Source organism: Mastigoproctus giganteus, chromosome 8 (genome assembly GCF_048544385.1).
Source record: "Mastigoproctus giganteus isolate SK-2022 chromosome 8, ASM4854438v1, whole genome shotgun sequence".
Taxonomy (NCBI): Eukaryota; Metazoa; Arthropoda; class Arachnida; order Uropygi; family Thelyphonidae; genus Mastigoproctus; species Mastigoproctus giganteus.
This window is the reverse complement of record NC_143582.1, coordinates 161,010,045-161,154,223: the sequence shown is the minus strand read 5'-3', so window position 1 is coordinate 161,154,223 and position 144,179 is coordinate 161,010,045. Positions and strand designations below refer to the sequence as shown.

The 144,179-nt window shown below is 37.1% G+C and overlaps 1 protein-coding gene across 1 annotated transcript; it reads right to left on the bottom strand.

Annotated features, from left to right (window-relative positions):
- Nucleotides 1-33,953: 33,953 nt before the first annotated feature.
- Nucleotides 33,954-110,380, bottom strand: Clic (chloride intracellular channel protein 5). Its single transcript, XM_090379024.1, has 5 exons — nt 110,187-110,380; nt 75,584-75,685; nt 72,105-72,308; nt 53,177-53,351; nt 33,954-35,930 (listed from the first exon to the last, which is right to left on the bottom strand). The coding sequence occupies exons 1-5, from the start codon at nt 110,253-110,255 to the stop codon at nt 35,701-35,703; spliced, it is 780 nt and encodes a 259-aa protein (XP_090235150.1). The 5' UTR covers nt 110,256-110,380; the 3' UTR covers nt 33,954-35,700.
- Nucleotides 110,381-144,179: the final 33,799 nt, after the last annotated feature.

Genomic DNA, 144,179 nt, shown 5'->3' with positions numbered 1-144,179 from the left:
TATTGGTGGAGTACCCCAGGGTTTAGTGCTGGCCCCATTGTTGTTTTCAATATTTATTCATAATATTGATGAAGGTATATTTGGCTTAATGTCAAAGTTTTTAGATGATACAAACGTTGGCAGGGTAGTTAAGTTAACAACAGTAATCAGGGTGAGCTACTGCAATACCCTCCTGATTACTGTGATGGAGTATTGTGATTTAGGAAAATTGAGTCAATGGGCTGAGAATGGCAGTTGAAGTTTAACATTGACAAATGCAAGGTAATGCATATGGGCAGCAGTAATCCAGAGTAATTTATCAATTATGTTCTGATACACTAAGGGTAGTGTAAAATGAAAAACCTGGGGGTAACTGGGCAGTCAGATATGAAATTTCCTGAGCAGTGCAGATATGTTGCCAGAACAGCTTATGGGGATTTGTCAATGATAAACAGAAACTTTGCCAGTAGTGATAAGGAGGTGATTATACCTTTGTATACAGCCATGGTTAGGGCCACATCTTGAGTATTGTATACAGGTCTGGAGGCCTCACTTTAGGAAGGAATGTAGGTCTGCTGGATGGGTGCAGAGAAGGACAACTAGATTGGTGGGGGCAACAAAAGGGTGCACTTACCTAGAAAGGCTTCAGCTGCAAATTGCAACTTCTAGAGACTAAGCACCTGGGGTGATCTGATTGGGGTGTTTAAGGCCTTAAATGGATTGAGTAAGCTGAATGTGAATGGCATTTTTCCTCTTGCTGAGAGGGCATAAATTCAAAGGATGGTTGCAGGGCAGATGTGAGGAAGTTTGCCTTCAGCCAGCAGGTGGTTGATTGTTGGAACTGGCTTCCATCTATTGTTGTGGAAGTGGATGGCACCTGAATAAATTCAAAGAACTGGACAAATTCTTGGAGTGTATGAATAGGAGAAGTGTGTAGTTATTTTTTTTACTCTGTTGGCTAATAAGCTTTCTTTCTTGCATCATTTGCCACTACTATTACACCATGCAGGTGAGAAATGTACCTGTTATTGTACAAACTGGATTTGCCAGACTCATAGAAAAAAAAAATTTTTTTTTTTTTTTTTTTACTTAACAGTTATAGTGCAATGTTGAGAAAAAGCTGAGAGTTAGAACTGAAATTGAATTTATCTGGAATTTTGTCTAGACATGATAGTTGGGAGTACATGATGACAGCCTTGTCATTCAATTTGGCCCTGGAGAGATGGTGCATGGCTTATGGGGTAGAATTTTTGTCAGTGTGGTCTGTGCCTGCTAAGAGGAGAAACTGTTTTTACAATAATGGGATATGCTTAAATAGAAGGAATGCAAAAACATTTGCTGATATCAAGGCAGTGTTAGGTTGGTTGGAAAACTTCTAGTTTGTGGGTGATACACTCGCTGGCAAAAAAATTAGAAACATTTTGCAACTCGCATCAACAGATAATTAAATGTATGTTATCATCACAGTAAGTTAAATATAAGTAAAATGTAAGTTATCATCACAGGTTCCCTGTTAGCAGATAAATATTTTATGCTTGCCTGGGCTTCTTGGTCAATCTAGTTAAGGGGGAAACACCTCATCTTTCCAATTTTTAAATTATTATTGGAGAAAATTTAGCAGAAAACTTAACTGAGAAAAAAAGGAAATCACTTTGTGTCAAATGTAATCATTTCAAAAATATACGAGTGGAAGATGGAAGCAGCTCTAAAGGAAAAAATGCATCAAAAACGTCAGTACTCCAAGAAAAAGACCACAGGAGTTTAAAGCAAATTGTTTCAGAAGAGATGGTTCATTATGCAGAAAATGACTGAAATTTTAATTTATGCAAGAAAGATCCATTTCCAACCGAATTATTATTATTATTAGCCATATGGTGCAAGGAAGCCTGAGGCTTATGCTGCACCAAAAAAAAAAATTCTAAATTACCCTGAGAGAGAGAGAGAGAGAGAGAAGTAGAAGGGAATCACCAAGAAGAGAAGAATGATGATATCCAGCTGAGGACCCTGGGTGTGCCAAGCCCATACTCACCTGATGTGAGCTCCTGGTTATGGAACAGAAGTTAAAGAATTTGGTATTTAGTGGTCATGTGCCTAAAAAAAGGCACTTCTTTCTATAAAAACCAAAATATTCAATTCTAATGGTGCTGTCAATCCTAAGATTGGACTGTGAAACATTGAAAAAGGTCATGTAGTCTCACAAGTCTCAATTTACTCTTACACTGATGATAGAATAAAACTGTGGTACAAATCTCATGAAACCATGCTTCTAGACCATTACGTCCCCCACTCGAAGTGGCTGGAGGTAGCATTGTGGAAGGTATGTTCTGTTGGTATGGACTAAGTCCATTCATACTGTTAGAAGGTCATGTAACCTCTAAAGAATATCCTTCTGTCATATCAGACCAATTTCACCCTGAGTACTTCATTTTTACCCAGATTGTAATGGAGTCATTCAAGATGACAACACAGTAGCCATGTGCCACCATGCAAAAATTGTATCTGAATGAGTCAATAAATGCTCAAACAACATCTACCCTTGCTATCTAATTCTCCAGATTGAAATCAAATTGAGAATGTTTGGGATATGTTGGAAAAGGAAATTAACCTTTACAGTTCTCTACTGACCACAATATATAGCTGACAAATATCCTGATGGAAGAATAGTACAATCTTGAGCTATCCAAGACATCTAGTGAAACTGATGTCAGTATGTGTATGGGCTGTAATTCAGGCAAAAGGTGGTCCTACTAAATACAGGTTTCTAATCATTTGACAAATGAGTGTAGATTACTAGTAACTGCATGTCCCAATAGAAGCAGTGCAAGTGATTCTTGCACTGCTTCTACTGAGACACACACAGCAGCCTAGAAAGCAAGGACCACTGGTGGTTCTCATGAGACACGCAAATATGTGGGCTGTGTTAGGTTACCAAAAGCAGAAACAGGGTGCACGTACACTAACACTATGAGTATAGTAAATAAATTTGAAGTATTGGTTAAGTCATGTAATGCGAACGCTAGAGATAGCAGAAACAGAGTGCCACTCAGATATAGGGGATGCATAATCTGTACACAGAAATAACATTTTTTTATTATTTCTTGTGTGGAGACAGTCCCAGACAAAACTTTGACCACTCTACTGTGTCTATGTGAAGATCCTGTACCCATCAAAGTCGATCAGTGCAGTGGTGTATATGTTAGGTTATGTTTGTGTTGATGATCAGCCTCTTAGCCAATGTACAGCAAAGTATTCCACACGTTGGTTTCGATCCTTGCACCATGATGGCAGGCCATCCTCTATTGTTTACCAAAACTTTGTACTGATAAGCAAATCCAACCCAGTGTCCCATGGCAATGGGACCAGCAAAACAAAAGTCCCTCAATCAATTCAGAAGATAAGCAGTAATGTCCAAAGATAGATCACATCATAAATCCAGATTCCATAGAATGTTGACAAAACCTGGCAATCAGATAGTTCTACTCTGCAGAAAACTGTATGGGGGGGGCAGGAAGGGGGATATACGCTATGTTAAGAAGCATATAGAATCCCAGTTGGGTAGTGCACTTAGCTGACATGGGTAGCCAATGTTATGATGAGTCAGTCTGGTGAGATATAAAGCATTGGGAAAACAAAGATGAGAGTAGAAGTATATGTATAGGCCAAACAACATTGCAATGAGTATAATGAACAACTACATAAAAAAAGTGAATTGGTCAATAAATCAGAATGCCATATAATGGGGAATTGTAAGTATCCAGATACTAACCATTACTTGTGTTTTAGTCACTCATATAGTAGTAGAACTTTTGTTGATGTACTGAATGACTGACTGTCTTTCTATACTAGCATGTTAGAGGCAACATGAGAAAACAATACTCAATCTGTTTATCAGCTATGACTCATCGTGCCTAAGACGTTCCCGAAAAAGGAACCACAAGATAGCAGTCATAATCTGCAATGTAGGATCTGTACTCAAGACTTCGAGATACCTAGACCACGAGTTCTCTAGGTTAGGGTGTATCCTCCCTGACACAGTGCATATTGTTTTATTTATTTATTATTTTTTGGGATCATGGTTTGTTTTTCTGAAACACATTTTTTTCTTTTTTTTTTAATCAAAAAATGGATAAACCACCATCCTACTAATCCATGTAGGAAATGTATTTTATTTCAATCTTTAAGATTAAATGCATTGAAGTACAGATTAATTTATAAAAGTATATATACTTATAGCTAAATTATGTCAGATCTCTTTATTTGCACTTGCTCTGGAAGGAAGCAATTTAAAAATATTTTTAAATAATGAAATTTAAAATATTTTAAGAGGGGGGGTTGCAAGGTATAAAAGTTTGGGAATCTGTCTTAGATAATTTTTAAATTTTTTTCAGTTACTGATGGCATTACCAACCTTAACTCTAAATGGAACGCATTCAGAGAAGTAATAGCAAAAGGTACTTTGCTTTTTTTTATACCAAATAAGAGATACTGTTTTCCAAATTTAGACATTAGATGTCCAAATGAACTTAAGACTAGCAGCAGCAGCAGCGAAGAAAAGTGCATGGAATGATTATAAATTAACAGGAAATACAGTAAGTTTAAACTAGAATTCAATTATGTAGCTAAGGAGGTTAGGCAAGCTAAGGCAGATTATGAGAATACAAAGAAAAGTAGCAAAGAATTCATTGCTTATGTCATCACCAGAAGGAAGGGGATGAACCACATTGGCTGACTACATATGAATGGCATAACTATCAAGGATCCTGCTCTGGTTGCTGACAAACTGAATAAATATTTTACATCTACATTCAAAAATGAAGAAATTTTTAGGGAACAGGATATCAGAAATATACCAAGTTATAACCGGGGGTTAAATGATTGAGATAACAAAAGAAAGTGGAACAGAAACTGTTGAAGCTAAAAATAAGGCACCTGTGTGTGGGGGGGGGGACAGACAGAATCTATCCAATCATAATAGAGGAAGTAGCAAAAAAGGTCAGCAAACCCATGAGAATATCTCCAGATTCGGGGGGGGGGAGGTCCCTACAGACTGGAGATATCTAAATGTCTCCAGTATTCATAAAGGAAGTAGTCAAAGTGAAGTGAGTAATTACACTGATCAACAAGATTTTGCTAACACGGGTGAAAGTAAGCATTTTTTGGTAATTTGTATATGTGCTGATTACGAATATGACAGTAAAAAGTTTCTATCACATCACATTTTTTAGAAAAATGCAAAAACAGTTTTAAAAGAAATGTAAAATAGCTTCAAAATCAACGAAATCGTCCAATACCACACTCTGCACCTTTCCTGGTCGAATTTATTGCAACAAAAGAGACATACCTGTGTTGTTTAATGGTGTACTAATACCTCTTTTTAGTTTTATAGCCCTGAGGAGTGGCTGCCATGAGTTATATTGCTATAATCCTTGTTATGCAGTAGCACATTTGGACCCTACTATATTTCTGACAGCCAGGTGCCTCAGTGAAAGACAACTTGTTTACAAGCTGTCTTTCACAGAGGCACTTTAGCCCTTAAATGTAAGATCTTACATTTAAGGGCTAAAGATTTGTAGGATCTAGTGGTGTGGTGTTTTAAAGTTTTGTTTTGGTCTTGTGAAAACTCGTGAAATGAAAATGCTGTGCGTGTGTTAATTTGCCAAACAGTTTTTGCAGTGAAGCTGTAACGTCGACCAATCAGACAAGGTGAAACAAGCTTATTATTTTTATCGTCACATGGGTAATCAGGATAAAAGGTGGGAGGTGCATAGTACTGTATAACATGCTATATAAATCTGACTGGGATGAAGGGGAACAATTCTAGCCTTTTGATGTTCCAACAATCTGGCGAGAACGAACAAGTCACCTCGAAGATTGCTATTTCTGCCTCACAAATACTAAGGGGTTTTCAAGAAAAAATACAGTTAAAATAAAATACCCCAACCTTCCATCCATAATAAGACCAGTGCCACATACACTGGAACCCTATTTCTATAGTTGTGAAGAAATCACTATTCCGGAAGAAGAGCAAGAGTCACTAGAGCCCATACCTGCCCCCACATCATCTGCTGATCCTAGTTATAATCCTGAAAATGACAAACCCCACACTTAATTGAGCAAAGTGAACTTAATGATTTGAAACGAAAGACAAGATTCTTGCTTCACAGTATCTTTAATGACAGTATACTAAAATTTAACTGTAATTGTAACAAGAAAATAAATTCTAAACCAATTAAAGTACCAGTTTTATTTTATTTTTTGTCATACCAATCATACTTCCCCGAGCATTTCACATTTTTGAGGGCTTTCTGATTTTAACAAACTTGTAAAAATCTGCACAGCTTAAGTTAAAATTACAAAAAACCTGAAGAATAGCTTCAATAGTATCAGGAGACAGTTGGTTTCCCTCGTCCATCCACTGCATGTTCATCAAAGAAAATATTCTTTCTACAAAGCCATCGTGACCTGGAATGGAAAAAATGTACTCACATAATTTTATTAGCCCTGACTTCTGCTCGTTATGTTTTGTTTCCTTAAAAAACTTGAGCCACTTCTGTTTCATATCCATTTCATTCTTTACCATCTGACAGTTTATTTTCCTCTATGTAATCTCTGAGATAAATAAGCTGATCGAATTTGAATTTCCCATATCTATGTTTTTTTCTTAGAGATAAAGGGACTTTTTGACAGATTCCTAATTCGGAATGTTGTTTAGACACATCTACTTGAAGATGGAGAACGTTTGAAAAGACATCGCCCATTTCTGCATGTAATCATAGGCTGAATCATAAAAACTATTTACCTCCTTCAAAAAAATTAACTGCTTTCGCAACATTGTCACAACTGTTTGTTTTTTCAATTTATTTATGGTTTGTTTAGTTTGCAATCCAAGAAATTTAGAATTTTTACACTCGATAATGAATTTGATAGACTTCTAGTAGACCTTTCACTTCAATCACTGTGATATTGGATTTCTCAATTTTTTTTATTTGCTTTTCAAAAGTGTATAACTGAGAATGTTGTTGTTATTTGGTTTTTAGGAACATTAGCAACTAAGGCCATATTGCTCCGGGGATATGCGGTGGTCATTCCCTGACCTTTCCACATCCTCCGTATTTGGTGGGCACAGGCTCGAACACCAGTCTAATCAAGCAGCACGTGCTACGCACTGCTGCTCCTGCCCACCTGGCTACGGAGGCGCCTAACTGAGAATGTAAAAACAAAAAGTATACCTCTGCAGAGGAAGTGAAAAAAATTCAATTATTTTTTTGAAGGCTTACAATCGGCTGCAAAAAACTCTTTCAGAGGCTCACAAATCTTCAATATTCGTTCTACAGCAAACATTAATGATATCCACCTAGTTCCTGAATGTGATAGCAATTTTTGATATGTAACATCGATATATTGACAGAAGTTTTTCAATCTCTCTGTTCTTGCAGCATAGATAGAAAAATAATTGAATATTTTAACCACAATCAAACAACAATTCTTCAGCTGCGGTTAAAATTGTACTGTGTAAAATGTATGCTGTCCTACTCCTTCCACTTCTCTCCCCAATTCTGAGCTCAGTTGGCCTTTTTTGGTCTTTTTCTAACCCACCAAGGTTTGTGTTGGTGTTATCACCACAGAAACCAACAAGTTTTTCAACATAAATTCCAAGATTTTTCAGAGAAGTTAAACTAAATTCTGTGATAGTTTCTGACATCTCATTAGGCAATGAGCTTAGCTTAATTAATTTTTGTTGCCGACCTGTTTCTGTAAAATACTGTACCAAAAGAGGAAATATTTTCTCTGCATTATGGTTGCTGGCATCCGTAGCAATTCCATAAAATTGTATTTCTTTCAGCTCCACAATGCATTGTCTTATTGAAAAAGGTGCAAGAATGTTTTTTTACAATTGCTTTAATTTTTGCTGTTGATTGTTTATTAGCTAATTGAATCTGGATATTTCAAAGCATTGATTTTGGTACAACCTAAAGAAATAAATGACTGGTGATGTGGTCAATTCAGCAGCAGCAATCAAGGTCTTCTTCTGAGTCCTTTTTGATCATAAAAGTTGAAATATCTCTTGAAGTTGAAGCCGACTTCATGTTTGAATCCTTGTTAATAAGTGTTGCTGTACATCAGATTTTCCGCGTGAGAAATTGAAATATAGGTACTACAAATACAACAGTATGTTTCCTCATTTGACCGTCCTTTCTTTATGTACGACCATTTTTTGGAATATTCTTCAGAAAAATGAATATTTTTCTGAAGAATATTCCAAATTTTATTCCATTTTTCTGAAGAATATTCCATTTTATTTCACTCTACGTTATATACACAAACAAAAATAAACTTGTAACGAGGCAGCGCGGGTGAACGCTATATCCTTACCAATGTATGTGTCAAACTAAACTGCCACAAGGGAAGATGCACTGTTGCTAAGTTAGACGTTTTAGCGAACTTAGCGGAAATTCGTTTATTAGGCTCATTCGCGTGACTTGGGCAACGCGAATGAGCAATTCACGTATACGCGTTCAATTACTTTTACGCTAATTATCTAACATTTGATCGCCTTTTTTAATAAATACGGGACACAGGATTGCCATACGTCCGTATATACGGGACGTATGACAACCCTACTCATTGCAGATGTCGACCTTGGGCAAACGGTTCATCCTGCACTCTTTATGACTTCAAATTTATATTTAATTTTTGTTTCCCTAGCAGATACTCGCTCGAAGAAAGTTCTTCATCACCCACGCCACACACACACACAACTATGTCCTAAGGTGGCATGGCTGGTGGCAGTGATAAAATCACAGGTTGCAATTGCATGACTTACCTTTATGCATAACATTTCATAAATTATATCGAACACTGGTATATAGTTGGGCCCACTATGAAGAAACTTTATATTATAACACTTAATTAATAATGCATGAAAAATGCGTTTATATTAACGAGTAAAAGAAAAGCTACTTACATTTCCTAGCTAAAGCCATAGCTTATTTATACATGAGCTTTACTTAAGTCGATTCTGAAGACGCGGGCATATTCAATGATTCTGTTTAGATTACGAAATAAAGATTTATTGTGCTTCCCTATATTTAAGTCAACAAATACGTATTGTTTTTACTTTCTTTTTTAATAACCAGAAACCCTCCAGTTACGGTCAAGCAAGCTGCGTAAGCACCTCACCCCTGCGAGCAAGCATTTTTTATGATTTGAGAAAGTACCTACAGACTGTTTCTACCGATACAGTGCACGTTCCTCAATTAATGCACTCGTTTTGGACCAACAACAACTATTAAATAACTGCGCATTCTTTAGTGGGTGTTGCATAAACACGTATAACATTCAAAAGCTTGCACTTGTAGTGGCCAGAAACGTTCTGTAGCGACATTTTATAAGTCACGTGACTGGTACAACACGCTGTCGGAGCACTGCAAATCCAAGCTATATATATAGTTAGCATTACGCTATTACTCGACCTAATAATTTCTCCTTTTGGAAATTTGTGTTAGTCATAATTTTACAAGAAAGGGCATGCTTTTTGTACAAGCGTTGAGCGTTTATTTTCATAGAGTAATAATAACTTGGTGAAAACTGAAAGGAAAGTGGAAGAGAAATTGTTGAAGCTGAACATAAAAAAAGGCGCCTAGGGGTGGATGATGTCTATGCAATTATATTGAGGGATGCAGCACACGAGGTAAGCAAACCCTTAGTCACAGAATAGTAAGATGTGCTGTATAAGCTTGCTTTCTTCCATCATAAGCCCTACTAATGCTAATGTTTCACTGAAAGAACATTATGGCAGTGAGTATATTACTACTCTCTGCCCTTAGCCATAATTATGAGAGCATCCTTGGATTCTGGGGAGAACCCTATTAACTGATGATGTGCAAATGTGTGTAAAATTCACAAAAGGAAAATCAAAAGGTGACATAAGTAATTTTAGACCTGTTAGTTTAACATCTGTTCCAGGGAAAATAATGGACTCACTGGTTAAACAATGAAGGGCCATCTGGACAGGTATGCAATTATACTGCAGTCACTGCATCGATTTGTTCAGGGGAGGCCTTGTCTAACCAATCTGCTAGATTGCTATCATGAAGTGACTAAGGAACCAGATGCAAAAAATAATTTTGATATCATATACTTGGATTTCAGGAAGGGCATTTGATACTGTTGCACACAAAAGACTGCTGTACAAACTGGAACAATGTAAAAAAGCTGGAGCAATAAGGCATTAAGAGACAGTTACTGCTATGGATAAAGCAAGGCCGAGTGGGCACTGGCCTAGGGATGCCAACGCCCTCTAAACCTCGGCGCAAATTGGTAAAATTAACCATTCTAAAAAAATTAAAATCTTCGCATCGGCGTGAGGAGACGCCATATACCCTTCAGCCAGCCCTGGGATAAAGGGATGGTTAAATGAAAGAAGACAGAGAGTGGTTATCAATGAGCACTCCTCTTCGTGGACTAACACTCAGAGAAGTGGAAAGTGAAAAAGACCTGAGGGTAATTGAGCAGTTAAATATGAAGTTTGCTGAGCAGTGCAGACGGGCTGCCAGGGCAGGTTATGGAGTTTTGTCAATGATATATAGGAATTTTGCTAGCAGTGACAGGGAGGTGATCATCCCGTTGTACAAGGCAATGGTCAGGCCACACCTAGAGTACTGTGTACAGGTCTGGATAAAGCAAGGCCGACATTAGGAAGGATGTAGAGTTGCTAGAACGAGTACAAAGAAGGGCACCAAGATTGGTGAGGAGAACAAAGGGGTGTTCTCTTACCAAGAAAGGCTTAAGTTCTGCAAATTGCAGCGCCTGGAGAGTAGGCATCTGCGAAGTGTTAAAGGCCTTGACTGGGTTCAGCAAGCTGAATGCTGATGGGTTTCTTCTTCTTGCGCAGATTAAGAACCTGAGGGGGGACACAGTTTCAAATTGAGGAAAGACAGTTGTAAAATAGATGTGCAGAAATTTGCCTTTAGCGGGTGGTTGATTGGTGGAGAAGATTTCTATCTTCTGTTGTGGAAGTTGATAGCCTAAATAAATTTAAGGCTGGGCTGGACAGGCATTTGGAACAAATGGAGGGGTGAAATGTTTTTTTTTTTTTTTTTTTTTGGCTGATGTTGCATAGTATGTCTCTATTAATGCTAATGTTATTAATGGAGTCTTCATGGGTCAGTGCTTGGCACATTGTTTTCAATATTTGTTAATTATATTGATGAAGGCATATTAGGCTTAATGTCTAAGGTTCTGGATGATACAGAGGTTGGCAGGGTGGTTAACAGTAATCATGAGCTACTGCAAAAAGATCTAAAAAAATTGGATCAATAGGCTGAGAAATGGAAGTTGAAGTTTAACATTGCCAAATGCAGGTTACTGCACATTGGTAATAGTAGTAATCCCAGAGTAACTTATCAACTGTCTGGTACTATACTCAAGGTAGTGGAAAATGAAAAAGATCTGGGTATAATTGTGCAGTCAGATATGAAATTCTTTGCGTAGTGCAGACATGCTTCCAGGACAGCCCCCAGGGTTTTGTCAATGATATATAGAAACTTTGCTAGCAGGGATAAGGAGGTGATTATCCCTTTGTATAAGCCCATGTTTAGGTCACCTTGAGTAACGTATACAGGTATGGAGGCCTTATTTTAGAAGGATGTAGATCTGTTGAAATTTGCAGAGAAGGGCAACCAGATTAGTGAAGGGAACAAAATGGTGTTCATATCTAGAAAGGCTTCAGTTCTACAAAGTGCAGCGTCTGGAGACTAGGCACCTGTGGGATGATCTGACTGAGGTGTTTAAGGCCTTGAATTGATCGATAAGGTAAATGTGAATGGCATTCTTTCTCTTGCTGAGATTACACACTTGTGTGGGCATAAATTCAATTGAGGAAGGATGGTTGTCGGTTAGATGTGCAGAAGTTTGACTTCAGCCAGCATGATTGATTGTTGGAACAGTCTTCCATCTGTTGTTGTGGAAAGGTGTGAATTAATTCTTGAAGGACATAGATGGGTGAAGTGTCTAGTGTTTTTTTTTTTTTTTTTTTGACTGATGCTATATTTTTTTGGTTGATGCTATTTTTTTTTTTTTTTAGCTGATGCTATGTAAGCTTGCTTTCTTGCATCATTCGCCACTACTACTAACAATAATATGATGCAAAATTATGTGAAATAATAATAGTTCTTCCTTCAGAGTGTACGAGGGGGCAACAAAAAGTTTATACCCTGAACTAGATAAAACAGCAGTAGAAAGATGCCGTTTTTAATATCAGTTGTCCACATATTCAATTACTAACATGTGAAATGTCATTCCCATAGGCGATCGTACAACAGAGGTGGAGCCTGGAATCTGAAGGACGGTATGGTTGACAAAGTGGTGTATCGAACAGTTATCAAGTTCCTGCGTTTTCAGGACAAGAAAACTCAGGAAATCGACGAAGTGAACACTCTGTATGCCCATCCTATGACACTGTAAAAAAGTGTAAACGGGAGTTCCAGTGCGGTCGCACACGTGTCTTTGACGAGCCAAGACAAGGAAAACCATTCACACACAATGAGACAGCTGCAAAGGTTAAGCAGCTAGTGCTGAGTGACAGTCTGCGCGTGTAGCACAGTGGTATCGTCACCATTCTCCCCACACCGGGTGAAAAAGGCCCGGATTCGAATTCCGTCGATGATGCGAAGAGCTTTTATGGGCTTTTTTTCACTCAGTGCCCGAGTTAGTCGGTCTCAGGCGTAGATAGCAAGGTTCCCCCCCCTACAACTCGCGTTTTTCGTCCAGCAAAACGACAAATCGATCATAGACCACACGCAATTTACTGACATAATACACAATGCACAGCAGAAGAATTCAATTATTCGTATGGCCTAAAAACAATAGTTTGGTTTTGGTGCTGAGTGACAGACGTGTGACAATTCATTTCATCGCAAATTCCGTGGGCATTAGTTATGAGTCCGCTCACAGCATTTTAAATGACCATCTGCTCATGTCTAAGGTCTCCGCACGATAGGTTCCAAAATTGCTGACGCCTGTGCAGAAGCATGTTCTCGCCAACCGTTGGATTTGTGTAATGCGGATGTCGAAAACTTTTTTGATCGGTTGGTGATAAATGCTGAGTGCACCAGTATGATCCAAAGACTAAAGACATGTCAAAGAAGTGGAAGCATACTTCCTTCCCACCTCCCAAAAAGGTAAAGACCACTCTATCTGCGAAGAAGGCGATGTTATCCGTGATTTGGGACAGATAAGGGGTTAGCATTAGCATTAGTAGAGGCATTTGATGCAAGAAAGCAAGCTTATGCAGCAGCAGCCAAAAAAAAAAAAAAAAATAATTAAGTAAAATAAATAAATAAAAAATAACCACTTCCACTTCACCCATCTGTTCGTTCGAAATACCTGTCCAGCTGAGCCTTAAACTTATTTAAGCTATCAACTTCCACGACAAGAGATGGAAGTCTGTTCCACCTACCAACCACCCGCTGGCTAAAGGCAAATTTCCGCACATCTATCATGACAGATCACCTAATTCGTAGTTCAACACTTACCAGAGAATATTACAGAAATCTTTTGAAAACGTTGCTCGACGCTTTGAAGGTGAAAAGGCGTGGAATGTTAATCAAAGGTATCCGTCTTCTATGAGACAATGCACCGACTAACACCGCCGTTGCGACCACCAACTTTGTTGCCCAGTGCGGCTTCGAACTACTGCAGCACCCATCATATTCTCCTGATCTAGCAGGTAGAGTATGAACTTTTTGATATCCCCCTCGTAAACAGGTCCCTGCCTTTCCCACTGAAAGAACTTTATGGAAGTGAGTAAACCACGGAGGGCCTTCTCTTCTGAGAAGGTAAATATGAGAGCGTCCAATGCGTACTCCAGCAAGAACCACTACTTGTTTTCTTACTTTCCTGGTGCTGGAAGTTCAGAAAGATGGCTGGGTCTTAATTTCCATAAGTTTATCATTGCTATGTTCTTGCCATATATTTGTCCGTGGTGAGTACTAGGCTTTTCGTATAATGGTTTTGTAATCTTCAGAAGCGGCCCTAGAATTTTTGGCGCCCCTAGGCAGAAATGTATTTGGCGACCTCGAGATACTTTTATTAAATATTATTACAATAAAAATTTCGGTACCCCCAGACATTGGCGCCCCGATTACAGGCCTACCGTGTTCCACCAGCCCTGGTAATCTTGTTCAACAGCACTTTATTTATTATACTAGGCGTTCCTTGTCAAAAAGTGGCACCCCCGCCATACTATACAATACTGTACTTACATACATAGATATAGGAATCCACTTATACAATATATAAATACACATAAGTTCATAGATCGATATATTTAGTACATAAATCCACTTAGTCCAGTCCAGTTGTTAATGTAGTTAGTGATATTCCAATGAGACTCAATGACGCTCAGGAACTACAACCCGATTAGATAGGAAGCTCGCTAAAACACCACCAGTCCATCAATTATAAAAAAAAAAAAAAGTGAACATTGATAAAGTCCAGACTTAACAAAGATACCACCAGAAAGGAGAATCCACGTTGGTTGATTTAAATATATAAGTATAAGCTTGGTTTCTTGCATCATATGCCTCAACTAATGCTAAATCAGTGAAGTCCACACAAAGCGATGAGTCAACCAAAGATGTGCTCACACATGATGTATACTTGGCAGCATACAACTCAATAGACATACAGGGATCTTCACATCAATTACATTTGAATTTATTTGGTTGTTTGCTGCCTGATGTGCTTTTTCATTTCCGAGTATTCCACATTGAGCTAAGACACCAGCAGAATATCAGTGTATGTTGCTTGTCTTGTAGCTGGATCAGTGTGGATCTGATTTGTTTCAAAAGGAGAAGGTAATAGTGTGTCATTCTACATTCAGTTATTCTGCATTCAAAGCTTAAAGAATCTGTATAAATGATATGCTGCGTTCTAGTTTGAGAATCTAAGTGCTTGAGAGCTAGATAGATGACAAAACATTCTGCAGAGAAATTGTTGAACTCTGTTAGCATTAGGAGGCTAGTGCGATAAGGCTGCCACAGCACCTACCGTTCTGCCTGATTTCGAACTATCAACGTAAGTCTGATTAAATTCAACATAACTATGGTGTGGACAGCATGAAATTATCTTATATTTAAGCTTACCAGAGAATGCGTACCTCACTACCACATTTAACCATTATTGCAACCCACAGGTTAAGGAGGAGCACATCTTGACAAAGTTTTTTTTTCGATCTGAAGAGATGCCATGGAGTGTAATGCCTGCAGGTTTATACAAATGCAACTAATTTCTACATTTCATAACGGTTAAAAAAGAATGAGTTGGCAGGCCCCAAACTTTGGATTCATAGTTTACTAATAAAATTTTCTTTCTGAGATGCAATCCTAACGCAATTCTGCAAACGTCGTACTGGATCGGTTCAAGCCATACTGGAGCATTTTTCCTGGAAGGATCACAGACCGGACAGCCATAGTCCAGACGCGATGTAATTAAAGCTCAACAGAAACTGAAGAGTCTAGTGCGATCATAACCCCCATATTTTGAACAGATGTTCCTCCAAAATGTTCATTTTTATCTAAGCAATTGGTTCAGATTTGTGTTACATGTGCTATAAACAAGTTTTTTGTCTATTATTAATCGAATGAAGTGCATGGTACTATTGAGCAGGCTGGTATGGTCCTGCTAGGCAAAATTAACAGTACACGTAGAAAATATTGTGTAACTCGTGGAGCTTGCGATGAAGGGGAACAAAATTTGGTATGATGTTGTACCATAGAATAATGATCAAATAAAGAGACAGCGAGAAAATTCGGACACATATAAGGGACATTTATAGGGGTTGTATAAGAATTACGAAAATGGTTACATTACAGAAGTCGATAGAAGACGTTCGAAAATATGGTCATATGTACGGCGTATGAACCCACAAACGGCTAAACAGGACTGACAGAGGTAAACCATGCTCGATATAAGGGTGTCTATAAGATTCTGTGACAACAAATCCGATTCTTCTACCAGCGCAGACCTTAGCTTACCAAGTGACTGAGCAGTTGGCTCTTGGCGTGCAATGCGACGGCCAAGGACATCCCACACATGTTCAATCGGATTTAAGTCTCAGGCTACGTGCTGGCCACGGCAGGCATTCTTTGGGTATCTTCAGTTTAAGATATTCTTTCACAACGTGAGTTCTATATATGGCATTGCCGTGCATGAACAAGAATATCGAGAATCGATCCACGACTTTTTAAGTCGTGGATCGATTCTCGGTACCTTTAGGCAGTTACGGTAACCCTTTCAAAAACATTAAGAGGGTTGAGACCGTTGATCATTATTCTGTCCCACATGAGAACACATCACCCCCCCCCCTCACCGTAAGTGGCCTTCTCTCAGATGTTCGAGGGATGGTACTGTATTCCTCGTTGTTCCCAGATGAAATAATGTCTAGAATCGGTATGTAGGCTAAAACGGGACTCATCAGACAACAAAAACTGTGTACCATTTGTCAGATCACAAAGTCACACGTTACTGGCACTAGAGATCTGCAGTGGTTTGGGATTAATGGAATATAAACCACTGGCTTTGTGTAGCTACTGTGGCCACAGTAACCTCAAGGACAGTTGACGACAAGAAACCTTCGGGTTCTCTCTTGCTGTTAGAACCAGATAGCGGTATGGTCTGGTTGACATAGCCCTCGGACGACTTTGGTCAGCTCTTCTTGTAATGGTTCCTGCCTTCTAAAACTGCTTCCAAAGAAACTAAACGACACTGCGTGACACATTAAGCCAACATGCCACTTCAGCCTGCGACTGCCCGACTTCAAGTCATCCAGTGGCCCGCCATCTCAAATAATCATGTAACCGACGATGACACTGCGTGGGTAGCACAGTGGTATCATCACCGTCCTCCCCACACCGGGTAGAGAAGGCCCGGGTTACTCAGAATTTGCATGCCTTGGATACTCAGAATTTGCATGCCAGGATGCTATTATATCAAATACGGTATTCGCCATCAGCGAAACTGTTCACAATAAAATATTCGTGAAAACATTTTGTTCTATTAATTTTGTCGAGCAATGTAAAACTGAGGGTCTGGATATGGATTCCGTTTTTCACAGAAATGTATGACTATTGTATTTTGTTTGATACATGGTAGTTTATCCATGCAGTGATTCCACTGGTTGTGATTTCCAGGTGGCTTTTTATATGTGACATATCTTGAGTGACATGATATTGATAGGTCGTCTGCAAAAAGAAATGTCTGCACTGAATTCGGAAGGTTGTCAGTTAGTTGACTAAGTCTGAGAACAAAAAGAGTGGGGCTCACCCTTTCTATTTAAGTGTATCCCATCCCTGTAGAAGCAGTCTCTCCTGTTAACAAGTACAGTCCAGGCTGAAAAAAATTCTACCCCTTGAGGCTTGCACAATCTTTCCGGGGCCGAATTGATCGACAAGGCTCTCATCATATACTCCCTCCTATCGTGTCTGGGCAGAATTGCAGACACTTTCAAATTCAACCCTAATTCACGGCTTTTTTTCCACAGTGACCTGTACTTGTTAAGTAATTCTGCCGGTCTCCTACTCATGATATCATTAGGGCCAATGTGTAAACTATATCACCTTTTCCGATTTAGTTGTATCACAAAAGGTGATATCCGCTCTACAACCTCATCAACCTTTGCCCCTGGCAGGCATACCCTGGTTCTGTTCCACCTATCCTTTTTATAAAGCATGGTCCCCGTTTCCCTGACAATAGTCACCATCAACTACTAGTTCCTGTGGGACCAGCGCATTCTGCCTTGGGGGTTTCCGCTGTGGTGCGTGATGACTAAGTGCAAGGTCTGGCGTTGATGTGGGCTGCTGAGAGCTTGATGGGCCCTTCAATTTAGTTCCTTCGAGGGCATCCACCCTGTCAAGCTCTCATATAGGCCCATAACAACGCTGAGTTGTTGCCTGATTTCAATACACTCCTTGCATCGCGCACACATAAAGACATCCCCCATGGCAATATCATGTCCCGTACCTGAATGTCCACAAACATCAAGCAAACAGTGCATTTTAATAGGCTGTGGTTCAGAAGGCAACTGCTCCCCTCAGTTCTCCTCTGAGCCACAGTACTTCCATTAGCTTGAGCCTTTTGCTTTGCTGCTCTGGTCTGAGTCATGATTTCGATTAATTTGAATAAAATTTCAATTTCAGTTCAAAATTATAACCCTAATCTTGTATCCCAACACAGTTATAAAGGTATATATATATTTTTTTTTGTGTCAAGTATTAATTATCTACGAGTTCCCTTTATATAACTTCCGTATCAGTTATCTATTAATTAATTATGTTATGTTTGTAATCTAAGTCGTTATATGTATTTAGTTAAAAGTACAATTTAATTGACAACGAAGTTCAACAAGTTTAATAGATTCTACTGATCAACTGACAATATTGTAACCTATACTATACTAACGCTATCTAGTTCGGTATATAACGTATCGTTTGAGAAAGGCGGAAAGTTCCGAACGGTAAATCTACGGACACTTCAGTATTAATTAACTTTCAAATCTCGCTGTCTCAATTCAGAATAAACTAACGATCCTTACTAGGTCTATAAGCTACTTACAGAAAATAATTTGATGTAAAAATATTCAATAAAGCGGCTAAATATGGCTAAAAAATTCTCGTTCAGCTGAGTTGAAACTTGTAACACGTGGATTTGATACCTTTACCAACTTTTATGCAATTACAAAGCCAAGTAAAGAATAAATTCCCCTGATTAATCAGAAAATCACAAAATAATGCTATACTACTAAATTTAAATCAAAAGTTTTAGAAAAACAATAATTTCAAATCAACAAATAAGAAAAATCCACTTAGCGGCTTTGAAAACGTCTCGCTCCTACTAGCCTCGTCAGCAGACATGGGCGATATTTCCGAGGATTTGAGGGTATTTGGCTGGTTTTTAAAAAAGGCTAATTTTTTTTTTTTTTTTTTTTAAAGGCTACAATTGGCTCCAAGACCTCAGATAAACATTTTGTAGAAAATTATGGTTGTGATAGTTTAAAAGGACTTCCAAGTCTGCTTACTGCAGGACATGGCATGACAATACCTTCAACCTCCAAATCAACCCCCTAAAATCAGCACAAATAACTTACTCTCTAAAGGGCAGCCCAACAACGTTGGAGCCTGTGCTAAACGGTTCCTCAGTTCCAAGTTTTCAAACACACAAAGATCTGGGGGTCGTTTTCGACTCCAAACTATCTTTCAACGATCACATAAACCTCATACAGTCGAGGCTGAATTCACTACGCTGGGTCGCCAAACAACAGCTGCTCCACACCACCGACCCACAACTGGTAAAAAGATACATCGTATCAATCCTTTACCCGACAATACTGTATGCTTCAGAGATATCGGCCTCGGCCGCCGAATCCAACATTAAAAGAATATTCTCTGCCGAATTCTGGCTTCTAAAATGGGCCAACAGCAAACTCCACCTTCCCCCAGCTCTCAGATCAACGCAGTTAGCAGAAGCTCTTCAACTACGCAGGCTCCGGTCCTACATCGCAGAAAGAAGGCTGCTGTTCACCATCAAGATGGCCACCGGTAAAATTACAGAGCCGAACTTCTGGGATCACTGCACTTGGCGCATTCCTCCCCCTTATCTCCGGTCTTCAGCACAGCTGCTAGCAAACCGTAACCGGCTAGTACTAACCGACAGATTCCTGCCAAAGCAAATGCTGCCCTCACTGCAAGCCATCGACGGGGACCTCCAAGAAGTGGTCAATAATAAAAAATACAGGAAGGGTATCCTCGTCGAACTGAAAATGTAAAACTGTGCTTTGTGAATAATCTGATGTAACTTATGTTTTTCTCATGTATCTTTTGTAAATATGTTTTGTAAACCCCTGGCACCACCATGCCGTGACGGGACTAATTGTATGTCTATCATTGCTGCAATTAAAGATTCTATTCTATTCTATTCTATTCTACTAATGCAAGTGTTGTATCATAGATCTGAAAATTCAATCAGGAGCAGATATACAATCATGAAATTTGGCTACGAACTATTTCAGTCCTTATAACAAAAAAAAAAAAAAAAAAACGGTTATAGGCATTGATCAGCTTGAGTTTCAATTTTCATAAAGGTTGAGCTATATGTTGGCACTGCTGATATATTATTATTTGCTGCACCAGCCACCAACAAAAAAAGAAATTTGAGCTACCCTGTGAGAGAGAAAACAAGAGTTTTCTCTTGTTTTCCAAGAAAGAAGAATGAGAACCCCGGGGTACATATCTGGTGAGTATGGGCTGGGCGCACCCAGGGTCCCGGGCTTAATATTATCATTCTCTCTCTTGGTGATTCTCTTCTACTTTTAACTCTCTCAGGGTTAATTTGGAAATTTTTTTTTTTTTTTTTTTTGGCTGGTGCAGCAGGCTTCCTTGCACCATATAGCTGATAATAATATCCAGCTCAGGACCCTGGGTGTGACAAGCCCATGCCCATCAGATGTGAACCCCTGGGGTTGTGAGCAAATGTTTCTCCTAGGATGTATTTTTTGTAGAGAGAGAAAAATTTATTCCCATTCCAATATATCATTGGAGAGTGAACTCACAGAAACACTTTAGCGATCTGAACTTCTTCCAAATAAGTTTGATGTATTGGTTATATTATTAGTATTAATAGCGGCAAATGATACAAGAAAACAAGCTTATACACCAATGAGCCAAAACATTATGACAAGAGAATCGTATCTTATGCAAACAAAGCAACTGCAGGTGAACTATGGCGCGTGCGCGGGTCAGGACACGGTATAAAAAACACCTGATACTGAGCTCAGTTAATCAGTGTTAATCTTGTTCTTCAGATGCGAAAGGCAGCGGACTTAAAGTTTTACACAGGCCAAATTGTAATGGCTGGACGACTGGGGCAGAGCATATCCAAAACGGCACGGCTGGTGGGATGCTTACAGTCAGCCAGGGTTAGTACCTACTGAAAGTGGTTTGAGGAGGGAAAACACACGAACCGCCAGTGAGGTGTTGTATGACCATGGCTTATCAATGCTCGAGGTGAGCGAAGGCTCTTCCAGATGGTATGTGGCAACCCAAAGCTGTTGCCACATACCATCCATTACCACCGAGTTGCGCTGGTAATGGGAGTAACGTGTCAACACAGTACATCGAACCCTGCCGAACATGGAGATGCATAGCCACAGGTCGCTCCGAGTGCCCATGCTAACCACGGTTCACCAGCGACAGCGCCTACAATGGGCACGTCAGCATCGAAACTGGACTTGGAAACTGAAAGGTCATCTAGTCCGATGAATCACGTTTCCTGTTGCACCATGTGACGGCCGGGTACGTGTGCGTTGCTTACCTGGGGAAGTGATGGCGCCGGATGCACCGTGGGACGAAAACAAGCGAGTGGCAGTGGTATCATGCTTTGGGCAATCTTCTGCTGGGATACCCTTGGTCCAGTCATCCATGTGCTGGACACTGAGTCTACGACCTACCTAAATATCATTGCTGACCAGGTACACCCTTTCATGGCAACATTATTTCAGATGGATAATGCGCCATGCCACACTGCCCAGATTGTTTGAGAATTGTTTGCAGAACATGAGGAAGAATTCCGGGTATTGCCCTGGCAACCAAATTCCCTAGACATAAATCGAGCATCTGTGGTTTGTGTTGGAACAGCAACTCCGATCTGTGGCATCTCAACCAGGAACCTTACAGGAGTTAAAGGACCTGCTGGTTACGTGTTGGTATCAGATACAAGACACGGAAATCTTGTAGCGTCCATGCCTCGCCGGGTACGAGCAGTTTTGGCTGCACATGGAGGACCAACATTATATTAGGTAGGTGATCATAATGATTTTGCTCATCGGTGTACCTTGAAGGACAGAATCATGGTTCTTGGGCAATGCGATGCTGTGATCCATCGCTAGTGTAAGAACCCACCGCCTGGCAGGTATGTAAGTACACTGCATACTGTAATTCGCTGTCAGTATGGATAAACATCGTGAGGCGTATTCTCTTGTTCATTGATAACAATCTGGGCAGTGTGGCATGGCGCATTATCCATCTGAAATAATGTTGCCATGATGGCTAGAATTGTGCAAGCAAACAGACGGGCTACAATGTCGCACATCACGTCAGAATACAACCTTGGTGCACAGAACAAAATATCGCAACGGACAACTAGTCGCACTTTGGTGCGAATGGGCTACAACAGCCGACGGACCTCACATCAAGGAGCCATTTTCTTCCATAGGTGTGCCATTCGGAGGATGTTTTCTGTTCGTTGCACCATTCTCGATACACCCTTGAAATTGTGGTGCGTGAAAAGTTCAGAACTGCTGTTTCAGAGATGCTTTGTCTAGCACATCTTGCACCTACTACCATGCCACGCTCGAAGTCTGTTAGATCACTCATTTTCCCCATTATTGTTACGGTTTGTACGCTTAACTACGCTTAGGGGTAATATTTTTTATCAGCATGGTCCACACTTGTAGGTAGAAGGAATTTGTTTTGTAGCGACGGGATGCACTTAAACAAAGGTGGTGCAAACGTTTTTGCCAGTATAATTGAGGATACCTTAAAGGTTCAGGGAAACTGCCAGTTAGAGGGATAAGTGGGTAATTCTGACATTTATCTGATAATATTGGGCTGGTTGGTTCTTGGGTTTTATTGGCGCATTAGCAACTAAAGCTATAATGCGCCAGATAATATTGGGCAAAGTAACTTGCACATACCTCAAACGTTCTTATATGTTACCCCAACTGGACATATTATCTAGATGTTCTGGGGTGGCAGAAACGTTTCAAGTGAGCGAGTAGCTAATGCCAGGGAAGAGTCTATACTGTATTATATAGTAATGTTAGAAGTGTCGTCAATAAAATGAGCGAATTCGAACTGCTGGTTAAAACAAGTAACGCGGCCATAATAGGGCTTATGGAGACGTGGTGCCACCCGTAAATTGGGGATGAGTTTCAGTACGGCTTGTATAATGTATTTAGGAAGGATAGGGTTGATAAAAGGGATGGTGGGGTAATGTTTCTTATCAGAAGCAGCCTGAATGCGATGATAGCTTTCCCGGATTCAGATGTTTTCACATGCTAGTATAGAATCTGTATGGTGTGAGGTAGTTGGAAACAAAGGTATAATGCGAGTAGCAGTAATCTACAGACCAGATGATTGTGAAGATTATGACGAAACCTCTACATGCAAATGAAATGGGCAAGTAAGAGTCATCTTATTATGGGTGATTTCAATTTGCCTCTAATTGATTGGAGTAAATGGGAAGGAAACTCGACATGGAGAACAAAATTTTTAAATTAACTAGATGACTGTTATTTGTATCAACGTGTCAGGGAAAGTACTAGAGAAAAGAATATCCTAGACTTCATCATCACACATGAATCAGATGACATAACAGGGCTGACAGTAGAGGAACCAGTAGCAGGAAGTGATCATGGAGTTCTACGGTGGATGATGAGAGATGTAGCAGTAGTAAAAGGCCAAGGAATAGGTTTTAATTTCTGAAAAGGAAATTACGATGCCTTAAGGTACAACATAGCCTCTATTAACTGGGTAGATATCGCATAGATTTTTTTTTTTTTTTGGTAGTTGTTGGCGCATAGGCTTCTGTGGCCATAATGCACCTCCCAAGGTTTTTGCAGTACATTGATCCAAGCCCGAGGCGGGAATCGAACCCGCGACCTTTGGGTTGCCAGGCAGGCACTTTACCCACCCGGCTAGCCCGGTCGGCTTATCGCATAGAGAATGAATACAATTGAACTGTGGTATGCTTTTAAAACAATCACAGATGCCTTGAATGCGTATTTACCTTAAAAAAATACTCCACGAGGAGAGTTCCCAAGTTGGACGAATAGTCAAGTTGCCACATTACTTGAGCAGAAAAAGGTGGCATGGAAAGGTTACAGAGCAATAAAAAGTACTGTAGTCTATAACAGCTATAAGATGATCTGTAATAGAGCCACAGAAAAGGTTCGACAGGCAAAGGCAGTTTATGAGAAAGCGCTAGCAAAGAGGGGGGGGGTTAAGGAATTCTTCACATATATATAAATGCCAAGAAGAGCAGGAAAAACCAGATCGGACCTTTACGTAAGAGAAAGGGGATAGTATTAAATACACCATCTGCCATTGCAGATGAACTGAACAGTTATTTTGCATCGATATTTACAAATGAAAAACCTTTTGTGGCAATGGGAAATTGTGGGGGCGAAATTGAAAAATATGTAATTAATGATATTGATATTTTGCAAGATTATTTAATGAAAAAACTTTCGAGCCTTCAGGCCAGTAAGGCTCCTGTAGTTGATGGAATATACCCTATAATCTTAAGGGAGGCAGGAAGTAACCATTGAGGCTAATTATGTGAGCATCACTAGACTCTGGGGAGATTCCGTTGGATTGGAAAGTGCCAAACTCCCATCCATATGGATGGCTCTAAGAGTGAAGTGGGAAATTATCGACCTGTCAGTCTGACTTCAGTGGTAGGGAAAATCATGGAGGCAATGATCAAGGGTGGAATTCAGGATCATTTGTAAAGAACTGAAATTCTCAAAGATACTCAGCATGGTTTTGTAAAGGGAAAATCATGTTTAACAAATCTGGTTCACTATTTTGAAAAGATCACTCACGAGCTGGATTTAGGGAATAATTTCGATATTGTTTTAGATTTCAGCAAAGCTTTTGACTCAGTCCCACAAGAGTGGTTGCTTTATAAGCTGGAACAGATTGGAGTCACTGGGAAAAATGCTTAGATGGATAGCACGATGGCTTCAGGCCAGGAGGCAGAGGGTTGTGATAAATGGCTATTCCTCAGATTGGGTTGATTTAAGAAGTGGGGTTCCCCAAGGATCACTATTAGGATCAGTTGTTTTTAATTTTCAAAAACGACATCGATGAAAGGATAGAGGGCGTGATGTCTAAATTTGCAGATGATGTTAAAATTGGTAGAGTATTTAATGATCACTGTCAAGCTCAGCTTCAGAGAGACCTAGATAGACTTCAGGAATGGTCAGAAAATTGGCAGCTATGCTTCGATCCAACAAAATGTAAGGTATTATACCTAGGAAACAGTAATCCCAAAATAACTTATTCACTTAGTGGAGATCAACTAAACCCAGTACTGGAGGAAAGGGAATTGGCTGTTACGATGCAGTCAGACATGTAATTATCTGCACATTGTAAACAGGTTGCAAGGAAGGCCCATGGTGTCCTATCGAACTTTTGCAAGTAGAGATAGAGACATGATCATCCCATTATAAGGCTTTTGTTAGACCACACTTGGAATACTGTGTTCAAGTATGGAGACCACACCTAAAGAAAGACATAGAGCTTCTTGAAAGGGTGCAAAGACGGGTAACTAGCCTGGCGAGATCGGCAAAAGGGCATCTTTATGAAGAAAGACTTCGAATATGTGGGTTGCAGTTTGGAAAGACCTTAGAGATTTGATTGAGGTGTTTAAGGCTCTGAGAAGCATCAGTAAAATGAATGACAAAATTTTGAAGATTATAAATGATGCTAGAACTAGGGGACATAAATTCAAGTCACGGGGGGGAAATGTTTAGATCGGACTGCAGGAAGTTTTATTTTAGCCAGCGAGTTATAAATTACTGGAATAAGTTGCCTACATGGGTGGTAGAGTCTGACAGTTTGGAGAAATTCGAAGGTTATCTGGATAGTACCCTTCGGGCAAGGAAGTGCATAGGATAGGTTTAATTTCCTTTTAATGATCTATCCTATTGAAGATATGCACAGCCTATCGGTCTACTGATGCACTACCAGTTTTGACAGGTCATCTACCTCTGGATTTACACTGTTTCTATCAATGAGTTATCTAAGAGAAGGGCTCCCACATAACTATATCACTTGAAATCGATTGTGATACGATTTATGTAGTGGAAAGGAAGCGTCTATGGACAGAAATGTGACGAACGTTGGAACAATTGTGTGAAAGGTATGGCAACGAAAAAACCTTTTCCAATGGTAAATGCTAATGACAAACGGTGGGCAACTTGGTTTAATAACCATACATATTATATCTCCATACAATTTATCTGCACACTATAGCCAGTGCAGTTAATGCACCATTAAACACACACACATACATACAAAATTTGTTTTGACTAGATATGGTTCGTTTTTGCAAAGTTAAGGGAATTTGGAATCCCCAAGCATGCCTGTGAACTCCTGGAAGATTGGAACGCTACAAATGTGTTGAGTATTTTAACTTGAGGGGACAATCAATTGAAGTTACTAATCTCCATTCCCTTACTCCTGGTTGTGAACGTTTTTACGCACTTCGAAATTTTGTGGTCCAACTATTCAGAAGTACTTTGTTTCAGTTGGAAAATAATCCAGATACTGAATGACAAGTTAAAAATGGCATGACATGCTACATTAGCAAGGAATATTGAGTGGTACTGTTCTGATTGTAGGAGCCAGCACTACAGCTTCTTAAGAACTCCATGATACATCCTCCGGATGCCTCTCCCATGAACAGGTGATTCGGAGCAGTTGTCAAGGAGACCGATGCTTTTCAAGCAAGCTTGTATCAGAGAAAAAATTGGGGCTCCAGTGGATGGCTAGATCATCACGAGACTGTTGGATTGCATTGTGGTTGCTTCCTGGATGGATGACCCGTAGTTATTGTGGTTCCTGGGACTGTATATGGAGACTGATTGGGGTATTCCCCTTCACTGTTGCGACCACAATTCCTTGTTTAGACTTCTACTTCCTGAACTGGACTTTACTCATCTGGAAGAATGCCCATTAGTCTCAGGTAGCAATAAACATTTTAATTTGAAAACCTGCCACTGGGGAATTCATTTTGGGAGGTTGCTGACATTTTATAAGTACAGCAGTAGTAAATATTATTTTATCCGAGATATATATTTTTGTTAAATAATTTGTCCTCTAAGCTTCTATGTCTTAATTAGGACAGTAATACAACTTCATCTTTCCCATTTATGGCAAAAGTAAATTTAGATGCTGTCAGCAGTTATAAATACAATATTTTGGTTTTCATATTGTTTAAATGAAATTAAATGGACTAAACATAGTGATATTCTGCTGGTTTGCTCATTGTGGAATACTCGGAAACGAAAACGCAGATCAGGCAGCAAAACAACCAATAAATTCAAATGTAATTGATGCGATGATCCTGTACAAGACTACAAAACCATTATACCAAAAACCTATTACTCACAATTGAAAAATAAATGGCATGAACATAGCAACAACAAATTTATGGAAATGAAGACCCAGCAATCTTTCTGGACTTCAGCACCAGAAAGTAAGCAAGTGGTTCTTGAAAGATCACATATTGGAGTCTCATATAACTCATCTTTACCTTCTTAGAGGAGAAGACTCTCCAAGGTGTATGGACTGCCATTCTCATAGCGAAACATCTTACTTGACTGCTCCTATTATCAGCTAGAAAGTGTAGAAACATTTCTCTCAGAAGTTTACAGGAACCTATAACAATGTGGCACATCTTCGGAAACAAAGCAAACCTAGATGAATTCGTCTCCTTCCCAAAGAAGATAAGGATATTCTCTCACCTCTAAACTTACAAACTTGAAACTTTTATATTATTAACTTGAAAGGCACAATACGGCTGCTGCAGCTGTTGTGCCAAAACCTTCAGCAACACCCAATTCTAGTTTGGCTAAAACTGCACTGTTAAAAAAAAAAAAAAAGAATTTTTCACTGTGACTATGTTGACTAAAAGAAAAACATCTGCAAAGGTTGACATTGGTGGCTCCAGCATAATTTTTAAAAAATTCCAATATGAAAAAAAAAAAAAGACCATGCACAACCCACAATTGTATTAAAAAAACATGGTTATGAATCCACTTTACTTTTAAAGTGATTTTGTACTCAGCAAAAAAAGAATCCATGAAATTCTTTATAAATGGCTTCATTGTGAAAATAACTATTATCCATTTGGCTGCAAAAATTTCTCAAAGCAACTAAGTTATATAAGTTTTCTTATAAAAATCAACAAAAATATTAAAAAAATTAAACCTTTAAAATTTGGAAAACAGCGAGGGTCATCCACAATGTTCATAGAGGCAAATTTGTGATTTATGGATCCATGGCCTGTAATCAGGAAAGTGGTATATAACCCTGGGATGTACCATGCTGGAGCTTTAGGGTAGATCTGGTCTATTTCAGGTAAGAATTTTTTAGTGATGGAACCTTTGGGGGTCTGGTATTCCATCTGTTTTGCCAGGTGTTAAGAAAGTAGACGGCAAGGCGTTTTTTTTCTTCTTTGATGGTGTTTGCTGGGTTTGTAGTGAAATCCAGGATGGTGGTAGGGAGTCCCTTTGCGAGCCAGTAGTGCATGCCTTCGTGAATTATCTGCAAGTCCAGAGGGAGAACTCCTGCCAAGACTTGGAGCACTGGGTTGCTTACTGTGCAGCAGGCACTGGTGATAGTGAGAAGGATATTACACTGGATGGAGGTGAGCTTCCTTAGGTTACGAACAATGAGTGCACGATGATACCTGCACAGTAGGTTATAGTGGGAATAAATACAGCTTTGTACAGCATTTGCAGTGAGCGGTGATTTAGGCCCGTCAGACCTGCTGATCCTCACTACCATTTGCCGTGTAGTTCCTGACTTTGTGATGAAGGTAGTCTATATGCGGGTAAAATGTGAGCTTGGGGTCGAGATGCAGAGGCAAACTCACCGTGGATCCCCTTATCACCAACTTCAAAACCAACCTTGGTCTTCATTTGTTTCTAGGCTTAACTTTATAATTCTTGAAGCCAACTTTATAATTCTTATAATTCTTGCTTATGGAAATCAGAAATGCCTAATATATATATATATACATCTGGGTTGAAATTATGGTGGTCCTCTTAGCACCGTTGGGCCATAGTGGAGTATTTATTGGGTTGATGGACAGCTATTGTGCTTAGCCTGTTCTTAAAAAAAGCATGGGACTGGGGTCTTGGACACATGGCAATATTTTGTAGTTTAATGCCAGGAAGTTGCATGACCATGAGAGCTGAATTATAGTGTGCAACTTGGTCAGTACACCAAAGTCATTAAGCACGGGCCAACTCTCCTTGTAAAGCCATACAAAAATGAAGTGCTCAGTCCTCTAAATACTCAAGTGCAAATTGAATATTCAGAGAGAGGGGGGGGGGGATTAACACACTGGAATATGACAATTGTGCAAAATCCTGGCAATAGTAACTAAAACCACTCAAACACTAACTGGAACAAATTATATGCATTACATTCTTCTGTACACTAAAACTTCCCTTAAACCCATTTGGGACACTCCACAAATCAGCAAACTCTCCAATTCCCTCCCTCTGAATATCCAAAGTACTGCAATGAGATTAGGCCCTTCACATAAAGGCTGTACAATTCTTACAAGAGGCTCGAGCTGAATTATAGTGCATGACTTAATTAATGCATATGGGGTTTCTATATCCTCATAAAACCACCGAAAAATGGAAGAGCTCAGTCCACCAAGTACAAATTGAATATTGAGAAAGAGAGCATCTATTAACATACTGGAAGACTGCCAACTGTTGCCATTTTGGTAACAGCAGACACCAAAATAAAGGTAAGTTATGGAAATATACACTGAGTGATATACACCGAATTATGACCACCTACCCAATACTTTGTAGGTCCTCCTTTTGCCCTCAGTACAGCAGCTATCTGACATGGCATTGATTCAACAAGATGTCGGAAGTGTTCGGGAGGTATGGCCAACCAAGCTGTGTAATGCAGCCAGCAATGCAGGTATGGAGGTGATGCTGTATCCAGATGCCTGATATGCCTTTTCATAGTGTCCCACAAGTGCTCTATGGGATTGATATGGGGAAGTGGGGTTCGGAGGCCAATCAATATGCTAGAAGTCAGAACTGTGTTCCTCAAACCATTCCTGCTGCACAAGTGCCTGATGGCTCGGTGCATTGTCATCTTGGAAACACCATTGCCATTCGGGAAAAAGTGTAACGTAGTGGGGTATACACAGTCAAGAAGCAGTTGATGATAGCGGAGACCACCGATACATTGTCCCACATGCATCAGGGGTCCAAGTTTCTGCAAGTGAAACATGTCCCAACCGCCTCCACCAGCCCGCACTTTTGATACCATGCACGATGAATCAAGAGCCTTATGTTGTTGACGCCAAATCCGTACACAACCATCCACGGTGTGGAGTAAATAATGTGACTCATCTGACCAGTACAACTTCTTCCAGTCTTCTAAAACCAACTTGCATGCTCTTTGCACCAGGCTAGTCTTTTATGCCGATGAACCTTGGTTAGGAGAGGATGCTGTAGGGATCATCTGCTGGTATAGCCCATACGTGCAATGCATGGTCATGGCAGATATTGTTCCGGGTTGGCCCATGGTGTATTGGGTAGTCAACTCTTGAACAGTGCTGCGCCTGTTTGCCTGTACGAGTTGTCAGACCCCGTGCTCACCTCTAACTTCAACCTTTCATGACCTTTGCAGTTTTACAGTCGGGTCGTCGTTTGACCATTTTGATGCCAGTCCCGGTACACTAACTATGGCGGCTCTCAAACACCCCACCAGTTCAGCTGTTTGGGAAATTGAGGCACCAGCTCGTCGAGCACCCACAATCTGTCCTTTATCAAAGTCCGATAAATCCTCCTCTTTGCCCATCACGCTTGGAATTTTACTACCTACTGAACCACTGACACCTTATCTATGCTATGTAGGTCGACTAACTGTGCACTCTCGTACCTAATGTGGTCAACGGGTCACATCCACTTTTCATAAGGGTGGTCATAATTCAGTGATCACTCAGTGTGTGCATATATATATATATATATACACACACACACTGTATATACATACATACACACATATGTATATGTATGTGATTGATTGATTTGGTAGTTGTTGGCGCATCGGCTTCTGTGGCCATATTGCACCTCCAAAGGTTTTTGCAGTACAGTGATCCAAGCCCGAGGCGGGAATCGAACCCGCGACCTTTGGGTTGCCCTTATATGTATGTACACATACGTGTGTATATATATATACATACACGGGAATATCAGAGGGACATACCTTTATCTTGAATGCAGTGTTGGGTGTTTAGATTAGTACCAAATTAATTTGTAATGATGTACTCCTGTGCCATACATACTCATGTTAAATCAACATAACTCTTACTAATGTGTAAAGGCCTATTGTAATTCTGTCCCTCAAAAACAGGATTTTTTTGGTATTTATCCTTCAGTTTCTGAAGGACAAAAAAACCAAAGTAATCATATCTGCTATTCAAGATCCCACTGGGAAAAATCTAAAACCAGTAACAACTTGACGTAACAACAACCAAGGAAAAGTATAGTCATCACGTTTGCAATGTGATGACTTTACTTTTCCTTCTTTGTTGTTACAGGGCTTGTGCAAGGCTGAGCCACATCATATCGAAGTTGATGGATGCCCTTCAAGAACATTTAAGGCTCTCATTTCCATAACTTTCTGATGAAATGTTGCCAGGTTTCCACACTAATAAATTTCTGTTATTCAAGTATATCTAAATCCCATGTGATATAGCAGTGCTATACATTCTCAGAGCTTAAGGATGCTACTCTACTACATTCTAAATGAGATGCAAATGAAAGCTGTCACATGTCATCCAAAAGTGCATCCTAGATATTGAATGGACCTGCAATAACATTTGGGTTATGAGCAAAGATCAAGTCTAATGAATCATAAGCAGCACACTCCAAAATCAAGGTATCCTCAAGCAAGCCCCCTGTAACTTATTTGTGAACTTTTTATAACTATCTTATATATCACATAAATAAAACCATAATACTGAACTATGTCACAAATTGGTAAAGATATTCATGAAAATATTATACTAGCAATATTGATATAAATCTCTGTCTTCATGAAATAAACTATACAGGGCATTTTGATATGGACTTTTATTTGAGAGGTAAATCTTTTAAAGACATGTATACAATGGTGAATTCATAAATCAATCTGAAAAATAATACACATACAAAAGAAAAATTATCACTAAAGCAAAGAGATTTTCATATTTTGTTACAAAAGGGGTGAGGGGAAGGAATGTTATCAACTACAAATTCTCTCTAAGCTCAGTGGAATGCACAACAAAATTGTACAAATGTACATCACTAAATTAGTGATTTTTAAATGGAATTCATGGTAAAATATAATTTTCTGGTGCATAAAACCAATTTCCTTGATTATGACTGTTAACAAAAACTGCTTCTGCCTCATATATAATATTTGTTTCATGAAGAGTAAATTTAGTTTTAGTTTACTGAAACAAAATTGTATTCTGTATTTAATTAAAAAATGTGGAAATATATATCTATTACTGTACTTGATTTATCATACCTAAGTTCCACACGCACACACACACACACACACAATTTGTTTTTCAAGGAAGAAACATATTTCATTATACTGATTTCCCCAAAGTATATACTCCTGAAAACAGAAGTTCCAAATTTCTGGGACCATTACTTAACAAAGCAGCTCTTTATGAAATAACAACACTCTAAGCAGAGAAAAATTTCTCGTACATTTGCATTTAATGCCACATAAAATTTTTGTAAAATAGCAATGTTTCCCAATCAAAATAATAATTTTTTTGTTTTAATTAAAAAAAATTAAATCAACACTATTATTTCACTGCAAAAATAGCTAAATTTCTTAGAAATGTTTCATGTTTATCCTACTTGCTAGAAAATCTTTTATATGGTTCAGAGATATCACAAAAACCTGCCCCAATTACTAAATCCTATGTGGCTGTCAGCAGTCATCTATAGAAAAATATGAAAAGAAGAAAATTTATATAATTGTCTTAGTGGGGGAGGGGGGTTGTGACCACTTTCCACAGAATAAGGCCAGTGCTCTAAATTCTATTCTATAAAAATAAAACCAAATTGTTACACTTGTACTGATAACATTAAATACTTCACAACAAATGAAATGATAATTATCACTTAATAGTAATAAATATTGAATTAATCAGCTTTATTATTAATCACTAGCATATAGAAGGCAAGTTTATTTTAAGCATTTTTACAATACAAAAATATGTTACAAAATAAACTACAATCATAATTAAATAACTTTTAGTTAAGTAATTTCATTTTATACTATTTTACTAAACAGTAATTGAAAATTTTCAGTTTTTTTTTTTTTTTCATATATTTCACTGCCTTTCTTTCACATCTGCATTATCAAAATTTTAATGCATTTATTATTCTCAAAATATTATCAAATTCGTAGCAGTATTGCAATGGCAATCAAAGTTTATATTTGAATTCTGCACTACGTCACATGAAAGTAGCTGGAAGAAATATCCTTTCTTCAGGAAGCACATTATTACAATTGAAAACACTTCTACATAAATATTCACTTGAATATTGTTGACCATATCAATTATTTTATAAGATTAGTGCACCTTTGTTATCAAAAGTTAATACAATACTGGACTATTTAAATCACAGTACTTTATATATCATTAATATAGTTTATCAGTAATGGTTTATTAAGCAAATCTTTATTGATGACAAGCTTATTTAATTAAAAATAAGCAGAACAATTTACTTTATAATGGTATCCATTCAATAGACAGAAATCATCTTGCAACTCTAAATTATTCAATGTCCAATATGTATACCATGAATCTGATAATTTTATCACTAGACATATATAAACAAGTAGAATCTGTAGGTGTATTTTATTTTCAGATCCACCTGTCAATGATATTCCAATATGTAATATTTTGCCACTTTCAGATAAAATGATAAAACTTTTGCAGATTAGGATTGCTTACTTTTCAACTTGAAATTGTAAGGGAAAAAGTCAGAATGTAATCAGGATATATATACAAGTTTATATAAATTTATAAAAGTCAAAATAAAATATCCTATTAAAATTCAAAATATTTCGATAACTACACTAATAACTATAGACTTTTTCATCCTGTAATAAAAACTGTTATATTTAAAGAGGAAACAGAGAGGCTATCCTAAAATTTACTGCTACCATCATACTTATGGAAAGTTCAACTTTATTTATTAATATTTATCAATATCCTTTGCAATGGAAAGGTATATACATTTTTACGAACTAATAAGAATATCGTATAAGCTTCGTGTTAAAAACTCTTTACATTTGCATTTCATACGTAAAGTCACAGTTATCGCATGTTTATAATTTTAATGACAGAAAAAAAGAATGCAATCTATGTATTTAAGAGTTTTAATCAGCTATAAGAAAAGAATACAACGACCTAATAATGAAGTTAACTTTGTAAATGGGGGGGAGGGGAGAGATATATTGAAATAAGAATGAAAGCACAGAAAGAGCTAAAGGCTGAATGCATTTGCATGCATGAATTTTATAACCTATCAACAAGGTAGGACACAACCCTATATAAAAGGGTAATTTGCATTTGTTTTCTTCATATGACTCAATAGTGCTTTCAACAGAAAGTTCAAAACATTTAATTATCTCAATTTGCATTTTTTGCTACATCTACACAATTTGATTTCCTGTGATTTTTATGCACCTCTTTTCCTGTCCTGCAGCTAGATTAATCATCTTTCACAAACAAATGGATATTGTGTTATTCATTATATAGTTAGTTTGCCTAGCGCATATCACTTTTATGGACATTTTATTACTGTTTCCTCTTTTATTATAAATGATAAAATATATAAAAATTTTATTATCAGGATTTCATTAATAACTAACTTATATATAGTGACATATTTTGCACCATGCTGATGCTTATTATCATTACTTTCTTAGATACATTAAGGTTTTAAACACACTAGGCATATACAATATTATATAAAATCATGTATACTCCTATTACTAAATTACACTGGATAGTTGTAAGAATTTGTTTATATTTTATCAAAGTTACAGAGATATTTCAAAATCAAAAAGTATATTTTATTTTGAAATATTTTATTATATGGTACACAAATTTTCATAACAGAATTAATACTAAATGCATAAAACTGAAGCTAATTTACAACTAATGACTGAAAACAACTAAATCCAAAAATGCATTTATTCCAGTCTACAAAGTAGGTGTATCCCTATCACTTCATATTAAATTTGTAACAGAAATTTTTACATGTGATGAGTGTTACTTTCTATTAATGTACACTTTTATCAATTCTCAGTTATCAGAATATACTTAAAAACTCTGAACTGTAATGTACTATAAACAAAGGTAAACAAATATATTCTAAATTGACTCTGATGCAAAAATCTGTGAATCTATAAAATATAAAAATATTTTCTAACACAAAAAAAATGAAGCATATAAAGCCACAGTGATGCCTAAGTCAACATGAAATTGCTCATCATTCTTCATAGAAAATATACATTTATAATATGATTATTTTAGAAATATTACAATTCTTAACACAAACCTTTAAGACAAAATTTCTGGAAGACATGCATAAAGTTCATGAGATTTTGCAAAGTGAAAAACTTAGATCCATTTTTATTTATGCACATCAATTTCTGACTGATTGCATACTGTTTAGCATACAGATGTGAGGCATGAAGTAAGTCAGTGTCATACTGGCACTAACATATTTCATTCGGCCAGGAAAGAATAAGGCAGAAAACCTATATCTCTGAAAACCTTACACATCAGTTTAGTCAAAAATTAAAAATCTCTGTTCTAGTGGCTGTTATTCAAATCAATATTTTCTGGGATGGATGTAGTGTAAGTTGGCGTTTCAAGTTCTTCATGCTTCTTCATTTTAGTACCTTGCTGAAGTTTATAATGATTTATAATATCTTGATCTGCTGGACAGGACTGAGTAAAGGCATCAAGCTGGTACATGTGATACATGTACTGCCAAAGGTGCATTAATTCTTCAAGGATCTCAAAATCAGCAAAATACTTCCCTAGAAAAATGATTTCATAATGAAAACCACTGTTTAAAAATTGTAATAAACATCAATTAAAACAGATAAAAATTATACTTTTAATAATATATGTAAAACAAAATAAGAGTAAGTCAATAAAAGAGGTGAATTCTAATTCTTTAAGAACAGAAAATTTTTATGGACACCATTACCAAAATTGCCTTTTTACCGGATGTAATTTCTGTAAATATATAAAGTTAGAGCTACTGGTTTGTTTGTTTGTTTGGGGATTTATTAGGTACATTGGCATCTATGGCCATAATGCACCATACATATGGTTAGTATGTATGCTATTTCTTGTCAGATAGAGATAATTGTAAAACTAGTACCAGTAGATTAATTTTTAAATAGCTAAAGGAGGCGGTACATTAATCATATTAAGAAATGTAAAAACGCTTGAGGCCTTTGTTTTATTATCCAAAAGTGAAGTGTAAGAGGGTCTTCTGTTGTGGCTGGAGTTAAAAGATTCTGGCGTTCTCTTGTATATTTTGTGCATTCGACAATGATATGTTTCACTGAAAGCACAGTGTTACACTGAGAGGGGATTTCCCCTCTTAAAAGATTTGTGTGACCTATTCGTAGACAAGCCAATATTATTCCAGTTGTAGGATTGATCTGAAGCTGGAAGGCCATCACTCGAGGTTTGGCTTGATATTTTGAAGCTTATTGTTAAGGTTGATTTTTCTATGATAACTGCCACTGGCACATGCATTTATCCTGGTTTACTGGTCTATAGTCTCGATGAGGTACCTTTACATTTTTTGTCGGGTGGTAAGTTAGCCGATTTGACATCATTGTTAGTTCATTTCCAGGAATTGTCACATGTCCTGGGATAGGGATAGAGCTACTGGTGCTGGCAATTTCTTTAAAATGGGAGTTATCCTCATTATATATGAATCCAACTCTTAAGAGAGAGATTTGGCTTTGTTTATTTATTCATTATTTAATTTCAGAATACTGGTTAATGAAAAATTTATGTTCAACATGGTTGAAGTTGACTACCATAGTGCAATCACACTACTCAGCAAATTTAGAATGTTCTTGTTATACTCCGGCACGACCATCAGGTCAGTGGAGTTTATAATAAATCAATCAATACAAATGTTAATCGTATTTAGCAGTCACAGGCTTGAACCCCGGCCCACTCAAAGAAAGTGTGCTACTGCACTCGTGCTCCTGACCACACAGCTATTGTAACCTTATCTTCTTACCAGAGAATGTCTTATAATCTAATTTTCCTTCAACCACAAATACAACTACAATACCTTGTTGCAGTCAGGTAAATACAAAACAAACCAGTAAAAATGTCAGTGCATTAAACTCCACCTGAGTTATTAATGCTACTAACAAAAAAAAAAATCATTGAAATTAAATCTTTATTACTACAAATTTCAAATATGGAAACATACCTGTGAAAACATTATTTTTTTCTGAATTAGTGTTAGTAAACAAACACATACCACTGTGCAGTGGCCATATTTAGAATAAACAAGAGAAGAGCTACTTAACATCAGCTTTCATGTGCATATTGTTAAATTCAGTATATCTGCAATTGAAAAAAAATAATAAAAATAAAATAACAAACTATAGTAAAAATATAAGAAAATCAAAATGATCAAAACTAGAAGACACCCAATTAGTGGAAAACTTCCAATCACTGTCTCTGATAACCCTGCACTGCAATGGCTATGCAGGGTTATCAGAGACAATGCTGCTCAGAAAAAAGAGATGCAGAATTTAAATATAACGAGTACAATACATACAGAAAGGACAAGAGGGTTGGGGGTGGGAAGGAGGTGTTATGCTCTTGGTTAAGAAGCAGAGTCTAAGGTAGTGCACTCAGGCACAGTTAATGTGGGTGTCCAGCACAATGTTGAGCCAGTTTGGTATGATGTGGGAAAAGGAAGGCAAAAATGAAAGGAATGTATTATAGGCCAAATGACTGATGAGTATAACAAACAAATACACAGGTAAATCGAGTGGACCAGTAAACCAGAATGTCTTATAATTTGGAATTTTAATTTTCCACATATCAACTGGAACTAGTGGGTTGGTCACTTATATAGTTAGCAAGATTTTTCTGAATTCATTGGATGACTTTGCTACTGCAACATGCATGACAGAGAGGCGAGAAGAAAAACTCGATCTCATTATCAGCAGATATCCTACATAAAAAATCTGTAGATAAGACCCACTAGGTGGTACTGATCATAATATATTGATGCAGTAGATACTTAAAAATATAACTACTGTCAAGGGTAAAGGGAAAGTATTTTGCATTGATAGAGGTGACTATAGTGGTTGTAAACAATTTTTAAATTTTCTTCAGTGGGACAAAACTGATATTACCAACTGCAAATTCTAAGTAGGAAGCATTCAGGGAAGTAGTAAACACAGAAGCTACTAAGTTTTTTATACCAACTAGGGGAGATTGTTCCAGGTTTAGTCCTTAATCGATGTCAGAAGAACTGATGAGACAGTGACAGAGCAAAAAAAAAAAATCCTTGGGATGATGATAAATTATCAAGGAGCAAAGAAACCTTTTGGGTAACTCACCCTTCAAGAACAAATGCAATGATAAATGGCTAAACACTGAGGCATAAAGAGCAGCCCTTCTACTTTCAAAGCTTTCAGTTAAATAAAAAATGACTGCACTGGAAACAATTTCTACAATTTAGTCTCTTATTATTCCTTTTCAAAAACTAAAATCAGGAAAGGGGGGGGTGACGATAAGGTACCCGGACTGATGACACTGTGGTCATGTTCAGCAAGTGTGAAAAAAACAAAACAAAACAAAGTGGTATGTAGTTCAAACTTCCTCCAATAGATGGAGATAAAGAGATTGTCCAGTACACTGACAGGTTGCAATTAACAACCAGTTTCATTAGTTGCATTAACATTCTGTGTCACAATTTTGCAATGGAGCAATGAACAAATGCCAGATTTGCTTTAAACTGGGAAATTCTGCAACAGAAATGTATGAAATGTTACATTGTACCAGTGTGTTTGAATGGTATGCATGGTTCAAAGACGAATGAGGATGTTCGCAATAACCCAAGACGTCGACCTCTCGAAATGAGGATAGAAGTGCAAAAAGTTGGAGGAATTGTGGCAAGAGATCATAGTTTGACTCTCAAAAAGGATGATGAGCATGTGGCAAATTCTGATTAAAAATTTAGGGAAAGGAAGGTATGTGTAACATTCATGCTGCACAGCCTCAAAGATAAGCAAAAGATGAGAAGATCCAGACTCTTCAAGATAATCCTAGTTTCCTCAATATTATCACTGGAGATGAGTATTGGGTGTTTCAGTATAACACAGAGACAAAGAATCAGAGCATGCAGAACTTTAAAATCATCACCAAGGCCCAAAAGGTTCCATTTACAAAAGTCTAGGATCAAGATAATGCTGATCATGTTTTTCAACAAACAGGGTGTGATTCAGAAGGAATCTAAACCCAATGGTAGAGAATGTCAATGCTGTGTTCTACATACAGGTACTGCAAAGACTACTGAAAGTGTATTTCCCGGCAAGGCTGCAATTTTAAGATAAAGGCAGCTGGTTCTTGTTGCACAACAATGCCCTGCCCATTCTGCACATTTCTGATGAAACACAGCACTGTATATAGCAACCATCTACTCTACTCTCTTGTTCTAGTACCAGAAGATTTCTTCCTCTTTCCCCAAGTGAAAAATGTCATCATAGGAAAGAGATTTCGGGAATTAAAGAAAATTCCCGAAATTAACCACCAAAATGAATTTTATTGCCATACCTTGCATATAATCCTTCTTCAGAAAAAAAGATATATGTGTGAAAGTGTTTGAAATAGGAGCACTATAGGCATTAAAAAGGCATGGCACCATAGCAGACTGATCAGATCATGGGAGTAGAAAAAAAAGTGTTAAAGCAGGAATGTCTGGCTTGGCTATTCCAATTAGCTTCAGAATACAGAAGCACACTCATTTGAATTACCATGGTTCAAGCCCATGACTGCTAAATACAGTACTAACTGTAGTCAAAATTAAGGGTCCTCTGGTTGTCATGGACCATGGTGTTTTTTTTTTAAATTACTGTATGTGTTTTTCAAGGTTATTTCATCACTGCTTCAAACACCATGTCTCTTAACATACGTCTTGAAATCTTTCAGTATATGCTGCCATCTCTTATCTGTTTCCAATTCATCATGAACACAGTTTTAATAAATAGCGGCCTGAAAACAGCTTTGAAAATTGGAGGAAACTGAATCAAAATAAATAGCAGACATTGGAAATTTAATTGCTTTATAAAAAAAAAAAAATTGCTTTGTAAAAATGAAATTCCATTTCTGTCCCTAGTTAAAAACTTAATGCTCTCAGTAAATGTTCAGCAGACTTACTGCTGAAAGAGGTGATAGTCTTATGCAGATAAGTTTACCTACCAATGGCACTGGTAGGCCGACTTCAAAAGCAGGCCTGGCCAACCCAAATCAGTTCTGCAGGCCACCTTGACAAACTAAAATTTTTTGCGGGCCACACATAAAATAAAACAATCTTTTAAAAATAAAAAATTATATGCCACAAATATTTATTTTATTCATTCATTTTTATTATATATCTACATCAATGAGATATTTGCTTTCCTTTGTGATCATTCAATTTTTTAAATCTACTTCAATATTGGTAGTTGCACATCTTAATTGATTTTCCAGATTTTCATCTGTTATTGAAGCTCGAGATTTACTTTTAATAAATTTCATTTTTGAAAAGAAAGTTTCACAAGCTTATGTGGATTTGAAGGTGCTCAATTTTTTGCGCAAAAAAAATCTTAATTTGGGATCTTTTTTTGCTGTCACATACATACTGAAAAAGTTGATTTTTGATGTTGTGACGTGAATGAATTTTAATTAATTGTTGCACTGTAACTCAACTACTTCCATCTGCAGAATTTATGGAAGTAAAGCTAGGCTAGTATATATTTCTCATTATTTATTGTGCTTAGTGCAGCCAGTGAATGATTTCCCACTGATGTAGTTAGTAGTATAAAAATCATTTGGGAGGCTGCAAAAAAATGTGGCAGGCAGCATGCGGCCTGCTTTATACTATACTGTCTGACCTCTTTATTTACATCCTCCCAATAGCAATTTTAAGTCCCTTCAGAACAGCCTGGATTAATCATGGCATGAACTCAACAGGTGTCAAAAGCATGCTGGTCAATATTAACTCAATTGTTGCCCACAGTTATTGCAAACTGGGTAGTTTCAGATCTCAAGTAGAGATGTGCAAACACATGTCAGATCTTTCTGCCTCATCCCACAGAAGCCTGAAACCAGTTATGTACAATTCTGGTCTTGTGACATGGCACATTATCTTGCTGGAAGAACTAACTCATTTTCAGATGGATCCATTGCTGCCATGAAAGGATACACCTGATCAGAAAATTTCCTTATAACCTGTGGCATGTAAACACTGCTCCACTAATACCAAGGAACTCCAATGTGCTTCACAAACATTCCCTAAGCCAATTACACTGTCACCACTAACTGCACTGTCGACACTTGACAGGATGTATCCATGGACGAGGATGTATCCATGGACGACACTTGCAGTTTGGCATATCCTGATTCTCCCATCAGCATGAACTAGCTAGAACCAAGATTTGCCAGACCACACAATGTTTTTTCAATGATCTCTATTCTGTGTTGATGTTCCTTTGCTCACTGTAACTGTGCCTTCTTGTTTTTTGCCACAGGAGTGGAACTCAGTTTAGTCAATGGCTGTAATACCCTATTTGTAACAAGGAATGGGTTGTGCATTCTGAAATGCTTCTTTGGTTATCACTATTGTACTGGGTTGTTATTTGACCGACTGTAGACTTTGTTATTCTGCACAAGTCTTGTCAGCCGCATTGGCCTCTCACATTGAAAGTCAATTTCAACCACAGAACTTCTGTTGGCTGGATGTTATTTGGTTATTGAACTAATCTTGATACATCTTATGACAGCTGCATGTAAAAACACAACCGTGCATGCCATGATTGGCAGGGTTCCAGTTTTTGAGATACTCATACTGACAACTACTATGCCAAGTTCAAGTCACTTAAATCTTTCATATTGCCCATTCTCACACTATATTTCACACATGCAGAGATGGGGGAAACCCCTGGTGCAGTCAGACATATTTCATACATACAACATTCCTACATATCTGCTTACATGTTTTATTATACATGGTACAGGTGATGCTATTAATGAAGCTCCATTTCATTTAAAGTAAGTATACCATCATTAAGGTAACTGTACCTAATAAAGCAGCTACTTAATGTATGTTACACAAAACATTGGGGCACTACAGGAAAATCATACGATATGCAAAATACTGACTATGCTAATGATGTAGAGACCACACAGTAGTGCATGGATATAAATTAAGAGTGCAAAACGTTTATTTTCAATTTCAAATGAAATGCAATATGGAGTGAACTGACTTCACAAGCTGCATTAAAAAATTTGACCGACTGTAGACTTTGTTATTCTGCACAAGTCTTGTCAGCCGCATTGGCCTCTCACATTGAAAGTCAATTTCAACCACAGAACTTCTGTTGGCTGGATGTTATTTGGTTATTGAACTAATCTTGATACATCTTATGACAGCTGCATGTAAAAACACAACCGTGCATGCCATGATTGGCAGGGTTCCAGTTTTTGAGATACTCATACTGACAACTACTATGCCAAGTTCAAGTCACTTAAATCTTTCATATTGCCCATTCTCACACTATATTTCACACATGCAGAGATGGGGGAAACCCCTGGTGCAGTCAGACATATTTCATACATACAACATTCCTACATATCTGCTTACATGTTTTATTATACATGGTACAGGTGATGCTATTAATGAAGCTCCATTTCATTTAAAGTAAGTATACCATCATTAAGGTAACTGTACCTAATAAAGCAGCTACTTAATGTATGTTACACAAAACATTGGGGCACTACAGGAAAATCATACGATATGCAAAATACTGACTATGCTAATGATGTAGAGACCACACAGTAGTGCATGGATATAAATTAAGAGTGCAAAACGTTTATTTTCAATTTCAAATGAAATGCAATATGGAGTGAAGATCCAAGAGTTCAAATGAAGAGAGGCTGTAGAGCGCCATAAAGCAATGAATGAGAGAGAGAGATGTGTCTGTGTGTTAAACTGACCATGGATGCTGACTTCACAAGCTGCATTAAAAAATTTCCTGTATGAGGAACAGCAAAATATTACAATTGCAATATGCCAAAATCTTGTGGAAAGCTACTGTGTAAACTATATGGTTTATCGACAAACCACAAAACGTTTAATTTTTCAGCAGTCTCCCTTCAACCAGCAGTTTCTGTATTGAAAACAGTTACTGTATTGATCTGCATTCCTCATTTTGTTAAAATTTAGATATCTTTAAAAAAAAAACCATATCTGATAGTGTTCTACATACATATGCCTGCTCACGTAACAGTAGGCCTAACGTGCAATTGCATCATTTTTATACATAGCCACCTACCAAAGTAGACAAATTGGCACTGTTTTTATTACATTGCACATTGTGAATACCTTCACGAGTTGCCACGTATTGCATTACCTCGAATAAGTAATGCTTCACTATTGGAGAAGACTAATGAGAAGAGGCCAATAAGCCTCGAAATGGTGCTACCTGGGTGGTGATATCTGCCGAGAAAAAGCAATATCAGCCTTCTCTATCGAAGCATTACTTATTCGAGGTAGTGTAATACATGACAACTCACTGTGAAAGTATTCATAATATGAGATGTAATTAAAATGATGCCAATTTGTCTACTTTGGTAGATGGCCAAGTATAAAAAATAATACAATTGCACTAACCCATACCTAGTCATACTGCCACGTGGCTTGAGGCTCTTGCCCAAGAATGCTTTTAGTCTTAACTACGAAACACCTAGTGTATTCAGGTACCGTTTCCAGAGGATGGCCTCAGTACTAGGGCCTCTCCTCTGGAATGCAGTTTTAGATCAGTGGATGACAAAATACCACGAGGAGGCTCTGAAAACCGCTTACGCCGACAAATTAGTAATTGCTGTTGAAGGCCGTTCAAGGAGGATACTCGAGGATAAAATGCAAATTATATTAAATATCTATTTGTATGGACCAAACTTAACAAACTAAAAATAGCACGAACAAAGACCAACTTTAAGACCTTCAAAGCTCATTTTAACTATAATCGACCTCCTAAGATTTTGATAGACAATTCTCAAATCCCGTATGTATCCCAAAACAAATATTCAGACATCCTAATCGATGATAAATCAAGCTTTCTGCCACATGTAGGTAAACTTAGAGACAAAATAAGGAATTTTACTGCCTCAATAATAAGAATATCAAGGAAAGAATGGGGAAGCAGTAAAAGGATCTTGTTTTTATATTATAAAACAATATTTCTGCCAACAGTCTTATATGCAGCAACCACTTGGTCATAATGGTTAAAAATAGTCATAATGGTTAAAATAAAACTTATTTCTCCTTAAAGATCCATGTTATTATCTGTTTTAAATTCTCCTAGAACTGCATCAAACAATGCATTACAAGTTTTAGCAGAAACCATTCCCCTGGATCTGTATACTGTATTCAAGGGGATGACAGGTCGGCTTAGGAAAGGTTTGGCTTCGGAACTAATGGGAATACCATCTGATCCAGCGAACAAGGTCAAACGAGAAAAGAAAAGATTGTGGGAACATCTGACATCTCTGTGGCAGGATTGGTGGATTGCCAACGAACATGGAATAGTTGCAACGCAATTTATAACCAAAGTAGACTTTACTGCCGCCAAGGAAATAAATCCTTGGTTTGCTCCTTCAATGAATACAATGTACTTATTAACAGGACATGGCTCCCTCAGAGCCAAGTTACATGAACGTGGACTTGAGCCAGACCCTTACTGCACTTGTGGGGGTGTGGAAACTTGGTTTCATGTTTTATTCAACTGCCCACAGTATCTTCAGTCATGTCTAGACTTGTTTATCAGTGTACCGGATTTGACAGAGGATAACGTACATCCCTTGGTTGAAAGCAGTAGGAATTTTAATGCTTTACAGACATTTTCAGTGACTGTTTTTAAAAGAAGACTAGAAATAAGATCTCATCACCCTCAAGTAAATTAGCTGTAGGATGTACAGATGAATTATTAAAGAAACATATACAGCACTAAGAATATTTGATTAGTTTCTCAGCTGGTTGGAAGTCACAGATTGGATGCTTGGACAGAACTCCAATGGAAGGATATACAGGGACCCTCAGGTGTTAAAAGGATTCTCTAAAGAATGTTAATTAGTTCTGGGGCGTGATACCTGAAATTAAAAACTAAGGAACTGGATGGAAACAGTTTACAAGCATAACTTATTCTGAAACTTATACAGTTATACCTAGTGACCTTGTGTGGTCTTAAGTGACATTTATATTTGTGACCATATAGATATGAACTACAACACACACACACCTGAAAACTACATGAACTTAATGAAACGTGTTTTTCACAATGTGAACTTTTGAAAGTGAAAATATTCCATTTGCCTACCTGTGGACTGTCATTGGAATTCCAAATCATACACAAGATCTAGTTTAGGATTCTTGGGAAAAAGAGAATAATTAGAAGTCTTCAACAACTAGAAGAGACCTGAAGAAGAGTTTAAGATTTACACTGGCGCAGAACAGAGAAGACTACTAGGACCGACTTCTTTCTTGAATGAAATCAAACTGGACAGTTTATCTTGACTTCATTTCAAAATAAGAAAATGTACTGAGAACATTTGGATTATAGTGAAAAAGACTAGTACCTTAGGAAATCATGCTAATATAACTGTTACAATTGTTCTGCCAGAACATCCTCCCAGCCTTGGAGTGGTTGGTCCTGGTGATGGGACCAAAATTACGTACCTCCTAAGAAGAGGAGTGTTTGGTCAAGAAACTCAGACCATAAATGTATATAACTATTAGTTTTTTTTTTGCTGGCTCTTAGGTATGGGCAACCTGGGATTCCAGGCACCCACCAGTATTGCACTAGTGGGTGCGAGATTTTCGGTGGTAATTACACCGGTACAGGATGACAGTTGACCAAGGCCCGGTAATAGGGATGAGCACCAGGCTGCAGTTGCCCATGTGTTGGCTGCACCCTGGTAGAAAAGTGGCCTGACACAAATAAAACACAATATTTACACAATACACTTATTCAGGTCCATTATGCAGAGTTTCTGCACCATAACAGAGTACAAAGGTGGAGATGGGCTAACACCCCCCCATCAAGCATCTCTCGTGTTGTGGAGTTATACTTCATAACTGGGTTCACTATTACAACACCAGGGTACCTGCCCACCCACAGAGAGCCAGTAAGCCCTGAAATGGTGATGTCTAGGTGGTATTCGCAAAGAATAAGCAACATCAGTCTTCACTGGTGAAGTGTTACTTATTCAAGGTAGTGCAATACATGGCAACTTTTTGAAGGTATTCACGATATGAGATGTAATTAAAATAATGCCAATTTGTCTACTTTGGTAGGTGGCTACATATAAAAATGATGCAACTGCACTAATCCATATGTTAGTCATACTGCCACACAGGTTGAGGCTCTTGCCCAAGAATGCTTTTAGTCATAGCAAGTAAGCTTAACCATTTGTTGAGAATGTCACAAGTTCATAATGAAAATGAACAATACAGCAGAGAAATTACCACTAGAAGAATGTAGGTGTAGTATTCACTTAGTTTTGGTTTTTATTTAATAGTTACATGTCACTGTTTCAGTAATGAAGTGTTAGTCAGGTTCCAATTTTTTGGTGAATGACAATCACATTACAACATTTTGTATGGATGATTAAGACTGCTGATTTACTTTTGTCAGTGGACTTGATGCTCTTTGTACCTGATAATGTAAATCGAATTCTTGTCTTCTTAGAAATTTCCAAATACCAGTAACCGTGATGACTAATGCACATAGAACGAAGTGTCAATGTATTGGGAATTGTGTCATTTTAGTGTTCAAGGGTACAGTATAGAACATAAAATCAACATCCCACCAGTGGGATGCTGGTATGACAATTTCCCAATGTTCAGTATCCATCATGTATCATGAATAATAAAGATACATATTCATGAAATATGTATCTTTATTATTACCCTTATTAAATCTTTATTATTACATCAGTATCCCCAGGTTATAAATTTTATTTGATTATTTGTTTATATAAAAATATTTAGTTTCATATTCTGAAAAGTAAATTTTGTCAGGACAAAAATTTCAAGTGATCCAATGGTGTTTTAGATATTCTCCATGAGTCAGAGGAGGAGCACAATGGTGATAAATGAGACATGGTTTCATCATGGTTTCAAATTATAACCATGCTGAGAATTGCTTTGAATCTGAGCATTTCAGAATATGATTATATAACCAAGAAAAGGGAACTGGCCTCTTTATGGCCACGATGAACAATGCATCTGCAGGACAACTGATTTTACCGAAATCTCAAAAATAAGGAAAACAGTAAAGGTTTTTCCCAAGAGTCCATGAAAAAATCAGCTCAGCTATGAACTTTCTGCATTCAACAAAATCATAGATATCATTATGACAGATGACACTGTGATGTTAACAAATATATAAATTCTTACGAAATATGAATATACACACTTTCCAAGAGAATAAGGGATTTGAAAGAATTAAACCTCAGCATCCTTGGAAAGACTATCTTTTTGCAACAAAAGTGCACATCACAATAATATTCTGGAACTATGGACAACCAAGAGAAGAGGAATAGAAATATTACTATCCTGCATGAGCTACAAAAGATTTTTTTTCCATAATATATGCAGTACATTTTGAAGACAAAGCAACATGAATAAAAAAAAAACAAAAAAAAAAAAAACTTGTTCAGTGCAATCAGTGTTGGAATCATTCGTGAAAAAAAGGAAAATGTTACAAACTAAATGAATTTGTAACAAATGTAAAAATCTGGAGCCATTTTGAGGCTGCCATAACTTCATACAATACATATCAAGAAAATCAAGGAAATATGGCATAAAACTTTTTCCAATATATGGTGTCAAGACATTTTTGACTTGCAGATATATTAGAGATATATTGGCAGATAGCCAGAAGGGTCACAATGTATCAAATTACCAGCTGTGGATATAAATATAGTAATAGAGCACACTGAAGATCTAATATAAACTTAAATATTGACAACTGGTAAACAACGTTTACCCTTTAGCAAAAGTTTGATAGGGAGGGAAAAATGTGCCTTGGAACAGCGAGAAAGAAAGAAAAAAAAAAAAAAATCCCTCCTGCATTTTTATCTCAGAGTCAAACACTATTTGCACTCCAAAAGGACATAAATCTATTATCGTATATACTAAAATGAAACAAAATAGTATTACTTTTATCAAAAAACATCGTGTAAATTATCAAATTTACATTATCAAAGCCAGAATCGATACATTTAATCAAATAAGTATTATATAATAAGTATGGCTACTAGCTTTTTTTTTTTTTTTAATCCTGATAAATATTGCAGGTATAAATGCTCTCAAATTCTCCATCAGACAAATGAGGATAACAAAAATATATACAAGAGTAGTCTTGAAAAACCGAGTGTTAACACTTATGAAACTGCATCTACCAGAACTATTCTGCCAACAAAAATAAGAAAATTTCCCTCCACTTAATATAAATGCTCTCAAGAAGAATAGTAACATTTTCCCATGTTTTAAATGAGAAAACACAGACAATTTAATTCCTGCAGTCATTTCAAAAATATATACACTACAAAGAAATAGTCAGTATGGAAAATTTACACGCAAAAAACGCAGTGAGACCAATCACTTTTGATGTATGTTATGAAAGCAACTCTGACTCCAAGTAATTTTTGTAAAAATAAGTATTTTTTAAAGATTAAAAATATTTTAAAAAGTAAAATTTTAATTTCAAAATTTAACTTAGTTTACTTTTATTTTCAACATATGAGGTGTGGCAATAAAGTCCCCAGAATGGTACAATAAAAATAACAAAGTGAAGGAGCTCAAAAATGGTTTTATTCAAAGTAATCATCATCTGATTGAACGCATTTATTAGACTGTTCTAAAAGTTTTTGAAAAGAGTCAGTGAAGGCGTCCAAAGGGATGATGTTCATTCACTGGTTATGTTTTTCTTTATGTCCTCAATGTCCTGAGTTCTCTTTTCTTTGAGGGCAGTCTTCTTGTTTTGTCAGAAATGTCTTCAACAATTGCAGAATGGGCAGCGGCACCATCATGCAACCAGAACTAGCCACCTTTCTCTTGAAATTGCGCTTCAATAGTCATTGATGCACCTGTATGTAGGATGCAACACAGACTATCCCCCACCTTCAGGCATAAATCTCTTGTAAATTGCATCATGTTTGGCAAACATCTTGATCCTGGACTTCTGTACACAAAACTTTTTGGGCCTTGGTGATGATTTTCAAGTCCACTGTATGATCTGAAGCTTCATCTCTGAGTAGCATTGAACTCAACACTCATCAGCGACAATATTAGTCAAGGAATTTAAGTCTTGACAAGTCTGGATGAAGTCTTTACATGATGATACTCTTTGTTGCTTCTGCTCATCCATGAGGCAAATTTTGCACAGGCTGCAAAATTTGATATTCATTTGTTGCTCCACTGAAAAATTATGACATGGAATGTTAATGCTACTAATGAAACTGGTTGTTACTTGCAACTTGTCGGCTTACTAAGACAATCTCTGTAGCACTATCTGTTGGAGGAAGTTTGAACTACAACATACCAATCCTGGAATTTTATTGCAACAACTCATGTTTGGAAATATCAATTACCTGTTATATTTTTAATCCTGTTTAGTGTTAATTTATTAAAAAAATTATATTTATAATTCTATATGTCTATATTTATAATTCTATTTTATTAAAATATTTTATTATAAAGCTTTCTAAAGTTTTAAAATAAAGCTTAGTTTATTTGCTTTAATTTTAAACCTTTTAAAATAAAATAATTTTTCTGTTTATACTGTTAAAATAAAATAATTTTTCTGTTTATACTCTGGGATGCCAACACAGTCAGTGGATTTCACAAGATAGAGAGAGAATACAAGAAAGCGTTTTATTTAGAAGTCACTGGCTTGAATCTCGGTCACTCAAAGCATGTGTACTTATGCACCCTCACACATGACCACTTGGCTATGGGAGCTTTTACATAAAGTAAAATGTTTATGGAAATCAACCACCCGTTATGATTTTTATCCTGCTTGATGTTGAATTATAAAAATTGAATTAAAAAATTTTAAATACAGGTAACCCTCGTATGACACGGTAGTTTGGTTCCTACAAAATCTCGTGTAATGCGAAACTGTGTTATACAGGACCACGAACCAGCACAAAAAGGGGGGGGGGGTTACATTCCAAAAGGTAACAAAAATACACCATTTTTTTTATAACTATCGGAAACTTAATTTTTATAGTAGTAATAACTTAATATTTTAACATTATTTTTATAATAGTAGTAACTTTACAAACAAACGAACACGACACACACACACACAAGTTGCAACAAACACGATACGCATAAGTGAGATATGGAGTAATGGGCTTCTGAAAATTTATTTGTTTTTTTATATGATTGAATATTTCATGGAAGGGGAAACACATTTCACCATAATAATGGGAAATCCCACAGAATATAGCAAATGTAAGATTGATTTTACTACCCATTTATAATTGATTACACTAACAGAAAAGACCAGTAAACTGGAAACTGCGAATTGTTTTTATTGTTTAAATTAAGAAATGAGATTTAGAAAAATATCACGAAGGCGATAATAACTAGCAAGTCAACAGCAGGGATTCACAAAAAGGAATGGAAACACTGAAAATTACATCTAACTTAATAGCAGGGTTTCCCCAGCAAAAAAACACAGTGTTATGTAAGATCTCCCGCAATTCTCAAAGTGTGTTAGAGCAAAACCTTGTTATATAAGTACCATGTTATACGGGGGTGCCTGTATATGTATTATTCCTTTATATATTGAATAAAATGTAAATATAATGAATACATTAAAAATGTCCAAAATAATTTAAACTGTTTCTTGCATTTTTCAATCATACTGAATAACAATGGTTTACCATGCTTGAATGGTGTAATTTATGGCATATCTGATGATGGGCATTTTTATATTTAATGCTTGCTTAGATAATTACATGTCAATGTTGAAAAAGTCCCGATTTAGGGTTAAATTTGAAAGTATGCAGAGGCATGACAGGAGGGAGTATATGATGAGAGCCTTCTCAATCGATTCAGGCAGAGAGAAACAGAGTGAGTGAGTGCAAGGCTCATAGGGTAGAATTTTTCTCAGCGTGGTTTGTGCTTGTTAACAGGAGAAACAGCTTGGGATGGGATACAATTAAATAGAAAGGATGCAAGAATATTTGCTAAAGCTATCAAGGCAGTGTTAGGTGGGTTGGAAACTGCTAGCTTGGGAAGGATACATGGACTAATAGATTAACAATAGCCACCACAGGCAGAGGTGAAAGTGATTCTTGCACTGCTTCTAACAGAATGAGCAGCAGCCAGGAAATCAAGGGCTGGGGATTTCAGGACCTGCTGGGAGTCATCATGGAACAATAAAATATATGGGCTGTGTTAGGGTAACTAAGGGTAAGAACAGGTACATGTATACTTGCATGTACACCAATGCTAGGAGTATAGTAAATCTGTACAGAGAAATAGAGTGGGCCAGTAAATCAGAATGTCTTATAATGGAGGTTATAACTTTCCAGATATTGACTGGAACTTTTGGGTTGATCACTTGCACACTAGCAAGACTTCTGTGGATTTATTGGATCACTGTTTTCTACAGAAGCATGTTTGAGAGGCAACCAGAAGGAGTAAAACTCTTGATCACATTATCAGCAGTGAACACAGTGTATTGATGTGGAAGGGTTTTTGCTTTTATAAAGGTGACTACAGTGGTCTCAGACTGTTTTTAAATTCTATACGGTGGGACCAGCTGATGATGTTACCAACAGCAAAATATAAATGGGACACATTCAAGGAATTAATCTTCGAAGCTACTAGCCTTTTCATACCAACTAGGAAATACTGTTCAAGGTGAAATCCAAAATGGATGTCAGATAACTAATGAGACTCATGGCAGGGAAGAAAAATGCATGGGATGCATATAAATTATCAAGCAACACAGAAGCCTATGGTGGATATGAACTAGTCTGTAATGAAGTCACAAAGGGGGTTAGGCAGGCGAAGACAGATTAGGAGAAATCTTTGGTAAAGGATGCAAAGAAAATCAGCAAAGACTTCTTATGTAAACTCTAGAAAGAAGGGGATGAATCGGCTTGATGATCCTGCTGAGATAGCTGACAAACCGAATGAGTATCTTGCATCTATATTCACACGAGGAATTCTGTAGGGAAGTGGAGGCCAGAAGTTAAACTCTTAACAAGGAGCTAAATGATTTTGTAATAACCGAGAGGAAAGTGGAGGAGAAACTGGAAGTTAAACAAAAGAAAGGCACTCGGGGTGGATGTGATCTATCCAGTAAGTGAAGTAGCAAAGGAAGTAAGAAAATGCTTAGCTATAATTATGAGAGCATCTGTGGATTCAGGAAGGTTCAACGTGGACTGGAGATGTGCAAATGTATCCCCAATTCACAAAGTGGGTTCAAAGGGTGACACAAGCAATTACATGCCTGTTAATTTAAGGCTTTCTATAAAAATAAAACATGCATAATTATTTTAATCTAAGAATTATTTGATATTCTATTTAATTATTTCCACATTTCTCCAAAAAACTGCAAGAAATTCAGATTTAATCAGATTTCGTCTAGAATCTAGGGAGTAAATATAAGAATATATATAATACTATATAATGTGCATTTATAATAAAAACATACAATAAATGAAGTAATTATTATATGTAATACTTTCATTTTAAATAAACAATGTTCAATCAGTTCCTTGAGCTCAAATTAGTTTACAAAGGTTGGTTCTCTAGTAATGGTGCCAATGGAAACAACTGCACTAGACAGATTTCAATTATTTGGGGAGAAAAAAATAAAAACAATCCTTATAATTTAAAGAATATATATATAATCTCTAACTGCATTTCAAAATTCTGCAAAATGTAAGGTCTCACAAAATTAACTGCTACCAACAATTTTGAAATATCTTAATACATTACCTGCAACCCTGATGTGCTGCAAACGTGGCATCAATTCACAATCAAAACAACACATGGTATCCCCTGTCAAAAACCGTCCTTCCTTTTGTGATAAATGTGCATCAATGTTTTTTAACTGGTTAAGCAAGGCACGCTTTGATTGTTCATCTCTTCTAGTCAACATCAATTTAAATTTCTGGAAGTTAAAGAATAAATCGAAAAATAAAGATTGAATTGTTATGAAAATTTTATGTATATAATATGTATTATGCACGCATGGCAGTCCCCACCATGTGTTCATGATGCATTCTGGAAAACTGACCATTAAAAAAATAATTTTGTATACACCAAAACCTATGCCGTAAATTATGGTTAAGTTCAATTCAGAAAGGGTTTTTTTTTTTTAATTTAAAAATTGATACATGCATATTTTTAAATAATAAATATGCATAATTTCATAAAACTAATTCATTTTATATTACATATATGTGTGCATATATATATATATGTTTAGGTTTTCACTGATTGTATCACCATTATAATTAATTATCTTACGTTTATAACTGTTAACTATTTGCCATATCCACTATATATATATATATATATATATATATATATATTATGTGAGGTAAAAGTTAGGCAAAAGTAATAAAAATAAATAAATATGGCTATGTATTTTAAATATCTTATTTATTTTAATTATCAGATATATATATATATATATATACACCAATGAGCCAAAACATTATGACCACCTGCCTAATATGATGTTAGTCCTCCATGTACAGCCAAAACAGTTCGTACCCGGCGAGGCATGGAGGCTGGAAGATTTCTAAATGTGCTTTGTGGTATCTGGTACCATCACATAACCAGCAGATCGGAGTTGCTATTCCAACACAAACCACAGATGCTTGATGGGATTGATGTCTAGGGAATTTGGAGGCCAGGGCAATACCTGGAAGTCTTCATGTTCAGCAGCAAACCAGTCTCGAACAATCCGGGCGGTGTGGCATGGGGCATTATCCTGCTGAAAGATGGCACCGCCAGAGGGGGAAACCATTGCCATGAAAGGGTGTACCTGGTCAGCAATGTTTAGGCAGATGGTAGACAGAGTGCCTGGTACATGGATGACTGGACCCCAGGGTATCCCAGCAGAACATTGCCCAAAGCATGACACCACTGCCACCGGCTTGTTTTCGTCCCATGGTGAATCCAGGTGCCATTACTTCCCCAGGTAAACGCACACGTACCCACCCGTCCACATGGTGCAACAGGAAACGTGATTCATTGAACCAGATGACATTCTTCCAATCATTCAAGGTCCAGTTTCGATGTTCACGTGCCCATTGTAGGTGCTGTTGCCGGTGAAGGTGAACCATGGTTAGCATGGGCACTCAGAGTGGCCTGCAGCAACGCAACCCCATTTTCGGCAAGGTTCAATATACTGTGTATTGTGACATCTTACTCCTGTCACCAGCATTCCAATTACCAGTGAGTTGCCCCAGTCTCCCTTCTGTTGCCATGTACCATCCGGGAGAGTCTTCACTCACCTTGAGCATCGATGAGCTGTGGTCGTCCAACACCTCACCAGTGGTTCGTGAGGGTTCCCCCTCCTCAGACCACTTTCGGTAGTTACTAACCACGGCTGACCGTGACCATCCCACCAGCCATGCCATTTCAGATATGCTCTGACCCAGTTGTCTGGCCAATACAATTTGGCCTTTGTCAAACTCACTGAAGTCTGCTGCCTTTTCCATCTGAAGAACAAGAGTAACACTGATTAACGGAACTCAGTATCAGATGTTTTTTATACAGTGTCCAGATCCGTACCATAGTTCGCCTGCAGTTGCTTTGATTTGCATAACAACTCGTTGGTCATAATGTTTTGGCTCATTGGTGTATATAGTTCTGCAACTAAAATTTATTATTTTATTTTTGCCATCAAAGAGAATTTTTATTTATCAAAAAGAATTTTTAAAATCTAAATTTCCATAGTCTGACTCAAATTCTATTCCACAACACAGCAGAAATGCATAATGCTGCACCAAATTTGATACAAAAGCAAGTGCTAATATGCCATTACTTCCACTTTGTTCATACTTGCAATTTTCATAAATTTCAAATTTTTTAAACTATGAAATTAACTTATTATTTGAAATTTTTGTAGATATCTATATATACATAAAAAAAATCCCTTTAAGTTTACACTGAGTATGTAAGACATGATTCTCCTTAACAATACTTTGCTACACCTTAGTAACTAAATTTAATAAAATTTCACTTGCTGCCATTGATGGTAGCAAGTGAAAGAATCAATACCTTTAGAAGAGTGTGTGTGTGTGTCTCTCTCTCTCTCTCTCATGCCTCCAGGGCCGCTGAGAGCTGGCCCGGGGCCCCCAGGAAAACAATTCCCACTATCCACTTTCCCACGCAAGCTACCGACAGAAACACCACAAAGGGGCCGAAAATACTGATAACAGCTAAAATACATAAACAAAGTGTGCAGTCAAATCAGGTTTGGGGCCCAGACCTATAAAACTGTTGTTACAAGTATTACTACGTATTACGATTACCAACAAAGAAATTATGCAACAAAATCAAAAATAATAAAATTGGATGGTCATTTGTTAAAAAAAAAAAAAAAAAAAAAAAAAAAAACCAACCCGAGCTATACAGGCTGCACAGGACCCGAGAATTTGTTCCGGCTTCCCCTCTCTAGTCCGGCCTGCATGCATTGAAACACTTAATACAGTCAGTCCTTGTATAGTACGATAGTTGTGTTCCTAGAAACCCTCATGCAATGCAAAATCGTGCAATATAAACACAACAGGCCCTATGGGAAAAATAGGGTTAGGTGCCGACCACCCAAGATTGAACACACATTTGTAACCAAAACATTACCAAACACAATAAATAATCGTAATAAAATATTGCTAATGTTTATGCTTCTATAGTAAGCAAACTTGTTTTTTGTTTGATTTTCTATCCAAACAGATGACCATCTTTTCCAATTCTTTGGGTCTTAATCTAATGGATTTCAATTACACTGAGTTGTTCCTGCTATGAAAGTTGTTTTTATTTTCTCTGCATTCTTTGTAATTCTCGGTGTTGCCTCATTTAGGTCTGTACCACGTGCAATATCACAAGGTCTTTCATTTTGCTCAAAGCGTTTCACAATTTCATATTTTTTCTCTCTATTGACAGAGGCGGACTAGCCATAAGCCTAACCCCGGGGCGCCAGAGGCCAGTGTAATTTTAGCCATAAACCATAGTATGAGGCCGCCTCTGTTTATCGATATTGCTTTTCTTTTTCTCTCCGAATCAGTAGTGTCTGCACCAGGACGCTTCCTTTTCACACCTTTTAAGTATTTTACTCATTTTTAGGGAATAAAGCACAATTACAAAATAAGGAGGCACCCTTTTTTTTTTTTGGTAGTTATTGGCGAATCGGCTTCTGTGGTCGTAATGCACCTCCCAAGGTTTTTTCTCTTCATTCCTATCGTGTTGCATTCAGTTGGGGTGATTCTGCTTTCAACTGCCATTTCTTGTAAACACAAAGGCGAATCGTGCATCAGCGAATTCGGTTCATGTTATATAAGATATCGGTCCCCTATTTATAAATCGTGTATGATTGAATTTGTGTAGTGTAAACACGTGTTATACAAGGACTAACTGTACTAATTTTATCTCCAACAATATTTCTGTATACTGTTATTCAATTTTTCATGCATTGTTAACCAGTTTATACAAAATGCATAATTCCTATATATTGTTTATTACTCCTCTTGGGAACACGCTCACACAGGCATCATATTCAAAACTATGCTAAAACAAGGCATGGTATATCAAAGTTAGACTATTTAAATGGTTTTTATTTGTCATTAAATTTGTTTCTCACAATATTATGACAAATAAAATTTATGAACTTTTTATTTTTTAAACTACTATATTTTTAAAACAAAGCCCTGCTCAAGCTTCAAATTGACAAATGGGGAGGGGGAGAGTTGTATCCCAAGCCACTCTTAGTTACGCTACTGGTGATAAAAGCATTTTAAAACCATATGACAAGGAATAAAAAAATGTATTCTAAATAAATTCTGTTAATTTCTGTTTGCTTTTTCACTTTACCTTTAAGCTTTTCACACTTTCTTTTTTGCTTTTCTTTTCATTTTCCCTTCTGGTCCCATTTAACCTATGGAATTATCTTAAACACCCACCAAGAACACCTTACAAGAATCAACTTCATTCCTAATTGACATCATCATCATCATCATCAGCCATTTTCAATCCACTGCAGGATGAAGGCCTCTCCAGCGAATTTCCAGTTCCTTCTGTTTTGTGCAATGGTCATCCATTTACTACCCACAAACTCATAAATTTCCTCTGTCCATCTCCATTGTCTTCCAGGTTTTCTTCTAGCTCCTCTTGGGTACCATTGTTATTTTCTTAGTCCATCTGTGATCATGTCTTCGAGCTATGTGTCCTACCCAAGACCATTTTAGTTCTTTAGTTTTGATAAGAATGTCCTTTACTTGAGTTTTCTGCCTAATCCACGTGTTTCTCTTCTTATCTAACAGTCTGATTCCCAATATAATTCGTTCCATTATTCGCTGTGTAGTTCTCAGCTTCTCTTCCATTCTTTTGGTGAATGCCCAAGTTTCACTTCCATAAGTCATGGTGGGAAGTATACATTGGTTCATTATTTTACATTTCAGACAAATTGGGATATTGCTCCTCAGTATGCGACTATATTTCCTGAATGCTATCCATCCAAAATTTATTCTTGTCTTGACTTCCAGCCATTTATCATTTTTACAGCTAATGACTTGTCCCAGATAAGTATGACCACCTTTTCAATTACTGCTCCTTCAATCATTATTTCCCTTTCTGTGGCATACTTGTTCATCATTACTTTTGTTTTAGACATATTCATCTTTAGTCCAAAATCCTTACTAACTCTGCATAATTGATTAAGATTTTCCTCTAATTCTTTGGGATCATGGCTTATGACCACAATCAATGTCATCTGCAAATCGTAAATGGTTTAGGTACTCTCCGTTCACAATGACTCCTTTCTGCACCAGTCTAATCTTCTGAAAGCTTCCCTCAAGGGCAGCAGTAAACAACTTTGGAGATATTGTCTCCTTGTCAAACTCCTTTCTCAATTTTAAATCTACTACTGTCTTTGTCTAGTCTAATAAAGGAGGATATTTTCTTCAAAATCATAATATATGGGGTATCTATGCCTTGTCTTTCCAGTGCCCAAAACATTGCCTTATGCTGTATGGAGTCAAATGCCAGGCATAACGGTGTTTTATATTCATTTGCTTTCTCCATTAGCTGTGACATTACGTGAAGGTGATCCATAGTTGAGAATTCTGTCCTAAAGCCAGCTTGCTCTTTCGGTTGATTCTCATCAAGTATTCTTGCTAATCTGCTAGTAATGATCCTGATGAACAACTTGTAAATGTCAGATAAGAAGCTAATTGGTCTATAATTTCTGATTTATCTCCTTTCTTATGCAGCAAAACTATTATTGCCTTATTCCACTCCTCAGGTATCACCTTTTCTAATGCATTTTGTGTCATGTTGCTTCCTTCCAATTTTAACAACTCTACAGTAACTTCATCTTCCCCCGGGGCTTTCTGATTCTTAATTTTCTTCAACGCATGTTCTACCTCATCAGGAAGGATATCAGGCATGTTGTATGTATTACTAATTTGCGATCAATCTTCTCCACTCCTGGCATCATTCCTCGCTCCTTGTATAACTCTTTATAGTAGGTCTTCTGCTATTTGAATTATGCCTTCTCTGCTATTTATAAGTACACCATTGCTATTCTTCAGTTTCAGTATCATTTGTCTTTCTGTATTACTGCTCATGGCTGCTGATTTAAATCCTTTGTTTTCCCTTAATGCTTGTTCCACTTTTATTGTGTTAAATTTTCTTATGTTCTCTCTGAGCCTCTTTCTAATGACTTTGCATGATTCAGTATACTCAATTTTCTCCTTGTCAGTGTTTATCTTGCTTTTCATTTTTCGCCTTCAGTTCATCATAAGTGTTTCTTGACTAATTTTTTCTTCTTTGGATTTCTTTTTATCTATAGGTTTCTTGGGCTTTATCACTTTCAGGAAGTTGTAATATTCCTCGTCGATATCTTGGTCCTGAGCTGTCTGTAGAAGCTCAAACTTGTTCTTAAGTTCCAGTACATACTGCTTTTTCTCTTCTGTTATCTCAAAGACCTTCATATTATTAACTCGAGTCAGTTTTTTCCTTTCTTTTCTTACATCTATATCAAGTGTGCATCTTACCATTCTGTGATCACTTCCAACTTTTACCTTGTTCAGGACAGTAACATCATTCAGATATATCTTCTGTTAGTTGAGGATGAAGTCGATTTCATTAGTTGTTAATCCATTTGGGCCCTTCCATGTCCACTTTCTGTTCACCCTTTTCTTGAAAAAAAGTGTTCATTACTGACAATCCTCGAGATTCTGCAAATTCCACAAGTCTTTCACCAATTCCAAAATTTCCTACAGTTCCCTTTCCTTCGCTGTTTTGTCTCTTTCCAACCTTAGCATTGAAGTCTCCCCTAATGATAGTGTAATGGGTTTTCTGATCGGCTAGAAGACTCTTAATTTCAGTTACATTTCTTCAACCGCTTCATCATCATGGCTTGATGTTGGTGCATAAATCATTATAACCTTAACCTTGTACCTCTTAGAAATCCTGAGTAGTAGTCTCGACACCTTGGTGATGTGCTTTTGAATTCCAAAATGTTGTTTTTTATATCTTTATGGACAAGAAAGCCAACTCCACCTTCACTCCTTTCACTGTTGCCATTGGTGGATAGCAGATTTCCACTTGATAAACTTAGGTAATTTGACATACACACACATTCAATTTTAAGCCTTTCCTCAAATGCATCAATCAGCAATAGAAAAAGAAAAAATAACTTGCAATTTAAGAATGCAAGCAGATGTCATGATTTCACTTTTCAAAAAAGCCAATTAGGACAGAAAAACATAAAATACAGGTGCAAAAAATTGGGACAACTTTTCTGTAAATATCAAAAATGCCAATTCACTAAACTGGTTCAAGAAACTATTAATAGATCACCTTCCAGGTATGCCTGAATTAAAATTCCTTTCTATCAATTCCCAAATTTTTAATAGAGCAATACAAATGTGTTGTCAATATGTAAATATATTGGTTAAATGTACAGTGCTTAGAAATGGTTAAAATTGTAACCACAACCATAACATCATTTTAAATTGTAGACATTCTTCACTTTAATTGTAAAAATGTTCCCAATTTAACTGAAAATAATCTTGTAAATCATGTAAAGCACATGGATAGCTTTTACTGTCCTCAAACTAGCAAGACTTTTGTGGATTTATCGGATGATTGTTTTCTACAGCAGCATGTTTGGGAGGAAACTAGAGGGAGTAATACTCTTGATCTGATTATCAGTAGTGATTCTTCATGCATTAAGAATCTGCAGATAAAGGAACCACTAGGTGGCAGTGATCACAGTGTGGTGAAGTGGGATTTACTCAGAGAGGTAACTACCATCGGGAGTAGTAGTAGTAGTGGCATGTGATGCAAGAGAGCAAGTGTATGGAGCTTATGCAGCATCAGACCAAAAAAAAAAAAAAAAAAACACACCATTCCCTCCAAATGCCCACCCAGTTCCTCAGATTTATTCAACCTATCAACTTCCACAACGACAGATGGAAGTTTGTTCCAGCAATTAACCACCCGCTGGCTAAATGCAAATTTCTGCACATCTATTCTACATCTGTCCTTTCTTAATTTAAATTTATGCCCCCTTAGGTTCGTAATCTGAACAAGTGGAAGGATCCCATCAGAATTCAGCGTGCTCAACCCATTCAAGGCCTTATACACCTCAATCAGATCACCATGCAGGTGCCTAGTGTCCAGCCACTGCAATTTGCAGAACTTAAGCCTCTCTTGGTAAGAAGATCCCTTCATTCCCCTCACAAATCTCGCTGCCCTTCTCTGTACAAGCTCAAGCAAATCTACATCCTTCCTGGAGTCTGCTGACGAGGCTACTAGTGACGGTCGTGTTCCAAGCCGCTAAGTGGATTTTTCTTATTTATTGATTTGAAATTATTGTTTTTCTAAAACTTTTGATTTAAATTTAGTAGTATAACATTGTTTTGTGATTTTTTGATTAATTTGGTGTATTTATTCTTTACTCGGCCTTGTAAAAGTATCGGTAAGGGTTTCCACGTGTTCGTAACTACCGCTACCGTTATTAACTTTCCCGCCATTGTGATACCGTACTAGATATACCGTAGGTTATATACCGTACTAGATAGCGTTAGTTGAACTTCGTTAGCAGTTAAATTGTACGTTTAAATAAATACATATAACGACTTAGATTACAAACGTAATATAATTAATAACATAACATAATTAATTAATAAATTAATAGAATCATGACTCAGACCAGAGCAGCAAAGCAAAAGGCTCAAGCTAATGGAAGTGCTGTGGCTCAGAGCAGAACTGAGGGGGGCAGTTGTCCTCTGACTCACAGCCTTATAAAATGCACTGTTTGCTTGATGTTTGCAGAGCAATCGGGTATGGGACATGATACTGCCAAGGGGAATGTCTTTGTGTGTGCGCGCGATGCAAGGAGTGTATCGATATCAGGCAACAACTCGGTGTTCTTATGGGCCTATATGAGAGCTTGAAGGACAGGGTGGATGCCCTCGAAGAAACTAAATTGAGGGGCCCATCAAGCTCTCAGCTGCCCACATCAACGCCAGAGCTTGCACTTGGGCATCGCGTGACACAGAGACAACCCCCAAGGCAGAATGCGCTGGTCCCGAAGGAACTAGTAGTTGTTGGTGACTCTATTGTCAGGGAAACGGGGAACATGCTTTGTAAAAAAGATAGGTGGAACAGGACCAGGGTATGTCTGCCAGGGGCAAAGGTTGATGACGTTGTAGAGCGAATATCATCTTTTAAGGGCACAAAAGGTGATATAGTTGTACACGTTGCACTAATAATATTAAGAGTAGGAGACCGGCAGAATTACTTAACAAGTACAGGTCACTGTTGAACAAAAGCCGAGAATTAGGGTTGAATTTGAAAGTGTCTGCAATTCTGCCCAGACACGATAGGAGGGAGTATATGATGAGAGCCTTGTCGATCAATTCGGCCCTGGAAAGATTGTGCAAGGCTCAAGGGGTAGAATTTTTTTCAGCCTGGACTGTACTTGTTAACAGGAGAGATTGCTTCTACAGGGATGGGATACACTTAAATAGAAAGGGTGCAAGAATATTTGCTGATGCTATCGAGGCAGTGTTAGGTGGGTCGGAAAACTGCTAGCTTGGGGGGAGACAAAGACCAATAGATTGACAGTAGCCACTGGCAGAGGTGAAAGAGATTCTTGCACTGCTTCTATTAGAATGAGCAGAAGCCTGAAAAACAAGATGCATGGTATTTCAGAGACTGCTGGGAGCCATTGCGGTACAAGTAAACACATGGGTTGTGTTAGGGTAGCTAAGAATAGAAACAGGTGCAGGTATACTTGCGTGTACACCAATGCTAGGAGTTTAGTAAATAAATTTGATGAATTTGAGGTATTGCTCAAAACATCGAAGGCAGATATTGTTGGGATATCAGAGACGTGGTGTCACACAGATATAAGGGAGGCGGAACTGCAATTTGGGGAGTACAATGTCTACAGAAAGGATAGACAGGATAGGAAGGGGGGAGGTGTTATGCTATTAGTTAAGAAACACATAAAAACCAAGGAAGTGAAGCCAGTCGACATCGCTGGACAGTGCAGTGTGGAGTCAGTTTGGTGTGACATAAACATTGGGAGATCAAAATTGAGAGTAGGAGTGTGCTATAGGCCTAATGACTCTGATGAGTATAATAAGGAACTGTAATGGGAAATAGAGTGGGCCAGTAAATCAGAGTGTCTTATAATGGGAGATTTTAATTTCCCAGATATTGACTGGAATTTGGGGGCTGGATACTCACACACTAGCAGGGCTTTTGTGGATTTATTGGATGATTGTTTTCTACATCAGCATGTTCGGGAGGCAATTAGAGGGAGTAATACTCTTGATTTGATTATCAGCAGTGATTCTTCATGCATTAAGAATCTGCAGATAAATGAACCACTAGGTGGCAGTGATCACAGTGTGCTGAAGTGGGATTTACTCAAAGAGGTAACTACCATCAGGGGTAAAGGGAAGGGTTATTGCTTCCGTAAAGGCGACTACGATGGACTGAGACAGTATTTAAATTCTATACAGTGGGACTAACTGATGATGTTACCAACAGCAAATTCAAAATGGGAAGCATTCAAAGAACTTATCTTGGAAGCTACTAGGCTTTACATACCAACTAAGAAATATTGTTCAAGGTTTAGGCCAAAATGGATGTCAGATGAACTAATGAGGCATATGGCAGAGAAGAAAAATGCATGGGATACTTACAAATTAACACATGACACAGAAGCCTATGATAGATACAAGTTGATATGCAACCAAGTTACAAAGGAGGTTAGGCAGGCGAAGGCAGATTACGAGAAATCCTTGGCAAGGGATGCAAAGAAAAACAGCAAAGAGTTCTTTACTTATGTAAACTCTAGAAGGAAAGGGATGAATCAGATTGGTCCACTTGATATTGATGGGTCAACTGTTGATGATCCTGCTCAGGTAGCTAACAAACTAAATGAATATTTTGCATCGACATTCACACATGAGGAGTTATTCAGCGAGGGGAATGCCAGAGGTGTATTCAACTCTAGCAGTAAGCTACAGAATCTTGAAATAACTGGGAGTAAAGTGGAGGAGAAACTGTTGAAGATAAACACAAGAAAGGCACCCGGGGTGGATGGGATCTATCCAGTTATATTAAAGGAGGCAGCAAAGGAAGTAAGCAAACCCTTAGCCATAATTATGAGAGCTTCCTTGGACTCAGGGGAGGTACCCATAGACTGGAAATGTGCAAATGTGACCCCAATTCACAAAGGAGGATCAAAGGCTGACACAAGTAATTATAGACCTGTGAGCTTAACTTCTGTTCCAGGAAAATTAATGGAGGCACTGGTTAAAGAAGCACTGCAGGATCATTTAGACAAGACTTCAGTTATAGCTCAGACAGCATGGTTTTGTTAAGGGGAAGTCTTGCCTGACCAACTTGATTGGATACTATGATGCAGTCACAAAAGAACTGGATGCAGGGAATAACTTTGATATTATATACTTGGATCTTAGAAAGGCTTTTGATACTGTTGCACATGGAAGACTGCTACACAAATTGGAGCAGTGTGACGTTGGAGGCAAATTGCTGCTATGGATAAAGGGGTGGTTGAGGGGGAGAAGACAGAGAGTGGTAATCAATGGACACTGCTCATCGTGGACTGATGTTATTAGTGGAGTCCCTCAGGGCTCAGTGTTGGGTCCATTATTGTTTTCTGTATTTATAAATGATATTGATGATGGTATATCGGGATTAATGTCCAAGTTTGCAGACGATACAAAGGTTGGGAGGGTTGTCAAGGACACTACTGACACTATGGTGCTTCAACAGGATCTGGAAAGGTTGAGCAGATGGGCTGAGAGGTGGCAAATGAAGTTTAACATTGACAAATGTAAAGTACTACACATGGGAAACAGCAACCCCAGAGCAACGTATCAACTCTGTGGTACAACACTGACAGTGGTAGAGAATGAAAGGGACTTGGGGGTGGTTGTGCAGGCAGATATGAAGTTCTCTGAGCAGTGCAGACGGGTTGCAAGAGTAGCTCATGGAGTATTGTCAATGATATACAGGAATTTTTCCAGCAGGGATAAGGAGGTGATTATTCCATTGTATAAGGCGATGGTCAGGCCACACCTAGAGTACTGTATACAGGTCTGGAGGCCTCATTTCAAGAAGGATGTAGAGCTGCTGGAACGAGTACAGAGAAGGGCAACAAGATTAGTGAATGGAACAAAGGGGTGCTCTTACGAAGAAAGGCTTAAGTTTTGCAAATTACAGTGTCTGGAGACTAGGCACCAGCGAGGTGATCTGATAGAGGTGTGTAAAGCCTTGAATGGTTTAAGCATGCTCAATGCTGATGGGATTCTTCCTCTAGCTCAGAATAATCACCTGAGAGGGCATAAATTCAAATTGAGGAAAGACAGATGTAGGATATACGTGCGGAAATTTGCCTTTAGCCAGCGGGTGTTTGGTTGCTGGAATAGACTTCCATCCCTTGTGGTGGAGGTTGATAGCCTAAATAAGTTTAAGGCTCAGCTGGACAGGTATTTTGAACGAACAGAGGGGTGAAGTGGAAGTGGTTTTTTTTTTTTTTTTTGGCTGATGCTGCATAAGCTTGCTTTCTTGCATCAAATGCCTCTACTAATGCTAATGCTAATGCTAATGCTAAAATGAGGCCTCTAGACCTGTACGCAGTACTCAAGGCGTGGCCTGACCACTGCCTTATACAGAGGGACACTCACCTTTTCCCTGCTAGCAAAATTCTTATATCATTGACAAAACCCCATGACCTGCCCTGGCAGCCTGTCTGCATTGCTCAGAAAAGTTCATATCTGACTGCACAATTACTCCCAGGTCTTTTTCATTTTCTACCAGCTTAAGCATAGTACCACACAGTTGGTACGTTTCTCTGGGGTTACTTCTACCCATATGCAGTACTTTGCATTTGTCAAGGGTACACTTCAGTTGCCACTTCTTAGCCCATCTGCCCAAATTATCTAGATCCTGTTGCAGTAGCACACTGCCATTACTGTCATTAACAACCCTGCCAACTTTTGTATCATCTTCAAACTTCGACATTAAGCCTGATATACCTTCATCAATATCATTGATAAATATACAAAACAACAGTGGACCCAACACCAAACCCTGAGGGACTCCACTAATAACATTAGTCCATAAAGAGCAGCACCCATTGATTACCACCCTCTGTCTTCTCCCACTTAACCATCCTTTTATCCATTGTAGCAACTTACCCTTAATACCATTCTTAATATCATTTTTGCTTTCATAAAGGTGACCATGGTGGTCTGAGACAGTATTTAAATTCTATATGGTGGGTCCAACTTATGTTACCAACAGCAAATTCAAAATGGGAAGCATTCAAAGAATTAATCTTGGAAGCTACTAGGCTTCTCATACCAACTAAAATTTTGTTCAAGGTTTAGGCCTAAATGGATGTCAGATTAACTAATGAGACATGTGGCAGAGAAGAAAAATGCATGGGATACATATAAATTACCAAGACACAGAAGCCTATGATAGATATAAGCTGGTCTGTAACCAAGTCACAAAGGAGGTTAGGAAGATTACGAGAAATTTTTGGCAAAGGATGCAAAGAAAAGCAGCAAAGAGTTCTTTACTTATGTAAACTCTAGAAGGAAGGGGATGAATCAGATTGGTCCACTTGATATCAATGGTTAAACTGTTGATGATCCTGCTCACGTAGCTAACAAACTAAATGAGTATTTTGCATCTACATTCACACATGAGAAGTTATTCAGGGAGAGGAATGCCAGAGATGAATTAAACTATGGCAGTGAGCTAGATGATTTTGTAATAATTGAGAGCAAAGTGGAAAGAAATTGTTGAAGATAAACATAAGAAAGGCACCTGCGGAAGATGGAATCTATCCAGTTATATTACAGGAGGCAGCAAAGGAAGTAAGCAAACCTATAACCATAATTATTAGAGCTTCCTTGGACTCAGGGGAGGTATCCATGGGCTGCAGATGTGCAAATGTGACTCCAATTCACAAAGTAGGATCAAAGTGCGACACAAGTAATTGCAGAACTGTTAGTTAAACTTCTGTTGCAGGAAAATTAATGGAGGCACTGGTTAAAGAAGCACTGCAGGATCATCTAGACAAGACTTCAGTTATAGTTCGGACACAGTATGGGTTTGTTAAGGGAAAGTTTTGACTGACCAATTTGATTGGATACTATGATGTGGTCACAAGGGAACTGGATGCAAAGAATAATTTTAATATCATACATTTGGACCTTAGAAAGTCTTTTGATACTGTTGCACATGGATGACTCCTAAAGAAATTGGAGCAGTGTGGCATTAGAGGCAAACTGCTGCTATGGATAAAGGGATGGTTGAGTGGGAGAAGACAGAGTGGTAATCAATGGACACTGCTCTTCATGGACTAATGCTATTAGTCGAGTCCTCCCAGGTTCAGTGTTGGGGCCATTGTTATTTTCTGTAGTTATTAATGATACTGATGATGGTATATCAGGCAGACGATATGAAGGTTGGCAGGGTTGTTAATGACACTAATGACAGTACGCTGCTGCTGCAACAGGATCAGGAAAAGTTTAGCAGATGGGCTGAGACTGAAGTTTAACATCGACAAATGTAAAGTATTGCATATGGGAAGCAGTAACCCCAGAGTAATGTATCAACTGTGTGGAACTACACTGACAGTGGTAGAGAATGAAAAGGATCTGTGGATAATTGTGCAGGCAGATAAGAAGTTTTCTGAGCAGTGCGGATGGTCTGCAAGAGTAGCTCATGGTGTCTTGTCAATGATATACAGGAATTTTTCTAGCAGGTATAAGGAGGTGATTACCCCTTTGTATAAGGCAATGGTCAGTCCACACCTTGAGTAATGTATACAGGTCTGGAGGTCTCATTTTAGGAAGGATGTCGAGCTTCTGGAATGAGTACAAAGAAGGACAACAAGATTAGTGAATGGAACAAAGGGTTGCTCTTAAGAAGAAAGGCTTAAGTTTTGGAAATTACAGTGTCTGGAGACTAGGCACCTGTGAGGTGATCTGATTGAGGTGTATAAAATTCTTGAATGGTTTGAGCATGCTCAATGCTGATGGGATTTTTCCTCTTGCTTGGAATAATCACCTGAGAGGGCATAAATTCAAATTGAGGAAAGACAGTTGCAGGATAGATGTGTGGAAGTTTGCCTTTAGGCAGCAGGTGGTTGATTGCTGGAACAAAATTCCATCTGTCACTGCAGAAGTTGATAGCTTAAACAGATTCAAGGCAGAAATAGACAAACATTTGGAGCAAGTGGATAGGTGAAATGAGGGGTTTTTTTTTTTTTTTTTTTTGGCTGATTCTATATAATTGCTTTCTTGCATCATGTGCCTTTACCAATGCTAATGCTAAAAATTGAAGGAGGAGGCATCTGAAAAAATTTCCACTATTGAAATATATATAAATTTTCCATTATCTAGAAAGTTTTATTTTTAATGTATTTAATGCAGAAATAATGTGGCTAAATAACAAATAGAGAGATTAAGAATGCAAATTCTATTAACTGTACATAAAAAACACAAACACACTGTTGACCCAATGTCATATTCTGCCATTAATACATTCCTCCTCCTTACGCCCCCGTTCTACTTTCTTTATTATATCAAATTTAGTCTGTGCAGGTAACAAAAGTGGTATTGTCATTGTGCTTCCCACAACAGGTGGAAAAGGTCTGGGCTCAAATCCGGTTAATGACACGAGGAACATTTATGGGTTTTTTTTTTCCCAATCTGTGGCTGGGTTAGTCAGTCTCAACAAGGTTTTTTTCCCAAAGAAACTGAGATTTTTTTTATCCAGCAAACCAGGCAAATCAACCAGAGAACACATGCAATTTAGAAACACAATATATGTGGGTATATGAATTAGCTTTCCAGGTGACACTGATGTAATAGGTTTGGATTATATCAAGTTTGTCACTAAGCTTTAATGTTGTTTTTTTGTTCTCTGTATGTGGTTTATTAACTTTAGAAGCCATAGTGAGGGGTTTTTAATTTAAAATAAATGTACAACAGTGGTATAATCAGTGATAGCAGTGCAGAATTTACTTTCAAAATGGTGAATGTAAACAAATATAGTAATCATGTGACTTGCAGTTTTCTTTTTTCAGCACTGCATGTAAACACCCAATCTTAATGCACAGTTAGTTTGAATGTTCTGTTATTTGGGGTGCTGTGATTTTGAGAGTCTACTGTATACAGTAAAAAAGTTGCGAGAGAGAGAGAGAGAGAGAGAGAGAGAGAGAGAGAGAGAGAGAGAGAGAGAGAGAGAGAGAGCAGAAAAATTGTCTGCTAAATATGAAAAATTGGAAAAAAAGTCAATTTTATATATCTAGCAAGTCTAATGAAAAAGGAAGATTTAGACATATTAAACAATAGAATAAGGAAACAATAAGTGTAAGAAGCCAGCTAAATTCATTTGTAGAAAAATAAGAAAAAGACAAAAATCAAATAACAAAATTAGTAGTTTATAATACAGTATTCAAGCCTATTTTAATCTATGCAACTGCAAGCTGGGGTAAGACACTAAGGTTAGTCAAAAATTAATACCTCCCAGAAATGAATTTAAAGAAAAATATAATGAATAATTAGAAGCAATGGAAAAACAACTTGACGCAAGCCCCCCCCCCACTAATACCTAACAAAATTAGGTTCATAACCACTACAGAATTCAGTGCATCTGTATAAATCTCCACCATTGTGCATATAAAATGTGTCCAATGAATGCAAGCTCTTGTGCTTTGTAACTCTACCTGTTTTCTCTCACCACAGTGCACCACAAATACTGTATGTGAAAAGTCAGCTACTCTGCATATCCAAGTACAGTCAGTCCTCGTATAACATGTGTTTACACTACACGAATTCGATCATACACAATTTATAAAGGGGAATGATATCTTATATAACACGAACCGAATTCGCTTATGCACCATTCGCCTTTGTGTTTACAAGAAATGGCAGTCGCACGCAGAATCACCCCGAATGCAACACGATAGGAATGAAGACAAGATTCTGAAAATGTATTTGTTTTTTATATCAGCGAAGGGGAAACACATTTCACCATAATAACGTAAAAACCAACACAATTCCAGCAATGGGTATAATCGCAAATGCAATTAGATCGAGTTTACTACCAGTTTATAACAGATTCCACTAGCAGAAACACAACTGGAAATTGTTTTATGGTACTAACCCCTAGAAATGTGCTTTAGTAAAATGTGAAGTGTTAATAGTGTATCTCTGCCTTTACAGTGTTGTTTATTCAGTTGCTACACACGCGCAGCTTTGTTTATTTGTATCAAGCATGCCTCCTCGTTTTGTAATTGTGCTTTATTCCCTAAAATGAGTAAAATACTTAAAAGGTGTGAAAAGGAAGCATCCTGGTGAGGACACTGCAGATTCAGAGAGAAAAAGAAAAGCAATATCGATAAACAGAGGCAGACTGGATCAAAAATTCTTACCTGGGAAAATTTATAGTGGCCTCATACTGTGGCTTATGGACAAAATCACACCGGCCCCCGGCCCATCGGGGTTTCCCCGGTAAGGCTTATGGCCAGTCCACCTCTGTCAATAGAGAAAAAATATGAAATTGTGAAACGCTTTGAGCAAAATGAAAGACCTTGTGATATTGCACGTGGTACAGACCTAAATGAGGCAACACCGAGAATTACAAAGAATGCTGAGAAAATAAAAACAACTTTCATAGCAGGAACAACTCAAAGTGTAATTAAAATCCATTAGATTAAGACCCAAAGAATTGGAAAAGATGGAACAGCTGTCATCTGTTTGGATAGAAAATCAAACAAAAAACAAGTTTGCTTACTATAGAAGCATAAACATTAGCAATATTTTATTACGATTATTTATTGTGTTTGGTAATGTTTTGGTTACAAATGTGTGTTCAATCTTGGGTGGTCGGCGCCTAACCCTACTTTTCCCACAGGGCCTGTTGTTTATATTGCACGATTTTGCATTGCACAAGGGTTTCTAGGAACACAACTATCGTGCTATACGAGGACTGACTGTATGTGCAATATATTTCGAAGTACTTGGTTAGGTACTTTCCAATTATTTAGTGCATGCTTGACAATCTAACTAGCTCTGTGGTCCAAAATTTCAAAAATGTAATATTTTCAGTTATTATTTGAAATTCAATTATTCTTTAGAACCTTCTCCTTTATTTTACATAAGCTAAGAATTCTTAAGCTTCGCTTTCTATATCATACACACAATTCACATGTATTAGTAACTAGATTTTTGGAGGGGTAGGGTTTTCAGTTGACCCATCTTTAGAATATCAACCAGAGGAAACTGTGTAGAATGGAAGTTAGCCTATAGGGAGAATACATGTATCATCCCCTAAAATTTCTTTCAACTAAAGGTAGTATGTAGCCAATTATAAACATGCTCATGGGTAATCCTTAACAAATGTTATTTTCATCAGTATAAATATTCTCTACTAATATTATTATTATGCTTTAAGTTTACTTTGCAAAAAAAAAAAAAAAAAAAAAGAATAAATAAAATCCATTTTGTTGAGGAAGAAACACAAAAACAGCAACTTTATAATGGCTACATACTCCTTACAATACTGTATTCTTTTAACTTTTATTTTTCATATTTATCTTAAAATAACAGCTACCAAAGCTTCACAGAGACCACCGTCTTGATTATCTCACTTACACATATGGTATACCATTTCCTGTTTAAGCTACACATACACATACATATGCTTAGTGCAAAACACAGATCTGCTTATATTTCAAGAAATATTGAAGTAAATAAATCAAAAGGTAATTGTAAATATAAAAATTAACCTATAAACTTTTCTTTAAAATTCAGAACTGATTAAATTTTAACTTATGTTTCTCATTTCTATTATCATTTTTATATAACTTTCAAAACTAGAAAAAGCTGAATCATTTTTGATATGTTCAGCAAATAGAAATATAAAGATGAAATATTAAGAGTTAGATTTAATAAACAGATTTATTAGTATCAATATGATGGTGCTATTTTAATATCTACCAGAGGTGTAAGATTTCTAATTTAATTCATTTTTATCACCATAAAAATGAATTAAACTAATTAAATTGTAATATAACTATTTTAAAATAGCTATCTCTAACTCCAAAACAAAGACTTACACTGTAGAGATTCTCAATAACAGTTGCAGTATCTTTATCTTGTATGAAAAGGTTATGTCCTCCTGGAATATTTTTCATTATGTAACGTTCAATTTTTTCATTTTCCAAGATAGCCTGTCCTCTATCAATAAGAATTGGTGGTGGTGTTGAATCAAAATTTGAACGGAAATCAGGTGGTGGTTTCAGCATATCTACTGTAGTGACCTGAAAATAATGCCTAGTTATATTTAGATACAACAGGGGAAAAGTCTCAATGTTTAAGCATGCATATTTTATTTATATATCAGGATTATCAGAATATTTATTTTAATAGTCCATCCAGAGCAATTACAAAAAAACTCACTTTTCCCTTGTTATTTATTCTCGTTTCCATAAACAATAAAGTGAAAAATAGTCCTAAACTCAAATTAAAAAAAATCAGTGTATGACCCCTGTTACAACAAATTAGTTAAATCAAATGTTTTATTAACTGCATTTATTACTTTATAATTAAACAAAAGACAAGCCACATCATTTTCCATATATGAAGTTATATATTATATTATTACTGTCAATTTAAACCACGATTAAGATTTAAGAAGTTTTCTTTTCATTCTTAAATAATAATTCACAAACTGAGAAAATTTGATGACTGCATATCATTTAAGCAGCATGGTAAATGTTAAATTCTTTCCAACCAATTTCTTAGATATCTCACTAGTTGTTGACTTCTGGAATCTTGAATAGATTACACAACTGAAATTTATTCAAGCCTAGTTCAGGAATCTTGGTATAGATACCATAATGTGTAAGACTTAATTATTAAAAACAGCTATGAAATGAATTCTTTTTCAAAAAATTGTCTAATTGTAGTATTCAAAAGATTGTCTAAAGTGTAATTTTGTCTTTTATAAATGGATTCTATTAACATAACATAAAAATGTAGCATCACATGTCAGTGAAAATCATCAGAGGGTCAATTTAATGAAGGCTTAAATTTAATGATGAAAATTAACCATATGCTAATTACAATTGAAATATGTACTATTGACATAAAATAAGGAGTTCATTGAAACTCCTTATTTAATGCAAACCTCTGAGGGAACACAAACAGCTTTTCTAATTCAGTTGATTCTGCAAAACACAAATATCTTCAAGATCATATGAAAGCAACACTGCATATGCACACCTACCAACTGGCATATTCCAAAATAAATTATCTGCTAATGTTTTCTCTGTTAAACAAAGTGTTTTATATAAAAGAGATCTATAGAAGAATATACTTGTTCAGACTGGAGTCTAGCTTGAAACACGGCTGCTGTCAGTGTAAAGTAGCAATGAAGCCGATCACTATATAACATACACATTTTGTAATTTACTGAAATAGAGAGGGGTAAATCAGACATTATAGAAACTTTGCTCACAAGCAACATTCTACTTTATGGTAGGTACACAATCCAAGCATCCAAGCAATGTGGTTTCCCTAATAGTGGTTTACATTACATGTCAGACAATTTTTTGAATAATTAGTCAATTTTTTTGAAAAAGAATTCATGGCTGTTTTTAATAAAACCCTCGATTTAACGGACTAATGGGGGGGGGAGTGTTCATTAATGCCGAAAGTTTGTTAAATCGAATGTAACCTGGGGGGGGTAATTTTTTATTGTTCTTAATGTAAAAAAAAAAAAGCTTCAATACAATACACATTACTGTACAATATAAAATTATTAAATTATAATAAAGAATATGTAATATTCTGTTGTAAATATAAAATGTTGCAATTTGGCCTTTGATCTGTGGATATCAGAAACAGTTTGTTTTCTTATGCTGTAAATTTTGCAAACTTGTTACCGAGACACCACCTCCTAATTTCTCAATTAGCTCTAATTTCTGTATATTAAATTGTAAGGATTGCAAAATTATTTAATAAATAAAGTCACAATTCAGAAATCACAGAAACACTCTGTATACAACCTGACCGCACAATAGCTTGAAGCAGACTGAAACTGAAACAAAGCGAGTCAGTAGACCTGCAGTTTAATGACTCTAGTCACATTCAGCTCGCAAGTCACCACCTGCTCCTTATCTGTTATCTGTAATCTGGGAAAACAGCTATTTGAACACATTTTCAGAACGAATAAAAAACAATTTCCTGAATTTGATTATAAAAATAAAAGTAGGTAATTATCAATTTTTAATTAATAATAACACAAGTTTTGTATAACCTAAAAAAAAAATTAATATAGTCGAGATTAATTATTATTATTTGCCCAGTCTGTTAAATCTGAAATCTGTTATATAGGGGTCTGTTAAATCGAGGGTTTACTGTACTTAAGTTTTTCCCATTATGGTATCTATACTATTTATAAAAGACAAAAAGTGTCTTCCACCTTGTGAATAACAGCATATATATATATAGACAAATGTATTTTATCAGTGTATTAGGTAGGGTTGTTGACCTGTCAAGTGTAATTACAATGGAAAAAATTGAAAATGCCTGCAAGGTAAAAGTAGATTACCTGAAATTAAATGAAATTAAGATTAACATAAAAATAATGATAACAAAAATGGTACCTAATGCAGTGGGTCCTAGGGCTTTAACTACTTCATCAGAGGGTCAGCAGCCAAACCCGTAGGAGCCACCATAATAAGCAGGGTCTCTGTTTCTAGCCAACCAGACAGAATTGGTCAAAGTGAACCGTACCTATGTGATGCCTCATTTGTTTAATTGTTAAACAATTAAACAAATGAGGCAAAGTTAACAATGCAATATAATGGAAATGCAAATATTGTGGTCAAATATTCGTATTGTTGCATTTGCTTAATTGCTTACTTCCCCGTCACACAAGTATGGTTCACTTTGACCAATTCACACCTTCTCCCCCAATGACTATTTTTTTTTTTTTTTTTTTTCCCCTGTTAAAAAAGAGCGTACAATTTCTAAAAGTTCAAAGGAAGGGCTAGACATCTGGTAATATTTGAAAAACTTCTGGCGATTTTTTTTTTTTTTTGAACTTATTAAAAAAATTTTAAAAATTCTTCTCATGATTAGCATGAAAAGGATGGACCCAAAACCATCTTGTCACAGGTTCAGTTAGACACCCAGTTACAAACCAACAACCACACAAACAACTGTTAAATGGTTTATAAACATGACAGAGCACAAGTGAACACAGCCTGTGGCAGCCACAGCACAATGGAGACTGAGCACCCAACAAGCGTTTCAGCGGGATGAATGTGGACGGAGAACAGCATCCTTTTTAGCCAGACGTTTTCAACTGGACCCGCTGAAATGCAATGTGTGGTCCCAGCCTAATACACAATGAAGAACAATAACTTGAAAGGATGTTGGAGCAATAAAGATTAAGATGCTGATGTGACATAAAATTAATAACAGCTTCAAGCAACATCCATTTCAGATTAGAAAAAAAAAAAAAAAAACACACACACACACAAACAAATCTTAGTCTTTTAATCATAACACAAAGGCAATTAATTACCTTAAGGGAAATTGTTTTTAACTCTGCCAAAAGATAAAGATCCATAAAATATTCCTGACAAAACAAGCATGCTCCTTTACGCCTTCCATCAATCGTGGATGCCTGTAATTTAAATTCATTATCATTAGTAATAACATAACTTTGGAACTATTTAGAAATTTTATTTACAACTATGTATTTAAAAATTATATAACTTTGCAACTAACAAGAATATACCTCAACAAGCATTAATTTCACTTTATTCACCAATATTCATATTCTAACCTCACAAGCAAATTTCTTAAAATGGCAAAAATAGTAAAAAAAAAAAAAAAAATTGCCAAAACACGCTACAGTGCAATCAACAATAGGCTGTACATTCTTTTTTTTTTCAGCAATGAATTGTTGAGGAGGCTTCCACCCTGCAGTGGGTTGATAATGGCTGCACTTTACTTTTTTTTTTTTTCCCTTTATGGTATAATATATTTGATATACCTTCAAACAAGTACACTACCATAGCAACAGCCATCAATAACTACAAACACAACATCTAATTAATGGGATAACTAATTGCTCTACCAAATCTGAGTAATTACATTTTTTGTGGAAGGGCAGAAATTCAAAAAGTAGCTTCATTTTTAGTTAAACCGAATCAAATTTTGTTTAATCATATGAAATTTTCTCTAATACAGTATTAAAAGGTCAGAACACAAAGTGACTATTGAGAAATAATATACAGAATGACAAATCACTGCTAAATTACACCTACAAAAACAATATCCTATTGCTATTGTCAATCCACTGCAGGATGGCAGTCTCCTCAACAAGTCATGTTGGGGGAAATGGGCTACAAGCTGCCATGCTGGCCCAGTATGGGTTGGCAGATCGACCTGTTGTACTCAAGGAGCATATGCTTTTGCAATCCCACTTCTGACTGCAGGAGTGCAATGGCATTATTTTATAATGCTATGCATTATAGCATTTAAAAAAAATGGAAGAAATGGCAAGTGAAAGGAAAGAATATGGAGAAAAAAAAGATATAAAAATAGGACAAGTAAAAAAAAAAAAAAAAAAAAATCAATCAAGAAAGGATGCTGTATATATGAATTCTGTTGAATTTGACTTACAAAAATCCAAAATTGAACAGAATTCAGATCCATAAGTTGATGAAATTGAAACAAGTGCCAAATAAATAGGTGAAAATACTAATATATCAAAAAAAAGAAGTAATGAGTTTGAAATTTTTTTAAAATAATTCACCTCTAATATTGGATAACAAGCACCAAAATAAGAACAAATTAAAATGTAAAAACATTTCAGTGTGTCAAATTTTCATTTTCAAAAAAATCTGAAAATAATAATAATTAATAATAATAAAAAAAAAAAAACTACTCAAAAACCACACAATGCTCCAACTCATTTGTGACCTAACCAGTCACTTTTTTAAAAAAAGAAATCAATTATAAAGTCCTCATATAATTTTAAATGACAGAAATTAGAACTGAATTAAATGTTATGCTTTAAATGAACTGAAAATTCAATTCAGCCAAGAAAATTTTTTCTTCCTATATTAATTTTTTTTTTTTTTTTTTTTTTTTTTTTTAAATTGTATCAATTTATAAATACTAGGGACACAATGTATAAATCCATTAAAAATTTAAATAAATTTAGAATGAAATTATGTATTAGTATTTGCCATATGGTGCAAGAAGGCTCTGGCAAAAATTAATAAATATGACTGAAATCTCAACAGATTAGATTATCTGATAATTTCAGATGGCTTTTCAGATACTACTGAAAACCCATTTCAAAATTTAGGCCAGAGACCCCATGGCACCTTTTCTCCAAGAGCCATTAAAAGTAGGCTATTAGGATATTGAACTCTACTGTATTCCAGCAGTCTACACATGGTTACAAATAAGTCAAAACAATTTAAATCTATTATAGCCTCATTTGAACAATTTCCAAAAACTGTTCTTTTAAAAAGTGATGATGTAATCAAGGGAACTGTATATTTATTAAAAGTATTTTTAATATAATATATCAATAAAATTATCAAAAATTAATAGAAATGAGAACTATACAAAACTAAGATAAGATGATAAGGTTATAAAATTTGTTATCACAAATAACAAACTTAAAATTTAACAAAAAATGTAAGTTTATTTAATCATTCTTCAAAATATAAGCAAGAGGTACTTTAAAATTACAAACCTTTCTAGTTATTCTTTTATATCACAATATGAGAGACAGAGAGAAATTTTTAAATAAGATAGAATTTTGTGGATGGGGAAGGAGGGGATCTTCAATTTTATCTTAAAAACTCACCTTCTTCACAATTAACAATCCTTTTTGAAAATGAAAAATTAAAAGATCAACTGTTGCAGCTTATTGTAAATGTTGCTGTTGGTGAGAAAGCCTCCATAGCTGAGTGGTCAGTAGCACACACTCTTTGAGTAGACCAGGGTTCAAGCCCCTAACTGCTAAATACGGTCCATCTGCCAACCCGCACTGGACCAGCATGGCAGATTTCCATTTCCTTCACAACATGAATCGTTGAGGAGGCTTCCATCCTGCAGTAGATTGATAATGGCTGCACTTCACCTTTTTTTACCTTTTGGTGAGATATATAACAGCAATTTTCTCGAATTATCTCAAGGCTTGTATGGGATTACAGCATAGTCAAGCTTATAAGCATCAAAAGGAAAACAGCTATACCCATGCATTAGTTTTTATTACATTTCAAGAAGTAATGTTTTTAAGAAACAGACAGTATATTGATTTATCTGATAATCTTGCCCTTTTCTGGAGACAAAATTTCCTGAAATTGAGCGATTCCTTTCAGTTTGAGTTGACATTAGTTTAATTGTACTTTTTAGTTTTTCCAAATTGGTTGTTATCTTTCCCACTGCTTCATATACAGTGGATAATGACAAGAAGCCATCAAAAATTAATTGGCTTGGTATCAAGCTTTTATGGATTGATTCTACCAATTTCTGATTCAGACTCTTACTTATCCATGCATCGGGGGCCCATACTTACCATTCTGGTGAGTATGGGCTTGGCAAATCCAGGGTCCCGAACTGGATATCATCATTCTTCTCTTCCTTGCCTTCTTGGTGATTCCCTTCTCTCTCAGGATAACGTGGGAAATTTTTTTTTTTTTTTTGCTGGTGCAGCATAAGCCAAAAAAAAAAAAAAAAAATTGCCACCATGTGGCTATTAATAATAATAATTTCCAAGATTTCTTCACCTGGTTCTTGAGCATTATTCTTGTCATCTAAATAATTTAGGTCTTTTCATGATTGTTTTGGCTTTTCCGATAATTTTCCCTTTCAAACTGTTGGCAAAGTAATTGTCCTTTTCACTTATATTAAGGAAAGTGGCATCTTGAAGAACTTTTAATGAAATCAATGACATATCTTCTTTTGGCAATTTGTTTTTTTAATGCAATGAGGAGTTTTGCACTTATTTCTGAAGCATTCTCTCCTAAAGCCTTAAATAAAAATTTAAGGACACTCTCAGTAGTTAAAAGATTAGAATCTTTGGAACTTATAGCTTCAAATGTTATCCTGACCAGTTTTAAAACGTTGAGTATATTTTATGCTATTTCTTCATCAGTCGTTGATATTCACAAATGGCTTAATTTAGATCCTGAAAATGTCTTCAAATAGGAGATTTAACTCTAAGAAATCTTTCTATCATATTTTCTATTGTATTCCAACAGGTTTTGCAATCCAATAGTAGCTACAATTCTTTGTTTCCTATAGAATTTATATAACTTTGTACTATAGCATTTTGTACTGGTGATTTCCTGAATAGTTTCACAATTTAACAAATTTTCTGTACAGTTCTGAACATACTTGCATCCAGAAATAGATCAACTACGATATATTCGTTTTTGTTTTTCAAAACAAATTCATCTTCAACTTCATGTTCTGTTTCCAAAGGCATCATCATCTCAATTGTCACTTGCTTCATGATTTGATGAATAAAAAATCTCCATAACTGCCAAGTGAATGACATGATTATAACAACTACCCCCAGGAGTTCACATCTGGTGAGTATGGGCTTCATGATTCCCTTCTACTTTTGACTCTCTCTCTCTGGCTGGCTGGTGCAGCATAAGCCTCAGGCTTCCTTGCACCATATAGCTAATAATAATAATAACTGCTGGTGAGCTAGGACCAGTTTTCCAAATTTTACCACGACTCTGGTTTCATTGCTTGTTGAGTAAACAATAGCTTTTTCAAAACTAATCCTGAATATTTTTAGTTTTGAATTGGTAATTCAATCGTCTTTTCAGCAGAAAAAGAACCCTGTATTTGCATTACACCCAAATTTTCAGTCGCCAGCATTATAATATATGTAAATTCAGGTATCAGCGATTTTGAAAAGTAGTCCACTCATCTATGGATTGACTAATTTTTTTATTTTCTGCTTTCATTTTACTGATTTTTGATACTATTTGTTTTAAAATTTCATAAAATTTGCATATCAATTTCCTTACATCGGATGGTTGTTTTGGCAAGGTAAAGCCTTGAGATCTTAGCTGTTTCAATAAATTCACTACTGCAAATGGTAGATATCAGAATTATCTTTAGCAGCCAGCACTGAAACAATTTTTTCAAATGTAGGGCTATCATTGCTAATTGGAAAAAAATTATCAATGGTTTTAACATTTTCAAAATGGACTAGGTATATATAAAGTGCTTTAGCATCATAATACACAGTACAAATTTGTTCGCAGCTTGAGGCTCTAGCCCTAAATGCGCCTTAGTCATTTTCAAAATGTTAAAACCATTGATAATTCATTAACAAAATCAGAACAGTTTTCTGATTTTGTTTCATAGTATGCACACTGACCATGTGCCAATGTAAATCCGCTATTGTCGATGATGCTAGTTTTTTTTTTAACAGCATCTTTGATTTATTTATTTACACAGATTGCATTGTGCTTTATCATCATTTCTCTTGAAATATTTCCATACATTATTTATTCACTCATCTTCTATCAATTACCAGAAAACAAAATTTCAGAAAATTAAAAATTAAGTTATAATAAGATATATTCCTATTAAAATTATTGTATCAAAAAGCTGCACTAACAAGTTATATTTCATTTAGGTGGAACAAACATTGTTCCGAGCATTTAATGAGTACTAGTAATTAATCAATTTTAGTTTTAATGAGTTAACAAGCTTTATATTTTAATGAGTTTTGTTTTAACAAGCACTTAATGAGTATTATAAAATTATCAATTAATTTAGCAATCAAGGTCGAAAGTGAATAACTAAAATATGTTGACTTGAAATAAGTCAAGAAGTTCGCTAAGTGCACTCAAAGCCAGAAAAGGGTTGCTGCAAATAACTCTTTATGGATGAGAGTTATTGATATATATATTCCTGTTCTTTCATTTATAAGAATCTATATGAGTACAGCTTGCTGCGTTAGCTTCCACAAGGATGTAATAGCTGCAGATCTCATGGACAAAATTTCTGTGACCACAGGTGCAACCATCCAACTGACCAGTGGATGAACTCATTAAGTTTTCAGAAATTTAATGTAAGTAGGCTTTAAATTCATTTTGAAATTTGAAGTCTTCCTTGAGAAGTTCCTAAATCTGTTTCTGTACTGCACTATACTATTTAGTTAATCAAGGTATGCTTAAAAAATTGCAATTGCTACAAAATTATTTGAATATAATTTTTAAAAAAAATGTTACCAGACAAAATGAAGTAGGTACACTAAATAAATCAATTGAAAAAATATATATAAACATTGAGTTGAGCTTTCTTGATCGTGGACTTGGAAACTCCACTTTAAAAACTTCCTTTTATCACTAAAAACGAATAATACTTAAATTTTGATACCAGAAAAATTCTTAGCCTTGAGTAACAATAAGAATAAATCAATTACTCCCAAGGAAAGCTAACCTGTTAAAACACTCTTTAAGCACTGAAGGACACAAATCACTCTTCTGATGTTTTCACAATGCTAGAAGGATTGTAACTGAAGCAGACTTTTGTTGTATTCTGTTTCTGATGGAAAATATAAGGGAAAGAGATGACATGAAAATACAAGGACCATTCAATGATTAGTGGCAACAATGTAGCAATGCATTGTTGCCACTGCATAGCTTGTCTTCTAACTCCTCAAGTGTAAAGTAATTTCTTTCTCATCCTACAGATCCTTGCAACTAAAAATATGAAATTCACTATATTAACTCCGTGGTCACTGAAAGACCAAGTCAATAACTTAAGGGTACTCTTCTCTGGTAGTTCTAAATTTGATGCCCATTTCCTAAAATCACTAGCAAGGCATTCAAAACACTGGGATTTATCAAAGGGAATGCCTTATAAGTTGAAAAACTATAGACATGTTGTTATCTTATATAAAAGCATATTGTATAAAATCATTCAATTCTTGAATTCAGATCACGCATCTAGAATCCTCATACCAAGAGTTTACTTAACAAAATAGAAGCAATCTAAAAAAATATTGTCCACTATCTCACATTCTATAACCACCTATTATATCATTCAGTATACTATGACTCACTGTGCGATTACTTTCATCTGATACCTCTAAGCTCCATAAGAATTACTGCTGACATCACCCTCCTTGCCAAAGGTGGGTGATAACACTGAAACCTATTTGATAGTATATAACAGAGCTATGATGCTCAATAGATGGTCTACGTTGATAAATATTTGTAGAAGAATAAGAGAAATTTATGTCAATATGATACTCACCAGAAATTAAAACGAATAAAAGATTAACGCAAAATGATTACAGCAAAAAATCAATTTAAAAAGTTTAACAAATTTTGAAAAACCATTTTCCTTCCTGAAGCTGACAGTGCCTTTTGACCGTATGTTGTGATCGCAGGAATGGAAATTAGTATTAGTATTAGTAACGGCCGCATGGTGCAAGAAAGCCTATGGCTTATGCTGCACCAGCCAAAAAAAAAAAAAAAAAAAACCGAACAAAACAATGATAAAAACAAAAAAAAAAAATAAATAAATAAAATAAATAACTAAATAATAATAATTAATAAATAAAAATAAATAAAATAAATAACTAAATAATAATAATTAATAAATAAAAAAAATAAAATAAAAAATAAATAAAAAGGAAATTAAACCTATCATCCTATGCGCTTCCCTTACCCGAAAGTACTATCCAGATGACCTTTGAATTTCCCCAAACTGTCGGCCTCTACCACCCGTGAAGGCAACTTATTCCAGTAATTTATAACTCGCTGGCTAAAATAAAACTTCCTGCAGTCCAATCTAAACATTTCCCCCCCATAACTTGAATTTATGTCCCCTAGTTCTAGCATCATTTATAATCTTGAAAATTTCAAGATTCTCATTCATTTTACTGATGCCTCTCAGAGCCTTAAACACCTCAATCAAATCTCCTCTAAGGTGTCTAGTTTCCAAACTCTGCAACCCACATATTCGAAGTCTTTCTTCATAAGGACGCCCTTTTGCTGATCTCACCAGGCAAGTTACCCTTCTTTGCACCCTTTCAAGAAGCTCGATGTCTTTCTTTAGGTGCGGTCTCCATACTTGAACACAGTATTCCAAGTGTGATCTAACATAAGCCTTATATAATGGGATTATCACGTCCCTATCTCTACTTGCAAAAGTTCGATAGATCATCGATAGGACACCATGGGCCTTCCTTGCAACCTGCTTACAATGCTCAGAGAATTTCATGTCTGACCGAGTGAATAAGTTTTTTTGGGATTACTGTTTCCCAGGTGTAATACCTTACACTTTGTTGGATTAAAGCACAGCTGCCATTTTTCTGACCATTCCTGAAGTCTATCTAGGTCTCTTTTTTTTTTTTTTTTTTTTGATTTGGTAGTTGTTGGCGCATCGGCTTCTGTGGCCATATTGCACCTCCCAAGGTTTTTTGCAGTACTTTGATCCAAGCCCGAGGCGGGAATCGAACCCGCGACCTTTGGGTTGCCGGGCAGATACTTTACCCACTCGGCTAGCCCGGTCGGCTTCTAGGTCTCTCTGAAGAAGCTCAGCTTGACAGTGATCATTAACTACTCCACCAATTTTAACATCATCTGCAAATTTAGACATCACGCCCTCTATCCCTTCATCAATGTCGTTTATGAAAATTAAAAACAACAGTGGTCCTAATACTGATCCTTGGGGAATCCCACTTCTTACATCAACCCAATCTGAGGAATAGCCATTTATCACAACCCTCTGCCTCCTGCCCTGAAGCCATCCTTCTATCCATCTAAGGATTTTCCCAGTGATTCCAACCTGTTCCAGCTTATAAAGCAACCGCTCATGTGGGACTGAGTCAAAAGCTTTGCTGAAATCTAAATAAACAATGTCGAAATTATTCCCTAAATCCAGCTCGTGAGTGACCCTTTTGAAATAGCGAACCAGATTTGTTAAACATGATTTTCCCTTTACAAAACCATGCTGAGTATCCTTGAGAATTTCAATTCGATCCAAATGATCCTGAATTCCACCCTTGATCATTGCCTCCATGATTTTCCCTACTACTGAAGTCAGACTGACAGGTCGATAATTTCCAACTTCACTTTTAGAGCCACCCTTATGTATGGGAGACACATTTGCACTTTTCCAATCCAAGGGAATCTCCCCAGAGTCTAGTGATGCTCGCATAATTAGCCTCAATGGTTCAATGCACTCGCTTGCGGACTCTCTTAAGATTATAGGGTATATTCCATCAACTCCAGGAGCCTTACTGGTCTGTAGGCTCGAAAGTTTTTTCATTAAATAATCTTGCGAAATTTCAATATCATTAATTACATATTTTTTAACTTCGCTCCCACAATTTCCCATTGCCACAAAACGTTTTTCATTTGTAAATATCGATGCAAAATAACTGTTTGAGTTCATCTGCAACGGCAGCTGGTGTATTTATTACTGTCCCCTTTCCCTTATGTAAAGGTCCGATCTGGTTTGTCTTGCTCTTCTTGGCATTTATATATGTGAAGAATTCTTTATCCCCCCTCTTTGTTCTCTTTGCTAGTGATTTCTCATAAACTGCCTTTGCCTGTCGAACCTTTTCTGTGGCTCTATTACACATCACCTTGTAGCTGTTATAGGATTCAGTACTTTTTATTGCTCTATAACCTTTCTATGCCACCTTTTTCTGCTCAAGTAATGCGGCAACTTCACTATTCATCCAACTTGGAACCCTTCTCGTGGAGTATTTTTTTAATGGTATATACGCATTCAAGGCATCTGTGATTGTTTTAAAAGCGTACCACAGTTCAATCGTATTCATTCTCTGCGCGATATCTACCCAGTTAATAGAGGCCATGTAGTACCTTAAGGCATCGTAATTTCCTTTTCTGAAATTAAAACCCATTCCTTTGCCTTTTACTTCTGCTACCTCTCTCGTCATCATCCACCGTAGAACTCCGTGATCACTTCCTTCTACTGGTTCCACTACTGTCAGCCCTGTTATGTCATCTGATTCATGTGTGATGATGAGGTCTAGGATATTCTTTTCTCTAGTACTTTCCCTGACATGTTGATACAAATAACAGTCATCTAGTTGATTTAAAAATTTTGTTCCCCATGTCGAGTTTCCTTCCCATTTACTCCAAACAATTAGAGGCAAATTGAAATTACAGAGTATATGAGCTTGAATCTTAAATAGAGATTATTTGTCCTCACGCATGCGTGTGAAAGGCCACAATTATTCTGCAATAAGGAAATTACATGCTATACCGAACAATCCCTCAGTCCTTTCCTCTTTCGCAACACAAATAAATGACTTGGTATATAAAATTTCTTGCAGTGAAATTGAATAATTTCACTGCAAGAAATTTACACTGCAAGATTTTTGATTCAATCAATTCAGCAAGCACAGTTGCAAGTGATGCACAAGCATGGGGAAATTCCAACTTAAAAAAACAATATAAGCTGTCCATTCCTTTCAACAGTTTGTCTAGTTCTTTCCTGAATTTATTCAAACTATTCACTTCCATAACAACAGATGAAAGTCTGTTCCAATAATCAACCATACGCTGGCTGAAGGCAAACTTCTGCACATTTATTCCTTTCTCAATTTGAATTTATGACCATTGTGCCATTACAATGGGCATGCTCAATCTATTCAAAGACTTAAACTCAATCACATTACATTGCAGGTGCCTAGTCTCCAAATGCAATTTTCAGAAATGAAACCTGTCTTGCTAAGAGCACCCTGTTCTTCCCCTCACCAATCTTGTTCTTCTCTGTACCTATTTCAGCAGGTCTATATGCTTCCTAAAATGAGAGCTCCTAACCTGTATAAAATACTCAAGATATGGCATAATCACTGCCTTCTACAATGGGATAATAATCTCCTTATACCTACTAACAAAATTCCTGTATATTAATGACAAAACCCTATGACCTATGGCAGCCTGTCTACAGTGCTCAGAGAACTTCAAATCTAATTGCACAATTACCACAGGTCTTTTTCATTTTCCACTAACCTGAGTGTAATACCACACAGTTGGTACATTAACCTGGGATTATTGCTATCCATACACAGCATCTTCCATTTGCCAATTGCTAAACTTTAATTGCCATTTTGTAGCCCAATTACCTAATTTTTCTAGTTGAATAGCATACCTTGATTACAGTCATTAACCACAGTGCCAACCTCTGTATCGCTAACTTAGACATTAAACCAGATATACCTTCATCAATATCATTAATACAGAAAACAACAGTGGGCCCAGCACTGAACCCTGGCAGACCACACTTTGAACTTACTGTCACCAATTCCTGTCAAACTTCTATTAATGGCCTCTACACTATCAAATGACTGTCCTTTTGGTGTGGACCTGATTTTGGCAAGTAGTCTGGGGGATAAAAACTGTTTTGTAATTAGCACAGAATGCACCCGAGCACTGCTGTTTCAAGAAAGAACTGGTTCCAACAGGAACCAGTTCTTTCTTGAAACCAAGCCTCACTTGGTTAATTCTTTTAACCAAAAAATCCAAAACTTACACATATTACTTCAATCAACATCACTAAAGTTTTTGATTTTTGAAAATGAAATTTGTCTCTGAAAGAAGCATGTTGATCTCCATTACAAGTTCTGTCTCTTTGTGAATTTGTATAAAATAACACAATTCATCACTCATGATAGAATTGAGCAAGGAGGTAACAACAGCTTGAATGAGCTGTTTGCATGGTTAGAATACAAGAATATTTTGTTTATTATCAAATAATGCAGAATGAATCTAGCACAAATCTTCTATTTCTCCAAATCATCTGTCAGACTTGCACGAATTCGTTTTTCTCTTCCCCAAGAGGAATTTTTCTTCCATCATTCATAGTCATTCAACAGTTCAATTTCATAAATGCAATCAATGTGCAAACTTCTTTGACTATTTCTGGAGATCAAAGGGTGTTGGACTTCTAAAGTGCTCATCATCTTCAGGATCCTTGTGGTCATTCCAAAATCTTGCAAACAGTTCTTTTTCAGAAAACAGCATGCATTGTTTTACCACCTCAATTTAATGTTCATTCTTTATTCTACTGCTTAATGCAATGAAAGCATTTAACAACACAACAGCTCTAACAAATTTATGTGAATGGCTTACAACATACAAGCAGCTTTGCAGAGAGTTCGCATAGGTTAGCTGCCATAGCATGTTGTAGCATGGTTAGCATTAGCATTAGTAGAGGCATTTGATGCAAGAAAGCAAGCTTATGCAGCATCAGCCAAAAAAAAAAAAAAAAAGAAAGAAAGAAATCACTTCCACTTCACCCCTCTGTCCGTTCAAAATACCTGTCCAGCTGAGACTTAAACTTATTTAGGCTATCAACTCCCACGACAAGGGATGGAAGTCTGTTCCACCAACCAACCGCCCGCTGGCTAAAGGCAAATTTCCTCACGTCTATCCTACATCTGTCTTTCCTCAATTTGAATTTATGCCCTCTCAGGTTCTGAGCGAGAGGAAGAATCCCATCAGCATGCTTTCATGGTTCTACATGCTTTGGCATGTGTGCAATCAAGTTAGTCCTAGAATTTGTCAAATATTGTATTTTCTTAGACCATTGAAATAAAATTGACTATTGTAATAAGTTGTAGTTGTCTTGATATGAATACTGACTTCATAAACAGGGAAAGACCAAGTCATGATACACTTTACATAAAAAAATATGCATGACAATTCTATTAACAAGGCTACCCTGAGATACTCCACTTATGAAATGAATTTAAAGAAAAGCTGAATATAAATATTACTATGCATATATACAAATAAAGAAATGTTAAAAAAAAAAAAAAAAAGAAACATAAAAAAAAACGGTTGTTCCTGAATTCATTTTTTAATTAGGGGCTTAGGATAGTTATGTTAAGTGCTAAAAGAAATTAATGCCCTGTATCTGTAATCATGTATAGTCTTCAGTTGATTTGCCTGTTTGCAAAAACCCCCGAGTTTACGGGGGGGACATACACCCCTCACCTCTGGACCGACTAACTTAGACACACTGAAAAAAAGGCAAAAATTCCTTGTGACATTGACGGATTTGAACTCAGTCTTTTACCATAGTTTAGGAGGACAGGTGATTATAACCACTATGCTATCTGCTATCTGTGAAGGCAATAAAGGGAACTTTTAACTGTTATATATTCTGAAGTACACATGTATGTACTTTAAAAAATGTGTACAATACAGTGCATTCCAGAAAACGGGACCACAGGATATTAGGACCAGCAGCTTATTAAGACCAAATGAGCAAGAACCAAATAAAATGCATAAATTAACCGTAATTTACTTGGTGTATTAGGACCAGCATGCCATTTATTTGGGCCAGTAGAGCCAGTTCAGACTAGGGGAAATAGTAGGGAGAAAGGAGGAGAGGCAGTTTGAAAACACTGTTAGTTCCGTGCACATGCACTGTGTACACAAATGGCAGCTTATTCGGTATTGGCCTTGACTATAGACGTGTCCCATCCGTGGTTTAGCGGTAGTGCTTGTTCCAAATTTTTGGGCTCCGTGGTCCACTAAAGAAGAGAGCTGAAGAGAGCTGAAGGTCTGAAGAGACCCCGTGGCTCACGGGGTCTCTTCAGACCCCGTGAGCAACCTCATTTCTTACACAGACCGATGTATTGCAACCTAATTTAAAAAAAGGAATTAATTGGGTACTAGGTACATTAATCAAGTACATATTGAATACTTCTGATAGTATAAGAATTGATTAACTTTTTCCAAAAAAACTCAATAGACATGTGGCTCATTCTAAACAAAATTTTTTTTTTTTTTTTGTTTATAAGCAGGATGTCAAAAAGAAAAGATATGACACTTGCTGAGAAGATTGTCTTGCTAGACAAGATCAAAAGCCAAGTAGCAAAAACAACAATTGTACATTTAATTAAGCAACAAGATGAATTATGACATGATGAATTATGACATGAACAGGCATCACCTGAATGGCAGCAAGGAACTTCACAGAAAAGGAAGCGAGAAGGAAAGGACCCTGATGTAGAAAAGGCACTAAAAAATGGTTCTCCATTGTAATTGGACAAAGTGTATGCATCAGTGGCCCAATGCTGAAAAATAAAGCAGAGGAGTTTGCTAAAAAGTTGGGGTGCAACAATTTCCAAGCGACGGATGGTTGGTTTTCACGGTGGAAAGCTCGACATGAAATTAAGTTCAAGAAAGGACATGGCAAGAAGGATAGTGCAGATTTTGTTAGTGCTGACCATTGGAAATCAACAATATTGCCCAATTTGCTTCAGTAATTTTCTGCTGATGACATTTACAATGCCAACGAAACAGGCTTCCTTTATCGTTGCATGCTAGATGTTTCATTGGTCTACAAACGTGAAATTTTGGTGGGTTCAAAAAAGGCTAAGGATCTTGTAACTGTGTTATGCTGTGCAAACATGTTGGGATCTGATAAACGGAAGCTTTTGGTGATTGGGAAAAGAGCAAAGCCATGATGTTTCAAGGGACTTAGACGGGACTTAGTTATCAACCGATCTAATAAAAATGCTTGGATGACATATGAAATTTTTGAGCAATGACTAAAGAATTGGAATGCTGAACTACAGTGGAACTCAAGAAAAATTATCTGAACAACATTCAAATGGAATTCTTCCCACCCAACACAACATCCTTGATACAACTGATGTATATGGGTATCATAAAGAATCTGAAGACGATTGTATTGCACAAAGCTGGTTAATTATACACTTGAAGCTGCTCAAGAATATATATATATATATATATATATATATATACACCAACAGCAAAGGCGACCACTTTACAAGCGATACAATATGTCGCAGACAGCTGGCGAGAGATCAATTGCAAGACAATAAAAACTGATTTGCTTACATTGCCTTTCAGCATTCAGACAGAGAATGGTGAAACAGCACCAGTCGAAACTGAAACTGTACTGTCACTGCAGCAAGTTACAAATGTGGAGGAGTTTGTGTCAACAAAAATCTACAATGTTACAATGAAAATGATCTTGAAGACACTGTTGACCAAACTGTAGCAAAACACTGCAAGACATCTGAAGAGTCAGCTGGTGACAAAGATGACATGTCTGAGCCTGAGCGAGTGAAACACAAAGGTGCAATGAAATTTATTGCCGACTTACAAAGCTATTTTATGTAGGAAGGAAATGAAAACAGTCCCATGCCTGCATTGGATCAATGCTATAATTTTGTTCATATGAAGTCAGTTGAGAGACAGCAATCAACTTTGGATATGTTCATAATTAAATGTAACTGAACGTTTTTTTCATTAATTCTAAGTTTTGTATGTTCTTAATCAATTCCACTGTAGTTTAATAAATGAGATTTTGCTTTGAACTTATTTTTTTTTTTTTTTTTTACATTCCCTTAAGCTAAAGTTAATGGGACCAGCTGCATAATAGGACCACATCTCATTTTCCCTGATGTGGTCCCATTATCCGGAATGTACTGTATATAAAGTTTTTGTCCTGCTGTTTTTAATAGTTAATAAAAATAAAATAGTAAGTGAATTTAAAAAAAAAAAAAAAAAACCAGTACCCCTATAAATGCAGATTTTTGCTTAATGCAAAGTTGGCAAGGATGTGTTCCCTATGTTAAGTGGCTGTTACCTGTATAAAAATTATAAAATTTTGTAAAATAGCCAAGACATTCTGGTAGCTAATACCCTGTATATAAACCTTTTAACAAATAAAAAATAACATTAAGGAAGGATAAATGTATATATAATTCTGAAAATGTACAGAGAAACATACATTCACAGTAAATAAAAAATTGCAAATTTTTTCACATTTAATAGTGAGTAATGCATGCTAGGCAAAGAGCAAAATGGTATGGTAAGTCCGAGAGGTGGTGATGGGGGGGGGTACCATTTTGGTGACCTGCCATGTGTGGTCCATTCAATCACACTGAAATTCACAGCCACATAGGCAACCTTAAGTGTTTATGCACCTCCAGATTTAAAATTAGCATTTCACAAAATATAGTTTCAGATATAGTAATATTTTATTTTACATATCCTCATTATTTAGTAAATTTATTACCATGTAATAACTAGTCAATTTTCATATTTAATTATTAAATATAAATAAAAATTAAACTAAGTATCAATATTGATAAAAATTTTATTTTGAAAAATGCACAATTGGTGGTAAGGAACTGTTCATGCAACCCACTGAGCATGAGAAACCTGTACAGCCCACAACCTTTTGCATTCTATGTTTTGGTCTCTATTCAAAAAAGGTTGGCTGTCCCTAGCTACAGATACTAAGACACCAAATTGAGTGCCTCATCTGTAGGATGGAACAGAATCACTATTTACTGTATATATTATTAATTATTTATGAATGTATTACACTGGAATATTCACAATATATATATATTTAATATATATTTAATCTATTAAGAAATAATGGAATGAATGCAAAAGGCATATCAGATCAGATTAATGTCATCAATTATAGATTAAACATTACATCAGTCTGTAATCTAATTATTACTGTAAGAGTGTAATTGGTACCATATGGGTACTCAAAGTGTGTTAAAACTTTAGCATAAAAGTACTTAGGCGGGAGATTAGGCCAAAAGAACCTATAAAGACTAAGATAGCCTATGCTGGTTTACTTCATTATACCCTAGTAATAAACATATAATTAGCAACAAAATAAAAATATAAAATAGAATAAAATAAAATGATTGTGTGGCTAATTATTGATAGTGGAATTCAGGATCATTTGGATAGAATTGAAATTCTCAAGGATACTCAGCATGGTTTTGTAAAGGGAAAATCATGTTTAACAAATCTGGTTCGCTATTTTGAAAGGGTCACCCATGAGCTGGATTTAGAGAATAATTTTGACATTGTTTATTTAGATTTCAGCAACGCTTTTAACTCAGTCCCACATGAGCAGTTGCTTTATAAGCTGGAACAGGTTTGAATCACTGGGAAAATCCTTAGACGGATATCAGGATGGCTTCAGGACAGGAGGCAGAGGGTTGTGATAAATGGCTATTCCTCAGATTGGGTTGATGTAAGAAGTGGGGTTCCCCAAGGATCAGTATTAGGACCACTGTTGTTTTTAATTTTCATAAACAACATTGATGAAGGGATAGAGGGCGTAATGCTAAATTTGCAGATGATACATTGAATGGCACTTTTTCGAGGGCTAACACCATTCAATATATCCCATCAATACTTAGCAAAGTTATCTGTTTCTGATTGTTATCTGCCTGTTTAACTAGGTCCAAACAATAAACATTAAGGCATTCACTATACTTAAATTTAACAGCAAACAGGAAAGATAACAGCTAGCCTGACAGATAGCTTTGAAACAAATAATACTGAAAATGAGTGCCAACCATAATTTTCACTTCAGTTGTGGCGTTTTTTAAATTTATACACGTGCAATAAAAAGCTTATGCTGAAATAGAAAGGAGGTAAGAATAAGTAAAGTAATAGTACCTCAATTTCCCTCGAATTACAGGTAACCTCGTATAACACAGTAGTTAGGTTAATAAAATGTCGTGTTATGCAAAACTGTTATACAGGACTAAGAAAAAGTACAAAAAACGGGTTATGTTCCAAAAGTTAACAAAAATACACTATTTTGTTAATAAAATATTAACAAAACTAACAAAAATACACCATTCTAAATTTCGTGTATCTTCTGCTCTCATTAAAAATCAGTAATCTGGTTTTGTTTGCTTTTGCTTGATAAATCTTTGTGAATTTCATTGTATGGAACTAAGCATTTTTGAGACTCCCTTTTGAACTTGGGGCTCCTTTCATTCAAGAATCTGCATTCAAAAAATAAGATTCTAATTGCTCGGCTAGCTTTATGCCTTCCCATATGCTTTTTAGTGTAAAATTTGGAAGTTTAGAATTTTTATTTGCAGGTAAATCTGGTTTTACCTCTGATGCCATTTCCACCAAATCTGCTTTGCCAGCCTCTTTTTCTACCAGTAGTTCTTGAACATCTTAATAATCATATCTCTTTATTTTTATTTTTTTAGGAGCATCGGCAACTAAGGCCATATTGCTCTGCGTATATTGTCTATAAATTGAATGTGTCCCGAGGTCGATTTTCTGTTTTGATGGACAAAAAACATGCTACCATTGCCTGAGCCTGACTCTCAGCCAAGTTGTAAAAAAGACCCATAAAATCCCCCCCCCAGTCATCAACAGGATTTGAGCTCGGGTCTTTTCCAACCGGTGTGGGGAGGAGGATGATTTTATCAACTGTGCTACCCACGAGGGCTTCAGTAGTCATATCATCAAAACGTTCCCCTCCTACCAACGTAGCAAGTTCTATCATTGCACCGATTCCGTTTTCTACCCGTTCTAGCATATTTCTTGAATGAACTGACTCTGGCCATACATTTTACCAAGCACATTTCACATTGATGGTTTTACTTCTTTGAGCGATAATGCTATGATTTCGATACAGTCCACAATTGAGAAATGTTTCTATGCCTCCATTACTTCAATAGATTTAGAATAAATTTTTTCCAAAATTCATTGTAACGATTTTCTGATATAATGAGTTTTAAAGGTGGATATAATGCCTTGATTTAATGGCTTGAATGAAAAAAGTTGTATTAACCTAGTACAACTGTGGTGGTAGAAACAACTTCAACATTTGGATGACTTAAATCTTTTGAATGGCCTGACATGCTATCCAATAGTAATAAAACTTTGAAATCTAGATTTTTTCCATAAGTTCAATAGCACAGAGCATAACATGGGAATTTCCCAACAAAATAAAATACAGGGATTTCTCAATTTTTTTTTCTGACTAGTGGGTCAACAGTGGGGATTCAAAAAAAAAAGAGGAAATGTCGAAAAATTACATCCAACATACAGTAAAAGCAGGGTTTCCCCCCCGCACAAAAGCTCAAAAATACCCTGTTATGTGAGGTTTGTCAAAATTCTCTAACCGTGTTATATAAGTACCGTGTTGTGTGTGGATTGTTGCAATTTATCAATTGCGTTAGAGTGAAACCGTGTCACTTCTGTGACATGGTTTCTTGATCTTGAGGTATAAAGATTTAAGTTAGAAAGTAAAAGGTGAAAAGCAAAGAAAATAGCTTCTAATAATGGTACTTAGGATATACCGAGAGCGTAACTGCCCGACCCTTTAGTAAGGGATCCTGGTATAACTGCAAGGATGGTATGTGATGGACAAGACTGGATTATGATACAGAAATATAGAATAACAAATTGTAAAAATTTTATAATAATTAAAATAATTCAACCTATGTGATATAATAATAAATTGCAAACCATCAATTACTGAAATATTCAATTAAAAGTAACCAATTAAAACAAAAGAATAAATAGGAATTTGCAACTGTGCCAATAAATATTAGGAAAGTTAATAGACCTGGGTAAGGCATATAAAGGCATATTTGTTTCAAAGCTATCTGTCTGGCTAGCTGTTATCTTGCCTGTTTGATGGTGTAGATGTCATAATGTTTATTTTTGGATCTAGTTAAACAGGCAGATAACAATCAGATAGCCTTGCTAAATATTAATGGGATATATTGAATGGTGTTAGCCCTCGGAAAAGTGCCATTCAGTGTATCCAATTATCAATAATTAGTCACAATCATTATTTTATTTTCTATTTTATTGCTAATTATATATTTATTTCTAGGGTATAATGAAGTAAATCAGCATAGGCTATCTTAGTCTTTATAGGCTCCTTTGGCCTAATGGCCTACTACTTTTATGCTAAAGTCTTAACACACTGTGTACCCATATGGTACCAATTACACTCTTACAGCAGAAATTATATATATATATACACAGCAGAAAAAGAAGACAAATTAATACTAGTTCATATGCTAAACAGCACACACAGAAATACAAAGGTCTGAAACAGAGTTATATGCCAATAAATATTAAGAAAGTTAATAGACCTGGGTAAGGCATATAAAAAATGTACATATAACAAAACAGAAGAAAACAGTTCTTATGTTGCTTAAAGGACAGCTGAGTATGAACAGAAATCCAGTAGTCCGAGCACAGGGAATCTCCCTGCATTATGTTTAGGTTGTTAGGCATTGTGGTCCTGGAAGAGTGCATGTTAACTTTCACAAAAATAAGATCTTTGTATGCTAAGCTCAGAAGAATTATAAAAGTTGACAGGTTTAAAGGGAAGATCAATATATTTTTCATACGATTGCTTATTTATCCCCATGTCACACATGCTTCTGGAGCTTGGATGCATAAAGTAGATAAAGAGTATTATTCAAAAACATCTAAATCAAGTGCAGAGGTTTCTCATCTAGGTACAATTAGAGCTTGTAGGACAGTGTCAAGAGAAGCACTATAGGTGCATGCAGGGAGATTGCCTGTGGATCTGTTAATTGTCTTTTCTGGTATAATGTATTTAACAAAGAAAAATATATCTATTACTGTATTAGAAATAACATCTTGTTCTGATACAAGCCAACTATACACAAGAAATGATTTAAAGATAGAGAAGAAAAGGATATTAACTGAATTATATGATTTATGGTAACAGGGATGGGATGAAGGTATTAAGGGGGGCAAACCTATATCTTTTTGACTAGGTAGATATTAGCATTAGTTAAGATATACGATGCAAGAAAGCAAGCTTATGCAGCATCAGATAAAAAAAAAAAAACTTCCCATTTCACCCATCCATTAACTCCAAATGCCTGTCTAGCCCAGACTTGAATTTATTCAAGCTATCTACTTCCACAAAAACAGATGGAAGTCTGTTCCGTCAATCAACTACTCACAGGCTAAAGGCAAACTTCAGGCACATCTATTCTACAACTCTTTCCTCAATTTGAATCTGTGCCCCCTCAGGTTCGTAATCTGAGGAAGAGGAAGAATCCCATCAACACTGAGCTTGCTCAACCCATTCAAGGCCTTATACACCTCAATCAGATCACTTTGTAGGTGCTTAGTCTCCAGGTGCTACAATTTGCAGACATAAGCCTTGCTTGGTAAGAGAACCCCTTTGTTCCCCCTCACCAATCTTGTTGCCCTTCTTTGTACCCATTCTAGCAACTCTATATCATTTCTAAAATGAGGCTCCAGAGGCTCCTGTACACAGCATGGCGTAACCATTGTCTTGTACAACGGAATAATCACCTCCTTGTCCCTGCTAGCAAAATTCTAATTTATCACTGACAAAACTCCATGACCTGCAATGGCAGCCACTCTGCACTTCTCAGCAAATTTCATATCTGACTGCACAATTACCTCCCCAAGTGTTTTTCATTCTCCACTTCCCTGAGTGTAGTACCACACAGTTGGTACGTTTCTCTTGGGTTACTGCTACCCATATGCAGCACTTTGCATTTGACAATGTTAAACTTCAGTTTCCACTTCTCAGCCCATTTGCCCAACTTATCTAGATTATTGTAGAATACTGTCTTTACTGTAGCTAACAACTCTGCAAACTTTTGTATCATCTGCAAACCTGGACGTTAAGCCTGATTCATTGATATCATTGATAAATACACAAAGCAACAATGGGCCCAAACAAACCCTGGGGAACTCCACTAATAACATTAGTCTGTGAAGAGCAGTGTCCATTGATTACCACTCTCTGTGTCTCCCACTCAACCATCCCTTTATCCATTGTAGCAACTTGACCATACCACTCCAATTTGTACAGCAGTCTTCCATGTGCAACAGTATCAAAAGCTTTCCTGAACTCCAAGTATCATATCAAAATTATTTTTTGCATCCAGTTCCTTTCTGACCACAGCATAGTATCCTATCAAATTGGTCAGACAAGACCTCCCTTTAACAAACCCATGCTGTGTCTTAACTATTACTGCAGTCTTGTCTAGAAGATCCTGCAATGCTTCTTTAATTTCCCAGGAACACAAGTTAAACTAACAGGTCTATAGTTAATTGTGTCACGTTTTGAATCCCCTTTGAATTGGGGGATACATTTACACACCTCCAGTCAATGGAGACCTCCCCTCAGTCCAAGGAAACTCTCATAATTATGGCTAAGAGTTTGCTTACTTCCTTTGCTGCCTCCTTTAATATAACTGGATAGATCCCATCCATGCCAGGTGCCTTCATTATGTTTAACTTCAATAATTTCTCCTCCACTTTGCTCTCTGTTATAACAAAATCACTTATCTCCCTATTAGAGTTTGATAAACGTCTGGCATAACCCTCCTGAAATAATTCCTCATGTGTGAATGCAGATGCAAAATACACATTCAGTTTATGAGCTTCTCGAGCATGATCATCAATAGACAAACCATCTATGTTAAGTGGACAAATCAGATTCATCCCTTTCCTTCTACCGTTTACATAAGTAAAGAGCTCTTTGCATCCTTTGCCAAAGATTTCTCGTAATCTGCCATTGCCTGCCTAACCTCCTTTGTGACTTGATTACAGACTAGCTGATATCTGCAATCGGCTTCTGTGTTGCCTGATAATTTATATGCATCCCATGCATTTTTCTTCTCTGCAACGAGCCTCGTTAATTCATATGGCATCCGTTTAGGCCTAAACCCTGAACAGTATTTCTTAGTAGGTATGAAAAGCCTTGTAGCTTCCAAGATTAACTACCTGAAGGCTCCCCATTTAGAATTCACCATTGGTAACATCATCAGTTGACTCACTGTATAGAATTTAAAAACTGTCTGAAACCACTGTAGTCACCTTTACGAAAGCAAAAACCTTTCCCTTTACCCATGATGGTAGTTACCTCTTTGAGTAAATCCCACTTCAGCACACTGTGATCACTGCCACCTAGAGGTTCCTTTATCTGAAAATTCTTAATGCACGAATAATCACTTCTGATAATTAGATAAAGACTATTACTCCTTCTGGTTGCCTCTCAAACATGTTGCTGAAGAAAATAGTCATCCAATAAATTTACAAAAGTCTTGCTAATGTGCGAGTGACCAACCCACAAGTTCCAGTCAATATCTGGAAAGTTAAAATCCTCCATTATAAGACATTCTGATTTACTGGCCTACTCATTTCTCTGCACAATTATTCCCATCAGAGTCATTAGGCTTATAACAAACAAACACACACACTTTCCCAGTGCTTATATCACACCACATTGACGCAACACTGCATAGACCACCAATGTCAACTGGATGCACTGCCTTAGATTTTATGTTTCTTAACTCTTTTTTTTTTTTTTTTTTTTATGTAATCCCCAAACACGAGGGGTATTAGAACCTATAGTACTTAGTACCGTGCTTGGGTTGGAGATTGAGAAGACGAAAGAAGATATTTGTTGACATTGGACTTAAACTTCTGTAGACTGTAATTTTCAGGAAATACATATGAAGGAAGGTTGTTCCAGAAAACGGCAGTTGAATGAATAAACGAGGAAGATGAAAAGTTGGTTCTGTGAGTTTGAAGTTGGACAGTAAATGGATGTTGGCTGGTGGCTGCACGTGTTTGGACTGTTTTGAAAGAGAGAGCAGGAATTATAGAAACTAATTCAAAAGAACAGTGCCCATGGAAGTATCTGTAGAAGAGGCATGCAGCAGAAACAGTACGTCTATGAGACAGCAAGTGCAGAGACTCTGTTATAGATGAGTCATTAATTAATCTAACTGCCCTCTTCTGAATGGAATCAAGAAGCCTGAGAAAGGTTTTGGGGGCACCACCCCAGATGTGGGAACAATATTCCATGGCAGGGCAGATTTGCGGTTTATACAGAGTGAGCAGCTGTTTGGAAGAAAAGTAATGCTGAGAGCGAAAGAGAAAACCACGTTTTTTAGATGCAGAAGAAGCAATATTTGTAATATGCTTGTGCCAAGAGAGATTAGAAGTCAGGGTAATCCCCAAAAGAGATATATCATTTTGCCTAGAAATCAGAGTGTCACTAAAGATAAGCATAGGAGCAGAAGAATCCTTTTTGTGAGATATAAGAGAAGGCTGAGTTTTTAGAAGGGTTGAAATCAACTAAGTTGTCATTGCCCCAATGGAGAATTACCTGAAGATCAGCATTTAAGGAATTGGTAGCAGATTTTCAAGAAGTTGAAGCTGATTGAGCAGGACAAGGTTTCTCAAAATGGAAAGTGGAATGCAATGTGCTATCATCTGCAAAATTATGGATAGGATTTCCAGTCAATGGAAGAAGGTCATTAATATACAAGAGGAAAAGAGTGGGGGAAAAGAACTGAACCTTGGGGGAAACCGACATTAGTGGAGAAGTTAGAAGACAGAGAGCCATCTACCATCATCCTCAGTGAGCGATCAGAGAGAAAACTGGATAACCAATTACTAAAAACAGTTGGCAAACCATAAGATGGAAGCTTGTTTAGAAGACCTTTATGCCAAACGCGATCGAAAGCCTTTGAGATGTCAAGAGCAACCACTTGTGTTTCACCGAACCTTACCATTGAATCAGTCCATAAATGGGTATCATAAGCCAGAATATCATCAGTGGATCGACACTGACGGAATCCATACTGGCGATCGTTGATCAGACGGAAGGTTTCTAGGTAGTTTAAAATTTGGCAGTTAATTGATTTCTCCATTACTTTAGAAAGAGTAGAAGTAATTGCAATGGGATGATAATTGGATGGGAGGGATTTGTCACCCTTTTTAGGAACTGGCTGGATATGAGCAAATTTCCAAGCAGAAGGAAAAACACCTTTGGAATAAGAAAGTGAAAAAAGGTGGCAAAGAATAGGAGTAAGTTCAGGAGCACAGGTTTTGAGAACAAGTGGAGAAATACCATCGGGACCTGGAGCTTTCTTAGCATCAAGATTCGTCAAAATCCTTTTAACGGAAGACCACAGGAGGCATTGAATGGATCATGTTGGGAATAGTGGGAGGTGTTTTTCCAAGATCACTAATGCATGAGTTGAAAGAAAAATGGGATGCTAGCAGGTCAGCTTTATCCTTGGCTGAAGTGACAACAGAACCATCTCTTTTGGACAGAGGTGGGAGCAGAGATGGGAAAAAGTTGCGGCCAATAGCTTTGGCAAGAGACCAGAATGCTCGACTACCATTAGGCCAAGAAGCAAGTTTTCTACTCTTAGCCTGTTCAAACTCTAGTTTGGACTGGTTAATAACTGCTTTACAATTGTTGCAAGCTTTGGTGTAGGCAGAAAATGAAACTGAAGAATTAGAAACAAGCCAATTACGATATGCAACATTCTTCTCTTGAACAGCCCTAGCACATTTATTGGAAAACCAAGGTTTAGATAAAGGATTAGATTTTAAAGTGAGTGTGGGATAAAGGATTCCATTCCTGCAAGAATAATTTCACTGACACGATCTGAGCAAACGTTGACATCAGAACTTTTGAAACAGTAATCCAACCAAGGAAAAAAAGCTCGCAGGTCTTCCCATTTTGCATTCTTGTAATGACAAACGACATGAGGTTGGGAATAGCCATGAGATAAAGGTTCCATTGGAGAAGAGACAATCACCACGTCGTGATCTGAAGTGCCTAAAGGACCTCTCACTTCGACCATGTACTTAGAGGGGTTGTTTGTGCGAAAAAGATCAAGCGTATTGGCTGTATGATTAGGATTGTCCGGTATTCTTGTAGGTAAATGAACAATCTGTGCAAGATCATTAGTAATTGCAAAAGTCTCAGCATCTCGACCAGCTGGGTCGATGTGACTAGAAAACGGAAGCCAGCTGGAGTTGTGAACGTTAAAATCACCAAGGAAAATTACCTCAGTGTTAGGAAAGTTGGACTGGCGAAAGTCAAGTTGCAAAGAGAGGAAGTCAAAGAGCTCCAAGTGATTAGTGGAGTTGGGAGAACGGTAGGGACAACAGATGAATTTGACACAATGAGGTAGAGAGATTTTAAGCCAGAGAAGAGATTCCAAATTACCAGGTCTCTGACAGGGAATGTCAGAACGGACATATGCACAAGTACCACCTTTGTGGCGAAAAGAATCATACAGCAAATAATTTGGACATCTGAGATGAGCAGTAGTTGAATCAACTGATAACTGAGATTCTGTCAGAAAAAGTACATGGGGTTTGGCAGACTGCAAGTGGAAATGGACATCGTTGAGATTAGAACTGAGACCACATATATTTGTAAAATGAATTTGGAACTGCTTGGGAGGTTTAGATCTTTTCGCAGATAAGCTTGCTCTATTAGTTTGACAATTCATGGTGTATTCAATAGTAAGAAAAAGTGGGTGGAACATGCTGTATGAAGTAATGAAATTTTTTTGGGTATGGTGTATACCTGGCAAGAATATACCCAGATCCTTGACATAACGTGGCCTCGACAATGCTCCCCGCATACGCACTAGGTTGTTTTTTTTTTTTTTTTTTTTTTTTTAAGGAGCATTAGCAACTAAGGCCCTATTGCTCCGGGTTATGCGGTGGTCATTCCCTGACCTTTCTGCATCCTCCGTATTTGGTGGTGACAGGCTCGAACCCCGGTTTAATCAAGAAGCGTGTGCTACGCACTGCTGCTCCTTCCCACCTGGCTACGGAGGCACCCGCATATGCACTACTCGGGCTCCCTCCAGTCACTATCTGGCAGAGTAGAGGTAGCAAGATTATACACTAGCTGATCCGGAAGCCTCCTAGAGAGTTACCAATAGGTTCAGTCCAGTGTACTAACTACTGGCCGGCCTGCGAACACAGTTTTAGAGCTGTACCCTCGAAATGTAAGGAATATTGGATCTCACCACGATGTTCATCATAACCTCAAAAGTCATCAATCATACTACATGATGGAAGATTTGGGGAAGGGTTGACCAGAACTTAGCTCTAGAGACGAAACATGGGTTCCACCACTTCAAGCCTCCAATAAGCAAAGTGGTGGTATTGCACCGGTTGAGTTGTTGTTGTTGTTTGGTTTTTAGGAGCATTAGCAACTAAGGCCATATTGCTCCGGGGATATGCAGTGGTCATTCCCTGACCTTTCCGCATCCTCCGTATTTGGTGGCTCACGGGCTCGAACCGCGGTCTAATCAAGAAGCATGTGCTACTCACTGCTGCTCCTGCCCACCTGGCTACGGAGGCGCACTGGTTGATGAGAGTCATCTACCACCTAGTACTGCCTGGTAACATAGAGGGCCTTGTTCCTCCATGTGGTATGGGCGCCACACCTTGACCCCTGCTTACGTTGGTTCACACCTGGATGGTCACCCACCATGTACTTGTGCATGGAGGTTATACCCAGGATTACTAACAGTCCCACCATCCTGAAGGTGCAAGCAGAGGATTTGATTGTCACAGACAATCCGGACTTTGCCGAAATTGGGTCCACTTGACTTGAGTGTTACCAGAATATCAGTTCCAGCAGCGTTTTAGACTCACGGGTAGCAAGTACAGCTTGTCTGGCATATCTGAGAGGATGTCTGTGACAACCTCAAGGACCAAATGATGATGGTATATCAAGCTTAATGTCCAAGTTTGCAGACAATACGAAGGTTGGCAGGGTTGTCAAGGACACTACTGACACTATGCTGCTGCAACAGGATCTGGAAAGGTTGAGCAGATGGGTTGAGAGGGGGCAAATGAAGTATTATATATGGGAAACAGGAAACCCCAGAGCAACGTATCAACTCTGTGGTACTACACTGACAGTGGTAAAGAATGAAAGGGACCTGGGGGTGGTTGTGCAGGCAGATATGAAGTTCTCTGAGTAGTGCAGATGGGCTGCAAGAGTAGCTCATGGTGTATTGTCAATGATATATAGGAATTTTTCTAGCAGGGATAAGGAGGTGATTATTCCCTTGTATAAGGCAATGGTCAGGCCACACCTTGAGTACTGTGTACAGGTCTGGAGGATTATTTCTTGAAGGATGTAGAGCTGCTGGAACGAGTACAGAGAAGGGCAACAAGATTAGTGAATGGAACAAAGGGGTGTTCTTACGAAGAAAGGCTTAAGTTTTGCAAATTACAGTGTCTGGAGACTAGGCACCAGAGAGGTGATCTGATAGAGGTGTATAAAGCCTTGAATGGTTTGAGCATGCTCAATGCTGATGGGATACTTCCTCTTGCTCAGAATAATCACCTGAGAGGGCATAAATTCAAAGTGAGGAAAGACAGATGTAGGATAGACGTGCGGAAATTTGCCGTGTGGTTGGTTGGTGGAACAGACTTCCATCCCTTGTTGTGGAAGTTGATTTCGAACGAACAGAGGGTGAAGAGTGGAAGTGGGTTTTTTTTTTTTTTTTTTTTTGGCTGATGCTGCATAAGCTTGCTTTCTTGCATCAAATACCTCTACTAATGCTAAAGCTAAATCTAAAAAATAAGCTAACGAATGTTATTAAGCCTATTAATATCTTGTAGAATATGCCACATATCTAGGATTTCAAGACTATTAACCTCAGAAATATTAGATCTCATAGACCTTTCAATAGGAAAACTCTACTTCTCATTTAACAGAGGATCGTAATATGCAACTTTCTGGCTTTAGCATGGGAAATGCTCACTCACTCTCAAGCTCTTAACAACCATCATCAAAAGATCACTCAAAATGGAAATAGAAAAGAGCAGCAGCTCTCCTTTCCTAGACATCCTGTTCACCAGAAAATCCCAGGGCTACTTATGGAAGTTTACAGGAAGCCTACAAACACTGAGATCATCTTAAACTACAAATCCTGCCATCCCTTCTGAACAAAAATCAGTGTTCTCAAATCCTTCATCCTTAGAGCATACAGAATTTGTAAAGAAAACTGAATCAAGAACTACAAACAATAATCAGGCTTGCCTTCAAGAATGGATTTCCTCTACATGTTATTAACATAGCAATAGAGGACATCTCTACGGCTGTCACACAATCCCAACCCAGCAGGGACAGAAGAACCATCACATGCATACCATACCCAAAAGAAAATATATCAACAATCAGTACAAAAATAGCAAGAAAATATTAAATCGCCACCTTTTTCATGAGTATGGCCAATAACCCCAACAAATCCTAGAGGACCTATTCATAAAATACACTGTAGGTGTGGGAGTACATACATAGGAGACTCGCATAGAAGACAACTGCAGAATCAAAGAACATAAAAAATGTGTACAACATGGAAGAATCCTAAAATCTGACACAGCTCTACATGCATTCCAATGTGGTGACACATGGGACTTCAACAATACTACAATCCTCTCTACAGACAACCAGTACAGCAAAAGAAAATTTAAAGAAACCTTCGTATTTTCAGAGCCTTACTAATTAACAGAAAACAAGGAATCAAATTCAACCCCTCAATATTTCCACCTATTCAACAAGAAAATAGAAAACGAAGAAATGGAAAAATGGGAAAAACAAAAAAGAAAATAGTCCAGACGTCAGAAAGAGCAGCCCTTATAGAAAGCCCTCCAGACCCCCAGAACCAATCTGCACAACAACCACAGATGATCAGAGTATGATGGCAAAGTTCACCCCAAGGCAAGAAGGTACTCAAGAACTACTGGATCCAGGATAGTAAAACTTTGAATCTTACTATTGGTCAATAGATTTAAATCCCCCAACTGTTGGCAGTACCTCTTATCAGTATGCACGTCAGGTTTTGGAAGCATCGGCAAGCAGGAGACTGATGGTAGGTAAGAATTTTATTTTTATGTGTGTATGTTTATCAGTATGTATTTACTTATTTTTAATATCTGTTTTCTAGTGTAACCCAAACAGATTTTTAACCTAAAATCCTTGCGATCTAAAATTCACAATTAATATTTATTTGAGTATAATTAATTACAAACATTCCCAAATTGTAACCTTTCAATTTTTCTACTTCTAACACCCACCTTAAATGTCCTACAGTCGCCTTAAATGTATAGGGTTTGGGCTATAAGTTTGATAAACTATATTATTAATTTCTTGTGGTATAAGAGTGGTTATTAATTATCTCTCTATACATAAAGTTTTCCTCCTTGTGATATTTATTGGAGAAGAGGGTGTGACAATTATGTCACTACAAATGTGCAGGTAAATAATTACATAGGTCATTTCCTGATCGGTGCGTTATAATGTTAGTATAAATGTTATTATTATACAAATAACATTATATAATACAAAACTATACAAATATTTACAAAAAACTAAACTATTTACAATCATACCTCTATTATATTGGGATGATGGGGTCCCTTCATCAGCTGACATTAATATACAAAAACGTTACAATGGAACATCAAATGATACCGGGCGTGGTCATGTATTAGGCAGCGAAGCATGTGCATGAGGCTGCTGAACGTTAAATGGAAGGTAGACAAATGGGTTACTGGGCAGAATCAGACACTTGCTGTTGACAATGTAGAGCACATACAAGGGATGCATGCCAATGTTCATTGCATTGAAAGACAACTGCCTCCGGCTCACATCTGGTATGGGCTTGGTACACCCAGGGTCCTGAGCTGGATATCATCATTCTTCTCTTTCTTGGTGATTCCCTTCTACTTTTCTTTCTTTCTTTCTCTCTCTCTCTCAGGGTAACGCAAGATTTTTTTTTTTTTTTTTTTTTTTTGGCTGTTGCAGCATAAGCCTCAGGCTTCCTTGCACCGTATAGCTAATAATAGTAATAGTAATAATGTTCACCAACCTCATGCATGTGCTTCACTGTCTAACACATGACCACAGCCGATATCATTTGATATTCCATTGTAATATCAGCTGTGAAGGGACCCGATATAGTTTGTATGCAGCCACTCCCCGACTTAAGTAAGGGTTGTATTCCGTGGAACTCTACGTAAGTCAGAATTTCCCTAAATGCTTATGCAGTACTCGCAAATTTGATTGAAGCAAAAAACAAATGTTCGACGAAGATGTAAATAGAATTATTTATTCAACTTTTTTATCTCATGCACAGCAAAAATTACAAGTGTTTGTACACTTGTAATTTTTGCTGTGCATGAGATAAAATTACAAAAATTTCAAAATTATAAAATTACAAAAAGAGAGAGGAGGCAGGCATAACTTCAGCAAGTTTTACCTTTCAAGCATCGTTGCCAGGATCAACATCTCCAAGCATGCTGCTGCTGAAGTTGAGGGCTGTGGAGCTTTAGAAGAGGTTTTTTCATAAATACTTGTTGCTTTTGCTTTAATGGCATTGGACTCAGGGGCATCACTTCTCAATCTGATTTTCCATCCATATTATTAACAGCTTTTCCTTGATATAGCACCTGAAAGCTGTTTTGTGATCACTGCTGATCTTAAATGCGTTGATCCTTGAAACATGTTCTTTTATACGTGCACTGTCCCTTAAAATAGCATTCATTGTTGAAGTAGGGAGACCAAATTCCATGCAATAGATGACAAACTTTGTCCTGCTTTGTACTTCTTAATCATTTTCATCTTCATTTCTAAATCAATGTTGTTTGGTTTCCTAGCACTACCACCATATACAATTTCTATTGGTCGCTTTTCCTTCATCATTGTAGTAAGTAAATAGGAATGAAGAGAAGATTCTGAAAATTTATTTATGTTTTTTATATGATTGAAGATTTCAGTGAAGAATTTCACCATAATACTGTAATGTAAAAACCCAAACAATTCCAACTATCGGTATTATCGCAAATGCAAGAAGATCGAGTTTACTACCCATTTATAATAGATTGCACTAACAGCAAAGCCCAACAAACTGGAAAGTACAAACTGTTTTATGGTCATGACCTCAAGAAATGTTCTTTAGAAAAATATCAACAAAGGCAATCAAAATTGATTCTTATAACAGGACATATTATAACTATGAAAGGGTAGTGCAATTTCCATTATAAAAATGACCTTTTAAGAGAGATAAATAGCTTAGTTATACAGTATAGTGAAAATTTCAACTTCCAATATCTTGGAACGAATTACCAAAAGAAAAAACAATGTGTTATTGGGTTCACATTACGATATTTTTATGATACCTCCATTTATTCCTACAGGATGTAAAATATGTTTCCACGATTTTTTTAAGTTTGCACCGGCCTGCAAAAACATACGCAAAGTCGAATTTCTGTAAGTCAAGTATTACGTAAGCCGGGGAGGGGCTGTATTTGTAAATAGTTTAGTATTTTAAAATATTTATATAGTTTGTAAACATTTTAGTTAAATATTTTAGTCTTGCTCTTTCAGATGCAACAGTACTCTTCATGCATTATGGAACCCAAAGCAAAAGGGATTTTCCAAAGTGACCTATGTAAACACAGGGAAATAATTCGATAGTGACATTTATTCGACCTTGAGAATGCTGCGTGGTGGGGTAGCCAATGGGAGAAAAGGGATGCAGATCACATGATACAAGTTAGCGGGACGATTACGTCACTACAAATGCACAGGTAAATAATTATATAGGTCATTTCCTGATTAGATATCGTTCAGTGCATTTTGACAGGTGTCTTTTACATAGAAAAGGTTCAACTTACTCCCTTATACCTCTACATTTTATGTAGAAAAACATGTGCAGAGGTTGGCAACCAAAGCGAGCAGAGCCCCCCCCATAGTAATTAACATTTTCTACAGTTAGGGTTATTACTCAAAAGTTTGGATCGCAAAACTTTGTGGTTTGTTCATTGATAAAAGATCTTTCACGTATTTTAATAATTTACATTCATGTTCTCAGGTGGAGGATATTATTAAGACCTAGACAGTAGAGCCCTGCCACCGGGATGAAAACCCGATTCACTGGGACGAGTGGAGAAATAATTACAAGGCTCAATCTTTTTATATTGGAGCTAAGTGGTTTATCCTCTGTTTAATCTTAATTAAAATGAGAGTTAATTGTTTGTGTAATTATTTATTTTATAGAGCATATAATGTTATGGTTTACCTAAAGTTCCATATTAATAGATCTTAATTTTAAGCATTCATGCAACAAGCATAGAGTTTAGTGCACTTTTCCCAATGCAATTCCAATTTTAATAGTTAATTTCCTTTTAATTCATTAAAAGGACAGTTAAGAGATAAGTTCTGCAATTTTAGGTTACTATTCTTATTAAGGTTATTTATTTTAATGGCGATAACTTCTCTTTTGGCCTACCAAAGTACTCACACATCCACGGATGGACTTCAGTCTGGGGAGCAGCTCTTAAAGATACTTTAAATGGAATCTATTTCTCTGTAACTAAGAAAGTTCAAGGCAAAAAAAAAAAATAGTAATAATTTTTTCCTGCAAAAATAAAAGTGCTTGATGGAAAATATTTTTTTACTTAAAGCACAAAAATTTCTACAAACTTTTCTTTCTTTTTTTTTTTTTTTGTTTAGCCCATCCTAACTGCCCCACTTTTTAGTTGTCTTATCTTAAAACTAGGTCCATTTATGAGTGAAGCCCAAGTCTTATCTTTATATGTATATACGGCATACACCACTCATTGCAATTACAGGTAATGTTATCACTTTTATGAAGTTCCAATCAGATTTACACTAACACATAGAAAAAAAACATTTATTGTAATAAATGTTTTTTTTTCTCTGTGGGACTTCAGTTTATGTTATCGCACTTCTTTTTCCCTCCCTTACCACAGTTCACACATGTTCAGTGGAAATGATTATGTAACATCCCAATCTGTTCTTGAACTCCAAACACTTTGCTGTTGCTTCATACAGTTGTCAGTGTCATTACTCTGAAAGAACTGCATCAGCACTCCTACCAATTTGACTGTTTTACAGTAGCGACACTAATCCTTTTCTAATTCATTTTAATATTTTGTATGGATTTCCAGGAACATTATTCTTCTTATTCAGTTATTATTATCAATTAAGCTGCATCCCAAAGTGACCACAATAAGCAGCATCCAATGTACAAATACACATATGGTATTTGTGCAATTACATTAATATTTGGTAATTTATAAGTATTAAATTATTCTCATAAGAGGTATAGAAAATAAGGCCATAAAGCAACAATAAGCCTGTCATGGTTATAAAACCGCATTTCTATGAATTACTCGAAAAATTCTTGACTACTACTACTACTTCTTCAAATTCAGATCAGCAGTCACTGCTGTTAAAACAGCTTTAAACATGTTAAAGCTGTTGCATATTAAAAAAAAAAAAAAAAAAAAAAACAATGGAAAGAATTCAATACCTGCTAAGCAACAGAGGAATCAAGATGTGATTACAGTTATCAGTAATGATGCAAGAAAGCAAGCATATAACCCTGTTCCTCTAACAGTTAGTCTAGTTCTTCATTGAATTTATTGAAACTATCTACCTCTACAACTCCAGATGGGAGTTTGTTCCAACAATCAACTACCCACTAGATGAAGGCTAGTGGGTAGTTCTGCACATCTATCCTGCAACAATCCTTCCTCAATTTGGATTTTTTTTTACTCCTTATGTGTGTAGTCTGAGCAAGAGGAAAGATTCCACTGGCACAAGCTTACTCAATCCACTGATACCCTTAAGCACCTCGATCAGATCTCTTCGCAGATGACTAGTCTCTTTATAAACTTATATTATATCAAAGGTATGCTAATGAATAGATGACGCTAAACATTAAGTAATTAAAAAAATGCAAGTATCTGAACTATAGGACTGGAAGACGTGAACGTTTTCTACCATTACATTTAGGCGGTACTTAAAGAGGTGATAATGCATAAAATTGATGGGCCGAGTATAAAAATAAATACCGCTCCTTCCACATGTGTCCAAATATCAATCCTAAAAATAAGAAATTCATCTCTACAATAGCTAAATTCCAAAACAGACCCGGCATGACAAGCAACAGACCGGCAAAAACTGAATCCATCCCATACTTCCTCACGTTTGTTTTAACTGGAATGTCTTATTTAAAGTTTAAAAAACTGTGTACAAATAGGGCAGGTTTTTAAATAATTAGATGAAATAAATGAATACGAAATGAGAATCTATATGAAAAATACCCACACAAGACGAGGCATAAGGAAGTCAATATACTTTTTATATTTTGTAACACGTAACTAATAAGGAAGTGCTATATAAGATCTACATACAATATCACCATAGTTTACTGCGTATAGCTTACTAACGCGTAATTTATAGAGGATCAACAAGTCTTCTTGTCGAATAATTTTAGATTAATAAAGTAACATAAATATGCATTTAAACATAATATAAATCAAAAATATAAGGGGGAAAAATCACAAGTGAAAACAGTCCAACCATAGCAACTAAATATTAGGCCTAAATTTATGGTATTCATCTGACCTATTTTTCAATAATTGTCCTGTTCTATTAAAGTGTCCATAATTACTCACTTTTATTATTAATTCTATTTCTGGTACCTCCTGTACATCGTTTGTATGCTCGTTAATGTCCTCTGCCATATTCCTCAGAGACGAATACACAAACTTTGTAACACAACGCAAAAGCTCCACAAATGGGATCGGAGGCTCCTAAAAAAATTACTTAGAAACACAGCGGATAGAACGGACGACTGTTCCCCACCTACTCCAATGACGCATGCGTCAGAAAAATTTCAACAGTCCGACACTACCGCTATCGTCAACTCTTTTGAAATACATATATAATCAGTTTTTTGTTATCTTTTTAATTTTTATTTATTTTTTGTTTTCTTTTTGATCTTTTAACAAACAATCTCTTTCTCTCTCACTTTTATATAACTATGCGAAAATGTGATTATAGTTTCAACCTGCCATTAAGTATATAAAAGAAACTGCACAAAAAAAAAATAAAAATAAATAAATAAAATAATATATATATATATATATATATATATATATATATATATATATATATATATATATGAACTCCAAATAATAATTTAGATAGGAAAGTGGATATTTTTGTATACCTTTCATTAAATAATGATAAGTTCGTTTTATTTATTATTATTTTTTCTTTCTTTCTTTTTTTTTTTTTAAGAGGATGATTAGAAAATTCCGCTTCTTTCATGTCCATGCTATTTACTGAGATTACGGGAACCTTTATTTCATTTGTATGATGGTTGGTTGATATGTTGTTCAATGGCACAAGGGCTGCTAAGGCCATATTGTGCCTTCAATTGTATGAAAGCAACAGCATTGCGTAATAGGAAATAGTCGTGCTCAAACGAAAAAAATCAAAAGATTTACCCTAACTAAAATAAAGGGGTGGGGGAGATATAAAGAAAACTACATTCTGTTGATAGTGCCTGATGAAATTTATGTAGTAAAGCATTTAAAAAAATGGTCTGGGAGTATAAATTAATGTAGTCAAAAAGCAGAGGTTCCTTATTGATTTTCAAATTGTTTTAGACTACTACTGTTTTCAATGCGATCTATCAATTCTCGTACGTAAACAATGCCCTACATGTTAACCCAATAAACATTACCTCAAAAGCATAAAAAACATTCAGACTATATTACCAACAACGTGTAAGATTCCCGGGACATAATCTTGAAGTTTCTTTTCGACAATGTGCAGAAATTTTGGAACTAGAAACCCCTCATCCGGCTACTACCACCATGGAGAATTAATACCCATCATCATAGCAACTGGGTGAACAGACGTCAGGGCGTCCAGGCAATATGCATTTTCTAATTGCCAAAGTACGATGAGATTGTTCTCAGGCTCGGAATGGACAGGAGTACATAAGAAGGCCGTTCTAGATCCTCAAACGTACTGATAACGTCATGTACTTACTTCATTTTAAAAAAATAAAATATTTAATTAACCAGAACAGGGTCTCATAAACTTTTCCATATCGATCCATGATTGGTTTAATAATTATCGGACACAACAGTGACAAAGCCAAAGGCATTGCAATATGCAATAATACGAAAAAAGCTAATTATATCAACAAAATGGTGTATACATGGATTTCACCTCACTGTAATGCAGGGGGCACTATGGCCACAGATGCCGACGGACCTAATAAACCCCCAACCAAACAAACTGGAATACACCTCATCTGCAAGAACTTTAACTCGTACCAGCATAACAGTCAGGAAACAAGGATTTCAGGCCTCTTCTAGCTGGGAATCCGCGATCCTAATGAATTACTCACGTTCGCCTTGGGAAAATATACTTCCTGTTGGTAAAGAGCTGTTCCTTCATATATTTTCCTAAGCTCTTGAACTGTGTCAAAATGCAAATGAAATTACTTTCTAAAATGAAATCGCCACACCAAGAAACAAGACAGAGTGGAAAACATCGCATCCGCTAAGACAACAAACGTTACAGGTGGATCAACGGAAGGTGTAGCCAACAGTGAATTCTAAATGGGAAGCGTTCAGGGACTTCATCTTGGAGGATAGGCTTTTCTTACAAACTACGAAATACTGTTCAAGGCTCAGGCCTAAATGGATGTCAGATAAATTAATGAGGCTCTTGGCAGAGAAGAAAAATGCATGGGATGCATACAAATTATCAGGTGACACAGAAGCCTATGGCAGATATAAGCTAGTCTGTAATCAATTCACAGAGGAGGTTAGGCAGACAAAGGAAGATCACAAGAAATCTTTAGCAAATGATGCAAAGAAAAACAATAAGAGTTCTTTACTTATGTAAACTCTAGAAGGAAGGGGATAAATCGGATTGGTCCATTTAACATACGTGGTTCAACAAATTAGCATTAGCATTAGCATTAGCATTAGTAGAGGCATATGATGCAAGAAAGCAAGCTTATTCAGCATCAGCCAAAAAAAAAAAAAAAAAAACCCTCTCCCATTTCACCCCTCCGTTCGTTCGAAATACCTGTCCAGTTGAGCTTTAAATTTGTTTAGGCTATCAACTTCAACAACAAGTGATGGAAGTCGGTTCCACCAACCAACCACCCGCTGGCTAAAAGGCAAATTTCCGCACATCTATCCGACATCCGTCCTTCCTCAATTTGAATTTATGCCCTCTGAGGTGATTATTCTGAGAAAGATGAAGAATCCCATTGGCATTGAGCACGCTCAAACCATTCAAAGCCTTATACACCTCTATCAGATCACTTCGCCGGTGCCTAGTCTCCAGACTCTGTAATTTGCAAAAGTTAAGCCTTTCTTCGTAAGAGCAACCCTTTGTTCCATTTACTAATCTTGTTGCCCTTCTCTGTACCCGTTCCAGCAGCTCTACATCCTTCTTGAAATGAGGCCTCCAGACCTGTATACAGTACTCAAGATGTGGCCTAACCATTGCCTTATACAAGGGAATAATCACCTCCTTATCCCTGCTAGAAAAATTCCTGTATATCATTGACAAGACACCATGAGCTACTCTTGCAGCTCGTCTGCACTGCTCAGAGAACTTCATATCTGCCTGCACAATTACCCCCAGGTCCTTTTCATTCTCCACTACTGTCAGTGTAGTACCGCAGAGTTGATACATTGCTCTGGGGTTACTGTCACCCATATGTAGTACTTTACATTTGTCAATGTTAAACTTCATTTGCCACCTCTCAGCCCATCTGTTCAACCTTTCCAGATCCTGTTGCAGCAGCATAGCGTCAGTAGTGTCCTTAACGACCCTGCCAACCTTTGCATCATCTGCAAACTTAGACATTAAACTTGATATCCCATCATCAATATCATTCATAAACACCGAAAACAACAATGGACCCAACACTGAACCTTGAGGAACTCCACTAATAACATTAGTCCACGTTGAGCAGTGTCCATTGATTACCACTCTCTGTCTTCTGCCACTCAACCATCCCCTTATCCATAGGAGCAATTTGCCTCCAATGCCACACTGCTCCAATTTGTGCAGCAGTCTTCCATGTGCAACAGTATCAAAAGCCTTTCTAAGATCCAAATATATAATATCAAAGTTATTCCCTGCATCCAGTTCTTTTGTGACTACATCATAATATCCAATCAAATTGGTCAGGCAAGACCTGCCCTTAACAAAACCATGCTGCGTCTGAGCTATAACTGAATTCTTGTCTAGATGATCCTGCAGTGCTTCTTTAACCAGTGCCTCCATTAATTTACCTGGAACAGAAGTTAAACTAACAGGTCTATAATTACTTGTGTCAGCCTTTGATCCTCCTTTGTGAATTGGGGTTACATTTGCACATCTCCAGTCTATGGGTACCTCCCCTGAGTCCAAAGAAGCTCTCATAATTATGGCTAGGGGTTTGCATACTTCCTTTGCTGCCTCCTTTAATATAACTGGATAGATCCCATCCACCCCAGGTGCCTTTTTTATGTTTATCCTCAACAATCTCTCCTCCACTTTCCTCTCAGTTATTACAAAATCATCCAGCTCACTGCCAATGTTTACTTTACCTACATCATTCTCCTTCCTGAATAACTCCTCATGCGTGAATGTAGATGCAAAATACTCGTTTAGATTGTTAGCCACCTGAGCAGGATCCTCAACTGTTGAACCATCAATATCCAGTGGACCAATCTGATTCATCCCTTTCCTTCTCGAGTTCAAATATGTAAAGAACTCCTTTCTGTTTTTCTTTGCATCCTTTGCCAAGGATTTTTCGTAGTCTGCCTTTGCCTGCCTAATCTCCTTTGTGACTTGGTTACAGACCAACTTATATCTATCATAGGCTTCCATGTCACCCATTAATTTGTATGTATCCCATGCATTTTTCTTCTCTGCCACATGTCTCATTAGTCCATCTGACAACCATTTAGGCCTAAACCTTGAACAATATTTCTTAGTTGGTATGTAAAGCCTGGTAGCCACCAAGATTAGTTCCTTGAATGCTTCCCATTTTGAGTTTGCTGTTGGTAACATCATCAGTTGGTCCCACTGTATAGAATTTAAATACTGTCTCAGACCATCATAGTCGCCTTTACGAAAACAAAAACCCTTCCCTTTACCTCTGATGGTAGTTACCTCCTTGAGTAAATCCCACTTCAACACACTGTGATCACTGCCACCTAGTGGTTCATTTATCTGCAGGTTCTTAATGCATGAAGAATCACTACTGATAATCAGATCAAGAGTATTGCTCCCTCTTGTTGCCTCACGAACATGCTGATGTAGAAAACAATCATCCAATAAATCCACAAAAGCCTTGCTAGTGTGCGAGTGACCAACTCACAAATTCCAGTCAATATCTGGGAAATTAAAATCCCCCATTATAAGACTCTCTGATTTACTGGCCCACTCTATTTCCCTGTACAGTATCTTATTATACTCATCAGAGTCATTAGGCCTATAGCACACTCCTACTCTCAATTTTGATTTCCCTATGCTTATGTCACTCCAAACTGACTCGACACTGCCCTGTCCATCGATGTCAACTGGCTTCACTTCCTTTGACTTTATGTGTTTCTTAATTAATAGCATAACCCCTCCTCCCCTCCTGTCCTGTCTATCCTTTCTATATACATTGTATTCCCCAAATTCCAGTTCCGCATTACTTATATCTGTGTGACACCACGTCTCTGATATCCCAACAATATCTGCCTTTGATGTTTTGAGCAATACCTCAAATTCATCAAATTTATTTACCAAACTCCTAGCATTGGTGTACACGCAGGTATACATGCACCTGTTTCTATTCTTAGCTACCCTAACACAACAACCCATGTGTTTACTTGTAACGCAATGACTACCAGCAGTCTCTGAAATATCCTGCATCTTGTTTTTCAGACTTCTGCTCATTTGAATAGAAGCTGTGCAAGAATCACTTCCACCTCTGCCAGTGGCTACTGTTAATGATGATCCTGTTCAATTAGCTGATAAACTGAATGGGTATTTTGCAACTACATTCACACATGAGGAGTTCTAAAATGAGGGGAATGCCAGAAGTTTATCAAACTCTATCAGGGAGCTAAGTCATTTTGTAATAACTGAGAGCAAAGTGGAGGAGAAATTGTTGAAGTTAAGCATAAAAAAATCACCAGGGGTGAATGGAATCTATCCAGTTATATTGAAGGAGCCAGCGAGGGAAGTTAGCAATCACTTAGCCATAATTATGAGAGCATCCTGAGATTCAGGGGAGGTTCACATGGACTGGAGATGTACAAATGAATCCCAAATTCACAAAGGGGGTTAAAAGGGTTGACACAAATAATTATAGACCTCTCAGTTTAACTTCTTTTCAGGGAAAATAATGGGGTCACTGGTTAAAGAGGTGATATAGGAGGGACCGTAGTAATAGTTCAGACACAGCGTAGGTTTCTTAGGTAGAAGTCTTCTCTGACCAATTTAATTGGATACTATGATGTGGTCACAAACGAACTGGATGCAAAAAATAATTTTGATATCATATACTTGGAGTTCAGGAAAACTTTTGATACTGTGGCACATGGAACAATGCTGTACAAATTGGAGCAATATGGCATTAAGGGTAAGTTGCTGCAATGGATAAAGGGATGGATGATGGGAGACGGCAGAGAGTAGTAATAAATGAACTGTTCGACGTGGACTAATATAATGTTGGAGTCCCCGAAGGTTCGGCGCAGGGACCATTGTCATTTTGTGCATTTATTAATGATATCAATGAAGGTACATCAGGCTTAATGTCCAAGTTTCCAGATGATACAATGGTTGACAGGGTTGTTAATGATACTAAAGGCAGTATGCTACTGCAACAGGATCTAGAAAGGTTAGGCAGATGGGCTGAGAAGTGGCAACTGAAGTTTAACATTAACAAATACAAAATACTGCATATGGGTAGCAGTAACCCAAGAGAAACATACCAAATTATTGGTATACCAAAACATACCACACCACACAGTTGGAAAACCACAAGTTTTCCAACTGTGTGGTGTGCTACACCTAGGCTGGCAGAAAATTTTAAATATATGGGAGTAATTTTGCAATCAGAGGTGAAGTTTTCTGAGAAATGCAGACAGGCTGCCAGAGCAGGTCATGGGGTATTGCCAAGGATATACAGAAATTTTTCTAGCAGGGAAAAGGAGATGATTATCCATTTGTATAAGTCAATTGTCAGGCTACTCCTTGAGTACTGTATCCAGGTTTGGGGGCCTCATTTTAGAAAGGATGTAGAGTTGCTAGAACGAGTACAAAGAAGGGCAAGAAGATTAGTTACAGGAACAGTAGGGTGCGCTTATGAAGAAAGGCTTAAGTTCTGCAAATTGCAGCATCTGGAGACTAGGCACCTGGAAGGTGACCTGATTCAGGTGTATAAAGCCTTAATGGGTTCAGTAGGCTCACTGCTGACGGGATACTTCCGCTTGCTCAGGCTAAGAACCTGAGGAGGCACAGATTCAATTTGAGGAAAGACAGTTGTAAAATAGATGTGCGAAAGTTTGTCTTCGGCCAGCGGGTTGATTGCTGTTACAGACTTATATCTGTTGTTGTAAGTTGATAACTTAAATAAATTTAATGTGAACTAAACAAACATTTGAAGTGACCGGATTGGCGAAATGCGAAGGTGTTTTTTTTTTTTTTTTTTTTTTGGCAAATGCTATATAAGCTCGCTTTCTTGCATCATATGCCTCATCAAATGCTAATTCAGATCTCTCGCTCGCGTTTTCAGTGGCCATAATAAATTAATACTTAATTTGGAAAACTTCTTAATAATAAGTGCTAGAGTCACACTTGGAGAGGCTCTCGAGTTTCAGCCAATCAAAAGGAAAAAAAAGAAAAAAAGAATACTTTCCTCTGAAGTACTCCTCAAAGCAGCAACCAGCCCAATCTTCAGCCTCCTCCACAAAAAATCATGGGTACATAAAAGTGTAATGGTGTTACATAAGAAGCAAAAGAAACGAGCAATATAACGTGCACTCACTGACCGAAAAATTAAAACCGTGTTCAAATTGGTATCAGCAGATAATTAAAGGTAGGTTATGCAAATATAGAAGAACTCTTTATTACACACAAAACGCACATGCAGTACACAATACCCATCACGGCTAAAAGCCAGGGGTTAAGATGTCAAATCGCATGATTACAATTTTCTTTAGTATCAGATGAATACTGCATACTTTCTTGGGCTACTTAGTGGTTATGGTCAAAGGAGAAACACCAATTTTCAGAAATATCTTAATGTTGGAGCACGTTTAGCAAGAACCACAATTGAGAAAACAAAGGAAATCATTGAGTGCCGAAAACAAAAACATCCCAGAAGTATATAAGAAGGGGAAGGTGAAAGAAGAATACAATTCTAAAGGAAAGAAATGCGGCAGAATGTTTGTACTCCAGGTACCGACATCGCAGAAAGTGACAATTGTGTGCAGTGTTGCCATTTTAGCGGTTTTCCCGCTAGATTTAGCGGAATTGCTTCAGGTTTAGCGGATAAAAATATGAAATAGCGGATAGCGGATTTTTTAGCGGGAAGAGTATAAATGTTTAGCATTTTATGTAATTTGGCAATGTAACATTTAAATTAAGAAATATTCATTTAAGAAATATTAAATTAATTGTTCAATTGATTATTTAATTAATAATAAAAATAATTCATAATTGAAATAGTAGGGATATCATATTTCATAGTTTTTTTTTTTTTTGATAAAGCGAAGAATCGGTTTTATATTATTCTGGATTTCCCTGAGGAGAACCCCAACAATTTTACGTAGTTACGCTCGCGGTCAAACGACCTGATCATTGAGTCATAGCTTTAAATTGTTGGATCAAATCTAAAAATGTGGAAAAAATTCTAATGACGCCTTTTTTTGAAACCGCGAAGGAATGGCATTGGATAATTTTTCTTCGTCGTATTTGTTTGGCTTCCAAGAAATGCGATCCGAATTACCGACATCTCTTTCAACGTTTCTAATAACCACAGAGCAATAAGTAATAAGAGTAATAAGTAATAATTATTTCTAATAACCACAGTATAATAATATCTTAGTATAGTCAGTCCTCGTATAGCACGATAGTTGTATTCCTAGAAACCCTCGTGCAATATAAACAACAGGCCCTATGGGAAAAATTGGGTTAGGTGCCGACCACCCAAGATTGAACACACATTTGTAACCAAAACATTACCAAACACAATAAATAATCGTAATAAAATACTTACGTATTTTATTACGATTATTTATTGTGTTTGGTAATGTTTTGGTTACAAATGTGTAATAATCGTAATAAAATACTTACGTATTTTATTACGATTATTACGTATTTTTTTTTATTACGTAAAGGTCGTAATAAAATACTGCTAATGCTTTTGCTTCTATCGTAAGCAAACTTGTTTTTTGTTTGATTTGCTATCCAAATAGATGACAGCCGTTCCATCTCTTCCAATTCTTTGTGTCTTAATCTAATGGATTTTAATTACACTTTTAGTTGTTCCTGCTATCAAAGTTGTTTTTATTTTCTCCGCATTCTTTGTAATTCTCGGCGTTGCCTCATTTAGGTCTGTAGCACGTGCAATATCACATGGTCTTTCATTTCGCTCAAAGCGTTTCACGATTTCATATTTTTTCTCTATCGATAGAGGCGGACTGGCCATAAGCCTTACCTTACGGGATGGCGGACAAAAATAAAACGAAATATACCCAAAATTTTCGGAAGGAATGGTTAGCTTTTCCACAATTCAAAGACTGGTTAGTAGAGATTCCAGGACATCCAACTCGAGCAAGATGTAAATATTGCAAGTCTGATTTTACTGCTAAAATTTCGGACATTAAAAGTCATTTAAAAACTTTCAAACCTATTAAGTCAGCAGAACCATTTTCACCTAATAGATCAGGCAACCAATCTAAATTAAATTTTCCCACCAAGAATTTACAAACAGCGGAAGCTGAAGCAAAGTTAAGTTTGTTTGTTTGTGCTCATTCGTCAATACTGCCAATAAACCACCTTGGTGAATTATGTAAGAATGCATTCCAAGATCAAACAGCCAAAACTTTAAAAATTCATCGAACAAAATGCAGCGGCATTATAAAATATATCCTACACCCCCACTTTCAGAAAGATTTATTGAAACTATAGTTTGTTACTAGATGAATCAAACGATATTAGTGTAACAAAACTATTAGGTATTGCAATTGTGTATTATGATGAGCAATTCGATAAAAGAGTTTCTACATTCTTAGCTCTTGTAGAATTAGATAAGTGTAACGCTGAAAATATTTCAAATTCAATTAAAATAACGCTGGGAAATTTTAAACTTCCTTTAAATAATCTTGTGGGCATTGGGACAGATAATGCTAGCGTTATGATTGGAGTTAATAACAGCGTTTATACACATTTGAAGTCCGATGTACCCAACTTGATATTAATTAAATGCGTATGTCATTCTTTGCAATTAGCAGTATCTCATGCAACCCGCGAAACATTCCCTAGAAGTCTAGAATTCATGATAGCTGAAACTTATAATTGGTTTAGTAAATCCACCAGCCGACAAAATCAATTCAAATATTTATACAGTGCCATAAACGATGGTGCAGATCCGAAAAAGATAGTTCATTCGTGTCAAACAAGGTGGTTATCCATTGAAGTTGCTATAACAAGAATTTTAGAACAGTATATTGAATTAAAAGCCCATTTTGGAATAACTCGTTTGACTGACAAATGTTATACTGCAGAACTTCTTTATTTAATGTTTAAAGATGAAAGTAATTTAGCATATCTTTTATTTTAAAAACCTATCTTATCTGAAGTACAAAGAGTAAACAAATCTTTTGAATCAAATACTGCCGATCCTACATTATTACTACATGATTTAAACACGCTATTGTCGATGATTGCCAATAAAATGTTTTTACCAAATACAGATATTGAAAGGATAGAAGAGGACATTAATAATTATTTAGACCCTAAGCCATACCAATTTGAAAGAAAAATAAATGAATTAATAATGAATAAACTTATCACAACAACAGATGAAATGGCAATAAGAGAGAGATGCCGTAATTTCTTGATTGGTTTGTATCAACAATTAAAACAACGCCTTCTAGACAACATAAAAGAATTTGAAAAAATATTAATCTCAGTTAACAATATATTAAAGCAAAATTTTCTGTTAAATTTATTACAAAAACTTAAAATTGTCTGAAGTAGAAATTGAAAAAATTGAGCAACGGTATATAAACATTACTCTCGTTAAATGGGAAAACTTCAACAATACAATGAAGTTTTGGTTAGAAGTTTCGAAATATCGATATGCAAGCGGTGAAAATCCATTTAAAGAAATTAGCGAATTTGCACTGGGTATTTTAATTTTGCCCTTATCCAATGCAGATGTGGAAAGAATATTCAGCAACTTAAATCTAGTAAAAAACAAAACACGCAACAGAATGAGTGTTGGCACGGTTAATGCAATCTTATCAGTACGATACGGGCTCAAAAGAGTTGAAAAGTGTTGTAAAAATTGTTTTACCTGAAGTAGTGCTTCGCAAAATAGGTACACAAGAAGCATATGATGAGGCGGTATTGAATTTCGAAATTAATTTAAATTTTTAGATATTGATTTTATATTAAAAACAGAAAAATAAATAACTATTTATATGTACTATTTGTTTGTTTGTTTTTATTCACTACAAAGTACAAACAAATGAAAATTTAGCGGGTTAAGTGCTAAAAATAGCGGATTTTGAGTATGCGGCTAGCGGGAAATATTATTAAGAGTTGGCAACACTGATTGTGTGTCAGAACAGGGGCGCAGTGTGCAGAAAATAGCTGAAAAATTCAAATTAGGCAAATAAAGACCCATTTCCAACCGAACTTCTGTCGGATAGTTCGGTTGGAAATTGAAGACTCTGGGACTTGTCTATACGAAATCCAAGTCTTTCTGAAAAGAAAAAAAAAAAAAAAAAAAGCCCATAAGATTCCACTGTAAAGTGTGTTCGTCTAAAACGGCACCAGGTGTTTTCGCCATCTCCGTTTGGTGCCGCCAATGACAATGACAAGACGATATTGTGAAGTTTAGGTCACAATGCTGCACATATCCGGTGTTCAATATCTTTTGCTATATATGAACACTGGATGCAATTACTGAAAGAAATCTTAATTTAATTAAAAACGATAGGTATATATAATAATCACTGTATATACAGGGTGTTTCAGTTAAACGTTTCAGAACTTCTAAGAGGGGTAGGGTACATCCTGACAACTCGAAATCATATAGCAATGTGGGGTCGGAAATGCTTTCCTGAAGCGGTGTTGTACACAGAAGCACCATAAAGACGTAAGTGAGAAATCGTTTTAATAATACATGAAAAGAAGCAAAAGGTACATGGATTAAAGTAAGTGTTCGAAGTTTCTTCCACGGGCTACAATGCACGCTTCACATCTCCGACGCATGGACATCCGAACATTCTGGAATACTCCAGGCGAATTTCGAATTTCTTGAACAAGAACGCCAAGTTAGTAGGATGGATGATTACACGAACGCAGAGTTAGCCGATATACATTTGGCGTACGGGGCTGCAAATTGTAGTGGGCCAGCCGCACAGCGTTTGTACGCGGAACGATATCCGACGAGGCGTATTCCCAGTCATAATTTCTTTGCAAGACTGCAGCAGAGGTTAGCTGAGAGAGGTTCATTTGAAAGAGCTGACAGGGACAGGGTAAGAACAGCACGGACTCCAGCCGTCGAACAGAATGTGCTGCAGCATGTACAGGGGAATCCAAGAACGAGTACACGAAGTCTAGCAAACGCAGTCGGGGTTTCCCATTGCAGCGTCTGGAGGATTCTCCGAGAACAAGACATGCATCCGTTTCACGTGCAGCGTGTCCAGACACAGCAACCGGAGGATTATGCACCTCGTATTGCTTTCGCACAGTGGTACCTTGGAAAATGTGCTACAAATCCCCTTTTTCCTGCTGAAGTGTTGTTTTCCGATGAGGCATCCTTCACAAGGGAAGGAATTTTCAACACGCATAACGACCATATCTGGGCGGTCGAGAACCCGCATGCAATACGACGTCGTGCAGCACAGATTCGATTTTCGGTCAATGTATGGGCCGGTATTATGGGAGATCACCTCATCGGACCTTATCTGTTACCGTGTCGTCTAACCGGACCTATCTACTTGATCTTTCTGCAGCAAGTATTGCCACAACTTTTGAGAGATGAACAGATTTCTGCATCGACGCAACAGACAATGTGGTTCCAACACGATGGAGCCCCTGCCCATTATAGCGGAGATGTTCGTAACTACCTGGATGTCACATTTGGTCAACAGTGGAACGGACGTGGTGGTCCCGTGCGTTGGCCTGCTCGGTCACCCGACCTATCATGTCTTGATTTTTATTTCTGGGGTCATATGAAATCGCTAGTTTATGACACCCCTGTTGACAATGCTGAGGAGCTGGTTGCAAGAATCGCAGTAGCTGCCGAAGAAATTCGAAATTCGCCTGGAGTATTCCAGAATGTTCGGATGTCCATGCGTCGGAGATGTGAGGCGTCCATTGTAGCCCGTGGAAGAAACTTCGAACACTTACTTTAATCCATGTACATTTTGCTTCTTTTCATGTATTATTAAAACGATTTCTCACTTACGTCTTTATGGTGCTTCTGTGTACAACACCGCTTCAGGAAAGCATTTCCGACCCCACATTGCTATATGATTTCGAGTTGTCAGGATGTACCCTACCCCTCTTAGAAGTTCTGAAACGTTTAACTGAAACACCCTGTATATATATATGTATAATATTAAGGATAATATAAAGAACCATTAGAATAAGCAAATCAATCCAATAATAATACCATCAGGGACCTAAGAAAACGCAAAAAAAAAAAAAAAAATATTATAACTGGGGCCAACCACCCAGAATGAAGGCAAAAAACGACAAGAGGTTCTCTGTTTCTGTGATGATCAATATATGCTAAGTAATTTAAATCTAAACCAAATATAAACTAGTATAGGCCGAATGTAAATCGAATATAAATAAATCGAAAGATGATAATAAAAGTTAAGAAAATTTAACTTTAAGAAAAATTAACTTTAAATTTAAGAAAATTTAGAAATATTAGAATCAAAGGTAAGAAATATAAGTAAAATGTAAATGTAAGCATATATTAATCATCGTTGACCCGACAGAGAACGTAATTTAATGATTAAAATAAGATTAAATATATAATACATACATATTGACCGTATCTAGGACATAATGTTATAGTCTTCAAAATAATATGTGGTGCCTCCTATGTGATAGATACGGTAAAAATAAATAATTAAATTAACGCATAGAGAAACATGCAGATAGTAAGAAGAAAAACTAAAGGAGTAGGAATAATAGAACCTGAACTCCACAAAGGCGAAAAATAGTGGTATAGATAAGAAATAGTTTCTCCTACGTCCTCGGATTGCCCTAATAATTTCGGAGAAATAAAAAGAAAAAAAAAAAAAATATATATATATATATATATATATATGATGAAAAGGAGTATTTAGATACCGTGTTACAATATTCAATACTGTTACGAGCCCCGCGCCTGAAATGTGTGCCCTCGTTGCTATAATCACCTTGTTTTCCACTCTTGTAGCCCCCACAAGAGTGGAAAACATCTGAGTTCGTACCCTGTCAGTGACGCAAGGAATTTTTATGGACATTTTCTACAACACGACTGAGTTAGTTGGTTTCAGGCGAGAATAGCATGGTTTGGTTTTCCAACACAATATAATTTTACGGTACAATATAGTCTCAAATGTTGATGCACCTAAAATCCTATTACAACAACGGGCAAAATGTGAAGGAATTTTTATAAATACAGGTATATACACTATTAAGGACTCTAATTGAAGTTGGAAAATAGGCACTTCGGGCACAATAAAAACAATTACTGATAGTTAACACAGGTCTTTAGTTGATAAACTGAGGAGATAATGGTAGGTTAAAATCGCAAAAAATTAAAACAGGATACTTTTTTCGGGTGACATAAATGATCCAGGAATGAATTTGGCACAAAACTTCAAAGCTTAGATTATAAGAAATCTGGAGGACGATGGCATCAAACGATGCAGGCAAAGCGTTGAGACAAATATGAACTGCTTTCAAATTATTGGAAGGACAAATCAGGTATGATCATTCACTATTAAATTCCTGAGTTAAGCAGGACAGCCAGTCAAGAAGTTTCAGGTATCATGATTATATACAGGGCGATTCACTACCAGTGCGACAAACTTGCAGGAGGTGTAGGGGCCACAAAGACGAATCGGAATCGCATAGCATTGCAGGATCCGAAATGCCTTCGTCATGCTGTAGAGGACGTTGAACGGGAGGTCGCGTGAACAGCGATCCCGCTGGAAGTCAGCATTTGCGAACCGTTTCCGTTGAAGAAACCAAGTAGCAAAAGTCCTCCGGAGTGGATAATCCGCAGGCTCCAATGATTGGACGCGTTGCAGATGGCATGACCTCATTTGGTTTGTTGACAGTATCCTCCATACAGTGGATTGGGAAATACCCAATCGTTGGCCTATCGCTCGAGTACTCGTACTCGGATTGCCCTCTGCAAGACGTAGGACATTCTCCTCATTGTCCGGCGTCCTCGTCGTTCGCTCTCGATTCATGGTACCTCTCGTGAAACAACCAGTCTCACGTAACCTTCTGTGCACACGTGCGAAAATCATATGATGAGGAGCACGCCTGTGCGGTAAAAGTTCCTGGTACAAGCGCAGAGCGGCGCGCCCGTTACATTAACTCCATACGCGAGGTGCATGTCGGCCAGTTCAACGTTTGAATACTCGTCCATCCTACTGCCTCGGGAACCGGTTCGCAAATGCTGACTTCCAGCGGGATTGCTGTTCATGCGACCTCCCGTTCAACGTCCTCTACCGCATGACGAAGGCATTTCGGACCCTGCAATACTATGTGATTCCGATTCGTCTTTGTGCCTCCTACACCTCCTGCAAGTTTGTCGCACTGGTAGTGAATCACCCTGTATATGCACTTTTCTTTTCAAACTGTAATTTAGTATCATAATACTGTTGTTTCAACAGAGGTCTGATAAATTCTAACGAGTAAAAACAGGTTGTTCTTGATAGCTCAGAGTAACTATGCATATTGAAGTCGAATACATTTTTATAAACCACTCCGTGTTAACCAGGTTTGGAATGCCATCGAAATGTGAAGAAATTTTCAGACTTTTTTTTTTTTTTTTTTTTTTCACATTGTGATTAATTTAGTAGGTCTTGGGAGAGTTGTATGGGTTTATCCCCAGGAAACTCGATATTTCCTCAAGCAAGGAGGAAAGCCGACAGAATATATACTGAAATACAGACACAATAAGCTGCAGCCTCATGGCCTTATCTGCCTTGGCTCCTAACATAAAAGAATAACAACAGTTGGCATTAATACAAACCATTTTTTTTCCAACTTGCTAGTCAATATCCGGGAAATTAAAATCCTCCATTAGAAAACTCTCTGATTTGCTGGCCGACTCTTTGTACAGTTTTTATTATACTTATAAGAGTCATTAGGTCTAAAACACACTCCTACTCTCAATTGTGATTTCCCAGTATATTGTCTTGGAGATACGTGTGGAATAGTTACTCTGATTGGGAGCCACTGGTATAAGGTACGAAAATAAATGATGAATTAACTTTTAAATAGCATTAAATTTTCCATAAGATCCTTATTAGGTTCATTTACTGACAAAGAAGCATTGAAAAATCAGGAACCTTTTAACCATAAATATTTGAGTATTGATGTAAATTTCCTTTAAAGTTGTATAATTTTAAAGGGAAAAAAATAAAAAAAAACACTTGATAAGTGGAAATTGTATAAGTACAAACAGCATCCGATGAGTGCGATGATAAATGGCAACTGTTTTTATTTTATAAACATCGGTTTTTGACTGCCATAAAATAATAATCGCTACTTCCTTTTAATTCTTCGCGTACTCTTATTCTTCCCTATTTTGAAATTTAAGACTCACAAAAAAAAAAAAAACAGTTAAGAAACACAAAATCTAAGGAAGTGCAGCCAGTCGACTTCGCTAGACAGTGCAGTCTCGAAGTGTGTTTTAGGCCTAATGACTCTGATAAATATAATAAAAACTGTACAAGGAGTCAGCCAGCAAATCAGAGAGTTTTCTAATGGAGGATTTTAATTTCCCGGATATTGAGTGGAATTTGTGGGTTCTTCAGTCACACACTAGCTTTTGTGGATTTATTGGATGATTGTTTTCTACAGCAGCATTTTCGGGAAGAAACTAAAGGGAGTAATGCTATTGATCTGATTATCAGTAGTGATTCTTCATGCATTAAGAATCTGTAGATAAAGGAACAGCTAGGTGGTGGTGATGACAGTGTGCTGAAGTGGGATTTACTCAAAGAGGTAACTACCATCAGAGGTAAAAGGAAGGGATTTTATTTTCGCAAAGGCAACTACGGAGGTCTGAGACACTATTTAAATTCTATACGGTGGGACCAACTGATGATGTTACCAACAGCAAATTCAAAATGGGAAGCCTTCAAAGAATTAATATTGGAAGCTACTAGGCTTTACATACCAACTAAGAAATATTGCTCAAGGTTTGGCCAAAATGGATGTCAGATGAACTAATGAGGCATGTGGCAGAGAATAAAAATACATGGGATACATATAAATTAACAGGTGATAAGGAAGCCTATGATAGATACAAGCTGGTCTGTAACCAAGTCCCAAAGGAGGTTAGGAAGGCAAAGACAGATTACGAGAAATCTTTCACAAAGGATGCAAAGAAAAACAGCAAAGAGTTCTTTACCTATGTAAACTCTAGAAGGAAAGGGATGAATCAGATAGGTCCACTAGATATCGATGGTTCAACTGTTGGTGATCCTATTCAGGTGTCTAACAAACTAAATTAGTATTTTGCCTCTACATTCACACATGAGCAGTTATTCAGAAAGGGAAAGGCCAGAGATGAATTAAACTCTCGCGGTGAGCTAGATGATTTTGTAATAACTGAGAGGAAAGAGGAGGAGAAATTGTTGAAGATAATCATGAAAAAGGCACCCGGTGTTTATGGGATATTTAGTTATATTAAATGAGGCAGTAAAGGAAGTAAGCAACCACTTAACCATAATTATGAGTTTCCTTGGACTCAGGGGATGTACCTATGGACTTGAGTTGTTCAAATGTGACCACAATTCACAAAGTAGGATCAAAGTGGGACACAAGTAATTGCAGAACTGTTAGTTAAACTTCTGTTCCAGGGAAATTAATGGATGCACTGGTTAAACAAGCACTGCAGGATCATCTAGACAAGACTTCAGTTATAGCTCGGACACAGCATGGGTTTGTTAAGGGTAAGTCGTGTCTGACCAATTTGATTGGATACGATGATGTGGTCACAAAGAAACTGGATGCAGGGGGTAACTTTGATATACAATGTATATTTGGATCTTAGAAAGATTTTTGTTACTGTTGCACAAATTGAAACTGTGTGGCATTGGAGGCAAATTGCTGCTATGGATAAAGGGATGGTTAAGTGGGAGAAGACAGAGTGGTAATCGATGGAAACTGCTCTTCATGGACTAAAGTTATTAGTGGGGTCACTCAGGATTCAATTATGTTGAGTCCATTGTTGTTTTCTGTATTAATAAATGATACTGATGATGATATCAGGCTTAATGACCAAGTCTGCAGACGACACGATCCTGTTGCTGCAGCCAACAGGATCTAGAAAAGTTGACAGATGGGCTGAGAGGTGGCAAATGAAGTTTAATAATGACAAATTTAAAGTTCTACATATGGGAAGCAGTAACCCCAGAGTAACGTATCAACTCTGTGGTACTACACTGACAGTGGTAGAGAATGAAAAGGACCTGGGGGTAATTGTGCAGGCAGAAATGAAGTTTTCTGAGCAGTGCAGACGATGTGCCAGTGTAGCTCATGGTGTCTTGTCAAAGATATACAGGAATTTTTCTAGCAGAGATAAGGAGGTGATTATCGCCTTGTATAAGGCAATGGTCAGGCCACAGCTTGAGTACTGTATACAGGTCTGGAGCCCTCATTTTAAAATGGATGAAGAGCTTTTGGAACGAGTACAGAGAAGGGCAACAAGATTAGTGAATGGAACAAAGGGTTGCTCTTACGAAGAAAGGCTTAATTTTTGCAAATTACAGTGTCTGGAGACTACGCACCTGCGAGGTGATCTGATTGAGTTGTATAAAGGCTTCAATGGTGTGAGCATGTTCAATGCTGATGGAATTCTTCCTCTTGCTCAGAATAATCATTTGAGAGGGCATAAATTCAAATTGAGAAAAGAGAGATGTAGGATAGATATGCGGAAGTTTGCCTTTAGCCAACGGGTAGTTGATTGGCGGAACAGACTTCCATCTTTTGTTGTGGAAGTTGATAGCCTAAATAAATTTAAGGCTGAGCTGGGCAGGTATTTGGAACGAACGGAGGGGTGAAATGGGAGTGGGTTTTTTTTTTTTTTTTTTTTTTGGCTGATGCTGCATAAGTTTGCTTTCTTCCATCGTAGGCCTCTTCTAATGCTAATGCATCGAAAACGAAATAAGAATCATATGGACTTCCAGGAAGTTATTAAAAATTTTGTTACTACGAAAAACCGAAGCAAGAAACTTTTGTCATCTTAAGAAATGTTACAAGTAACTTAGATATTGACGATAATGTAGATTTTGTTTCTTTTCAATTTCAAATATAATGTTGAAGTTTTATAGCTGCATTATTTTTAAGTCTGAAAACCTTTTCCTCCCTACTTTTTACCCTTCCTGCCTAATGGGAAATCGGGCCCAGAGCTTGAGGTTTTTGGGGCACCGCCCCAGACCTGCGAACAATATTCCGTGGTAAGCCGCATTTGCGATTCGTAAAGAGTTAACAACTGTTTGGAAGAAAAGTATCGCCGAGAGCTCAAGATAAAATTGTTTTTCAGATGCAGAGAAAGCAAGACTTGCAATGCGTTTTATGCCAAAAGAGATTAAAAGTCAGGGTAATCTCCAAGATCTTGCCTAGAAATCAAAGCGTCATCGAAGATAAACATAGGAGCAGAAGAATCCTTTTTGCGATATATAAGATAGGACTGAGTTTCAGAAGGGTTGAAAGGCTGGTGTCCAATGGGAGAATTACTTGGAGATCAGCATTTAAGGAAATGGTAGTGTATATTCGAGAAGCTGAAGCTGTTTGAGCATGGCAAGGTTTCTGAGACTGGAAGAGGGAATGGAAAGTGGTATCATCAGCAAAAATATGGATAGGATTTCCAGTCAATGGAAGGAGGTCATTAATAAACAAGAGGAAAAGAGTGGTAGAAAGAACTGAATCTTGGGGAACACCAGCATTAGTGGAGAAGTTAGAAGACAGAGGGCCATCTACCATTAACCAGTGAGCATCAGAGAGAAAACTGGATACTCAGTTACAAAAAACAGCTGGCAAATCATAGGATGGAAGCTTATTTAGAAGACCTTTATACCAAACACGATTAAAAGCCTTTGAAATGTCAAGAGTAATGGCTTGAGTTTCACCAAACTTTTCCTTTGAATTTGTTCATAGATGGGTAACATAAGCCAGAATATCACCAGTGGAAAGACACTGATGGAATCGATACTGCCAATCGTTGATCAGATGAAAGGTTTCAGATAGTTTTAAGAGTTGGCAGTTAAATGATTTCTCAATTACTTTGGAAAGAGTAGAAGTAACCGTGATGGGACTATAATTGGATGGAAAGGATTTGTCACCCTTTTTAGGAACTGGCTGGATATAAGCAAATTTCCAAGCAGATGGAAAACACCTTTGGAATAAGAAAGTGAAAAAAGGCGGCAAAGGACAAGAGTAATTTCGGTACAGGTTTTGAGAAGAAATGGAGAAATACCACCAGGACCTGGAGCTTCCTTAGCATCTGATTCATCAAAATCGTTTTGAAGGAAGACCACAGGAAGCATTCAGTGGAGTGTACTGGGAATGATTTGAGGTGATTTAGTAAGTTCATTAATACTTGAGTTGGAAGAAGGATACTGGTGTGGAAAATTTAAGGATCAGTCAAGTTTTCACCTATAGCTTCTCATAGGAGTGGTTTTTTTTTTTTTTTTTTTAGGAGCATTAGCAACTAAGGCCATATTGCTCCGGGAATATGCGGCGGTCATTCCCTGACCTTTCGCATCCTCCGTATTTGGTGGTGACGGGCTCGAACCCCGGTCTAATCAAGAAACGTGTGCTACGCACTGCTGCTCCTTTCCCACCTGGCTACGGAGGCGCCCATAGGAGTGGTCTGGATATGGGAAAAGCATACCAAAAGAACCTGGTGAGGTACAGAAATGAAGGAAACAACACTGACACAACAACGGAAACAGAACGGTACAGAGGGACTTTATTCAGAAATGGTAACATAGCACTGGTTGCTATGATATAGATGCATCGCTGCCAAGATGGAATAAAGGGAAGAGGTAGTCCTCAGTAGGAGATATGGCCACTCCTAATGTCGGTGCTGGCATTGCACCGCCTATCCATACTTAGAACAATGTTATTGATGTTCTTGCGGTGACATCGTCCATTCCTGTCAGCGTAATCCTCAGCTGGTGAACATTTTCTGATGGGTGTGGATGTGCCGCTAGGGGTCTCCTCAGAGCGTCCCATGTATGTGTTCGATGGGATTTAGATCGACGTAACGGGCAGGCCAATACATACGAACAATGTTTTTTTTTTTTTTTTTTTGATTTGGTAGTTGTTGGCGCATCGGCTTCTGTGGCCATATTGCACCTCCCAAGGTTTCCAAAAGCATTGGCGGATAGGGGAAACCCTGGAGCCCGCAGAAAATAATAAAATACTTTCCAAAAGCATATCAACAGAAGCAGTGCGATGGGTTGTGGCATTATCATCCATTCACGTTTGGGAATGAGAGTAGCCTTGAGCTGGCGAAGTTTTTATGGCTCCCGAAAATAGAGGTATTTTGTTTTATTAACTTGGCATATTAACTTATTTTCTAGAGTAACTTTATATACCAAGTTACGCTACTTAGATTAAATTTTAACTTAGAAATTTTCTTGGTTATTACTTAGTATCGGTAATGGTATCCAATCCACGTGTTTTTCAAATTTTGCAGAGCCAGCAAACAGGAAGTTTTTAATATGACATTTAGCCGCTTTATTGACTAATTGTTATATTAAATTATTTTCTATAAGTAGCTTATAGACCTAGTCAAGATCTTTGGTTTATTCTGAATTGAGACAGCGAGATTTTGGAAGTTAATAAATACTTGTGTCCGTAGATTTACCGCTCGTAACTTGCCGCCATTGTTATACGATACAACGTTATATCCCGAAGTAGATAGCGTTCGCCACAGAGCGGACTCTTGCTTAATTTATCCCAGCGCCCTCACTTGCAGAACATGGAACTAACGCGACGAACTGTAGCCATCAAAACTCAGAGTAATAACGCGCATGCCCAATGCTTATAAAGCTGTTACCACTTTGTTTCTATTCTCTTTCGAGTTCTAGTGATCGTAGAACATCACAATTTAGTTTTACATTTCTTTTTACTATTGTTATCATTAACTGCTGACATTATGCACAGAAATAATTGTGTCGTGTGCGATTGTCGAGATTGATACCGATTTCCGAAACAACAATTAAGGTTATTAATCGTAATTGATAGAACCATAAAAAAACTAATTAAAAAAAATACTGAATAGCTTATTAATATCTAATTCATAAGTAATTGCATTTATTTTTATGAATAGTGTAATTCTTTTAATTGAAGTGATAGTTTCTGGAATAATTAAATTTTTTCAATTTATAGATGTAATCTCTGTGGATGTAATGATATGGTAGGGTTGTGAGCTCACTCTTCCCTTCCAAAATGTGCAGTTTTTTGAATTTGCCATTCCTGCACATTATATTTTTATTTTTATCATCCATAGTTTTGACTAATTTTTATTTTTGCAGACTTGCTGACAGCACTCGGTATTATAATGCTATTCAACATCAAGATAAGTATGCATCGTTTGTATATAATGCCAGACTGTGTGGATCCCATTTTTTTGATTGGGGTTTCTCAAGCACTGAAAGGAAAAAGCCAAATACTGATTTTTTTTTCCTAACATGTCTGACACAGAAACATCAGTGCTGAGTGACTTTGCCTGAAGTACTGGTTTAAGTGAAACCTCTGTGAGTGCTATCGTTTGTATATAATGCCAGACTGTGTGGATCCCATTTTTTTCATTGGGGTTTCTCAAGCACTGAAAGGAAAAAGCCAAATACTGATTTTTTTCCCTAACATGTCTGACAAAGAAACATCAGTGCTGAGTGACTTTGCATGAAGTACCTGGTTTAAGTGAAGCCTCTGTGAGTGCAGAGAATGAACCAACAACAAGAAAAGAACACCCAAAACCAAAAAAAAATTTAATATTGAGATCACTTTCATCCAAGCTTAAAAAGAATGTTCTGAAATTTCACCAGAATAGAAATTTATTCCTCAACAGGGTTAAGGATAGCCTTACTGCAGCACAATATGCATTCCTTTTATCACAAATTTGGTCTTCTGCATGCAGTTTGAAAGGCAGACAGTGGACAGCCATAGACAAAGCTTTTGCTCTTAATATTTACCTTCAGAGCCCAAGTACTTATGCATTATTGAGAAGGCTCAATTTTCCTTGTAAAAAAACCCTAAAGCGTTCCATGTTGAAAATAGCTAATAAGCCCGGATTCTGCTCAATTGTTTAAGGAAGCAAACAACAGCTATGCAGGAAAAAGACAAACTGTGCATATTATGTTTTGATGACATGTCCATAAAAACTGCTCTAGATTATTGCGGGGAAACTGATGAAACTTTGGGGTTCGAAAATATGTTAAACATTGATGGTAATGATAAACTGCAACTGGCAACTATAACACTTGTATTCTTGGCCTGTGCCAGAACTGGAAACAAGTTATTTGTTATTTTTTCTTCTAACTCCACCTCAATCCAGACTTTAAAAAACTTGGTTTTGAAAGCATTGTTAGCTTTACAACAACTGGGCTGAATGTTGTGTCCATCGTTCGTGAGTAGGCACCTACCAACCAAGGACTATTTCATGATCTTGAAGTGACAGAAAGCCAGCCATACTTTTTCGTTAATGAAAAATTTTTTTTTGCCTTGTATGATGTACCTCATTTGTTGAAGAGTGTGAGAAGCAATTTAAAAAATTATATTGTTTAACGGTGGCCTCAGGGAAAATGGGATGACATATTTTTTTCAGTTGTACCAAGCCAAGAAATATCGTCAAACACCACATTTGACTTAGCCGACGGGGCTAGCCGGGTGGGTCAAGTGCCTACCTGGCGATCCAAGCCCGAGGCGGGATTCGCGGGTTCGAATCCCGCCTCGGGCTTGGATAAAAGTACTGCAAAAACCTTGGGAGGTGCATCATGGCCACAGAAGCCGATGCGCCAACAACTACAAAAAAAAAAAAAAAAAAAACACATTTGACTCAGACATTTCATGATAAGAGGGTTGGGAAACATATCGGTTAAATTAGCATCTCAGGTTCTTAGCCACTCCGTGGCTGCTGGCCTGTTTATTCCTGCACGGGTGGCTTACCTGCAGCTGCTGCATTTACATCAGACTTTGCAGAGAACATGAACATTTTGTTTGATTCGCTGGACAACAGACTTTTATACAGCAGTAAAGAATACGGTGGTTCTGTAACTTCACAATCTACACATGTGGAAAGAAAAGATCGACTTTATCAAATCATGGCACATTGTGAATGAGAAAAATGGGAAGGTAGTAATACCTCCATGTCAGAAGAGATGGATTTTAACAATTAACAGTGTCATGCAAATATGGGATAACATATCTTCAACTGTTCCCTTTTTATTAACAAACAGACTCAACCAGGACTCTTTAGAAAATACATTTTCAACCCTTCGAAGAAAAGGTGGATTTCGGGATAATCCAAGCCCATACCATTTCTGGAGTGCATTACGTTCACATATAGTGCATATAATGATTAAAAGAAGTGCATTATCTAATTGTGAAGATATTGATGCTGCGGTTCTTCTGTTCTTTTTGACATCTCCAACCATAGTCCTGATACCTTGCTTGAATTGGTTAAGATGCTAATGATCCAGAAAGCTTGACTGACGAACTGAAAGAGTCAGATTCAACCAGATACGCTGAGGGTATGGATGTTTATGTAAATATGTTGGCCTATATCTCAGGTTACTTAGCCAGAATTATTTTAAAAAGTAATAATTGTGAATCATGTAAAGATTTATTATTAGGCCCAAAAGATCTTGATATGGACAAATTGTTGTTTTTTAAAGATGTTAATTTGAGAGAGTATGGCTTTAAGTGGCCATCAGAGGAATTGTTGAATTCAATGAGAAGTGTATCAAATATCTTCTTTTCTGAAGTCGATTTTGTGTTTTGTAAGGAAAACGTTCTACAAAAATTGTAAGAAAAAACAAGTGTTATTGACTTGGTGTGGTTTGGGAACCACCAGCACAAAGCACATGTGCTTTTTTTTTTAATATCTTACAAAACAGTTCACGTGAAGATATTACTAATTCAATTTGCAGTAGACTACATGAAATTCAAATATCTTTCAAATGCAATGACGAAATGCAGAAATAAAAAGAATTTCAATTATGAAATGTGTTTGTCATTTTTTTCCGCTTTTTTTTTTTTTTTTGTTGTTGTAATGTTAACTGAAATGAACAGTGAGCTGAATGAAAGGATGCTAAATTACTTTTGTTAAAGAATATAAATAACTCAACAAAAAAACAGTCAAACGAAATAAATAAAAATTATAACCAAAGTCAAAAGCAGTTCAATTCCTTCATTACATCAAAACCAATAACAGTTGAGATCAGTAAAAATGACAGATGTAAATTTATGGAATTAAGGTAAAAAAAAGTAATGTTTTAAAATATAATGCCAGACATTGCCTAAAATGCAGCCAGCCAACAAGAATGACAGTGATGTATGTCATTTGCAATAGACATTAATAAATACAGAAATTTATGTAAACACTACTGGATTGAGGTGGGTGAAAATAAAAGATTTCAATGCAGTGAGATAGGTGTACTGGCCTCATTGTACTCACAGAATTGCACTGAAACTTGCTATAATTAGCCGCCTTAACCCAGTAGTGAAAATAAAAAAAAATTTGTATTTATTAATGTCTATTGCAAATGGCATCTTAACCTCCTAAGCTACATTATGGATGGGATGTTTGGCCATGACTTATAAAAATATTAAACTTTATTAATAATTAAATAATTTTATTTAGGCGAAAACAAGTAAATTTCCATATTTTACCTGAGAAATGAATAGAAAGTTTAAGTGGAAAATAAAATACGAGGCGAGGTAAAACGTGGGATTCGAACCGAAGAAAGAAAACGGTGGCACTTCACGTTACAACACGGCCATTATAACCAGCTTACATATTATTGCAGAAACCTTTACTTATGTTATGGTTTGCTAATCGTCCGCCGTTCTTAGTGTTCTTATTTTAGGATTGGAGTAACAATAAATTATGAAAATTATATACTAATAATCTGCGAATTGACATATTGTCCAACGCAATAACAAAACTTTAGAAAATACTCCAGGAACATTGCTAACTTCTTCACAATGTTCCCGCCTGTTTCTTTGTTCTGAAAGTGGGGCCTCCACTGTCTATACGATTTTAACATGTAACCGGAATTGCCATTGTCGTCTATGGGAGTGTCCACTCTGTATGTTACTACTCTTTGGCGTTAGCTTAGTATAGTCTAGTATATAATCTTATCAGTTAACCAGTAAAATTTATTAACCTTGTTAAACATCGTCAATTAAATTGTACTTTTTAACGAAATACATATAACGACTTAGATTTTTCAAACGTAACATAATTAATTAATACATAACTTGATACGGAAGTTAAAACGAAACTCAAAGATAATACTCGATACTGAAAAAATATAGATATAAAGTGTTGCAACTGCGTTGGGGTACAAGTTTAGGGTTATAATTTTATACTGAAATTAAAACGAAATCGTGAGACCAGAGCAGCAAAGCAAAAGGCTCAAGCTAAATGGAATGCTGCGGCTCAGGGGAGGACTGTGAGGGGCAGTTGCCCTCTGAATCACAGCCTTTTAAAATGCACTGTTTGCTTGATGCTTGTGGAGCAATCAGTTACGGGACATGATATTGCCAAGGGAGATGTCTGTGTGTGTATGCAATGCAAGGAAATCAGGCGACAAGTCAGCATTATTATGGGCTTATATGAGAGTTTGAAGGACAAGGTGGATGCCCTCGAAGCATCTAAATTGAGAGGCCCATCAAGCTCTCAGCTGCCCACTTCAATGCCAGAGCTTGCACTTGATCATCACACTGTTGTTATTTGGTTTTTAGGAGCATTGGCAACTAAGGCCATATTGCTCCGGGAATATGCGGTGGTCATTCCCTGACCTTTCCGTATCCCCCGTATTTGGTGGTGACGGGCTCGAACCCCGGTCTAATCAAGAAGCTTGTGCTAAGCACTGCTGCTCCTTCCCACCTGGCTACGGAGGTGCTGATCATCACGCAACACAGCGGCAATCCCCAAGGGGGATGTGCTGGTCCCACAGGAACTAGTAGTTGGTGGCTATGTAAAAAGGATAGGTGGAACAGGACCAGGGTATGTCTGCCAGGGGCAAAGGTTGATGATGTTGTAGAGGGGATATCACCTTTAAGGGCACAAAAGGTGATATTGTTGTACACGCTGGCACTAATATTAAGCATAGGAGACTGGCGGAATTACTTAACAAGTACAGGTCACTGTTGAAAAAAAAAACCGTGAATTAGGGTTGAATTTGAAAGTGTCTGCAATTCTGCCCAGACACGATAGGAGGGAGTATATGATGAGAGCCTTGTCGTTCGATTCGGCCCTGAAAAGATTGTGCAAGGCTCAAGGGGCAGAATTTTTTTCAGCCTGGTCTGTACTTGTTAACAGGAGAGATTGCTTCTACAGGGATGGGATACACTTAAATAGAAAGGGTGGAAGAATATTTCCTGATGCTATCGAGGCAGTTTTAGGTGGGTCGGAAAACTGCTAGCTTGTGGGGGGGGTACAAAGACTAATAGATTAACAGTAGCCACTAGCAGGGATGAAAGTGATTCTTGCAATGCTATTGGAATCAGCAGCAGCCTGGAAAACAAGGTGCAGGGTATTTCAGAGACTGCTGGGAGTCATTGCAGTACAAGTAAACACATGGGTTGTGTTAGGGTGACTAAGAATAGGAACAGGTGCATGTATTCTTGCATGTACACCAACCAATGCTAAGAGTTTGGTAAATAAATTTGATGAATTTGAGGTATTGCTCAAAACATCAAAGGCAGATATTGTTGAGATATCAAAGACATCGTGTCACACAGATATAAGGAATGCAGAACTGGAATTTGGGGAGTACAATGTGTACAGGCAGGATAGCAAGGAAGGAGGGGTTATGCTATTAGATGATTTTGATATTAGATGATTTTGTAATAACTGAGAGGAAAATGGAGGAGAAATTGTTGAAGTTAAATATAAAAAAGGCACCTGGGATGGATGGGATCTATCCAGTTATATAAAAAGAGGCAGCAAAGGAAGTAAGCAAACCTTTAGCCATAATTATAAGAGCTTCTTTGGACTCAGTGGAGGTACACATGGACTGGAGTGTGCAAATGTGACCCCAATTCACAAAAGGAGGATCAAAGGGTGACAAGTAATTATAGACCTGTTAGTTTAACTTCTCTTCCAGGAAAATCAATGGAGGCACTGGTGAAAGAAGCACTGCAGGATCATCTAGACAAGACCAGTTATAGCTCGGACACAGCATGATTTTATTAAGGGAAAGTCTTGCCTGACCAATTTGATTGGGTACTATGATGTGGTCACAAAGGAACTGGATGCAGGGAATAACTTTGATATCATATATTGGGATCTTAGAAAGGCCTTTGATACTGTTGCACGTGGAAGACTGCTGAACAAATTGGAGCAGTGTGGCATTAGAGGCAAATTGCTGCTATGGATAAAGGGATGGTTGAGTGGGAGAAGAATAGGAACAAAGAGAGAGTGGTAATCAATGGACACTGCTCATCGTTCACTAATGTTATTAGTGGAGTCCCTCAGAGTTCAGTGTTGGGTCCATTGTTGTTTTCTGTATTAATAAATGATATTGATGATGGTATATCAAGCTTAATGTCCAAGTTTGAGGATGATACGAAGGTTGGCAGGGTTGTTAAGGACACTAATGATAGTATGCTACGGCAACAGGAGCTAGAAAAGTTGAGCAGATGGGCTGAGAGGTGGGAAATGAAGTTTAACATTGACAAATGTAAAGAACTACATATGGGATGCAGTAACCCCAGAGTGATGTTTCAACTCTGTTGTATTACACTGACAGTGGTAGAGAACGAAAAGGGTGCTGGCAGATATGAAGTTTTCTGAGCAGTGCAGACAGTCTGCAAGATTAGCTCATAGCATCTTGTCAACGATATACAGGAATTTTTCTGGCAGGGATAAGGTGGTGATTATTCCTTTGTATAAGGCAATGGTAAGGCCACACCTTGAGTACTGTGTACAGGTCTGGAGGCCTAATTTTAAGAAGGATGTAGATCTGTTGGAACAAGTACAGAGAAGGGCAACAAAATTAGTGAATGGAACAAAGGGTTGCTCTTACGAAGAAGGCTTAAGTTTTGCAAATTACAGTGTCTGGAGACTAGGCACCTGCAAGGTGATCTGATTGAGGTGTATAAAGCCTTGAATGGTTTGAGTATGCTCATTTCTGATGGGATTCTTCCTCTTGCTTAGAATAATCACCAGAGAGGACATAAATTCAAATTGAGGAAAGACAGATGTAAGATAGGTGTGTGGAAGTTTGCCTTTAGCCAGCAGTAGTTGGTTGGTAGAACAGACTTCCATCCTTTGTTGTGGAAGTTGATAGCCTAAATAAATTTAAGGCTGAGCTGGACAGGTATTTGGAACGAACGGAGGGGTGAAATGGGAGCGGTTTTTTTTTTTTTTTTTTTGGCTGATGCTGCAGAAGCTTGCTTTCTTGCATCATATGCCTCTACTAATGCTAATGAACATAAACTCCAGGCGAATGGCACCTGACAACAGAAGTTTGGCGTGCACCAGTTACAGTACCGCCTTCCAGTATCTGGAGTTGTGTACGTCCATCCAAGATAATGCCTCCCCAGACAAGAACACCTCGACCGCCATGTTGTTTCCTTTCAGTGATATTTGCAGGGTGACACCGTGTGCCAACCTCTCGCCAGATTAGCTGACGTGCAGAATCACTGCTGAGACTGAATCTACTCTCATTAGTAAAGAGTACCTTAAGTAAAGATTTTGTGGTTGTAACCTTTAGAAATAGTGTTGGTCCTTAAGTTTTGCACACCAAAGTAGAATGATAGCAGGTCAGGTTTATCTTTGGCTGATGTGGCAACAGAATCATCTCTTGTTTTGACAGAAGTGGGAACAGAGATGGGAAAAAATTGCTGCTATTTGGACAAGAAGCAAGTATTCTACTCTTAGCCTGTTTGAAAATCTATTTTGGACTGATTAATTGCTTTATAAAAAATTGCTTTATAAAATAACTGCTATACAAAGTATAAATGATACTTAATAATTTTTATTACTACGCAATGTAGTTTATAAAAACATAGTAGTACTGAATATTTTTAATAAAAATTCAGAAATATTATGATTTCAAAGTATATAGGCTTAGTGGTTCAGTTTAAAAATATTGTTTAAAAGGGTTTGGCATGAAAAATATTACTTTGAAAGGGGTTCGCAACTCAAAAAAGTTGGGAAATGCTGCCCTAGATCTGGAGGTTGTTTTGTGAACTAAACTTTCACAAAAAAAAAATGCTTTCTGGGAATTAGCTTCAACTAATATAGATGTCAAATGGAAAAAGGCTGGATTCTACAAACAACTAATTTGGTAAACTAATGGTTACATAGTACCAAAGGTGCACTAACTACAAGCTTTTTTCCAGAAGTACACATATTATTATTATCAGCCATATAGTGTGAGAGAGAGAGAGAGTGCTCAGGATCCTGGCACACCCATAATATTATCATATTATGTTTGATAAATCACCAATAAGACACCATGGCCTTTCCTGGATGCCTGCTTACACTGCTCAGAAAACTTCATATCTGTCCGAATCATAACTCCCAGATTCCTTTCTTCCTGTGCTGTTTTTAATTCAACCCTACCAAGCATATAATTTATTATGAGGTTGATATTCCTCAAGTGTAAGACCTTGCATTTTGCTTCATTAAAATATGGCTGCCACTTTTCTGACCATCCTTGCAGCATAGTTGCAGAATCCTGTGTTGGTGGTCATTCTTATCGACGTTGTAACTGCAGTGACCAAGAGGGTTCTACCGAACAGATCTTGAGCAAACTTAGAAAAAGCAAGATAGTAATCCTCTTTATTTACGAAACGGTGTTCCTTGTTGTGGGGAAGTACATGACATGATCCCAGTCCTCAATGAGGCTGCAAAATGGATCTTTGATAATGGCCATGTATGCCAGTTTGAGTTTAATGTACCCATGCCCAGTGTGAAGTCCTGGGGAAAACCAGGACTTCACACTAGGATCTTAGGGAGGGGCCTTTGGGTATGTTTGGGAGAATTTCTTAGTATTTTGGCACTTGACAGAGTCCATCTGACCTGCCAAGTCTACTTGAGCTTGGTTACAAGTTCCTTTTCTTAACGTGGTTGTTATGTTGATAGAGTGGCCAAAGACTGGCAATGATAGATTAGGACATGAGGACACAGTAGCAGAGGTTCTGGTGGGTCACGAGGTCCAGGAGAAGAACGCATGCTGGGACTAGAAGGTCTGGGGTGCTTACTATATAATCAGCTCTCATGCTGATGAAAATACACTGTCAAATTGTTGCCTGCTTCTGGTTGAGGACAATTATAGTATGTTACAACCACACCTCCACACAGCGAAGAATCCACAGGTAGGAAAGTTGTATAGGAGTGCCAGGGAATGACTTTTTAGTTCCCAATCATGAGAGACAGATATTTCACTGAAATTGTATTGTGCTTTTATATCATTACAATTGTATCTTGTTGAAATAATGAAGACAAAGTGCAGCCATTTGTCTGGCTATGACTGTTTCAAGAAGATATTTTGTTTGCAGGAAATTACACAAATACACGATGTAGAGCAACCTTCATGAATATTTTATTGTGAACAGTGTTGCCGAAGGCAAATATTTGATATAATTGGCATCCTGCTAAATTCTGAGCATCCAATAGAAATCAATCTACCACCCCACACTGCTACACATTATGCAAATTAATGCCTTTAAAAACACAGGTTGCAATCACATCACTTCACGCACATTTTTTTTTTTGCTTGCTCAACGGGATACCCACATCTCCAGTACCCAGGATTACAAATTATCTACTTTTAGATAATTCTTTGAGATTGTTGGCCATTGCATGACTGGAAGCCAGGCAGAGGTGGCACAGTGGCTTAAAGTGCTATGCAGTGTCATCTCAGCTCTATGGAAGCAGTTTCATAAGACAGGAACTATTAAAAGAAGAGCTGAAAGTCACCCGATAGCAACAAAAACAGACAACTATTTAGTTCTAAAGAGCAAGGTGGAACTCTACACGATGTCCTCTCATCAACTGTCTCTAGAGGTTGCTGCATTCACAAGTGAAATTTTTCCAACCAGACTGTTAAGAAGGCTCAATTCAAGTGGAATCTATGCAAGGAAGTCAGTGGTTTGTATCCCATTAGACCCAAACCATTGCATAGCTTTGTCAAAACTGGTGCCATGAACATGTGACTTGGAGCCCTGACAAATGGGGTACACAGTTATGTTCTCTGACGAGATCCATTTTAGCCTACAGATTCTAGACATTTCACCAGGAGATGAGGAATGCGGTTCCAGACCTGCGACATCAAAGAAAGGGACACTGCAGAGGTGGTGTTCTCATGTTGTGTGGAATAATGATCAACGGCTTCAAGTGTTTTTGAAAGGGTAATGTAACTGTGCAAAGGTACCAAGAACAGATCCTCGAATCCTATGTGCAACTTTTTAGGGATGCACTTGGCCCAGATTTTCTTTTCATGCAGAATAGCCTGCATATAGAGCTCAAGTGGTTGAAACAAGATATCCAATGACTTCCATGGCCATGATGATCAGTAGACTTAAATCCGATTGAACATGTGTGGGACATAAGGTGTCACACAGACATAAGGAATGCAGAATTTGAATTTGAAGAGTACAATGTGTATAGAAAGGGCAGATAAAAAGGAAGGGAGGGGGGATTATGGTGTTAGTTAGGAAACACAAAATCTAAGGCAGTGCATCCAATTGACATGGGTGTACAGGGCAATTTTGAGCCAGTTTGGTGTGACATAAGCACTGGGAAAGCAAAAATGAGAGGTGTGTTATATGCCAAATGACTCTCATGATTACAATGAACTGCACAGAGAAACAGAGTGGGACAGTAAATTGGAATCAGTTCCAACTGATGACGTTACCAACAGCAAATTTTAAATGGGTGATTTTAACTTTTCAGATATTGAATGGAACTTGTAGGTTGGTCGCTTGCAAACTAGCAAGACTTTTATGGATTTATTGGTTGGCTATAGCAGCATGTTCAAGAGGCAACCAGAGGAGCAATACTCTTGTTCAGATTATCAGCAGTGATTATTCATGCATTAAGAATCTGCAGAAAAAGTAACCACTAAGTGGCAGAGATCACAGCATAATGATGTGGGATTTACTTAAAGATGAAAATACCATCAGGGGTAAGTGGAAGGGTGTTTGTTTTGGTAAAGGTGACTATGGGGATCACAGAGTTTTTAAATTCAGTAGAGTGGTTCCAATTGATGATGTTACCAACAGCAAATTCTAAATGGGAAGCATTCAAGGAATTAATCTTGGAAGCTACCAAGCTTGTCATACCAACTAAGAAATACTGTTCAAGGTTTAGGCCTACTGTAGACATAAGCTAGTCTGTAATCAAGTCACAAAGGTTAAGCAAGTGAAGGCAGATTACAATAAATCAAATAAATCTCTAGAAGGAGAGGATGGATCAGACTGATTCACTTGATATATATTGTTCAACTGTTGATGATCCTGCTCAGGTAGTTGACAAACAATGAGTATTTTGCATCTACATTCACACATGAGGAATTTTATAGGGAAGTGAGGCCAGAAGTTGATCAAAAACTTTAACAGGGTGCTAAATTATTTTGTAATAACTGAAAGCAAAGTGTAGGAGAAATTGAAGTTATACATAAGGCACTTGGGGTGGATGTGATCTATCTAATTATATTAAGAGAAGCAACTAAGGAAATAAGCAAACCCTTAGCCATAATTATGAGAGCATCCTTGGATTCTGGGAAGATCCCCAAGGACTGGAGATGTGCAAATGTATCCCCAATTCACAAAGGGGATCAAAGGGTGACACAAGTAACTACAGCTCTGTTAGTTTAACTTCTGTTCCAGGGAAAATAGAGTCAGAGGTTAAAGAAGCACTGCAGGATCATCTAGAGAAACCTGCAATTATATTTCAGACACAT

Coding starts and splice junctions, on each gene's coding strand:
- Clic (XM_090379024.1), bottom strand. CDS start 110,255: ATGGCAGAGGACATTAACGAGCATACAAACGATGTACAGGAGGTACCA. Junction 75,686..110,186: donor AAATAGAATTAATAATAAAA/GTGAGTAATTAT, acceptor TTTAAATTACAG/GCATCCACGATTGATGGAAG. Junction 53,352..72,104: donor TTATTGAGAATCTCTACAGT/GTAAGTCTTTGT, acceptor TTTAACTTCCAG/AAATTTAAATTGATGTTGAC.